Source organism: Bufo gargarizans, chromosome 4, assembly GCF_014858855.1.
Source record: "Bufo gargarizans isolate SCDJY-AF-19 chromosome 4, ASM1485885v1, whole genome shotgun sequence".
Taxonomy (NCBI): Eukaryota; Metazoa; Chordata; class Amphibia; order Anura; family Bufonidae; genus Bufo; species Bufo gargarizans.
In genome coordinates this window covers 363,549,418-363,674,502 of record NC_058083.1, presented here as the reverse complement: position 1 = coordinate 363,674,502, position 125,085 = coordinate 363,549,418, and the positions used below count along the sequence as shown (strand labels likewise).

The window sequence follows — 125,085 nt, the reverse complement described above, 5'->3', positions numbered from 1 at the left end:
CGTTCCACGTGGAACGCAGCCGCCGCGTCACAACCTGGAGCCCGCGCGTCTTCCGCGTTCCACGGTGGAACGCAAGGACCGCGGCAGACGAAGAAAAAGCCGTCGCGTCGGCGGCATTACAGTATCCCCCCCTCAAAGGAACGCCTCCGGAGTTCTCCCTGGGAGTAGGCCGATCAGGATACCTACGATGGAACAAACGGGTCAATCTAGGAGCATGTACGTCCCGTGAGTCTTCCCAAGAATCATCCGCAGGAGTATAACCCTTCCATCGTATGAGATACTGTATAGATGATCCCCTTTTACGGGAGTCGAGTATCTTGTCGACTTCGTACTCAACCTCACCCTGGACCTGAATTGGGGGGCCAGGGGGGAAGGCTCTAAGGGGGAGTCGGTTAGGTTTGTACGGTTTAAGCAGGGAGACATGGAAGGAGGGATGGATTTTCCAGTCGGTAGGAAGAGTTAGGCGAACCGCATTTTGATTCAGGACTTTCTCGATGGGAAATGGCCCGATGTACTGACGACCGAGTTTCCTAGCGGGCACGTTAAGACGGAGATTTCTCGTAGACAACCACACCATGTCTCCCACACAGTATGCGGGGGGATTAGAGTGTCGAGTGTCATAATGTCTTTTTTGTGGCTCCTTTGCGGTCTTTAGGTTACCTTGTATTGTAAGGGAAGTCTCTCTTAGACATTCGAGATAGTCCTGAACTGCAGGAACGTTCCCGGGTAAGTAATCAGGAGGCAGGTTGGTGGGGTGGAAACCGTAGTTTGCATAGAAAGGAGAGTATTGAGTGGAGGAGTTCATTGAATTGTTGTATGCAAACGGCCAGAGGCAGTAGATCGAACCAGTCATCTTGGAGATGGCTGCAATAGCATTGAATGTATTGTTCTAGACACTGGTTTACTCGCTCTGTTTGGCCGTTAGTTTGTGGGTGGTATACGGTCGACATTCTTTGATCAATTTGGAGGGCTGTGCAAAGTGCCTTCCAAAATTTTGATACAAACTGACTGCCCCTGTCGGAAATAATTACGGAGGGTAAACCGTGCAATCGAAGGACTTGGCTGAGGAAAGTTTGGGCGGTTTCTTTTGATGATGGTAATTTTTTAAGTGGGGAGAAGTGAGCCATTTTGGTTAGTAGGTCGACAGTAACCATGATGGTGTTGCAACCCTCTGAGCGAGGGAGGTCGACTATAAAATCGACAGAGACCATCTGCCAAGGTCTGGTGGGTGTTTCCAGTGACATCAGTAACCCATAGGGAGGCTTTCTGTCGGTTTTGGTAGAGGCACAGACATCACAGGTGGAGACATATTCGTGGATGGATTTGGTCATGTCTGGCCACCAGAATTTTCTGCGTACAAGCTCCAAGGTTTTGGTGATGCCTGGGTGGCCCGCTAGGGGTGTGTCATGCATGAGTCGAATGACAGATGGTTGCATTCTAGGAGGGATGTAAAGTTTGTCTTTTTTGAAAAGGAATCCATCGGTTGTTGTCAACCCCGGAGGAGCAGGAGGATCCCCTTCAGAGGGAGTATGTTTCAAGAGCTCCTTGAATCCCGTGGTGAGACCCACGAACCGGTTTGCCGGAAGTAGTAGGGCAGGAGGTTCTGCGTCAGTACTCTCCTCGTATAACCTGGAGAGGGAGTCAGCCTTTGTGTTTTTGGAACCTGGTCTGTAAGATATATGGAAGTCAAAACGATCAAAAAAAAGGCTCCACCGTACTTGCCTTGCCAACATGGTTTTACAAGTTTTGAGGAACTGTAAATTGCGGTGGTCAGTGTTGATCATGATGGGATGTTTGGCTCCTTCCAAAAGATGTCTCCAGTTGCCCAGAGCATCCTTAATAGCTAACAGCTCTTTTTCCCCAATGGGGTAATTTTTTTCAGCAGTATTAAGAGTTCGGGAGTAGTATGCAACTGGGTGCAAGGGTTCAGAAAGGGATGGTTGTTGCGATAGAACTGCTCCAATGGCGAGGTGGGAAGCATCAACCTCTAGAACAAAATGGAAATCGGGGTTGGGCAATTGGAGTATGGGAGCTGAGGTATACCTCTGTTTGAGTATTTCGAACGCCTTTTGGGCGTCGGAGGACCATGTATAGGGTATTGTAGTACTGGTTAGTCTTGTCAAGGGTTTTACTATCTCTGAGAAATTTTTTATGAATTTCCGGTAATAGTTGGAAAAGCCTAGAAATCGTTGGAGTGCTTTGCGTGTGTGGGGCACAGGCCAGGCCTGGATGCATTCCACTTTGGACTGATCCATTTGAATCCCCTGGGGGGAGATGTGATATCCCAGGAAGGAAATGGAAGGCTGTTCGAAGATACATTTCTCTAATTTAGCGAAAAGGGAGTGGACCCGAAGACGGGACAGCACCCATCTTAGGTGCCTCCTGTGGTCGGTAGGACTGTCTGAGTACACCAGAATGTCATCCAAATAGATTACCACGCAGACGTCCAGGAGATCTCGAAAAATGTCGTTAACGAAATGCTGGAACGTTGCCGGGGCATTGCACAACCCGAAAGGCATTACCATGTACTCGAACAGTCCGTATCTGGTTCTGAATGCCGTCTTCCACTCATCTCCTTCCCGGATCCTGATCAAGTTATATGCACTTCTGAGGTCAAGTTTGGTGAAAATACGGGATGATTGTAACCTCTCGATCAGTTCGGGGATGAGTGGAAGAGGGTAGCGGTTTTTTATGGTAATTTTGTTTAGACCTCTGTAGTCAATTATTGGCCTTAATCCGCCATCTTTGTTTTTCACAAAGAACATCCCTGCACTAGCAGGTGAGGTTGAGGGCCTTATGAAACCCTTTTTTAAGTTCTCGTCTAAGTAGGCCTTCAGGTGGACTAATTCTGGTTGGAAAAGCGGATAAATGCGGCCCGTAGGAAGAGGACTGCCAGGAATGAGGTCAATAGGGCAGTCATAGGGTCTATGTGGGGGAAGTGTGGCTGCACCCGATTGGCTGAAAACGTCTTCAAATTCAGCGAGATGGGGAGGTAGCCCCGGGGGAGCGACCTGCATGAGTGCAGTGTTTGGATAACAAGTGGAGGTACAGTAGTGGGAATCCAACTGTACCTCCCCTTTAGGCCAGAGGAGAGAAGGTTGGTGAAGTCTGATCCAGGGAAGCCCCAATACTACAGGGAACATGGGAGAGGAAATGACATCAAACATAAGGTGTTCGATGTGACCCTCTCCACAGGCCACGAGTAAAGGTTGGGTGTGGTGAGAGATTGGTCCTGAAGGGGATGTGGACCCATCTAAAAAAATAATTGAGACCGGTTTCTGCTTCAAGGTGTGGGGTATTTTATTGGACTTAACCAGATGTGAATCTATAAAGTTGCCACAGGCTCCGGTGTCTATCATGGCCTTGACGATAATCCTCTCGGTGTCCCACTGTAAGCTGAGAGAAATGTATATGTAAGAATTGCGGTGGCAGAGACTATGTGTCAATTTGCAGATATGTATCTCCCTACCTTCTGTCTTCTTTTTAACCGCCGGGCAGTCGTCTACTACGTGGTCAGGGGAGGCACAGTAGAGACATAGGTTCAGCGTGCGTCTCCTGGCCTTTTCAGCCGGCGTGAGGGGTCCTCGCAAGGTTCCTAGCTCCATTGGCTCCTCTTTAGGGGTAGATCTGGCTCCTCTTACAGCTGGTGTGGGGGTAAAGACTCTCTCTGCTCTCCGTTCACGGAGGCGGTGGTCAATTGTAACAGAGCGTTGGATTAGGTCGTCTAAGGTGGGAGGTAACTCATCTCGGGCAATCTCATCTTTCAAGGCCTCCGAAAGGCCGAGGCGGAATTGGTTACGAAGGCTGAGATTATTCCACTCCGTCTCCCTGGCCCACCGTTTAAACTCGGCTATATAATCTTCGACTGGTCGGCGGCCTTGTTTAAGTGCTCTGATGGCAGTCTCTGCGGTCAATTGTTTACTGGAGTCATCATAGAGGAGTGCCATGGCCTCCATGAATCTGGGGAAGGAATCTAGGACCTCATCCTCTTCATCAAAGTAGGTCTCGGCCCAGGCTCGGGGTTCCCCTTTTAGGTAGGAAATGAGTGTGAGAACCTTTATACGGTCATTGTAATAAGTGCGTGGCCGCAGATCAAACATGAGTCTGCACGAACTTATAAACTGACGGAATAGTTTCCTATCCCCGGAGAAGGGTTCGGGGGCACAGACCTTGGGTTCAGCTCCCTCTCTGGGAGGTGCAGCGCCTGTGTTTTGGTTAACCAAAGTACGCAATCTCTGGTTCTCCAGCTGCAGATCCTGCACAGAGGCAGACAGGGTCTCGACTCTCTGGGACAAAGAAACCATATGTCTAGCGAGTTCCGCTGGATCCATCTTTACTGTAGGTGCTGTGATACTGTCACGCCTGCAATTTTTCAACAGTGGATCTCAACTGCGGACTTATTAGGATCAATCAGATATGAATCTCAGGCGTCACTCACAGCCTCAACGGTGAGTTTGAGATTCTACCATCACGTGATCAGGAGAAAACAACTCTGGTCGGCGCAGTACTATTGCTTCATAGACTGCGGGTAGGTGTTAGAATACTAGAATGTGGTAGTTGCCGAGGGGTTAACAGAGGCCACTCAACAAGAGACCTACACAGTTATCTTAGCTTGTATGTAAGTAAGGGAGGTGATCTCTCACAGAGAGGGTACTTGCGATTGGCAGCGGCTATGCGATGGTGGAGACTCCCTTGGAGACTGTAGTTTCAGGGCAGAGCGGATCCGTCTTCCTGATGGTAGTGAGGAGATGAGAAGGGTCCAGTTCCTAAGCGGATCCGTCTTCCGGATGGCAGCGGTTACTGGAGCGGGTCCGGTTGCGGTGCGGATCCGTCTCCCAGATGGCAGCAGGGTAGCTGGAGCGGGTCCGGTTGCGGTGTGGATCCATCTCCCAGATGACAGTGAGGGAGACGTGCAAGGTTTGGTTACTTGATGTCCCATACACAGGTGGTGAGGCAGCAGGCGTACCGACTACAATCACAGCACGCCATGCCGCCTCACCAGCCCCCTTAAATAGAACAAGGAAGCGCCATAGGACCTTCTGATTGGCCCGGATGACTTCCGCGTTCCACCGTGGAACGCAGCCGCCGCGTCACAACCTGGAGCCCGCGCGTCTTCCGCGTTCCACGGTGGAACGCAAGGACCGCGGCAGACGAAGAAAAAGCCGTCGCGTCGGCGGCATTACACTCGTAGAAAGGGGGGTACTGCCATGAGGGTGTCAAGAGCCACATCTGAGTCCGTTATACCCGGGGTCAGGAAGTCGCAGCGGGTGGCTGCGCGCTCTATGTCTAAAGATCACGCTGTTTCTTAATGATAGTTTTCTGTGTTTGCCTTACTATCCTTTTTGTCTCACTCAGGGATCCGTAGCTTCTCCTCCTCAGCTGTTTCTTGTCTGTCACTCCCAATCTCCTTATATTCTCCTCTCTCACTTCTCTGGTTGCCATATATAGAGCTTCCTGCCTGGACTTCTATACTGACCCACTGGAGCTGTGATTCCTGGTTGTTGTTCCAGAGTGTTACCCTCCGGATCCCTGTTGGGCTTTTTGTTGTCTTCTGTTGTTGCCCACCTGGGATTATATGTTGTCTGTATTGTCTGTCCTCCCCTTGGTGTTTTCCTTTAGAGTTAGTGGTGCGGACTAGTGTTCCCACCGCCCTATTCACTATCTAGGGGTCATCTTAGGGAAAGCCAGGGTTTTAGGCACGCAATCGGCGTACGGGTGAGGAACCTGTCTAGGGACGTCAGGGCAGTCAGGTGCCAGCCGCAAGGTGAGTCAGGGGTCACCACCTTTCCCTCTCCCTTGGACAGAGCCTTCCCTTTTCCCTCCCTTTGTGTCACGTATGTGATAGGCATGCCGGTCGTGATAGTGAGCCAAGCTACCACACGACCAGCACCTAGAACAGAGGCACGCACCCCAACCTACGCTGCACACACAGAATTTCGAGCTCCAGTACCCCCAGGGCCTCCACGTCCCCAGGGGTCTCACAACCAGCCCCGGGAACCTTACAAAGTGACATGTCATCGCTGCGGCAACCCAGGGCATATTGCCCGTTATTGCCCTTTGGGATCAGCCAATAATAACTGGAGGCGCACAAACCCTAACACAGAGACCCCGCCATCACGCCCCTCAGCTGCTCACTGCCTGGAAATTGAAGGGAGCCCTGAGGAGTGCCTGGAAATCTTGTATGAGGCCAACCCCATACAAGCTGCCTCCCCAGATAACCGCCAGCATCACCGCCAGGAGGTGCGAGTGAATGGACAGATAGAACAAGGCCTAAGGGACATGGGTGCTACCATCACTTTAGTACAGAAACATCTGGTAAAACCCGAACATGTATCTAATCGTATCGTTGCTGTTCGTGGGCAGGGGGGGGCTGTTTTTCGCTTACCCACCGCCCGGATACACTTGGACTGGGGAGTCGGGTCGGGAAAGACCACAGTGGGCATCATGGACAATTTACCTGCTGAGGTCGTGCTGGGCAACGACATTGGCCCTCTAGCCTCAGCCTTTTCACCCACGACTGCTGCTGCTTGTCCTGTGACCACCCGCTCACAGATCCGTACCGAGGACGATTCGACAACAGGTCGGGAGACCCAGGTAAGCCACCAGCAGGCACTTAGTACTAACACCCCAGAGAGGCCCATAGCTTGGGACACCCCAGAAGAGTTTGGGAGGGAAACCAGACAGGACCCCACCCTCCAAAGGTACCGAGAATTAGCCGACAGTAGAGGGGATGGGCGGGAACATTTTATATGGGAGGGCGACAGGTTATATAGACTAACCGAAGGTAGAAAGAGAGGCTGTGTCCCTTCGCAGAAGCGCCAACTAGTAGTACCCAGAAAGTACCGGTTGGAGCTTCTCCGAATTGGCCACAACATTCCGTTGGCAGGGCATCTAGGGGGTAACCGCACCACCTACCGGATCACCCAGACCTTCTTCTGGCCAGGGATCTCGAGGGATGTGCGACGTTACTGCAGCACTTGTGACGTATGCCAACCGGTAGGAAAGAGAGGGGATCATCCTAAAGCCCGACTTTCACCTATGCCCGTGATCGAGGAACCATTTAGCAGGGTGGCAGTCGACCTAGTGGGTCCCCTACCTAACCCCAGCCCCTCAGGCAAAAAGTACATTCTGACCGTAGTGGACTATGCTACCCGCTACCCAGAAGCCGTCGCTCTGACGAATATCTAGGCGGACACCGTCGCCAGTGCCCTAGTCGGGATATTCACCAGGGTGGGATTTCCTCGGGAAATACTATCTGACCGAGGAACCCAGTTCACCGCAGACCTAACTCAACAGTTATGGAAAGTCTGCGGTGTCAAAACCCTGCTTAGTTCACCGTACCACCCTCAAACTAACGGTCTCTGTGAACGCTTTAATGGTACCCTAAAGCAATTGCTGCGGACCTTTACGGCGAAATACAGAGACAGGGAGCGATTCTTTCCAAATCTCTTGTTCGCATATCGAGAGGTGCCGCAGGAATCCACAGGGTTCTCCCCCTTCGAGTTGCTCTATGGACGGCGGGTACGAGGCCTCCTCGACCTCATCCGGGAGCACTTGGAGAGAGAGATAGAACATGAGGGGGTCCCTATCGTACCTTATGTGCTGGAGATGCGGGACCGCATGGGGCACCTATCCAGGATGGCCCGAGAACACCTCCAGACGGCCCAGGGCCGTCAGAAACATTGGTACGATCGGGACGCTAGACTGAGAACGTTCCAGGTAGGGCAGAAAGTCCTAGTACTTAGACCAGTTAAAGGGAACAAATTACAGACCTCCTGGCAAGGCCCTTACAAGGTAGTGGCCCAGGTCTGTGACACCACCTATGTGATTGCCAGTAGCAAAGATGAAAGGATACAGAAGTCCTTTCATATAAACTTATTAAAAGAGTACCAAGAAAGACCCGAAGATATAGCGGCCATATGTATCCCGGCCGCTGAAGACCCAAACAGCATCCCCATCCCAGATCTGTTATCCGAATCCGAGCCTAAAACTCTGCTTAATACAGTGCAGCTAGGGGAGCGATTTACTTCCACAGAAAGGGAGCAACTCCAACAATTACTAGCTGAGAAAGGATTGACGTTTTCCCAGGAGCCCGGTTACACACCCTTAGCGACACATTATGTCAAAACTCGCTCCGACAGACTCCCTACAGAATCCCCGAAGCCGTAAAAGAAGAGATGAGAAAGGAGATTTAGGAGATGTTAAAACTAGGAGTTATCGAGCCATCCAACAGCCCCTGGGCATCCCCAGTCGTTCTAGTCCCCAAAAAGGACGGAACAACCTGGTTCTGTGTCAATTATCAACGCCTCAATGACCGAACCGTGACAGACGCATACCCCATGCCCCGAGTGGACGAACTATTAGATCGTATTGCCAGGGGACGCTATCTGACCACCATCGATCTGTGCAAAGGGTACTGGCAGATTCCCCTGGCCAAGGACGCTATCCCTAAGTCGGCGTTTGTCACCCCGTTTGGCTTGTACCAGTTTAAGGTCATGCCATTTGGGATGAAAAACGCCCCAGCTACATTTCAGCGCTTAGTGGGTCGCCTCCTTGATGGCTTCCAGGATTTCACTTGCGCATACCTGGATGACATTGCGATCTATAGTGAGACTTGGGGGGAGCACCTGAGACACGTAGAGGCTGTGCTGGATCAGATTAGGGCCGCCGGCCTAACCCTGAAACCAGAGAAATGTAATTTCGGTATGGCTGAGGTCCAGTACCTGGGTGTCACGACCCTTGGTCATGGTCGTGACTCCTTGGGTGCCGCATGCTGTTGCCCGCGGTTTGGGAGTTCGTCAACCGCAGCTGGGGCACTTAGTTGTTTGCCTCAGGTGCGGTTGCCGCGGACAACAAGTGTGCGTGCGGTTGCCCTTGGCAACGGGTTTTGTGTGAATGCCCGTTTGTGTGTCTGTGTGCACTTTGTGTTGTTTGTTGTGCACGAGGTGATGTTTTATGTGCACCTGGACTCCTCCCTTCACCTGCGGTTGTCCGCGGCAACGTCTGGCGTTGTTTGCATGCTGTGGAGGTGTCTCGGCCTGTTGGCTGTTCGGGAAAACACGGTTGCCACGCATGCCGTTGCCGTCGGAGACAGGTGAGTGAGGTTGCGTGTTTTCCCCTTTATGTGAGTTTCCCTTCTGTGTTGCTGGAAGGGTTAACTCCCTTCCCAGTGTGTGTGACTTCACTGGGTGTGTGCTGATCGTTGGGTGGGGCCTCTTGGCCTATAAAGCCTCAGCCCCTGGCTGGCCTCAGTAGGTTGCTCTCAGCCATGCTGGCTGGAGCAGCCTCCTGTCTCCTCCATCTGCCTGGTGGGGACCATCCTTCTGGTCATAAACCTCTGTCAGTTTATTCTGTGTTTCATGGTGTTATTTAGGTGTGTGCGGGGTTATCTTGTTAGTGCAGCTTATGGTTTCCTGGTTTCCCTTGTATGTCTGGTGTGTGCTGTGTCCTTTATGTTGCTGTGGACATCAGCACTTGTTCATGGGTTCCAGGTTTGTGTGTCTGTGGCAGGTAAGTGCAGGACTAGTCTCACTTACCTGTCATTTCCATATGTCTGTTGATGTTCCCCCTGTGTTGCTTGGCCGTTGAGACTCCTGCTCCTCCGTGTCTAGGAGGAGCAGGTCGTCTTACTCTGTCCCCTAGTTCAGGGCCGACTTGAGGGCTTGTAGGGACTCTTAGGTTCCGGCGTATGAGCCCTCCTACCACCGAGGTCGGCTCATACAGACAGGAGACAGGGTCAGCGTTAGGGACGCTATAGGAGGTGACCTGCTCCCTAACTCTGTGGTCCCGGCCAAGGGGTAACCCCACCATCTCCTGGCACCGCACGGCTGGGGGTTTCCCCCACCGCCAGCCGTGACACTGGGACACAGAGTGGGGTGTGGGAAACAACGACCAGAACCCGCTAAGGTAGAGGCCGTAGCCAATTGGGCCACCCCCCACACTAAGACTCAAGTGTTAGCATTCTTAGGGACAGCAGGGTACTACAGGAAATTTGTCCCTGCCAACAGTGCCATCGTCAAACCCCTGACCGATTTAACAAAGAAGAATTTACCTAGGGTAGTCCTGTGGTCTCCCGCCTGTGAAGCAGCGTTCCAAACCCTGAAGCAAGTCTTGATCAACGCACTTGTTTTGTCTGCCCCCGTCCCTAACAAAAGATTTGTCGTCCACACAGATGCTTCCATGTACGGACTGGGGGTAGTACTAAGCCAGGTCGGAGAAGATGGGGGGGAACACCCTGTTGCATACCTGAGTAGAAAGCTATTACCCAGGGAAGTGAGCTATGCGGCAGTGGAAAAAGAGTGCCTAGCCCTGGTCTGGGCTCTAAAGAAGCTCACACCGTACCTTTACGGTCAGGAATTCACCCTGATCACAGACCACAACCCCCTGGTATGGCTGAACCGAGTGGCTGGGGACAACGGACGATTAAAAGGGAGCCTTTAAAAGGGAGCCTCGTCTCGATCTTGGAAAGGGGAATCTATGGGATCGTTACGCTACTCTTTTTACCGCTGAACCTGACTCTACCTCTGGAACTCGTGGATGGGATTATACCAGCCGTACTTGTACCCAGCAGCTTGCCAGAAAAGAGGAGGTCCCCAACGGCCGATACCCTGTCATTCAAAGGGTAGCCGTTACAATTACTTTGGAGTGTCTTTATCTGAAGTTGATCCCAAATAGTGAAATAAAGTCGCTGAAGGTGCTGTCTGTCTCTGCTATACTGATGATGTATCTTTAGGCGAAAAAAAAGGAGTTATAATTATACTTACTAGCTGCTGCACAAAAAGTAGGTAAACAGTAAGAACACAGCAGCATTATTTTCACACAGTGGAATGGCAGAGATGCTTCCTTGCCTTTTAAATAAACTATTGTAGCAAAGCTAGAAAATTAGCTAAACCAGCCTCACATCTGCAACTAGTTCTTTCTGGACAACAGCCCTTAAAGGCTATAAAATGCACCCTATATGCCTGGGCCCGCTCCTGGTCCCCTCACCACTGCTGCTGCTTCTTCCCAACCATCTGGTGTCAGCGGGAGCAGCCAATGGCAGGCAGGGACAGGGATGAGCATCCCTAGCATAGTGGATGATGCTAAGGAGGCTCGTCCCCATCTCAGCCTGCCATTAGCTGCTCCTGAAGGCACCAGATATTTTCATTCACGCATGGGGAGAAGCTGCAGCGGCGGTACAGGCAGCCAGGTAAGTATATTCAATGTGAGGGACCTGGGCATATGGGGTGCATTTTATAGTCTTGGATAACCCCTTTAATCAGAGAAAAGCAGATAAGAACAGCCAGCATGTTTAGTCACAAGTCATGTGGGAACCTCTGGGTGAGTACTATTTCTATTATGGAGACCAGCTGATGTGTGTAGCGACTATTGTAGGCTAGACAACGCCCCTCTGGAAAGTGACAGACCAAACTCCCCGTTTAACGCACCGAAAAACAACCGCAAACAGTCCATTTGCACAAACGCAAACTCCCCATTTGCACAAGGTTGGATACCAAGCTAGCCATGTCCCGTTCCTTGTCCTCACTGACGTCATTAAAGGTCTCTTCCTCCACCTAGCCATGTACAACACCAAGGGTTCCCGAAAGGTGACAACAAGCCCCCTGGGACGCCTGCTGTGGTTGGTCTTCCACCTCCTCAAAGCCACCTTCCTCCTCTGACTCCTCTTCTTCAGACTCCTCTCTCTGCGTTGCCGCAGGTCCAGCAATCGAGGACAACAAGGCTGCTTCTGGTGGTGATGGTGACCACAACTCTTCATGCTCATCTACGGCCTGATCCAGTACTCTTCGCAGGGCACGCTCCAGGAAGAAAACAAATGGGATGATGTCGCTGATGGTGCCTTTGGTGCGACTGACTAGGCTTGTCACCTCCTCAAAAGGACGCATGCCCCTACAGGCATTGCGCATGAGCGTCCAGTAACGTGGCAAAAAAAATACCCAGCTCTGCAGAGGCTGTCCTAGCACCCCGGTCATACAAATACTCGTTGACGGCTTTTTCTTGATGGAGCAGGCGGTCGAACATTAGGAGTGTTGAATTCAAACCTGTCGGGCTGTCACAAATCAAGCGCCTCACTGGCATGTTGTTTCGCCGCTGAATATCTGAAAAGTGCGCCATGGCCGTGTAGGAACGCCTGAAATGGCCACACACCTTCCTAGCCTGCTTGAGGACATCCTGTAAGCCTGGGTGTTTATGCACAAAGTGTTGTACGATCAGATTCAACACATGTGCCATGCAGGGCACATGTGTCAACTTGCCCAAATTCAATGCCACCAACAAATTGCTTCCGTTGTCACACACCACTTTGCCGATCTCCAGTTGGTGCGGAGTCAGTGACTGATCCACCTGTGTGTTCAGGGCGGACAGGAGTGCTGGTTCAGTGTGACTCTCTGCTTTCAGGCAAGTTAACCCCAAGACGGCATGACACTGTCGTATCTGGGATGTGGAATAGCCCCTGGGGAGCTGGGGGGTGCAGTTGATGTGGAGCAAGACGCAGGAGCAGAAGAGGACTCAGTTGAGGAGGTTAGCAAAGAGGATGGAGGAGGAGTAGAGGAGTTTGCAGCAGGCCTGCCTGCAAGTCGTGGTGGTGTCACCAACTCCTCTGCAGAGCCATGCATTCCATGGTTGGCAGCCGTCAGCAGGTTTACCCAATGCGCAGTGTACGTGATATACCTGCCCTGACCGTGCTTTGCAGACCAGGTATTAGTGATCAGATGGACCCTTGCCCCAACACTGTGTGCCAGACATGCCATGACTTCCTTTCCCACATAAGAGTACAGGTTGGGGATAGCCTTTTGTGAAAAAAAAAATAATTCTGGCCTGGTACCTTCCACTGCAGTGTCCCAATAGCTACAAATTTTTTGAAGGCCTCAGACTCCACCAATGGTAAAAGCTGGCGGGCTAAGAGTTCCGACAAGCCAGCTGTCAGACGCCAGGCAAGGGGGTGACTCTGTGACATTGGCTTCTTACGCTCAAACATTTCCTTGACAGACACCTGACTGTGGGCAGATGAGCAGGAACTGCTGAAGGTGAGAGGCGGAGTGGCGAGTGGTTGAGAGGGGGCAAGGAGGACAGCAGTGGTTGACGTGGCTGTAGATGCTGGACCAGGAGGAGGATGGTGGCTTTAAGTTTGTGTGCTACTTGTACTCATCATGTTTTGATCCCATAGGCATTTGTGATGTGAGATCTGGTGCATTCGCAAAGCAGTTGTACCTAGGTGGGTGTTGGACTTCCCACGACTCAGTTTCTTTTGGCACAGGTTGCAAATGGCATCGCTGTTATCAGAGGCAGACATATAAAAAATATGCCACACTGCTGAATTTTGCAATTATGGCATTCTAGTGGTGGCAACAGCATGCGTTGATTGGCATGCTGTCTGGCTGACCTCGGGTGCCGATACATGATGTCTGACTATGCCACCAGCTCCTTGCGACGACCTCCCCCTGCTTCCAACTCGTCTCCTCCTCCTCTCAGTCTCCCCATCTGAACTTTCCCCCTGTTCTTCATCTCTTCGAGCGGTCACCCACGTGACATCCACGTAAACATCGTCGTCATCATCAACCACTTCACTTGTATCTGACAACTCAGCAAAGGAAGCAGCAGCGGGTACAACATCATCATCATCACACCGTACTTCCATGTGTGTAATGCTGCCTGACTGAGACATATCCCTGTTATCTACATCCTCTGGCAAAAATGGTTGCGCATCACTCAATTCTTCCAAATGATGTGTAAATAACTCCTCTGACAGATCAAGTGAAGCGGCTGTGGTGCTAGTGTTGGTGGTGGCGGCAGGCGAGTGGTAACTTGAGAGGTGCCCGAAGCTGAGCAGGAGGAGGATGGTGCGTCAAGGTTCCGATAGGAAGCTGTAAAAGATTGGGTGTCCTGTGTTAGCCAGTCAATTATGTCCTCAGAACTTTTTTAGTTCAGGGTACGTGGCCTATAAACACTAGATATTATTCTAGGGCCAAAGAAAATCACAGCAACATTACCACGACGGCCCCTGCGGGGTGGCCTGCCTCTGACAGTCATATTCTTTTAGATTAGTGGTACTATGCGTGCAAGGTACTGTGCCACCCGATATGAGTGGTGGGCACTGGCAGTGGGCACAGTACAGTCTGTGGGCCTGGCACACACTGGCAGGAAACTGCAATTAGAGAAAAAATTCTATTACTTTTTTATCTGCAAGGTACTGTGCCACCAGATATGAATGGTGGGCACTGGCAGTGGGCAAAGTACAGTCGGTGGGCCTGACACACACTGACAGACTACTATAATTATATTACAGAGAAAAAAATTTATTACTTTTTTATTTGCAAGGTAATGTGCCACCAGATATGAGTGGTGAGCACTGGAAGTGGGCACAGTACAGTCAGTGGGCCTGACACACACTGACAGACAACTGCAATTATATTACAGAGAAAAAATTGCATTACTTTTTTATCTGCAACATACTGTGACACCAGATATGAGTGGTGTGCACTGGCAGTGGGCACAGTACAGTCGGTGGGCCTGACACACATTGACAGACAATGGCAATTATATTACAGAGAAAAAAAGTGTATTAGATTTTTGTCTGCAAAGTACTGTGCCACCAGATATGAGTGGTGGGCAGTGGGCACAGTACAGTCTGTGGCCTGACCCACACGGGCAGGCAACTGCAATTATATTACAGAGAAAAAATTGTACTACTTTTTTATCTGCAAGTTAATGTGCCACCAGATATGAGTGGTGGGCAGTGAGCACAATACAGTCTATGGATCTGACACACACTGACAGGCAACTGAAATTATATTACAGAAAAAACACTATATTACAATTTTATCTGCAAGGTACTGTGCCACCAGATATGAGTGGTGGGCAGTGGGCACAGTACAGTCGGGGGGCCTGACACACACTGACAGACAACTGCAATTATATTGCAGAGAAAAAAAGTGGGTTAGATTTTTGTCTGCAAGGTACTGTGCCACCAGATATGAGTGGTGGGCAGTGGGCATAATAAAGTCTGTGGACCTGACACACACTGACAGGCAACTGAAATTATGTTACAGAAATAAAATGGTATTACTTTTTTATCTGCAAGGTACTGTGCCACCAGATATGAGTGGGGGGGCACTGGCAGTGGGTACAGTACAGTCTGTGGGCACTGGCAGTGGGTACAGTACAGTCTGTGGGCCTGACACTCACTGGAAGGCAACTGCAATTATATTACAGATAAAAAAAATTGCATTACTTTTTTATCTGCAAGGTACTATGCCACCAAATATAAGTAGTGGGAACTGGCAGAGGGCACAGTACAGTCTGTGGGCCTGACACTCATTGGCCGGCAACTGCAATTATATTACAATGAAAAAATTGTATAACTTTTTTATCTGCAAGGTACTGTGCCATCAGATATGAGTGGTGGGCAATGGGCACAGTACAGTCTGTGGGCCTGACACACACTGGCAGGTAACTGCAATTATACTACAGAAAAAAATTGTATTATTTTTTTTATCTGCAAGGTACTGTGCCACCAGATATGAGTGGTGCGCACTGGTAGTGGGGACAGTACAGTCTGTGGGCCTGGCACACACTGGCAGGAAACTGCAATTAGAGAAAAAATTCTATTACTTTTTTATCTGCAAGGTACTGTGCCACCAGATATGAATGGTGGGCACTGGCAGTGGGCAAAGTACAGTCGGTGGGCCTGACACACACTGACAGACTACTATAATTATATTACAGAGAAAAAAATGTATTACTTTTTTATTTGCAAGGTAATGTGCCACCAGATATGAGTGGTGAGCACTGGAAGTGGGCACAGTACAGTCAGTGGGCCTGACACACACTGACAGACAACTGCAATTATATTACAGAGAAAAAATTGCATTACTTTTTTATCTGCAACATACTGTGACACCAGATATGAGTGGTGTGCACTGGCAGTGGGCACAGTACAGTCGGTGGGCCTGACACACATTGACAGACAACGGCAATTATATTACAGAGAAAAAAAGTGTATTAGATTTTTGTCTGCAAAGTACTGTGCCACCAGATATGAGTGGTGGGCAGTGGGCACAGTACAGTCTGTGGCCTGACCCACACGGGCAGGCAACTGCAATTATATTACAGAGAAAAAATTGTACTACTTTTTTATCTGCAAGTTAATGTGCCACCAGATATGAGTGGTGGGCAGTGAGCACAATACAGTCTATGGATCTGACACACACTGACAGGCAACTGAAATTATATTACAGAAAAAACATTATATTACTATTTTATCTGCAAGGTACTGTGCCACCAGATATGAGTGGTGGGCAGTGGGCACAGTACAGTCGGGGGGCCTGACACACACTGACAGACAACTGCAATTATATTGCAGAGAAAAAAAGTGTGTTAGATTTTTGTCTGCAAGGTACTGTGCCACCAGATATGAGTGGTGGGCAGTGGGCATAATAAAGTCTGTGGACCTGACACACACTGACAGGCAACTGAAATTATGTTACAGAAATAAAATGGTATTACTTTTTTATCTGCAAGGTACTGTGCCACCAGATATGAGTGGGGGGGCACTGGCAGTGGGTACAGTACAGTCTGTGGGCACTGGCAGTGGGTACAGTGCAGTCTGTGGGCCTGACACTCACTGGAAGGCAACTGCAATTATATTACAGATAAAAAAAATTGCATTACTTTTTTATCTGCAAGGTACTATGCCACCAAATATAAGTAGTGGGAACTGGCAGAGGGCACAGTACAGTCTGTGGGCCTGACACTCATTGGCCGGCAACTGCAATTATATTACAATGAAAAAATGGTATAACTTTTTTATCTGCAAGGTACTGTGCCATCAGATATGAGTGGTGGGCAATGGGCACAGTACAGTCTGTGGGCCTGACACACACTGGCAGGTAACTGCAATTATACTACAGAAAAAAAATTGTATTATTTTTTTTATCTGCAAGGTACTGTGCCACCAGATATGAGTGGTGCGCACTGGCAGTGGGGACAGTACAGTCTGTGGGCCTGACACACTGGCGGGCAACTGCAATTATATTACAGAAAAAAAATGGTATTATTTTTTTTATCTGCAAGGTACTGTGCTACCAGATATAAATGGTGGGCAGTGGGCACAGTATAGTCTGTAGGCCTGACCACACTAGCAGGCAACTGCAATTTTATTAAAGAGAAAAATTTGTATTACTTTTTTATCTGCAAGGTACTGTGCCACCAGATATACATGGTGGGCACTGGTGGTGGGCACAGTACAGTCTGTGGGCCTGACACACACTGGCAGGCAACTGCAATTATATTACAGAGAAAAAATTTTATTCTTTTTTTTATCTGCAAGGTACTGTGCCACCAGATATGATTGGTGGGCACTGGCAGTGTCAGGCCCACAAATTGTACTGTGTGTACAGTTTGTGGGCCTGACACACACTGGCAGGCAACTGCAATTATATTACAGAGAAAAAATGGTATTACTTTTTTATCTGTAAGGTGGGCAGTGGGCACAGTACAGTCTGTGGGCCTGACACACACTAGCAGGCAACTGCAATTATATTACAGAGAAAAAATGGTATTACTTTTTTATCTGCAAGGTACTGTGCTACCAGATATAAACGGATGGCAGGGGGCACAGTACAATCTGTGGGCCTGACACACACTAGCAGGAAACTGCAATTATATTAAAGAGAAAAAATTGTATTACTTTTTTGTCTGCAAGGTACCGTGCCACCAGATATGAGTGGTGGGCGCTGGCAGTGGGCACAGTACAGTCTGTGGGCCTGACACACACTGGCAGGCATCTGCAATTATATTGCAGAGAAACATTTGTATTACTTTTTTGTCTGTAAGGTACTGTGCCACAAGATATGAGTGGTGGGCACAGTACAGTCTGTGGGCCTGACACACACTGGCAGGCAACTGCAATTATATTACAGAGAAAACATTGTATTACTTTTTATGTGCAATGTACTGTGCCACCAGATATGAGTGGTGGGCACTGGCAGTGGGCACAGTACAGTCTGTGGGCCGGACACTCACTGGCAGGCAACTGCAATTATATTACAGAAAAAAAATTCTATTACTTTTTAATCTGCAAGGTACTGTGCCACCAGATATGATTGGTGGGCAGTGGGCACAATACAGTCGGCGGGTCTTGACACACACTGACAGGCAACTGCAATTATATTACAGAGATAAAATAGTAATACTTTTTTATCTGCAAGGTACTGTGCCACCAGATATGAGTGGTGGGCACTGGCAGTGGGCACAGTACAGTCTGTGGGCCTGACACTCACTGGCAAACAACTGCAATTATATTACAGAGAAAAAATGGTATTACTTTTTTATCTGCAAGGTACTGTGCTACCAGATATGATTGGTGGGCAATGGGCACAGTACAGTCTGTGGGCCTGACACACACGGGCAGGCAACTGCAATTATATTTCAGAGAAAAAATTGTATTACTTTTCTATCTGCAAGGTACTGTGCCACCAGGTATAAATGGTGGGAAGTGGGCACACTGCAGTCTGTGGGCCTGACACACAATGGTAGGCAACTGCAATTTTTTTTTAGAGAAAAAAATGTTTTACTTTTTTATCTGCAATGTACTGTGCCACTAGATATAAGTGGTGGACAGTTAACACAGTACATTCTGTGGGCCTGACAAACACTGGCAGGCAAGTGCAATTATTTTACAGAGAAAAAATGGTATTACTTTTTTATCTGCATGGTACTCTGCCACCAGAAATGAGTGGTGGGCACTGGCAGTGGGCATAGTAAAGTCTGTGGGCCTGACACACACTGGCAGGCAACTGCAATTTTATTACAGAGATAAAATGCTATAACTTTTTTATCTGCAAGGTACTGTGCCACCAAATATTAGTGTTGGGCAGTGGGCACAGTCCAGACTGCGGGCCTGACACTAATTGGCCGTCAACTGCCATTATATCACAGAGAAAAAATTGTATTACTTTTTATCTGCAAGGTACTGTGCCACAAGATTTGAGTGGTGGGCAGTGGGCACAGTACAGTCTGTGGGCCTGACAAACACTGGCAGGCAACTGCAATTATATTACAGAGAAAAAAATGTATTACTTTTTAATCTGCAAGGTACTGTGCCACCAGATATGAGTGGTGGGCAGTGGGCACAGTACAGTCTGTGGGCCTGACAAACACTGGCAGGCAACTGCAATTATATTACAGAGAAAAAAATGTATTACTTTTTAATCTGCAAGGTACTGTGCCACCAGATATGAGTGGTGGGCAGTGGGCACAGTACAGTCTGTGGGCCTGACACACACTGGCAGGCAACTGCAATTGCATTACAGAGAAAACATTATATTACTTTTCTATCTGCAAGGTACTGTGCCATCAGATAAGAGTGGTAGGAGCTGGCAGTGGGCACAGTACAGTCTGTGGGCCTGACACACACTGGCAGGCAACTGCAATTTTATTACAGAGAAAACATTGTATTACTTTTTTATCTGCAATGTACTGTGCCACCAGATATGAGTGTTGGGCACTGGCAGTGGGCACAGTTCAGTCTGTGTGCCTGACACTCACTGGCAGGCAACTGCAATAATATTTCAGAGAAAAAATTGTATTACTTTTTTGTCTGCAAGGTACTGTGCCAACAGATAAGAGTGGTAGGAGCTGGCAGTGGGCACAGTACAGTCTGTGGGCCTGACAAACACTGGCAGGCAACTGCAATTATATTACAGAGAAAAATATGTATTACTTTTTAATCTGCAAGGTACTGTGCCACCAGATATGGGTGGTGGGCAGTGGGCACAGTACAGTCTGTGGGCCTGACACACACTGGCAGGCAACTGCAATTTTATTACAGAGAAAAAAATGTATTACTTTTTTATCTGCAAGGTACTGTGCCACCAGATATGAGTGGTGGGCAGTGGGCACAGTACAGTCTGTGGGCCTGACACACACTGGCAGGCAACTGCAATTGTATTACAGAGAAAACATTATATTACTTTTCTATCTGCAAGGTACTGTGCCATCAGATAAGAGTGGTAGGAGCTGGCAGTGGGCACAGTACAGTCTGTGGGCCTGACACACACTGGCAGGCAACTGCAATTTTATTACAGAGAAAACATTGTATTACTTTTTTATCTGCAATGTACTGTGCCACCAGATATGAGTGTTGGGCACTGGCAGTGGGCACAGTTCAGTCTGTGTGCCTGACACTCACTGGCAGGCAACTGCAATAATATTTCAGAGAAAAAATTGTATTACTTTTTTGTCTGCAAGGTACTGTGCCACCAGATAAGAGTGGTAGGAGCTGGCAGTGGGCACAGTACAGTCTGTGGGCCTGACAAACACTGGCAGGCAACTGCAATTATATTACAGAGAAAAAAATGTATTACTTTTTAATCTGCAAGGTACTGTGCCACCAGATATGAGTGGTGGGCAGTGGGCACAGTACAGTCTGTGGGCCTGACACACACTGGCAGGCAACTGCAATTGCATTACAGAGAAAACATTATATTACTTTTCTATCTGCAAGGTACTGTGCCATCAGATAAGAGTGGTAGGAGCTGGCAGTGGGCACAGTACAGTCTGTGGGCCTGACACACACTGGCAGGCAACTGCAATTTTATTACAGAGAAAACATTGTATTACTTTTTTATCTGCAATGTACTGTGCCACCAGATATGAGTGTTGGGCACTGGCAGTGGGCACAGTTCAGTCTGTGTGCCTGACACTCACTGGCAGGCAACTGCAATAATATTTCAGAGAAAAAATTGTATTACTTTTTTGTCTGCAAGGTACTGTGCCAACAGATAAGAGTGGTAGGAGCTGGCAGTGGGCACAGTACAGTCTGTGGGCCTGACAAACACTGGCAGGCAACTGCAATTATATTACAGAGAAAAATATGTATTACTTTTTAATCTGCAAGGTACTGTGCCACCAGATATGAGTGGTGGGCAGTGGGCACAGTACAGTCTGTGGGCCTGACACACACTGGCAGGCAACTGCAATTTTATTACAGAGAAAAAAATGTATTACTTTTTAATCTGCAAGGTACTGTGCCACCAGATATGAGTGGTGGGCAGTGGGCACAGTGCAGTCTGTGGGCCTGACACACACTGGCAGGCAACTGCAATTGCATTACAGAGAAAACATTATATTACTTTTCTATCTGCAAGGTACTGTGCCATCAGATAAGAGTGGTAGGAGCTGGCAGTGGGCACAGTACAGTCTGTGGGCCTGACACACACTGGCAGGCAACTGCAATTTTATTACAGAGAAAACATTGTATTACTTTTTTATCTGCAATGTACTGTGCCACCAGATATGAGTGTTGGGCACTGGCAGTGGGCACAGTTCAGTCTGTGTGCCTGACACTCACTGGCAGGCAACTGCAATAATATTTCAGAGAAAAAATTGTATTACTTTTTTGTCTGCAAGGTACTGTGCCAACAGATAAGAGTGGTAGGAGATGGCAGTGGGCACAGTACAGTCTGTGGGCCTGACAAACACTGACAGGCAACTGCAATTATATTACAGAGAAAAATATGTATTACTTTTTAATCTGCAAGGTACTGTGCCACCAGATATGAGTGGTGGGCAGTGGACACAGTACAGTCTGTGGGCCTGACACACACTGGCAGGCAACTGCAATTTTATTACAGAGAAAAAAATGTATTACTTTTTAATCTGCAAGGTACTGTGCCACCAGATATGAGTGGTGGGCAGTGGGCACAGTACAGTCTGTGGGCCTGACAAACACTGACAGGCAACTGCAATTATATTACAGAGAAAAATATGTATTACTTTTTAATCTGCAAGGTACTGTGCCACCAGATATGAGTGGTGGGCAGTGGGCACAGTACAGTCTGTGGGCCTGACACACACTGGCAGGCAACTGCAATTTTATTACAGAGAAAAAAATGTATTACTTTTTAATCTGCAAGGTACTGTGCCACCAGATATGAGTGGTGGGCAGTGGGCACAGTACAGTCTGTGGGCCTGACACACACTGGCAGGCAACTGCAATTGTATTACAGAGAAAACATTATATTACTTTTCTATCTGCAAGGTACTGTGCCATCAGATAAGAGTGGTAGGAGCTGGCAGTGGGCACAGTACAGTCTGTGGGCCTGACACACACTGGCAGGCAACTGCAATTTTATTACAGAGAAAACATTGTATTACTTTTTTATCTGCAATGTACTGTGCCACCAGATATGAGTGTTGGGCACTGGCAGTGGGCACAGTTCAGTCTGTGTGCCTGACACTCACTGGCAGGCAACTGCAATAATATTTCAGAGAAAAAATTGTATTACTTTTTTGTCTGCAAGGTACTGTGCCACCAGATAAGAGTGGTAGGAGCTGGCAGTGGGCACAGTACAGTCTGTGGGCCTGACAAACACTGGCAGGCAACTGCAATTATATTACAGAGAAAAATATGTATTACTTTTTAATCTGCAAGGTACTGTGCCACCAGATATGAGTGGTGGGCAGTGGGCACAGTACAGTCTGTGGGCCTGACACACACTGGCAGGCAACTGCAATTGTATTACAGAGAAAACATTATATTACTTTTTTATCTGCAAGGTACTGTGCCATCAGATAAGAGTGGTAGGAGCTGGCAGTGGGCACAGTACAGTCTGTGGGCCTGACACACACTGGCAGGCAACTGCAATTTTATTACAGAGAAAACATTGTATTACTTTTTTATCTGCAATGTACTGTGCCACCAGATATGAGTGTTGGGCACTGGCAGTGGGCACAGTTCAGTCTGTGTGCCTGACACTCACTGGCAGGCAACTGCAATAATATTTCAGAGAAAAAATTGTATTACTTTTTTGTCTGCAAGGTACTGTGCCACCAGATAAGAGTGGTAGGAGCTGGCAGTGGGCACAGTACAGTCTGTGGGCCTGACAAACACTGGCAGGCAACTGCAATTATATTACAGAGAAAAATATGTATTACTTTTTAATCTGCAAGGTACTGTGCCACCAGATATGAGTGGTGGGCAGTGGGCACAGTACAGTCTGTGGGCCTGACACACACTGGCAGGCAACTGCAATTGTATTACAGAGAAAACATTATATTACTTTTTTTATCTGCAAGGTACTGTGCCATCAGATAAGAGTGGTAGGAGCTGGCAGTGGGCACAGTACAGTCTGTGGGCCTGACACACACTGGCAGGCAACTGCAATTTTATTACAGAGAAAACATTGTATTACTTTTTTATCTGCAATGTACTGTGCCACCAGATATGAGTGTTGGGCACTGGCAGTGGGCACAGTTCAGTCTGTGTGCCTGACACTCACTGGCAGGCAACTGCAATAATATTTCAGAGAAAAAATTGTATTACTTTTTTGTCTGCAAGGTACTGTGCCACCAGATAAGAGTGGTAGGAGCTGGCAGTGGGCACAGTACAGTCTGTGGGCCTGACACACACTGGCAGGCAACTGCAATTTTATTACAGAGAAAACATTGCATTACTTTTTTATCTGCAATGTACTGTGCCACCAGATATGAGTGTTGGGCACTGGCAGTGGGCACAGTTCAGTCTGTGTGCCTGACACTCACCGGCAGGCAACTGCAATTATATTTCAGCGAAAAAATTGTATTACTTTTTTATCTGCAAGGTACTGTGCCACCAAATAAGAGTGGTAGGAGCTGACAGTGGGCACAGTACAGTCTGTGGACCTGACTCACACTGGCAGACAACTGCAATTTTATTACAGAGAAAAAAATTTATTACTTTTTTTCTGCAAGGTACTGTGCCACCAGATATGAGTGGTGGGCACTGGCAGTGGGCACAGTACAGTCTGTGGGCCTGACACACACATTGATAGGCAACTGCAATTACATTACAGAGAAAAAAATGTATTACTTTTTTATCTGCAAGTTACTGTGCCACCAGATATGAATGGTGGACAGTGGGCACAGTACAGTCTGTGGGCCTGGCACACACTGGCAGGCAACTTCAATTATATTACAGAGAAAAAATTGTATAGCTTTTTTATCTGCAAGGTACTGTGCCACTCGATATGAGTGGTGGGCACTGGCAGTGGGCACAGTACAGTCTGTGGGCCTGACACACACTGGCAGGCAACAGACTGATGTACTAGCCCTAAAAAAAGGCTTTTTGGGGTGCTGTCAGGATGCTGTCCTTACAGCAGATGATACTTTGAGGACTGGAGTGGACACAGAACACTGGCCTAGCTATCGATTTCCCCATTCATTCAGCAGAAGCAGCAGCTGCACTCTCCCTGCTCTCACTAACACTGTAGCTTCACAATGAATCTAAGATGGATGCTTTCCTTGCTTTTTAATAGGAGGTGGGAGGGTCTGAGAGGGAGGGTATGCTTATTGGCTGGAATGTGTCTGCTGACTGTGAGGTACAGGGTCAAAGTTTGCTCAATGATGACGTATAAGGGGCAGACCGATCATCGCATATGTTCGCCCGCCGCGGAGAACGCGAACAAGCGATGTTCGCCGGGAACTGTTCGCTGGCAAATAGTTCGGGACATCTCTACTCTTTAACAGAAATAAATAGCAGTGGTATGAATGTGCAGTAAGAGGTGGGTATTTATGCAGGGGAAGCATTATTTGTCTTAAAACTAACAGGCAATTATAGTGAAGTTATAAAGTACAGTCCAATACAGTGGTTCCCTGTATTTTATCACAAGTCAGACAGGTCAATCATAAAAGTGATGGCTCCCCTGACAGAATGAGTAGGCCGCAATAGCCCTCTGGTTATAGGTGGCATACAGCTGCACATAGATCCATGGGAGCTACAGGCATTTTTGAGTGCTCTGACTCCATTAGCACTGGGACTCTGTCCTTGTCCACACCAGTGGATCCTATGACATGTCACACACACATATGACCTGTAACATGGTAGTAAACTAGCGCTATGGAGAGAGACTATCTCCAAACTGTGCTTTCACTTCCAGCCTAAGTACTGCAGAAAGCCTTCCTGCCACTGCCTGCCTCTCACAAACCGCTCTCCACATGTACAGGGTAACTTTAGAACACCAGTGGCAGAAGCACGTCTCTTCCTCTTCTCAGAGCATATACACGCTGCCACAACTCCTTCTGTGCCCATATACCAACCTACCCACAGCGCCTCACCATAGGAGAAAAGGATCCTGAGGAGCGAGCACTGCAGTAGTTCCTACGCATGGTGCTCTGGGTGCTGTACAGTCTGGGCATCACTCGCTGCTAGAGCTGCCTCATGCAGATGCTGTGCGCATTTAAATAGATTGTGTGTCGCAGCTTCAGAGTGGTGTGCTGAATGGTCGGCAGCCCGCTCAATCCAACCAATAGCAAAGCTCCTTGCTGTCTGTACATTTGTTATCGGGGATTTCAGGCACCTGCACCACTCTAAATAATTTGTGTAATTTATCCCCATAAACATTGGCCTATTTTAATTTTTTCATTCCCATCATTTAATTTGCCATGTCTTGTATTGGAAAACGGGGGGAAAAAACTTGTTGGGTTAAATTGAAATAAAAACCCACAATTCCGACAAGTTTTGGGGGGTTTTGATATTACAGCTTACACTGTGTGCTAAAAATGATATGACGTCCTTATTCTAAAAGTCCATAATGAAGATTCCCAGCTTACCGCATATTTCACAACCCCGTGCAGGGAACGAGCCAAGCGAATCCTCCAATTGTAAGTAAGAAAATTCAGTTCCAGCACTTATGACGAAATTTTTTTGCACTTTATTTCTTGTTGTAGCAAGTAACACCTATAGAAAAACTCCTCCACCCCAGCATGGTTGACGCGTTTCGAACAAGTATGTTCTTAATCGTAACTAAATGAGATAAACCACATTGGGACCTAAATACATTCCCAACCCCCAATTGAATAGTGGGTGGGTACATACCAATCCAGCAGGGTGCAGTACTTATTAACCTGCCACACACAACACGTGAAATGCACATATGAACATATATATAAAAAAGCGATATTTCATGTTTTAAATTAACTATTGCTATATACTCAAAACTATTAAATACACAGACATGAAAAATGCAAAACATGAATGAGATAAAAAAAAGAGAAAAACAACAACTTTTCAGTTGATTTTCTATCATCACATTGTCAGGGTATTGTCAATACCCATTTCGACAATATAATGGTGCTTGTTTGCGTTTAATACATGGGAAATATGAACAAGGAAAGGGGGAAAAAGGGAAGGGGTTATAATATATATATTCAGTACAGACCAAAAGTTTGGACACACCTTCTCATTCAAAGAGTTTTCTTTATTCTCATGACTATGAAAATTGTAGATTCACACTGAAGGCATCAAAACAATGAATTAACACATGTGGAATTATATACATAACCAAAAAGTGTGAAACAACTGAAAATATGTCATATTCTAGGTTCTTCAAAGTAGCCACCTTTTGCTTTGATTACTGCTTTGCACACTCTTGGCATTCTCTTGATGAGCTTCAAGAGGTAGTCACCTGAAATGGGTTTCACTTCATAGGTGTGCCCTGTCAGGTTTAATAAGTAGGATTTCTTGCCTTATAAATGGGGTTGGAACCATCAGTTGCGTTGTGGAGAAGTCAGGTGGATACACAGCTTATAGTCCTACTGAATAGAGTTGAGCGAACACCTGGATGTTCGGGTTCGAAAAGTTCGGCCGAACTTCCCGGAAATGTTCGGGTTCGGGATCCGAACCCGATCCGAACTTCGTCCCGAACCCGAACCCCATTGAAGTCAATGGGGACCCAAACTTTTCGGCACTAAAAAGGCTGTAAAACAGCCCAGGAAAGGGCTAGAGGGCTGAAAAAGGCAGCAACATGTAGGTAAATCCCCTGCAAACAAATAGATAGGGAATAGGGATAGGGAAATGAATAAAAATAAAATAAATAAAAAATTAACCAATATCAATTGGAGAGAGGTCCCATAGCAGAGAATCTGGCTTCACGTCACCCACCACTGGAACAGTCCATTCTCAGATATTTAGGCCCCGGCACCCAGGCAGAGCAGAGAGGTCCCATAACAGAGAATCTGGCTTCATGTCAGCAGAGAATCAGTCTGCATGTCATAGCAGAGAATCAGGCTTCACGTCAGCCACCACTGCAACAGTCCATTGTCATATATTTAGGCCCAGCACCCAGGCAGAGGAGAGAGGTCCCGTAACAGAGAATCTGGCTTCATGTCAGCAGAGAATCAGTCTGCATGTCATAACAGAGAATCAGGCTTCACGTCAGCTACCACTGCAACAGTCCATTGTCATATATTTAGGCCCAGCACCCAGGCAGAGGAGAGAGGTCCCGTAACAGAGAATATGTCTTCATGTCAGCAGAGAATCAGTCTGCATGTCATAGCAGAGAATCAGGCTTCACGTCAGCCACCACTGCAACAGTCCATTGTCATATATTTAGGCCCAGCACCCAGGCAGAGGAGAGAGGTCCCGTAACAGAGAATCTGGCTTCATGTCAGCAGAGAATCAGTCTGCATGTCATAGCAGAGAATCAGGCTTCACGTCACCCAACATTGGAACAGTCCATTGGCATATATTTAGGCCCAGGCACCCAGGCAGAGGAGAGAGGTCCCGTAACAGAGAATCTGGCTTCATGTCAGCAGAGAATGAGGCTTCACGTCAGCCACCACTGCAACAGTCCATTGTCATATATTTAGGCCCAGCACCCAGGCAGAGGAGAGAGGTCCCGTAACAGAGAATCTGTCTTCATGTCAGCAGAGAATCAGTCTGCATGTCATAGCAGAGAATCAGGCTTCACGTCAGCCACCACTGCAACAGTCCATTGTCATATATTTAGGCCCAGCACCGAGGCAGAGGAGAGAGGTCCCGTAACAGAGAATCTGTCTTCATGTCAGCAGAGAATCAGTCTGCATGTGTCACGAGGGTATCGAGAACCACGCCTGACTCCGTTATACCCGGGGTCAGGAAGTCGCAGCGGTTGGCTGCACGCTCTATTTAAGATAGGGCTGTTTTCCTTATGGTAGCTTTCTGGGTTTGCTTTGCAAACCCTTTTGGTTCACTCAGGGATCCGTAGCTCCTTCTCCTGACCTGTTTAATCAGATTGCGGGTGCTAGGTGGTTCTCCAAACTTGATCATAGGGGGGCCTACAATCTGATTCGTATTAAGGAGGGGGATGAGTGGAAGACAGCGTTTAACACCCCTGAGGGGCATTATGAAAATCTAGTTATGCCTTTCGGTCTGACCAATGCTCCTGCCGTCTTTCAACATTTCGTTAATGACATTTTTAGTCATCTAATCGGCAGGTTTGTAGTAATATACCTAGATGATATTTTAATTGATTCGTCTGATCTGAGAACACATGAGGAGCATGTCAGACAAGTACTGCAGGTCCTACGGACGAATGAATTATATGCCAAGATTGAAAAATGTGTCTTCGCCGTTCAGGAAATACAATTCCTGGGTTATTTTTTATCTGCTTCAGGTTTCCGTATGGATCCTAGGAAGGTCCAGGCAATTTTAGATTGGGATCTTCCTGAGAACCTCAAAGCACTACAACGGTTCTTGGGCTTCGCGAATTTCTATAGGAAATTCATTAAAAATTATTCACTTATTGTAAAACCGCTTACTGACATGACTAGGAAGGGGACTGATTTTTCTAAATGGTCTGACGCCGCTAAAGTTGCTTTTTCCTCTCTAAAAGAGAGGTTTACCTCAGCACCTGTACTAGTCCAACCTGATGTCTCTCAGCCTTTTATTGTTGAAGTCGATGCGTCAGAGGTGGGGGTGGGGGCGGTGCTGTCTCAGTGTCCGTCTCCTGGCAAATGGCGTCCTTGTGCTTTCTTTTCTAAAAAACTATCTGCAGCAGAAAAGAACTACGATATTGGCAATAGGGAACTATTAGCTATCAAACTTGCGTTTGAGGAGTGGCGCCACTTCTTAGAGGGGGCAGTCCACCCCGTCACTGTGATTACGGACCACAAAAATCTCCTGTACCTCGAATCAGCTAAGCGTCTCACCCCTAGACAGGCTAGGTGGTCGCTATTTTTTTACCAGGTTTAACTTTGTTATTACCTATCGTCCTGGGGCAAAGAACACCAAGGCTGATGCACTATCTCGTTGTTTCCCTTTAGGGGGTAATGTGAGTGATCCGGTGCCCATTCTACAAAGAGGAGTGGTTGTCTCTGCGGTACGCTCTGTTTTGGAGGGGAAGGTGTTAGAGGCCCAGGGGGACGCCCTGGTCTCTTGCCCCTCAGAGAAATTGTTTGTACCGTTGAACCTACGTTTCGAATTATTAAAGGAACATCATAATTCGGCACTTGCTGGGCACCCGGGTAGTAAAGCAACCTTGGAGCTATTGTCTCGTCGTTTTTGGTGGCCAAGGTTGCGTCAGGATGTATTGGATTTTGTGTCTTCTTGTTCTACCTGTGCGCGCGCAAAAGTTTCACATACACGTCCTGCAGGGTCTCTATTACCACTCGTCATTCGCAATAGACCGTGGACACATCTGTCAATGGATTTTATCACTGACTTACCTTTGTCTGCGGGTAAAACAGTGATTTTGGTAGTAGTGGACAGGTTTAGCAAAATGGTACACTTCATTGCGTTACCCACACTACCCAATGCTAAGACTCTTGCTCAGGTATTCGTCAGTGAAATCGTGAAGCTTCACGGGGTCCCCTCCGATGTTGTTTCGGATCGGGGTACCCAGTTTATTTCTAAATTTTGGAAAGCTTTTTGTTCCCGTTTGGGAGTACACTTGTCCTTTTCCTCAGCTTTCCATCCTCAGTCGAATGGACAGACTGAGCGAACCAACCAAAACCTTGAGACATATCTAAGATGTTTTGTGTCTGAAAACCAAGAGTTGTGGTCATCATATTTACCGTTAGCTGAGTTTGCCATAAATAATCGTTGTCAGGAATCCACTGGCAAGTCACCATTTCTTGGTGCATATGGTTTTCATCCCCAATTCTGTACTTTCAAAGAGGGGGGGTCTTCTGGGGTTCCCGAAGAGGAACGTTTTTCGTCATCTCTTTCATCGGTATGGCAGAAGGTGCAAGCTAACTTGAAAAATATGGGAGGTAAATACAAATGCATGGCTGATAAGAGACGGTCGCCAGGTCCGGACCTAGGAGTGAATGACTATGTGTGGTTGTCTACTAGGAATATTAAATTGAAGGTTCCCTCTTGGAAACTGGGTCCTAGGTTTATTGGCCCTTACAAAATTGTAGCCATCATCAACCCCGTGGCTTTTCGCCTGGAGTTACCTCAGACTTTTAAAATTCATAATGTTTTTCATAAGTCGTTACTCAAAAAATATGTTCCACCTCTAGAACCATCACCGCTGCCACCCCCTCCTGTTGTCGTGGATGGTAATCTAGAATTTCAGATATCCAAAATTGTTCATTCTCATCGGGTCCGCCGCTCTCTTCAATATCTGGTGCATTGGAGAGGTTACGGTCCCGAGGAAAGAATGTGGGTTCCTACGTCTGAGGTAAACGCCGACAGGTTAGTTCGGGTTTTTCATGCCTCTCATCCTGAGAGACCTGGTCCTGAGTGTCCGGAGGCCCCTCGTAGAGAGGGGGGTACTGTCACGAGGGTATCGAGAACCACGCCTGACTCCGTTATACCCGGGGTCAGGAAGTCGCAGCGGTTGGCTGCACACTCTATTTAAGATAGGGCTGTTTTCCTTATGGTAGCTTTCTGGGTTTGCTTTGCAAACCCTTTTGGCTCACTCAGGGATCTGTAGCTCCTTCTCCTCAGCTGTTCCTTGTCCAGCACTCACTAACCTCCTTATATTCCTCTCTCACACTTCTCTGGTTGCCAGAGATGGAGCTTCCTTCCTGGACATCTATCCTGACCCACTGGAGCTATGTTGCTGCGTTCTCTGACTGTTGATTCAGAACGCTACCCTCCGGATGCCTGTTGGACCTTTGTGGACAGTTGTTGTCGTCCACCTGGGTGTTTGTGTTTGTCTGTGTTTATCTGTCCTCTCCCTGGTGTTTCCCTCTTAGTGCAGTGGTGAGGACTAGCGACCCCACCGGCCCGTTCACTATCTAGGGCTCATTTCAGGGAAAGCCAGGGTTTAGGCACGTGATCGCCGCACGGGTGAGGAACCCGTCTAGGGACGTCAGGGCAGTCAGGTGCCAGCCGCAAGGTGAGTTAGGGGTCACCACCTTTCCCTCTCCCTTAGGCAGGGCTTTCCCTGTTTTCCTCCCTGTGCGTGACACCGGTCATTACAGCATGTCATAGCAGAGAATCAGGCTTCACGTCAGCCACCACTGCAACAGTCCATTGTCATATATTTAGGCCCAGCACCCAGGCAGAGGAGAGAGGTCCCGTAACAGAGGATCTGGCTTCATGTCAGCAGAGAATCAGTCTGCATGTCATAGCAGAGAATCAGGCTTCACGTCAGCCACCACTGCAACAGTCCATTGGCATATATTTAGGCCCAGCACCCAGGCAGAGGAGAGAGGTCCCGTAACAGACAATCTGGCTTCATGTCAGCAGAGAATTAGTCTGCATGTCATAGCAGAGAATCAGGCTTCAGGTCACCCAACATTGGAACAGTCCATTGGCATATATTTAGGCCCCGGCACCCAGACAGAGGAGAGGTTCATTCAACTTTGGGTAGCCTCGCAATATAATGGTAAAATGAAAATAAAAATAGGATTGAATGAGGAAGTGCCCTGGAGTACAATAATATATGGTTAAGGGGAGGTAGTTAATGTCTAATCTGCACAAGGGATGGACAGGTCCTGTGGGATCCATGCCTGGTTCATTTTTATGAACGTCAGCTTGTCCATATTGGCTGTAGACAGACGGCTGCGTTTGTCTGTAATGATGCCCCCCTGCCGTGCTGAATACACGTTCAGACAAAACGCTGGCCGCCGGGCAGGCCAGCACCTCCAAGGCATAAAAGGCTAGCTCTGGCCACGTGGACAATTTAGAGACCCAGAAGTTGAATGGGGCCGAACCATCAGTCAGTACGTGGAGGGGTGTGCACACGTATTGTTCCACCATGTTAGTGAAATGTTGCCTCCTGCTAACACGTTGCGTATCAGGTGGTGGTGCAGTTAGCTGTGGCGTGTTGACAAAACTTTTCCACATCTCTGCCATGCTAACCCTGCCCTCAGAGGAGCTGGCCGTGACACAGCTGCCTTGGCGACCTCTTGCTCCTCCTCTTCCTTGGCCTTGGGCTTCCACTTGTTCCCCTGTGACATTTGGGAATGCTCTCAGTAGCGCTTCTACCAACGTGCGCTTGTACTCGTGCATCTTCCTATCACGCTCCAGTGCAGGAAGTAAGGTGGGCACATTGTCTTTGTAACGTGGATCCAGCAGGGTGGCAACCCAGTAGTCCGCACACGTTAAAATGTGGGCAACTCTGCTGTCGTTGCGCAGGCACTGCAGCATGTAGTCGCTCATGTGTACCAGGCTGCCTAGGGGTAAGGACAAGCTGTCCTCTGCAGGAGGCGTATCGTCATTGTCCTGCCTTTCCCCCCAGCCACGCACCAGTGATGGGCCCGAGCTGCGTTGGGTGCCACCCCGCTGTGACCATGCTTCATCCTCATCCTCCTCCACCTCATCCTCGTCCTCCTCGTCCTCCAGTAGTGGGCCCTGGCTGGCCACATTTGTACCTGGCCTCTGCTGTTGCAAAAAACCTCCCTCTGAGTCACTTCGAAGAGACTGGCCTGAAAGTGCTAAAAATGACCCCTCTTCCTCCTCCTCCTCTTCCTCCTCCTGGGCCACCTCCTCTTCCATCATCGCCCTAAGTGTTTTCTCAAGGAGACATAAAAGTGGTATTGTAACGCTGATAACGGCGTCATTGCCACTGGCCATGTTGGTGGAGTACTCGAAACAGCGCAACAGGGCACACAGGTCTCGCATGGAGGCCCAGTCATTGGTGGTGAAGTGGTGCTGTTCCGCAGTGCGACTGACCCGTGCGTGCTGCAGCTGAAACTCCACTATGGCCTGCTGCTGCTCGCACAGTCTGTCCAGCATGTGCAAGGTGGAGTTCCACCTGGTGGGCACGTCACATATGAGGCGGTGAGCGGGAAGGCCGAAGTTACGCTGTAGGCGAGCAGCGGCAGGATGTGAACGCCAGAAGCGCGAACAGACGGCCCGCACTTTATGCAGCAGCTCTGACATGTCGGGGTAGTTGTGAATGAACTTCTGCACCACCAAATTCAGCACATGCGCCAGGCAAGGAATGTGCGTCAAACCGGCTAGTCCCAGAGCTGCAACGAGATTTCGCCCATTATCGCACACCACCAGGCCGGGCTTGAGGCTCACCGGCAGCAACCACTCGTCGGTCTGTTGTTCTATACCACGCCACAACTCCTGTGCGGTGTGGGGCCTGTCCCCCAAACATATGAGTTTCAGAATGGCCTGCTGACGTTTACCCCGGGCTGTGCTGAAGTTGGTGGTGAAGGTGTGTGGCTGACTGGATGAGCAGGTGGAAGAAGAGGAGGAGGAAGCTGAGTAGGAGGAGGTGGCAACAGGAGGCAAAGAATGTCGCCCTGCGATCCTTGGCGGCGGAAGGACGTGCGCCAAACAGCTCTCCGCCTGGGGCCCAGCTGCCACTACATTTACCCAGTGTGCAGTTAGGGAGATATAGCGTCCCTGGCCGTGCTTACTGGTCCACGTATCTGTGGTTAGGTGGATCTTGCTACAGATGGCGTTGCGCAGTGCACACTTGATTTTATCGGATACTTGGTTGTGCAGGGTAGGCACGGCTCTCTTGGAGAAGTAGTGTCGGCTGGGAACAACATACTGTGGGACAGCAAGCGACATGAGCTGTTTGAAGCTGTCTGTGTCTACCAGCCTAAATAACAGCCTTTCATAGGCCAGTAGTTTAGAAATGCTGGCATTCAGGGCCAGGGATCGAGGGTGGCTAGGTGGGAATTTACGCTTTCTCTCAAATGTTTGTGAGATGGAGAGCTGAACGCTGCCGTGTGACATGTGGTTGAGATGCTTGGTGACGGAGGTGGTGGTGTTGGTGGTACATCCCCTGTTTGCTGGGCAGCAGGTGCCAACGTTCCTCCAGAGGCGGAGAAAAAGGCAGAGGCGGCAGCAGCAGAAGAGGCCGAGGCGGCAGCAGCAGAAGAGGTAGCAGGGGGAGCCTGAGGTACTTCCTTGTTTTTAAGGTGTTTACTCCACTGCAGTTAATGCTTTGCATGCAGGTGCCTGGTCATGCAGGTTGTGCTAAGGTTCAGAACGTTAATGCCTCGCTACAGGCTCTGATGGCACAGCGTGCAAACCACTCGGGTCTTGTCGTCAGCACATTGTTTGAAGAAGTGCCATGCCAGGGAACTCCTTGAAGCTGCCTTTGGGGTGCTCGGTCCCAGATGGCGGCGGTCAGTAGCAGGCGGAGTCTCTTGGCGGCGGGTGTTCTGCTTTTGCCCACTGCTCCCTCTTTTGCTACGCTGTTGGCTCGGTCTCACCACTGCCTCTTCCTCCGAACTGTGAAAGTCCGTGGCACGACCTTCATTCCATGTGGGGTCTAGGACCTCATCGTCCCCTGCATCGTCTTCCACCCAGTCTTCCTCCCTGACCTTTTGTTCCGTCTGCACACTGCAGAAAGACGCAGCAGTTGGCACCTGTGTTTCATCATCATCAGTGACGTGCTGAGGTGGTATTCCCATGTCCTCATCATCAGGAAACATACAGTCATGTGAAAAAATTAGGACACCCTTTGAAAGCATGTGGTTTTTTGTAACATTTTTAATAAAAGGTTATTTCATCTCCGTTTCAACAATACAGAGAGATTAAAGTAATCCAACTAAACAAAGAAAACTGAAGAAAAGTCTTTTCAAGATCTTCTGTAAATGTCATTCTACAAAAATGCCTATTCTAACTGAGGAAAAAGATAGGACACCCTCACATGTATTCCCTCTTAAATTGGCTCAGATCTCACACAGGTATATCACACCAGGTGCACATAATTAGTAGATCGTTACTCTGCATGTTGAATGAGGCTTGCCCTATTTAAACCTCAGACATTTAGTTTGATGTGCTCCTGACTGTTGAAGTGAGAGTGAGCACCATGGTGAGAGCAAAAGAGCTGTCAGAGGACTTCAGAAAAAAGATTGTAGCAGCCTATGAGTCTGGGAAGGGATTTAAAAAGATCTCAAAAGATTTTGAAATCAGCCATTCCACTGTCCGGAAGATAGTCTACAAGTGGAGGGCTTTCAAAACAACTGCCAACATGCCCAGGACTGGTCGCCCCAGCAAGTTCACCCCAAGAGCAGACCGCAAGATGCTAAAAGAGGTCTCCAAAAACCCTAAAGTGTCATCTCGAGAACTACAGCAGGCTCTGGCTACTGTTGATGTAGAAGTACATGCCTCTACAATCAGAAAGAGACTGTACAAGTTTAACTTGCATGGGAGGTGTGCAAGGAGGAAACCTTTGCTTTCCAAGAGAAACATCGAGGCCAGACTGACATTTGCCAGAGATAAAGTTGACAAAGACCAGGACTTCTGGAATAATGTTCTTTGGACAGATGAGTCCAAAATTGAATTATTTGGACACAACAGCAGAGGACATGTTTGGCGTAAACCAAACACAGCATTCCAAGAAAAGAACCTCATACCAACTGTGAAGCATGGAGGTGGAAGTGTCATGGTTTGGGGCTGCTTTGCTGCAGCAGGACCTGGTCAGCTCACCATCATAGAATCCACGATGAATTCTACTGTGTATCAGAAGGTGCTTGAAGAACATGTGAGACCATCAGTTAGAAAATTAAAGCTGAAGCGGAACTGGACCATGCAACATGACAATGACCCAAAACATACTAGTAAATCAACCAAAGATTGGCTGAAAAAGAAGAAATGGAGAGTCCTTGAATGGCCAAGTCAAAGTCCAGATTTGAATCCCATTGAGATGCTGTGGGGTGACTTGAAAAGGGCTGTACGTGCAAGAAACCCCTCAAACATCTCACAGCTGAAAAAGTTCTGCATTGAGGAGTGGGGTAAAATTTCCTCAGACCGATGTCGAAGACTGGTAGATGGCTACAAGAACCGTCTCACTGCAGTTATTTCAGCCAAAGGAGGTAACACTCGCTATTAGGGGCAAGGGTGTCCTATCTTTTTCCTCAGTTAGAATAGGCATTTTTGTAGAATGACATTTACAGAAGATCTTGAAAAGACTTTTCTTCAGTTTTCTTTGTTTAGTTGGATTACTTTAATCTCTCTGTATTGTTGAAACGGAGATGAAATAACCTTTTATTAAAAATGTTACAAAAAACCACATGCTTTCAAAGGGTGTCCTAATTTTTTCACATGACTGTAAGTGGTTGTGCGTCAGTGCATTCTATGTCTTCCACCGCTGGGGAATGGCTAGGTGGATGCCCTTGGGAAACCCTGCCAGCGGAGTCTTCAAACAGCATAAGAGACTGCTGCATAACTTGAGGCTAAGACAGTTTCCCTGGTATGCATGGGGGTGATGTGACAGACTGATGGGGTTGGTTTTCAGGCGCCATCTGTGCGCTTTCTGCAGAAGACTGGATGGGAGATAATGTGAACATGCTGGATCCACTGTCGGCCACCCAATTGACTAATGCCTGTATCTGCTCAGGCCTTACCATCCTTAGAACGGCATTGGGCCCCACCATATATCGCTGTAAATTCTGGCGGCTACTGGGACCTGAGGTAGTTGGTACACTAGGACGTGTGGATGTGGCAGAACGGCCATGTCCTCTCCCAGCACCAGAGGGTCCACTAACACCACCGCGACCATGTCCACGTCCACGTCCGCATCCCTTACTAGATGTTTTCCTCATTGTTATCGTTCACCACAACAACAAAAATATTATTTGGCCCAATGTATTGAATTCAAATTCAGACCTTTTTTTACAGACACCTAACACTATCTGGCAATCTATTTAGGTACCGTATTACACTAATACAGGCACAGCAGTAACCACAGATTTAGCTGAATATAAATTTGAGGCCTAGTATTTAGGCACTGGGTGACAGGTATAGGTTTACTGACAGAATTCGACTTGGAAATGCACAGTAGTTTGTGTGTTTGAAGTTATTCAGAATGACCCTATGTGCACCTTGAATCTTATATACCCTTTTAGGGATAGATTTAAAATAGCTCTGATACAGCAGAAACCACTAAATTAGGAAATTGCTAAATTGGGAATTGTATTTCAACCCAGAACAAAAACTGTGCTTTGACGGACACTAAATAACTTGCCCAGCCACAGAAATAACCACAGATTTAGCTGACTATAAATTTGAGGCCTAGTATTTAGGCGCTGGGTGACAGGTATAGGTTTACTGACAGAATTCGACTTGGAAATGCACAGTAGCGTGTGTGTGAAGTTATTCAGAATGACCCTATGTGCACCTTGAATCTTATATACCCTTTTAGGGATAGATTTAAAATAGCTCTGATACAGCAGAAACCACTAAATTAGGAAATTGCTAAATTGGGAATTGTATTTCAACCCAGAACAAAAACTGTGCTTTGACGGACACTAAATAACTTGCCCAGCCACAGAAATAACCACAGATTTAGCTGACTATAAATTTGAGGCCTAGTATTTAGGCGCTGGGTGACAGGTATAGGTTTACTGACAGAATTTGACTTGGAAATGCACAGTAGCGTGTGTGTGAAGTTATTCAGAATGACCCTATGTGCACCTTGAATATTATATACCCTTTTAGGGATAGATTTAAAATAGCTCTGATACAGCAGAAACCACTAAATTAGGAAATTGCTAAATTGGGAATTGTATTTCAACCCAGAACAAAAACTGTGCTTTGACGGACACTAAATAACTTGACCAGCCACAACAGTACAGCAGTAACGACAGATTTAGCTGGATATAAATTTGAGGCCTAGTATTTAGGCGCTGGGTGACAGGTATAGGTTTACTGACAGAATTAGACTGGGATATGGCCAAAAAATAACCACACTATTAATGGTTAAATGCACTTGGTGTGACAGCTTGACCAACCACACTATTGAGGGTTAAATGCACTTGGTGACAGGCTCAGCTTGTCCCTGATGTAGTATATGGCCAAAAAATAACCAGACTATTGCAAGTTAAATGCACTTGGTGTGACAGCTTGACCCTGATGTAGGATTTAGCCAAAAAAACAACCACACCATTGAGGTTTAAATGCACTTGGTGACAGGCTCAGCTTGTCCCTGATGTAGTATATGGCCAAAAAATAAACAGACTATTGCTAGTTAAATGCACTTGGTGTGACCGCTTGACCCTGATGTAGGATTTAGCCAAAAAACAACCACACCATTGAGGGTTAAAGGCACTTGGTGACAGGCTCAGCTTGCCCCTGATGTAGTATATGGTCACAGACACCCCAAAATTCGGTACGAACCCGAATTATACAGTTCGGGTTCGCTCATCCCTACTACTGAATAGACTGTTAGAATTTGTATTATGGCAAGAAAAAAGCAGCTAAGTAAAGAAAAACAAGTGGTCATCATTACTTTAAAAAATGAAGGTCAGTCAGTCCGAAAAATTGGGAAAACGTTGAAAGTGTCCCCAAGTGCAGTCACAAAAACCATCAAGTACTACAAAGAAACTGGCTCACATGCAGACCGCCCCAGGAAAGGAAGACCAAGAGTCACCTCTGCTATGGAGGATAAGTTCATCCGAGTCACCAGCCTCAGAAATCGCAGGTTAACAGCAGCTCAGATTAGAGACCAGGTCAATGCCACACAGAGTTCTAGCAGCAGACACACCTCTAGAACAACTGTTAAGAGGAGACTGTGTGAATCAGGCCTTCATGGTAGAATATCTGCTAGGAAACCACTGCTAAGGACAGGCAACAAGCAGAAGAGACTTGTTTGGGCTAAAAAACACAAGGAATGGACATTAGACCAGTGGAAATCTGTGCTTTGGTCTGATGAGTCCAAATTTGAGATCTTTGGTTCCAACAACCGTGTCTTTGTGCGACACAGAAAAGGTGAACGGATGGACTCTACATGCCTGGTTCGGTTCCCACCGTGAAGCATGGAGGAGGAGGTGTGATGGTGTGGGGGTGCTTTGCTGGTGACACTGTTGGGGATTTTTTCAAAATTGAAGGCATACTGAACCAGCAAGGCTACAACAGCATCTTGCAGTGGCATGCTATTCCATCCGGTTTGCGTTTAGTTGGACCATCATTTATTTTTCAACAGGACAATGACCCCAAACACACCTCCAGGCTGTGTAAGGGCTATTTGACCATGAAGGAGAGTGATGGGATGCTGCGCCAGATGACCTGGCCTCCACAGTCACCGGACCTGAACCCAATCGAGATGGTTTGGGGGTGAGCTGGACCGCAGAGTGAAGGCAAAAGGGCCAACAAGTGCTAAGCATCTCTGGGAACTCCTTCAAGACTGTTGGAAGACCATTTCAGGTGACTACCTCTTGAAGCTTATCAAGAGAATGCCAAGAGTGTGCAAAGCAGTAATCAAAGCAAAAGGTGGCTACTTTGAAGAACCTAGAATATGACATATTTTCAGTTGTTTCACACTTTTTTGTTATGTATATAATTCCACATGTGTTAATTCATAGTTTTGATGCCTTCATAGTCATGAAAATAAAGAAAACTCTTTGAATGAGAAGGTGTGTCCAAATTTTTGGTCTGTACTGTGTGTATATATATATATATATATATATATATATATATTTACATATATAAATATTTATGATTGCTAATTAATCTGATAAAAATACATCAAGTCCTTTCTCATATTTAAACCCATGGGACATCTGGTATTTAACAAAAAAATCCAAAATACCTCTCTTTGCAAAATCGTTTTTTTTTTTTTTATATCACCACCTCTACGGGGAACCACAACTTTTTCTTGTAACATTTTGTTTTTATTGAAAATTTTCAGTTGCAAATGTTCGAAAGCTCCTCAAGCTACCATCATGCACAGATATAAAATGCTTGGCTGCATTTGATGCACCAAGGCAGGAAGGAATTGTTCTATAATGTGTCAAAGGGTGCGTAGACCAAGCCTCTAGGTGCTGAAGCAACGCTCCAGTAGCACCTAGAGTCTCATTAGAATATTTTGTCTTTATTCATGGAAACTTCAAGTAGGTAAAGCATATTGGCAAGTTTTACATGGATGACTGCTGGCACATTTTGAAAAGACTGTGTATTTTAGACAAGTATTAGATGTAGTTTTAATAATAGCTGAAAAAATGAAGGAGAGAGAATATTAGCAAGTGTACGTGACCGTCTTGATAGTATCCTACACCCATCCTTCAATGTATTATACAAAATGTCATCCTCATATAAAATGGGGAGACATTTAAAGGGTTTCTGTCATGGGAAATAACGTTACCAGTCACCAGTACATGACAGTATGCTTTATAACTCCCTGCCTGCCGCCGTTTTCTTAAAATATGCTAATGATCCTCTAGGTGCTACTGGGGCGTTGCTTCAGCACCTAGTGGTTCAGTCTACTCATCCTTTGGCACGTTCAGGTCCCATTGGTTGACTGTCAAGTTCTCCTCATCGTCACGTAAATCCCACGCCTGCGCCGAACCGTTTAGTATTCGGCTCAGTGAGTGAAAGATATGCTCCTGATGCCGGCTTCCTCACGGCACCTGCGCCGAAGGAAGCCAGCACCAGGAGCCCGTCCTTTACTCACTGCGCCTGTGCCAAATACTAAATGGGACTGCGCAGGATTTACGTGATGATGATAACTCGACAGTCAATCAACGGGACCTGGGCGTGCCAAAGGGTGCGTAGACCAAGCCTCTAGGTGCTTAGGCTTGAGGCTCATCAGAATATTTTAAAAGTCTTTATTTTAAGAGAATGACGGCAGGCAGGGAGTTATAAATCACACTGTTATGAAGTGCTGACATTAGCACATCGCAAATGTCAGTCAGCTACATAATGTTATTTCTCATGACAGAAACCCTTTAAGTATAACATTTTTTATTTGAAAAAGTTGCAGACTATAAGTCAGTACTAATGTGGCCTGTCTGATATTTTTGATCTTATTTGCTCTGTCTATATTTAGATTCCTTTATATTTCTGTTGGGAAAAGCAATTCCTCTCTCTTTTTAATTTTTGTGATACTGAGAGCCCTAGACAACATTCATCGAGGATATCCTCTATTCTGTAGGCATAAACCAATTTCTTGACATTCTCTATGGAACGAAACATCTGAACTGCAATTTCTGCGTGCTCTAATCAGTTCGCCTACAGAAATAGCTTTAAAGGGAACCTGTCACCGGGATTTTGTGTATAGAGCTGAGGACATGGGTTGCTAGATGGCCGCTAGCTCATCCTCAATACCCAGTCCCCGTAGCTCTGTGTGCTTTTATTGTGTAAAAAAACTGATTTGATACATATGCAAATTAACCTGAGATGAGTCCTGTATGTGAGATGAGTCAGGGACAGGACTCATCTCAGGTTAATTTGCATATGTATCAAATCGGGTTTTTTACACAATAAAAGCACACAGAGCTATGGGGACTGGATATTGCGGATGTGCTAGCGGCCATCTAGCAACCAGTGTCCTCAGCTCTATACACAAAATCCCGGTGACAGGTTCCCTTTAAGAGTATGCATAGAATGGTGGCTATTCGCGCTCAGTATCGTATTACCAGTTATTTCCTTACAGTAAGTTTCAGTTTGTATCACATTGTTGGGAATGCCTATCAATTTATGATCCAGAAAATTAACAGCATGTGAATCAAAAGAACAAGTGAATGTCAAATGATATGGATTTCAATTTAAATACTGCAAGAAGGCTGGTATGGCAGACACATTCCACTGCCAAATCAGGAGCATGTCATCTATGTATCTGCCATACCACCCCACCATCTGAACAAAAGGATTATCATCACTGTATATGTATCGCTCCTCCCAATATGACATGACGAGGTTAGCCAGTGATGGAGAAAACTTAGCACCCATCAACATTCCTCTCTTCTGAACAAAAAAGTTGTTATCAAATAAAAAATAATTGCAAGTCAATAAGAATTGAGTCACATCCAAAATAAAATCAATAAGGCATGTTGAATATCTGCTGTAACTATGTAAATGATACTCCAGAGCTAAAATAGCAACATTATATGGTATTGAGGATGAGGGATATAATGAAATAACATCACTGGCTATCCACGTATATTCAGTACTCCACATAATGTCATAGAAACATCTTAAAACAATGGGTTTGCAAAGAGAGGCATTTTGGATTTTTAAGTTAAATACCACATGTTCCACAGGATTGGCGCATAGCAAATGTGGTGCCAATATTCAAAAAGGGTCCAAAAACAGAGCCTGGAAACTATAGGCCGGTAAGTTTAACATCTGTTGTGGGTAAACTGTTTGAAGGTTTTCTAAGAGATGTTATCTTAGAGCATCTCAATGGAAATAAGCAAATAACGCCATATCAGCATGGCTTCATGAGGGATCGGTCATGCCAAACTAATTTAATCAGTTTCTATGAGGAGGTAAGTTCTAGACTTGACAGTGGTGAATCAATGGATGTCGTATATCTGGACTTCTCCAATGCATTTGACACTGTACCGAATAAAAGGTTAGTATATAAAATGAGAATGCTCGGGCTGGGAGAAAACGTCTGTATGTGGGTAAGTAACTGGCTTTGTGATAGAAAACAAGGGGTGGTTATTAGTGGTACACACTCAGATTGGGTCACTGTCACTAGTGGGGTACCTCAGGGGTCAGTATTGGGCCCTATTCTCCTCAATATATTTATTAATGATCTTGTATAAGGCTTGCATAGTAAAATATCAATTTTCGCAGATGACCTTAAACTGTGTAAAGTAATTAACACTGAAGAGGACAGTATACTACTACAGAGGGATCTGGATAGATTGGAGGGTTGGGCAGAGAAGTAGCAGATGAGGTTTGACACTGACAAATGTAAAGTTATGCACATGGGAAGGAATAATGCAAGTCACCAGTACATACTAAATGGTAAAACACTCAGTAACACTGACATGGACAAGGATCTAGGAATTTTAATAAACAGCAAACTAATCTGCAAAAACTAGTGTCAGGCAGCTGCTGCCAAGGCCAATAAGATAATGGGTGGATCAAAAGGGGCATAGATGCCCGTGATAAGAACATAATCCTACAAATCACTAGTCAGACCACACAGGGCTCCTGTGAATAAGGCAGACATAGCAGAGCTGGAGAGGGTCCAGAGGAGGGCAACTAAAGTAATAACTGGAATGGTGCAACTACGGTATCCTGAAAGATTATCAAAATTAGGGTTATTCACTTTAGAAAAAAGACGACTGAGGGGAGATCTAATTACTATGTATAAATATATCAGGGGTCAGTACAGAGATCTATCCCATCATCTATTTATCCCCAGGAGTGTGACAAGGGGACATCCTCTGCATCTGGAGCAAAGAAGTTTTGTACACAAACATAGAAGAGGATTCTTTACGGTAAGGGCAGTGAGATTATGGAACAATCTGCCTGAGGAGGTGGTGATGGTGAGTACAATAAAGGAATTCAAGAGGGGCCTGGATGTATTTCTGGAGTGTAATTATATTACAGTCTATAGCTACTAGAGAGGGGTTGTTGATCCAGGGAGTTATTCTGATTGCCTTATAGGAGTCGGGAAGGAATTTTTGGACTGGATGGACAAATGTATTTTTTCGGCCTTATATACAATATTACTATGTTACTAAACATGAGAAAGACGTTAATGCATTTTTATTAGATTATAAATATTAATGATTCTCAAATATATATTATATATATATATATATATATATTGTGGTAAGGTGAACAGAAAAGCATGTGTATATCCCACCCAGCTTCCTCAACTGGGTGAGGTAAATAAAATCCAGAAGGTTAAAATGGTCTCAGCAATGTGTAGGTTGCTGAGACAGTTTTGTAAGTTTATGGGCTGGATTTTATTGGACTGGGAGAAAGTAGGATTGGTAGAGGGACCTCCCTAGTCCACCCCATTCTGGGACAGGTTTTCCCCTAGCCTGAGAGATCCCCAGCTGAAGCCAGCTGGGATAGTCAAGGGGAAATAAAGCACAGTGCAGGCTGTCAGTCTGGGAGAGTGAGGCCTGGAGAAAGTCTGGGAAGCTGGCTGCCCTGCTGGCTAGAGAAGTCGAGTTCTCTGTGTGACCTGTGTTCAATAGGTAAGTTAGGAACTTCACTGTATTAGGCCGTTTTTCACAGCCGTGAGTGGTCCGTGGAACCACGGGCTGCACAGCGTCATTATAAATTATACCAGTGTATTATCGTATTGTGGCGGCAGCAGGGAGCGCGCGGCGTCATAGCAACCAATGACGCCGTGCGCTCCTGCTCTCAGCAGGAATCCAGCCCGTGGTTCCACGGACTGCTCACGGCCGTGAAAAACGGCCGTGTGCATTCGGCTTTAGCCAGAGCCAAGACGGGCAGGTGTTTTTTTTGGTTTATGTTTTGCGGTGGTGGACCTGGCAAGCGCCCGACTTTTTAGGGAGGGTGCTTAGGGACTGGTGGTCCCCCTTCCCCTTCCCAACCTTTGGTTTATGTGGTTAGGTAGCTAAGGGGTTAAGGGATTGTGGGAGATTCGTCACTGTAGGGGTCGTAGGGTATGTCTCCTCCCTCTAACTGGGTTATATAACCCCCTCCTTTGCTGCTGCACTTCCTCTTTGATAGCGGAAGCCAAGTTGGTAGGTCTGGCTGTCCGCACAGAGATGTCCGCGAGGGACGATTCGCTTAAGGAGGCCCTTATGGCGTGTTATTCTGAAGGGGGAGAGGGCTGGCTGCATTAATTTCTGAGCAGCCTTGGCTCCCCTCTGCCCTCTTCTCCTGCTGCGACCGTTGGGAATGTGGCGGCGCTGCCGCAAGCTGCAGACAGCGCTGTTGCTTCTCATGGAGGCCGGCGGTCCGCTTGGCCCACCCGCTTAGGCCATAGTCCCCCCACTCTCCCCGCGCCCCCCCCCTTAGGTCCCCGAGCACTCACTGCAGCTTCCGGCCCCGCGCATGCGCTGTCACGTCCGGCCGGCATCTTAGTTCGGCGCTTTAGCCCTGCCCCTTCCGGCTTCCTCTTCTCCAGCCGCGACGGAATTAATCAGTGCGTGGCAGGCGAGCGTTAATAGGATCATGGGAGCGCAGGGCAGCGTCGAATCGTGCGCCCCCCCGCCTCAACCTTCCCTTCAGCCTCAACCCTCGCTGCCGCCCCAAACCAGCAGCGTTAAATAGCGCAGGCGCAGGGAGATGTCTGACATCTCGTCATCGTCCCCGGACAGTAGGAGGCGTTATCATCGCCATGTGCGCAGACGCCAGTCCCGACACCATTCCAGGGTTTCCTAGTGTGGCCACTGGTTCCGGAGCAATTTCTGGTCAGGGGCCAGTGGCCGTCCGGTGCCCCCGGGGCGTGTTGGCTTTTCAACGAAGGCCATTGTAAATACGCAAGTCTGTGCAAATACAAACATGAATTACTCGGCCTGTGGTGGCAACCACGCTGCTAACCGGTGCTCCCGCCCCCCAACTAGACTATTCAAGCCGCCCGGTGCGGGAGACCCTAAGGACCCTGGTGAGCGTAGCAGAGATGTCCCCATGGTTAGACATTTACCCCAATAAGTCGGCTGCCTCTCAGCTTCGCTTTGGTTTCATGTTTGGTTTCTTCATACCATTTGTTTTGAGTAGGTTTTCCGTGTTCTCTGATAATCTACGGTCTGCTAGGGAGCTTCCTGAGGTTCTTCGTGAGAAGTTGGGTAAGGAGGTGTCTTTGGGTAGAGTCACGGGGCCGTTTCAATCTATTCCGTTTCCCAATCTTAGAGTGTCTCCTTTGGGTATTGTTCCTAAGAAAGAACCCGGTAAGTATCGCCTCATACACCACTAATTCTACCCCAAGGGTTCGTCGGTGAACGATGCCATTCTGCCCGAGGAGGCCTCCGTGTCTTATGTATCCTTTGACCGGGTGGTTTCGCTGGTTAGGGATGCAGGTCGAGGCTCCCTTCTGGCGAAATCGGACATTGAATCGCCCTTTTGGCTTTTGCCCGTTCACCCGGATTGTCATCATCTTTTGGGTTGTTCCTTTGAGGGCCTTTTTTATTATGATACTTGTCTCCCCATGGGGTGTTCTATCTCCTGCCACTATTTTGAGATGTTTGGTTGTTTTTTGGAATGGGTGGTCAGGTATGAGACCTTATCCTTGTCTGTCATCCACTACCTGGATGATTTTTTGTTTGTTTCCCCGGGAGCGGGGGATGGTTGTCTTTCTCTCCTTAATACATTTTTGGCCTGTATGGCTAGGTTTGGGGTTCCCATTTCAGCAGAAAAACCTGAGGGTCCGGTCACGTGTTTGTCCTGTTTGGGCATTGAAATCGACTCTGTCGAGATGGTTTTTCGCTTGCCCGAAGTTACAGAAGTTGTTATATTTGATAGAGGGTTTTCTTGTAGTGCGTAAGGTTACCCTTCAACAGCTGCAATCATTACTAGGTTTGCTTTTTTTTGCATGTCGTGTTATGCCCATGGGCCGTGTTTTTTCCAGGCGATTGTCCTTGGCCACCCGCATCATCGCATTCGTCTGACTAGGTCCCTGAAAGCCGACTTGCGTGTATGGCAGGAGTTTCTACACTCTTACAATGGGCACACGTGTGTTATCTCTGACGAGATGCCTAACTCGGTCCTGTCCCTTTTTTCGGATGCCTCCGGTGCCTGTGGTTTTGGCACCATTTTTGGTAAGGAATGGTGCTCTGCTCCTTGGCCGGATTTGTGGCGCTCACAGGGCTTCTGTAAGAATTTGGCGTTGCTTGAGTTATTTCCGATTGTGGTGGCGGTGGAGATTTGTGGTCAGAACCTTTCAAATCACCACGTGTGCTTTTGGTCTGACAACCTGAGTGTGGTCCATTGTATCAACCGCCTGTCTTCTTCTTCCCTCCCGGTAATTGCGCTTCTGCGACATTTGGTCTTGCGTTGCCTGGAGCATAATATCTATTTCAGGGCTCGACATGTTCCAGGTGTTGATAACAGTATTGCTGATGCTCTTTCCCGTTTTCGTTGGCAGGTTTTTCGGGAGCTGCTTCCGGAGGCGGAGCACATCGGGAAGGAATGTCCGGAGTACCTATGGCATTCGGTGGCCAGCAACTGATGTCCCTTGTCGGGTCTCCGGTGTCTCCAGCGTTGACCTGGCGGGGTCACGGTAAGGCATGGGCCGACTGGTTATCAGGGGTGGGCGCTAGGAACGTCTCTGCGCAGGATTCCCTCCGCTTGGAGGTGACGGTGGAATGGTTACTCAAACTGAGATCTAAGGGTGTGTCGGCACCGGTGGCACAGCGGCGGTTGTCTGGAGTAGCCTTTTTCTTTCGACTTTGTGGTTGGCCTGATGTCTCCAAGCATTTTGTCATCAGGCAGGCCATGAAGGGTTGGAAGAAGGAATATGTGCTTAAGGATTGTAGACGTCCCATTTCGTTTGGCCTGTTGTGTAGGCTGGTCGAAGCATGTTCGGGGGTGAGTGCTTCAGCGTTTGAGGCAACGTTGTTCTCGGCTTGTTTTAGTTTGGCCTTTTTCGCTGCCCTTCAAGTGGGCGAATTGCTCCCCCCCCTCTGGTAAGAAGCCAGGGGGTTTGTTGTTTCAGGATGTGGTCTGCGGGAACAGGCTATTCGGGTTCTGGTTCGTAGATCTAAAACGGATCAGTTTGGCAGGGGGGTGTGGATCCCTCTTCATCAGGTTGCGGGCGTGGCTTATCCAGTTTGTTTAGTTTCTGCTTACTGCGTGTTGGGGGTACCAATTTCTTCACTCACCGGGATGTCTCCCCCCTGACCAAATTTCAGTTTGTATCTGTTTTTCGCGCTTGCTTGTATCGGTTGGGAGTTGAGCCAAAGGATTTCGGCACCCATTCGTTTCGCATTGGTGCTGCTACGGAGGCGGCCAGAGCTGGCTTGCCGGAGTAGGAGGTAATGCGCATTGGTAGGTGGCAATCTGCCTGTTATGCCAGATACATCAGGCCGGATCTCTTGATTTAAAAAAAAAAAATATATATATATATATATATATGTATTGAATAAATAAATATATATATATATATATATATATATGTGCGCGTGAAGTCTGAGACTACAGGCATATGGATGTTTTATTTCTTCAGGTTTGTTACACCTAGATTTATACCAGTGGGTGTGACAGCACGAGTTTGCAGCGTCATCTTATGTTGCATTTGTGCTAACAGTTTTTTCTTTCAGGAGTGGTGCGCCCTGCGGTCTGGTTGGTTGGCCACTCGTAAATTTTTTGGGCAGCTCAGAGGGCGGAGTGCATGCCTGGAGGTCGGATGCTGGGATTTCGTGTAGTGGACGTTTCCTGGAGGGGTATCCGAGGTCTTAAGTGGTCACAGATTCTTACAGAGGTGGTAGATATCGGTTTTCATTCTAAGGGTCCTGTGATTCTTGTCATTCATGCCGGTGGCAATGACCTATGCCTATCACGTTTGGCTGAGCTCATGACCCTCATGCGCTCTGACATTGAGAGGTTCTCGTCCTTTTTTGCTGAATTGGTGTTGGTATGGTCCGAAATCATCCCTCGGGTGGTTTGGCACGGGGCCAGGAATGCCGAAGCTGCTGAAAAATGTAGGAGGACGGTCAATTCCCGCATGTCCCGGTTTGTGCGGTCCCATGGGGGAATTGTGGTGAGACATCGCCAACTAGAGGGTGATAATAGGTCCCTTATGAGACCTGATGGTGTTAATTTGACGGAGATTGGTCTAGATATCTTCATTTCCGTCTTGCAGGATGGGATTGAACAGGCTATGTTTTTGCTGGGTGGTGGTCGGAGCCCTGTTTAAGGCTGTGGGTCTCCTCCGTGGCGGCATTTGATACAGAGGAGAGTTGGAGATGGCTGATGATAGTTCTTTGGTTTTTTCGTTTAAAATAAATAAGCTGTGGGCGATCATCACCCAGCTAAAGGTTACCTGTTGTCTCGAGTGTTTATTAACTTTCAGGTTGCAGTTAAGGGGAGCCACAGGTTAGGCAGAGGTGCCGGCCCGGTTCCTATCTCTCCCCCCACCTCCTTCTGATTACCAACAGTCTGGCAAGCGCCTGACTTTTTAGGGAGGGTGCTTAGGGACTGGTGGTCCCCCTTCCAGTTCCCAACCTTTGGTTTAGGTGGGGCACCTTGCCCTGTTTGGTTAGGTAACTAAGGGGTTAAGGGATTGTGGGAGATTCGTCACTGTAGGGGGCGTAGGGTATGTCTCCTCCCTCTAACTGGGTTATATAACCCCCTCCTTTGCTGCAGCACTTCCTCTTTGATAGCGGAAGCCAAGTTGCCCACCCTCCCGCCCTTGAATAGGTAGTTTCAGCGGGGAGTTGTCTTGGGACTCTGGTTTTTCCAAGGTTTAAAAAAAAAAAAAAAAAGTGGAAATGAAAGTTAAAGGAACATGGATAACTGATGTTTTGGAGATATTTATGTTGTTTTCTTCTCTTAAGAATGGCGGTATGGTTTGAAATATGAAGTCGCAGCTGGCGGCATTTGATACAGCGGAGAGTAGCCTGCCGGGAGTCCAACGGTTGGCATACCGCTCCAGGATGATAGTTCTTTGGTTTTGCCGTTTAAAATAAATAAGCTGTGGCCGATCATCACCCAGCTAAAGGTTACCTGTTTTCTCGAGTGTTTATTAACTGGTTCAGGTTGCAGTTAAGGGGAGCCACAGGTTAGGCAGAGGTGCCGGCCCGGTTCCTATCTCTCCCCCCACCCCCTCCTGATTACCAACAGTTCAGTGAATGGAGCTTACCCAGTGAATAATAGCTGGGGTTGCCTGTATTGCCAGAGTGTGATAAATAAAGCAACATTTGGACTTTAACCCTGTGATCGGCAAGAGAATCTGTCTTTGCCGCCCTACCTGAGAGTGTAACCCCTTACAATATATTATAATAAACCCCCACTTTTTTCCCCTTTCCTTGTTTATATTTCCCATGTATAAATAGCAAACAAGCACCATTATATTGTCGAAATGGGTATTGACAATACCCTGATAATGATTGTTGTTGTTTTTCTCTTTTTATCTCATTCTCATTTAGCATTTTTCATGTCTGTGTATTTAATTGTTTTGAGTATATATTAGTAGTTATTTAAAACATGAAATATCGTTTTTTATATATATGTTCATATGTGCATTTCACGTGTTGTGTGTGGCAGGCTAAGGAGTACTGCACGCTGCTGGATTGGTATGTTCCCACCCACTATTCAATTGGGGGTTTGGAATGTACAGTCATGTGAAAAAATTAGGACACCCTTTGAAAGCATGTGGTTTTTTGTAACATTTTTAATAAAAGGTTATTTCATCTCCGTTTCAACAATACAGAGAGATTAAAGTAATCCAACTAAACAAAGAAAACTGAAGAAAAGTCTTTTCAAGATCTTCTGTAAATGTCATTCTACAAAAATGCCTATTCTAACTGAGGAAAAAGATAGGACACCCTCACATGTATTCCCTCTTAAATTGGCTCAGATCTCACACAGGTATATCACACCAGGTGCACATAATTAGTAGATCGTTACTCTGCATGTTGAATGAGGCTTGCCCTATTTAAACCTTAGACATTTAGTTTGGTGTGCTCCTGACTGTTGAAGTGATCAGTGAGCACCATGGTGAGAGCAAAAGAGCTGTCAGAGGACTTCAGAAAAAAGATTGTAGCAGCCTATGAGTCTGGAAAGGGATTTAAAAAGATCTCAAAAGATTTTGAAATCAGCCATTCCACTGTCCGGAAGTGGAGGGCTTTCAAAACAACTGCCAACATGCCCAGGACTGGTCGCCCCAGCAAGTTCACCCCAAGAGCAGACCGCAAGATGCTAAAAGAGGTCTCCAAAAACCCTAAAGTGTCATCTCGAGAACTACAGCAGGCTCTGGCTACTGTTGATGTAGAAGTACATGCCTCTACAATCAGAAAGAGACTGTACAAGCTTAACTTGCATGGGAGGTGTGCAAGGAGGAAACCTTTGCTTTCCAAGAGAAACATTAAGGCCAGACTGACATTTGCCAGAGATAAAGTTGACAAAGACCAGGACTTCTGGAATAATGTTCTTTGGACAGATGAGTCCAAAATTGAATTATTTGGACACAACAGCAGAGGACATGTTTGGCGTAAACCAAACACAGCATTCCAAGAAAAGAACCTCATACCAACTGTGAAGCATGGAGGTGGAAGTGTCATGGTTTGGGGCTGCTTTGCTGCAGCAGGACCTGGTCAGCTCACCATCATAGAATCCACGATGAATTCTACTGTGTATCAGAAGGTGCTTGAAGAACATGTGAGACCATCAGTTAGAAAATTAAAGCTGAAGCGGAACTGGACCATGCAACATGACAATGACCCAAAACATACTAGTAAATCAACCAAAGATTGGCTGAAAAAGAAGAAATGGAGAGTCCTGGAATGGCCAAGTCAAAGTCCAGATTTGAATCCCATTGAGATGCTGTGGGGTGACTTGAAAAGGGCTGTACGTGCAAGAAACCCCTCAAACATCTCACAGCTGAAAAAGTTCTGCATTGAGGAGTGGGGTAAAATTTCCTCAGACCGATGTCGAAGACTGGTAGATGGCTACAAGAACCGTCTCACTGCAGTTATTTCAGCCAAAGGAGGTAACACTCGCTATTAGGGGCAAGGGTGTCCTATCTTTTTCCTCAGTTAGAATAGGCATTTTTGTAGAATGACATTTACAGAAGATCTTGAAAAGACTTTTCTTCAGTTTTCTTTGTTTAGTCGGATTACTTTAATCTCTCTGTATTGTTGAAACGGAGATGAAATAACCTTTTATTAAAAATGTTACAAAAAACCACATGCTTTCAAAGGGTGTCCTAATTTTTTCACATGACTGTATTTAGGTCCCAATGTGGATTATCTCATTTAGTTACGATTAAGAACATACTGTACTTGTTCGAAACGCGCCAACCATGCTGCGGTGGAGGAATTTGTCTATATGTGTTACTTGCTACAACAAGAAATAAAGGACAACAAAATTTCATCATAAGTGCTGGAACTGAATTTTCTTACTTACAATTGGAGTGCTTATTCTGCGTCTCAATGCGATTTAAGGCGATTTAAAATGTATATATTATATAAATATATACAGTACAGATCAAACGTTTGGACACACCTTCTCATTCAAAGAGTTGTATTTATTTTCATGACTATGAAAATTGTAGATTCACACTGAAGGCATCAAAACTATGAATTAACACATGTGGAATTATATACATAACAAAAAAAGTGTGAAACAACTGAAAAGATGTCATATTCTAGGTTCTTCAAAGTAGCCACCTTTTGCTTTGATTACTGCTTTGCACACTCTTGGCATTCTCTTGATAAGCTTCAAGAGGTAGTCACCTGAAATGCTCTTCCAACAGTCTTGAAGGAGTTCCCAGAGATGCTTAGCACTTGTTGGCCCTTTTGCCTTCACTCTGCGGTCCAGCTCACCCCAAACCATCTTGATTGCGTTCAGGTCCAGTGACTGTGGAGGCCAGGTCATCTGGAGCAGCACCCCATCACTCTCCTTCATGGTCAAATAGCCCTTACACAGCCTAGAGGTGTGTTTGGGCTCATTGTCCTGTTGAAAAATAAATGATGGTCCAACTAAACGCAAACCGGATGGAATAGCATGCAGCTGCAAGATGCTGTGGTAGCCTTGCTGGTTCAGTATGCCGTCAATTTTGAAAAAATCCCCAACAGTGTCACCAGCAAAGCACCCCCACACCATCACACCTCCTCCTCCATGCTTCACAGTAGGAACCAGGTATGTAGAGTCCATCCGTTCACCTTTTCAGCGTCTCACAAAGACACGGTGGTTGGAACCAAAGATCTCAAATTTGGACTCATCAGAACAAAGCACATATTTCCACTGGTCTAATATCCATTCCTTGTGTTCTTTAGCCCAAACAAGTCTCTTCTGCTTGTTGTCTGTCCTCAGCAGTGGTTTCCTAGCAGATATTTTACCATGAAGGCCTGATTCACACAGTTTCATCTTAACAGTTGTTCTAGAGGTGTGTCTGCTGCTAGAACTCTGTGTGGCATTGACCTGGTCTCTAATCTGAGCGGCTTTTAACCTGCGATTTCTGAGGCTGGTGACTCGGATGAACTTATCCTCCGCAGCAGAGGTGACTCTTGGTCTTCCTTTCCTGGGGCGGTCCGCATGTGAGCCAGTTTCTTTGTAGCGCTTGATAGTTTTTGTGACTGCACTTGGGGACACTTTCAAAGTTTTCCCAATTTTTCGGACTGACTGACCTTCATTTCTTAAAGTAATGATGGCCACTAGTTTTTCTTTACTTAGCTGCTTTTTTCTTGCCACAATACAAATTCTAATAGTCTATTCAGTAGGACTATCAGCTGTGTATCCACCTGACTTCTCCACAACGCAACTGATTGTCCCAACCCCATTTATAAGGCAAGAAATCCCACTTACTGAACCTGACAGGGCATCCCTGTGAAGTGAAAACCATTTCAGGTGACTACCTCTTGAAGCTGATCAAGAGAATGCCAAGAGTGTGCAAAGCAGTAATCAAAGCAAAAGGTGGCTACTTTGAAGAACCTAGAATATGACATATTTTCAGTTGTTTCACACTTTTTTGTTATGTATATAGTTCCACATGTGTTCATTTATAGTTTCGATGCCTTCAGTGTAAATCTACAATTTTCATAGTCATGAAAATAAAGAAAACTCTTTAAATGAGAAGGTGTGTCCAAACTTTTGGTCTGTACTGTATATTCTTTTTTTTACTACTTAAAAAAAACAAACGTTTTAAATAATCAAAATTTTCTTTGCATCACCATTATCTGACGGCCATAACTTTTTTATATTTCCATCCACGGAGCTGTATGAGGGCTTGTTTTTTTACGGGACAAACAGTCGTTTTTATTGATATCATTTTTGGGGTACATACAACATTTTTATCAATTTTATTATATTTTTTTGGGGATAACATAACCAAGAAATGGCGAATCGCACAGGTTTTCATATTTTAATAGTTTTGACATTTTTTGATGTGGCAATACATGTTTATATTATTTTGTTTATATATTTTTATATGTAAAAAACAGGAAAGGGGGTGATTTAAACTTTAAATTTGTTTGTATTTAAAAAAATATTTTTTTAACTTTCACACCCCTTAGAACCTGGGATCTTTTGATCCTTTGTCCTAATCACCATGATAGAAATCTATTATGATTACCCCCTTCACAACTGTGTATATATGTCCTATCTGCACATGCACTGTGCAGCTAGTACATATATACACATGCAGGTAACGCTTTAATCCCAGTGCTGATCAGCGCTGGGATTAAAGATCCTGCTCCTGCAGGAGCAGGTCGGGTCCCGGCTCACAGACAAAGCAGGGACCCTGAGGAGAAGACAGGAGCGGTTTATTACCGCTTCTGTCTTCTCCTGTGCTGGCAGGAGAGCGGTACCTGAGCACATCGTGGAGGGAGCAGGAAGCAGCAGACCAGCAATGTGGCTTCCTCTGTTAGTCCCGGTGGTCACGTGACCGCCGGGGGGGGGGTGTCTGGAGCAGGAGCAGAACTTCAGGGTCTAAGGAGACCCTGATCAGCTTTGCCTGTGTGTAATGCCCCCACAAGGGGCTGTTTTCCCCTGTAACTGGGGCTCCTGTGGATGCCCGAGTTACAGTAGAAACAGTGAAAAATAAAATAAAAAATCACTGTCCTCCAGAGGTCTTTCAGTGACCTCCTGGGGGACATATTATGTGCCCAAAAAAAGTAAAATATAAGTAAAAATAAATAAAAAATGTAAAAAAAATAAATAAATTAAAAATGCAGTTGCTAACAGAAACAGTCACTATAGTCGCCCCGTTCGCTCTAACCTATACATGTTATATATGAAAACGATTGTCACAAAATAGGGAACCTATTGCAATAATAAATATTTGTGTCAGTTTTAATATTTAAGAAATAAAAAGCTATAATTAAAGCAAAAATGACTTTTTAATAATAATTAGCTGTTTTCCTGCAAATTAAACCTCTAAAAAACATTCTAATCAAAAGTCCTAAGTATCAAGTAAGAAAAAAGAAATAAAAATATCTAAAAAATTATTTTCGTAGTCAAACAAATAAAAAAGCTACGATCACTAAAACACCATGTGCACAAAATGACAAAAAGTTGCCTAGACATTCAGGCCTTTTTGGGCCCGGTCATGAAAGGGTTAAGGAGATTATTCCACTCTACCTGCTGAGCTGTGCCTTGTGAACAGCTCAGTAAGCAAATTACGATGAAAGGCCCCATGACAGGCTTGGGAAGCTTCAGCAGTGCCCAGGCTGTAGGCCCGCAATTTCACTGTGGGGGGTCTGAAAGGAATTCAGAGGGAGCCACATCCCTCTGCCTAACCTCACAGATGCAGCGATCGCTGTTGAACACGGCATCTGAGTGGTTAAATGACCAGTGTACAGCCAGCACTTGCCGAGTATGGAGGGGGTTCAGCACAGCAGCCCATCCATACAAGCCACTGATGTACAGGTACGGCATGGTGGTTGAATGGGTTAATATGAGAAACTGAAAACGATATTGCGGACATAGTACCAGTTATGTTTAGAGCAGAACGATTAATATTAGACCAAGAGTGCCTGATTAATTATTTAGCCCTTCTTTCATGAAATTAAGTAAACGGGCTTCATACTCACACAGGAGACTTTGCTGCATAACAAAGAAAATAAATGCACACGGTACTACAATTATTCACTAAATAAAGCTTTGGATAAATAAGTGTCTTACCTTATTTTTAACTTTTTACCAATAACAGGAAGTGGCTTGAAGGCTAATTTCTTTCTTAGGTTCTTCACATTTCTCAGATCTGCGGCTCCATGAACAGCAGACTGCCAGGTGCCTTCATGAAGACAAGTACCCTATATAACACACCAAGAATGACAATGTATGCGTGGTGAGTGATTTATTTACTACAGAATTAATGCTCGGGCTCCAGTCATGGGTTCCTGCAACTTCAATGTTTCCCAATACTATGCGCAACAATCACAATATTTCAGAAGAAAACAATTGCACATTAACCTGCAATTTTACTGCAACCTAAATTCACCATGGAGCCCTAGACTTACTATGCTACATCATGGTTCTAACAGATAGAACTTCTCTTTAGAATAGTTATCTATCTATATATAGGCACATATGAAAACTATGTCCACCTGCGCCAGGTAATGGCCACACATTTTTCCGCAAAATCATGTGGTTATTAGCTTTTACGACAAGGTTAGTTAAAGGGGTAATCCTACAAAAAGCATCAATACGCTTTGAATAGGCAATTTAAAATAAAGTATTATTGCCCCCTGCTGTTTCTCATGTGGCTGACATTCTGGTCCACCTTCTCCTGCATTCATTAGTGGACTAGACATGCTTCGTATCTTCCCTGCACCCTTCCTACTGGTGTAGCAATCTCACAGTAAACCAGGTGAAGCGGCCCAGACATCCTTTCATTCAATCAGCCCTGCTTCTAAATTCATAGAAGAATGCGGCTATATCTCTTTCTAGACAGTGGAAGAGAAAACTGAGGGAGGGCAGTGCATAAGATAGTGCTATTTATTAATGATATCACCATGTTCTATGCTGGAGAGGAAGAGGAAGACATGAGAAGGGGTTAACAAGAGCTGCCTGCACTCCTGGGAGATAAAGGTGCTTGATTGTCACATGTGATGAGCTGCTGCCCATCCACAGAAAGTAAATAAATAAACAGCTGCAAATAAGGGTGCAAATTACACTAGTGAGCAACAGTTCTTCCATTCATAAAGCTAAAATAATGGTGTCCATAAAAGATTTTTTTTTAATTAGTGGGATAACCCCTTTAAATGCTATGGAAAATTCGTTTAGGATTTTGGATTATAATTTTTTTAATTGGTCTTTATTAAACATTTTCAGCAGTTTGTGTGATACATGCAGTTACATACATGCAGGTTTTGGAGACTGGCCCTCCTGAGTTCTGTCAGTTGAAGCCTAATTTTTGATCTCCTGACCCCAAACACTTATAGGGGTTGTCCAGGCTTTTACCATTGATGAGCTAACCTCAGGATAGGTCATCAGTATCAGATGGGCAGGATCCAATCAGCTGTATGAGGAGACGGTGCGCACGGTGCGCACGTGCCATCTCCCTTCCGGATCATCGTTTGCCATAGCCAGCAGCAGACACGAAAGGATGGCATGTGCGCACTGTGCTCTCCGTCTCCTCATACAGATAATCGCGGGGGGTGCTGGGTGTCGGACCCCCGCCGATCTGTGATATTGATTACCTATCCTAAGGATAGGTCATCTATATTAAAAGCCCAGACATCCCCTTTAAGTCATATTCTTATCAGTTTGATAAGAGTTTAGCTATAATGAGTGTTTATGAGTTCAGGAGATCAGAGACAAGGTTTCACATACGCCATCAGCTGACAGAACTCAGGAGGGACAGTTTTTAATATGCATCACAAAAACTGCTAAATTGTTTTAATAAAGACTAATTTAAAAAAAGATTTTTAGTCCAAAATGAGTAAAATGCTATCATAAAAAATTGCTCCAAATTGCTCCAGCGCTGTACATGGCCGGCAGGTCTCCGCTGTTTCATAGAGCAGAGACCTGCGGCTAATTACTGTAATCGGCAATAATGCCAAGCCGTGATCAAGTGAGATAACAGCATCTAAAGGCGCAAAAACCTAGAAGCTCGCCTTCCCGGACTATCTACGCGCTGAACATTGTAAGTCTCGCTGACGAGGCTTATAGAGTTCATGCTGCAATTGTTATTTTGGCAAACAGATGGCAGGCCAGGATAAGAAATGTACAATCTGCAGTCCAAAACTGATTTTAAAAATCCCTAATAGCACAAATTGAAAAATAAAAAAACGTAATATTTTAAAACATTTATAAAAAAAAAGTTTAAATCACCACCCTTTACGTATAATAAAAAAAATACCTTAACAATAAATATAAACATCATGGGTATCACCGCAACCGAAAACGCCCGTACTATTAAAACATAAAAAATAATTTCCAAAACAGAAAATGGCGTAATAGAAAAAAGGGTAAAAATGACTGATTTGCAATTTTTTCATTGCTTTTGTTGATCCCAAATTTTTTAGAAAATGTGATCAAAAAGTCACATACACTCCAAAATGGTATCCATAAAAACTACGGATTGTCCCGCAACAAAATGAGCCCCCACACAGCTCAGTATACATAAGTATATAAAAGTTATGGGGGTCACAATATGGTGATATAAAAAAAAATACAAGTTTAAATGTATTATTACACTATTTAGACATAAAAAACCTGCACATATGGGGTATTGTTGTAATCTTACTGACCCAGAGAATAAAGGGAATGGGTCAGTTTTGCCACAAACAAAACGCTGTGAGAGCAAAACCAGTAAAACAGTGGAGGAATTGCATTCTTTTTCTAATTCCACCCTATTTGGAATTTTTCTACCACTTCCCACTACATTTTATTATTATTCACAATTAATGGTGGCATTAAAAAGTTCAACTTGTCCTGCATAAAATAAGCCCTCAAACAGCAAATGGAAATATAAAATAGTGACTCAAGGAAACCGAATAAAAAAAAAATGCTAAATCTAAAAAAACTCTGGTAGTGAAAGAGTTAATCACATTTGCTACCACGTTTCCATGGTATCATAAAAACTTGTACACCAGTTTTTTGGTATACAAAGTCTCACTTTTTTGCGCAAACATTTTACAACATTTTATGTTTCTGGCTGCTCTCTGTTCTTTAAAGGGATTCTGTCACCAAGTTTTAGGCTATAGAGCTGCGGACATGCACGGCTAGAACGCCGCTAGCATGTCCACAATATACCTGTCCTATAGGGCTGTGTGCTTTTATTTTCTTTAAAAAGATTTTAGAAATATGTAAATTAGTCTTGTAGGGTGCCCAAGGGTCTGTACGAACCTTCCTGGTGCCCAGCCATGCCCGCCTGTGAAGGAGCCCAGCACCGCCTATGTCCTCCGAATCTCCTCCTTTCGTCACCGATAGATTGCCGCGAGCTTGTGCTTGCGCAGTGCCGATATAGTGTTTCTTCCCTGTGCTGGCATCAGCCTCAGGGAAGGAACTGCGCATCGCGAGAATACGGCAATCTATCGGTGACGAAAGGAGGAGATTCGGAGGACATAGGCGGTGCTGGGCTCCTTCACAGGGCTGGGCACCAGGAAGGTTCCTTACAAGACTAATTTACATATCTCTAAAATCCTTTTTTAAAGAACATAAAAGCACACAGACCTATAGGACAGGTATATTGCGGACATGCTAGCGGCGATCTAGCCGTGCATGTCCGTATCTCTATAGCCTAAAACTAGGTAACAGAATCCCTTTAACCATTCTCTATTAGTGATGGATGAATATCGGCCCGCAACGTTTTGCGAAAGCGCGATTGCGATCAAATGTTTGCGAACCACTCATTCGCGGCGGGCCCCATTCACTTTAATGGCAGGCGAACCTGAAAAACCTTCACCTTTACTAGAAGTGCACAAATAGTCCCACAACATGGACAGTGACATACCAGAGAAGGATCAATGGCAAAAATTCCCACAAAAATAAGTATGTATTTTAATCAGGGGCCATTTTTATGCGTCTTAAAGGGAAACTCTCAAAAATGTGCCCTGCTGGAGCCTAGAAAAGTGTTATTTTAGGCCACGGGAGTACGGGCCCCAAAAATTAGGTGTTCACCTGACAGAGAAGAAGAAGTGATTATGTGGCTGGAGGTATATTAGCTGGTCAGTGGAGAACAATTTTACTGTAGGCCAGTGGAGTACAGGCCCCAAAAATTATGCATTCACCTGACAGAAAAGAACAAGTGATTATGTGGCTGGAGGTATATTAGGTGGTCAGTGGATAACAATTTTACTGTAGGCCAGTGGAGTACAGGCCCCAAAAATTATGCATTCATCTGACAGAAAAGAACAAGTGATTATGTGGCTGGAGGTATATTAGGCGGTCACTGGATACAAATTTTACTGTAGGCCACTGGAGTAGAGGCCCCAAAAATTAGGCATTCACCTGACAGAAAAGGCCTTTTATGCCTCTGTATATACATAAGACAAGGACCATTCTTTGTTCTGGGTCGTGGCAGATATGTGTGGGCTGGCATGAGGAAATTCAATTACACGTAGTGGTCACAGGTGTTAAATTCCTCCGAGATCCATGCCTCATATATTTTTTTTAGAAATGTCAGGTAGTCCACACTGTCGTGAGCTAGGCGAGTGCACTTATCAGACACGATCCCCCCCTGCTGCGCTGAACGTCCTTTCTGACAGAACACTTGAAGAGGGGCAAGACAAGAGTTCCATGGCAAATTGTGCCAGCTCTGGCCACAGGTCAAACCTGCACTTCAGTAGTCCAGGGGTTCCTCGCTTCTCAGATGTCCACATCGCCTGTTAACCCAATGTAGTCGGATTCCTGTCTGTCTAGGCGTTCCCTGAGGCTGGATCCGGAGGGCGGCTCTCGATGAGTTGGCTGCAAGAATGATCTGATGTCCGAAGTGACAAACACATCTTCTTGCAGGCACGGTAGGATTGGTACCCGCACCTGTTTCGCTGTGGAAGGAAATTCCTCTGCCAGCGCCCGCAACAGCAGAATGCAGCATCTCTTGCAGCTAGGCCTGGAAATGCTGCATTCTGCCAGCCCTCTGTGATGCTGGTAACATGTCCGCCATTTTGTGTTTGTACCGGGGGTCTAAGTACGTTGCCACCCAGTACTGGTCCTTGCCCTTTCTATACGGTGGTCCCTCTTCAAACACTTCAGCATGAAGGCCCCTAAATTGGAAGCGGTGGAGCGCCTTGGCTCCTGCTCATCGTCCAGGAGAATGTTGTCCTCGGTCTCCTCCACCCAGCCACAGACACACCAGGGATCCCCGAAAAGTTTAAAGTCCCCCTCAATACCTGCTCTTTTTTCTCCTCTGACTCCTCTTCAGACTCCTGCTGACTTGTCTTAGATAGAGTATTCCCCCCTGGGAATTCGTTCAGCATTGCGACTTCCTCATCTTCCAGCTCCTGCTCCTCGACAGCTTGATCAATGACGAGCTCCAGAAAGAAGGTATAAGGTACGATGTCACTGATGGTGCCCTGGCTGCAACTGACCAGTTTAGTGATCTCATCAAATGGCCGTAGAGGTCTGCATGAGTCACACATGAGCAGCCACTGGTGCAGTGAAAAGAAACCAAGCTCCCCAGAACCTGTCCTGCTGCAGAGTTTGTACAGGGAGCTGTTAACAGCATGTTGCTGCTGGAGCAGCCTATCAAGCATATATAAGGTGGAGTTCCAGCACATCGGGCTGTTACAAATCAGACGTCTGAGGGGCAGGTGGTGTAGCCGCTGAATGTCAGCCAAGCAAGCCATAGCCGTGTAAGATCTTCTAAAATGGCCAGAGATTTTCCTGGCCTACTGCAAGATGTCCTGGACCCCAGGGTATTTGGCAATGAATCGCTGCACAACTAAGTTCAGGATGTGTGTCATTTTGCCCTGTTTCAGCGCCCTCAGCAGATTGACACCAATGTCGCACGCCACTTTACCAACTGTCAAATTGAGCAGGGTTTGCCACTGATCGGCCTGTGATCACACAGCTGAAAGCAGCGCAGGACCGGTGTGGTTCTTGGCTTCCAGGTCCAACAGCCACAGCATGGCAACGTCTCACCTGGCACATCGAATAGGTTCTGGGGAGCTTGAGGGGTGCAGCAGAAGAGGTGGTAGCAGTGGAAAAGGAGGAGGCAGCCAAGGAGGAGACGGAGGATGGAGTAGAAGAAGAGGCAGGCCTGCATGCAATTCATGGCGGTAACACCAAATCCACATGGATGCCACGGGTTACATGCTTGACAGCCATCAGAAGGTTAACCCAGTGGGCAGTAAAAGTTATGTACTGTCATGGTCTTACCTTCTTGCTGCTCTCCTTCGTTTGACATGTGCTGGCGGCCATCTTGGTTTCTGGGTTTCTTGTAGCCTTCCACCCTGCGGCTTCTCCCTCCCACTGGGAGGAGCTGGATGCCTAGCTCATATATATAGGAGGTCTGTGGCTTCAGTTCCTTGCTTGGTCCTCCTGTGTTCACATGCTACTAAGACTGCTGCTGCTTCTGGTTCCTGATCCTGGCTTCGTCTGACTACTCTGCTGGTTCCTGATCCAGGCTTCGTCTGACTACCCTGCTGGTTCCTGATCCAGGCTTCGTCTGACTACCCTTCTGGTTCCTGACCTCTGGCTTCGCAAGACCCTGCTTCGGTTTAGCCATCCGTTTGGACTTTTGCCTTACAGCTTGATTTTCAATAAAGCCTTCTTATTTCCACTTATCTCTTGTTGTACGTCTGGTTCATGGTTCCATGACATTAGGACCAAGCCATGAATTCTGACGGTACAGGGCCATCCTCGCTACCTACGCTGATTGCCAGACTTGATCAGCAGGATCACCTGTTGGGTCGGTTCGCTGTGGCGTTGCAAACCCTGCTTGAACGCACGGCTCATTTAGCTTCCGTTGCCGATGGGTCGGTTGTCGCTCCTGGGTCCGCTCCTACTGCCGCTCCGGTTGTTGCGCCAGAGTCTACCCCGACACCTGTTGCTGCGCCTGCGGTGTTTCGGGGTATGACCGGTTCTGCCCCCCTTCCACAGCGCTTTGGGGGAGAGCCAACTCAGTGCCGAGGTTTCCTTAACCAGGTGGGCATTTATTTCGAGTTGCTGCCACATGCCTTTCCTACTGAGAGATCAAAGGTGGGCTTCTTGATCTCGCTGCTCTCGGACAAAGCCTTGGCCTGGGCCAGCCCTTTATGGGAGAACAACAATCCGGTGGTTGCCGAGTTTTCCGGTTTTGTTGTTTCTCTTCGGAAGGTATTCGATGTGCCGGCTCGTGCTGCCTCTGCTGCGAAGCTCCTTATGTCCATCAGACAGGGTTCACGATCCGTAGCTGAATACGCCATTGAGTTTCGTACCCTGGCAGCAGAGGTGGGCTGGAATAATGAGGCTCTGGTCGCTGCTTTCTCTCATGGTCTCTCGGATGCCTTGAAGGATGAGGTTGCAGCTAAGGACCTACCAGTGGAGCTCGAGTCTCTTATTTCTTTCCTGATTTTGATTGACACCAGACTCAGGGAGAGACCTTCCTTTAAGGAGAGCCTGCGGAGGTCTTCTAACAGATTGGCGCCTACGTTTGCTGTCCCACCCGTGCCTCCCTCTCCTCCCACGCCTCCTGGGGATGACTTGTCTGGGGGTGAACCCATGCAGCTGGGGTTTGCTCGCCTGTCCGAGGGGGAAAGGGTACTCCGGAGACGCGAGGGCCGATGCATGTACTGTGGTCTCGGTGGGCATTTTCGGTTGGCATGCCCGAACCGTCCGGGAAACGCTCGCACCTGAGATCCTGTCGGGGGCAGATCTTGGGTGGAGTCTCCTCGTCCCCGGTTTCCCGTGTTGACAAACCACTGATTACTGTTGTCCTCTCCTGGGTCGGGGGCTCGGTGACGACCCAGGCGTTGGTGGACTCTGGTGCTGGTGGTTTGTTCATTGATAGTGTGTTCGCTGCCGCCAATTCCATTCCTCTGCAGCCTCGAGGTTCCCCACTGGCTCTTGAGGCGATAGACGGCAGACCCCTTCTGCCGCCACACGTGACTCATGAGACCCTTCCAGTGGGGATGGCCATTGGTGCCGTTCACAGAGAGTCGGTCTGTCTCCAGGTTATTTCGTCTCCACACTACTCGGTGGTCTTGGGGTACCCCTGGCTCCAGAAGCATAATCCGACTTTCGATTGGAGATCGGCCGAGATCCTCTCGTGGTCACCGCAGTGTGGGGCTAGTTGCATCCATGGGTCTGTCAAGTTGCTGTGTACTTCCTCGGACTCTCTGTTGCCTCCTGAATACGAGGAGTACCGGGATGTATTCGATAAGGTGCGTGCGGTTGCCCTACCTCCGCACCGCCCATACGATTGTGCCATAGAGTTACAATCTGGTGCCGTTCCTCCTCGTGGCAAAGTCTATCCACTGTCGGTAGCGGAGAATGAGGCCATGGAGGAGTACGTGAGGGAGGCGCTTTCACGCGGACACATTCGCAAATCCTCGTCCCCGGCAGGGGCTGGATTTTTCTTTGTGAAAAAGAAGGGCGGTGAGTTGAGGCCTTGCATCGATTACAGGGGTCTCAATCGCATCACGATCAAGAACGCTTACCCGATACCCTTGATTTCCGAGCTGTTCGATCGCCTCAAAGGGGCCACGGTCTTTACCAAACTCGACCTGAGGGCGGCATATAACCTGGTAAGGATCAAGGCGGGCGATGAGTGGAAGACCGCGTTTAACACCAGGACCGGTCATTATGAATCCTTGGTTATGCCCTTTGGGTTGTGCAATGCGCCCGCAGTCTTCCAGGAATTCATCAACGATGTTTTCCGTGACCTGTTGCAGCAGTGTGTGGTGGTCTACTTGGATGACATCTTGGTATATTCTGAATCCATGGAGGCCCACATTCTGGATGTTAGACGAGTGTTGCAACGGTTACGAGAGAACAAGCTGTTCGGTAAGCTTGAAAAAATGCGAATTTCACCGATCCCAGGTAACCTTCTTAGGTTACATCATTTCCGCTGAGGGGTTCTCCATGGATCCTGAGAAGGTTTCGGCTGTCTTACAGTGGCCCCAGCCCAGTGGTCTTCGTGCCCTGCAGCGCTTTTTGGGCTTCCCCAATTATTATCGGAAGTTCATCAGGGACTTTTCCATGCTAGCCAAGCCTCTCACGGATCTGACCAGGAAGGGCAGTAATCCCCAGGTCTGGCCGCTCAAGGCCATCGGAGCTTTTGAGGCTCTAAAGTCCGCCTTCGTGTCGGCTCCGATTCTGTCGCATCCCAACCCTGGGTTGCCTTTTGTCCTCGAGGTGGACGCGTCTGAGACGGGAGTAGGCGCCCTTCTGTCTCAGCGTAGAACACCAGAGGGTCCTCTGCTTCCTTGTGGGTTTTACTCCCGGAAACTGTCTTCCGCGGAGTGCAACTATCAGATTGGTGACAGGGAGTTATTGGCCATCGTGCAGGCCCTTAAAAATGGAGGCACTTGCTCGAGGGCTCGGTGGTTCCGGTTCTCATCCTGACGGACCACAAGAATCTGACCTACCTCTCTGAGGCCAAGAGATTGACACCACGTCAGGCCAGATGGGCTCTGTTCTTGTCACGTTTTAATTACGTGGTCTCCTACCTACCCGGTTCCAAGAACATCAGAGCGGATGCCTTATCACGGCAGTACTTCGAGCTGTCCGGGGAGGAGTCGATTCCGACTTCGGTCATACCTCCGAATCAGATCCTGGCCGCCATTCGCACCAGCCTGACCTCTCCCCTGGGTGAGCAGATTTTGGCGGCTCAATCTGGTGCTCCCTCTGGGAGACCCAACGGCAGATGTTTTGTGCCTGAGGAGTTGCGCACTCGGTTGTTGCGAACTTACCATAACTCCAAGGCCGCGGGGCATCCTGGAAAGAATCAGCTGTCCTGGGCTGTTTCACGTCTGTTCTGGTGGCCTTCTCTACGTTCCGACATCGCCGCATATGTAGCGGCATGCTCCGTTTGTGCCCAGAGTAAGTCCCCTCGGCACCGTCCGTTGGGCCTTTTGCAACCCATAGCCACCGGGGAGCGTCCATGGTCACACCTGGGGATGGATTTCATTGTGGACCTCCCTGCATCCCGAGGCCATACGGTCATTCTCATGATTGTGGATCGGTTTTCCAAAATGTGCCACTGTGTTCCTCTCAAGAAGTTAACCTCTGCACAAGAGTTGGCCACGATTTTTGCCAGGGAGGTCTTCCGGTTGCACGGTTTGCCCAAGGAGATTGTGTCGGATCGGGGGAGTCAGTTTGTGTCCAGGTTCTGGCGCTCCTTTTGCTCCCAGTTGGGGATTCATCTCTCTTTCTCCTCGGCCTACCACCCTCAGTCCAATGGGCCTTGGAGCAATTCCTTCGTTGCTATGTCTCCGATCACCAAGACAATTGGGTTGACCTCCTGCCTTGGGCTGAGTTTGCCAGGAACACGGCGGTGAACTCTTCCTCTGGGACGTCTCCCTTCATGGCCAATTATGGGTTCCAACCTGCCGTGTTACCGGAGGTATTCTCTTCCCAGGATATTCTGGCTGTGGAGGATCACCTTTCCGTCCTACGTGCTTCTTGGGTACAGATCCAGAGGTCCCTTGAGGTCTCTGCGCAGCGCCAGAGACTCCAGGCTGATCGCAGACGAGCGCCCGCTCCTTCCTACCAGGTCGGAGACCGCGTATGGTTGTCCACCCGCAACCTCAACCTTCGAGTGCCCACTCCCAAGCTGGCGCCTCGCTTTGTTGGTCCCTTCCGAGTGCTTCGCAGGGTAAACCCGGTAGCCTATGCCCTTGCGCTTCCTCCTGGCATGCGGATCTCCAACGTGTTTCATGTCTCCCTGTTGAAGCCACTGGTGTGTAATCGTTTCACTTCCTCGGTTCCTCGGCCTTGTCTGGTCCAAGTGGGCAATCGTGAGGAGTATGAGGTGAGTAATATCCTGGACTCACGCCTGCGGGTGCAGTTTTTGGTCCATTGGCGTGGTTATGGTCCAGAGGAGCGTTCCTGGGTTCCCTCCGCAGATGTCCATGCTCCTGCCTTGCTCCGAGCCTTCCACGCACGCTTCCCTCAGAAACCGTTCTTGAGGGGGAGGTACTGTCATGGTCTTACCTTCTTGCTGCTCTCCTTCGTTTGACATGTGCTGGCGGCCATCTTGGTTTCTGGGTTTCTTGTAGCCTTCCACCCTGCGGCTTCTCCCTCCCACTGGGAGGAGCTGGATGCCTAGCTCATATATATAGGAGGTCTGTGGCTTCAGTTCCTTGCTTAGTCCTCCTGTGTTCACATGCTTCTAAGACTGCTGCTGCTTCTGGTTCCTGATCCTGGCTTCGTCTGACTACCCTGCTGGTTCCTGATCCAGGCTTTGTCTGACTACCCTGCTGGTTCCTGATCCAGGCTTCGTCTGACTACCCTTCTGGTTCCTGACCTCTGGCTTCGCAAGACCCTGCTTCGGTTTAGCCATCCGTTTGGACTTTTGCCTTACAGCTTGATTTTCAATAAAGCCTTCTTATTTCCACTTATCTCTTGTTGTACGTCTGGTTCATGGTTCCATGACATGTACCTTCCCTGCCTGTGTTTGCTAGACCACGAGTCTGTGGTCGGATGTATCTTGGCACCGACACTGTGTGCCAGAGATATATTCAATTGCCGCTGAACGTGGCCATATAGTTCTGGGATGCCCTTCTGGGAGAAATATTTATTTCCCGGGACCTTCCATTGCGGTGTGCCAATGGCTACAAATTTTGTAAAGACGTCTGAGTCCACCAGTTTATATGGCAGTAGCTGGCGGGCTAGCTGTTCCGACAAGCCAGCGGTCAGCCGTTGGGCAAGAGGGTTATCCGGTGTCATCAACTTTTTACGCTCAAACATTTGGAGGACAAATGGGAGGAGAAGGAGAAGAGGCAAGACGTGGAGCGCCGGGAGTGTGGCTTTGTAGGTTCTGACGGAGTTGCTCCCACTTAGCTCAGTAATGGGAGGCCAGGTGCCTTCTTAAGGTGGTCGTCCCTAGGTGAGTGTTGGGCTTACCGAGACTTATGCGTTGACAGCACAGGCTGCAGATGATAACACTATTGTCAGCAGCTGACACGTTAAAAAAAGTCCATGTTGCGGAGCCATGTGCCGGCGTCCTTGGAGCGCAAGATGTGACCGTGCATGTTGGATGGCTCCCTCCAGATACATTTGCAGTCTGATTTTTGACTCCTGTGCACTGCAAGTTCTGCCTGCTTCTCCTCCTTTTCCTCCCTATCTGCTGCTCTGTCTCTACCTCTGAACTCCCCTCCTCTTCCTCTCTTGTGGGCACCCATGTGACGTCCACCGACACGTCGTCGTCGTCACCTTCACCACCGATGGCATTAGAGATCTCGGAGTAGGCAGTAACAGTGGGGACCACTCTCCTTGGGCTGATATGGGTACTGTCGTCATACCGCTGGGTGGCGGCCGTTTCTACCTCCTCTTCCTCATCCGATATCGATGTGCAGCCATTTTTGGCAAGGTCTGGTAATGGATAGGAAAATAATTCCTCTGACTCGAGTGGAGGGGCTATGGTGGTAGTCTTTGAGGGTGCACACAGCAGAAAGGGAGGAGGGGCAGATAACAGAGGATGAGGAGGGTGCAGAAGCGGAAGGCTGAGTGAGCCACTCAACCAACTCTGGTGTGTCCTTTGACATAATCGCACCCACCTTCTCCAACTTCCCAACCCCTACCACCCCTTCAGAACAGCCTGCCTCTTTCTCTGCCTGTCATTTTAAAAATCACCCTGTGCCAAAGTCCCTAGAGAAGAGCAGTATTTGTGGAAGCAGGTATATAGAACCCCTTAATTAGTATTTTGTAGAAGCAGGTATATCGCACCCCTCAATCAGTATTTTGTGGAGACAGTTATATAGAACCCCTGAATCAATATTTGATGGAAGCAGGTATATCGCACCCCTCAATCAGTATTTTGTGGAAGCAGGTATATCAAACCCCTTAATCAGTATTTTGTGGAAGCAGGTATATCGCACCCCTCAATCCGTTTTTTTGGGGGGCAACAGGTATATCACACCCTTAGAAAATAGTTCCAATAATGCTTGTCCCTCTATATACCTGCAGTATCGCAGCAGAACCGCACACAACTGCTGCACAATACAAATGCACTATAATGTACTTTCTATGTTATAAGTATATCACACCCCTCAGTATACTGTATCACACCTATCGATAGCACACCTATACCAGTCCTTAAAAGGACTTTTGTGGCCCTATTAGCTAGCATTTGGTGTCCCTAACAGTCTGTCCCTGCTCCACAAAGCAACCTCTTCCGACACTGGCAAAACACAGAATGTAAAATGGCTGCCAGATCGGATTCTGTTATAGGGTGGGGGTGTGTCCATGTGCTGAAACATCTCAATTGGATGTCCTGTCCCACCTGATGATGTATCAAAGTTCGGTGCAATGCAAAAGAAGATGGCGCATGCTAATTTCGGCATATGTTTGCATGTTCGGCGAATCGTGATAGAGCAAAGTTAGCCACAAAACGACTGCTGGCTGAACCAAAAGGCCGTCTCTATTCCCCATATGTCTACTTCATGTTTGGATAATTTTGTGACTGCCATTTTATTTTTTTGGAGATGTCAGAAGGCTTAGAAGTTTAGAAGCAAATCTTGAAATTTTTCAAAAAATTTCTAATACCCACATTTTTTCCCCACTAAAAAGCAAGGGTTAACAGCCAAACAAAACTCAGTATTTATTGCCCTGATTCTGTAGTGTACAGAAACAGCCCATATGTGGTCGTAAACTGCTGTATGGGCACACGGCAGGGCGCAGAAGGAAATGAACGCCATATGGGTTTTGGAGGGCAGATTTCACTGGGATAATTTTAAGCTGCAATGTCACATTTGATGACCCCCCTGATGCACCCCTAGAGTAGGAACTCCAAAAAAGGACCCCATTTTGGCAACTACGGGATAATGTGGCATTTTTTGTGATGTAAGGTGACAAAAAAATTGAGTTTTTTACACGGTTTTTATTTTTTAAAATTTACGGTGTTCACCTGGGGTTAGTTCATGTGATATTTTATACAGCAGGTTCTTACGGACATGGCAATACCCAATATGTATACTTTATTTTATGTTTATTTATATCTGTAAAGAATAAATCAAGGCAACTGGACGTACTGTGGATTTCTTGAAAATGTTTCACTTGTTCTTCCAATGAGCTTTCTCAATTCTGATAAAAAGGAATGGTTTTTCTGAACCTTTTTTACGGCGCTGAAAACAGGAGCCAAATTCTCATGTAGTATTTTTTTAAAAAAAAGGAAAGTAGCTATTTATTCTTTTGTCAACGCGTTTCAAGGGCTCACAGCCCTCTTCATCAGGACAATAAAAGCATATGTTGAGTCACATTAAAACATTGTCTTTTAAAAGGTATTTTGGCACGCAGGCCAGTTGTTTGCTGGGCGGGGAACTGGTGTGTATGACGTTACTCATGACGTCAAGTGGAGAACGCCCACAGTTGTCTGTCACTGGGGATTTGGTGATCGCTGTTGTATAATGGCTGATTGTTATCTATATGGTATGCGTGACTTTAGAGTGGTGTTTATATGTGCTGGCCGTACGGCATATAAAATTTCACGATCTAATGCTGTGTGTATATTGAGCTGCTGACAGCACTGTAAAGTAAGGGGGTCAGTCTTGGGTAGCACTCTGAAAACCTGTAAGTGGCAGACTGTGGTAGCGCTATGATTTATTGTAAATGACGGCATGCAGGGGAGGGCTGGCAGCCTTAGTCCTGGGGGCAAATCCAGTCAAGTGGCCATTTTTAATAGGCCACTCCCAACAAACACTGTACAGCTGACATTCTATAGTTGCGGCCTGTCTCTACACATCATACGGAGAGGGGAGGCCTGTCCTGGCTGCACTGCCTGCTTCACAGTATACAATAGACAGCAGGATACAGCCAGGAAGCTCCTCCGCTCTCCTGCCTCCCCAGATCCAGCTCAAGGCTTGTGGTTCCACCCACCATCTGCCACCCGCCCGTGGCCTGCTGCCGCCTTTGGCCATCCTCACCCAGCTCTGAATCCTCCTTCTGCAAATGGCAGGGGGATGAGCCGGAGCATCTCCTCTCCTACATAGTGCCCCATACCTCCTACATCCAGTGATGTCACCTTTGTTGTAGACGTTCTCTTTCTTTATCTTCTCCATTCAGACCAGACCGCCATGATGATTTTTCAGCCATCTACTGTCTCTGCAGAGATTGAGAAACAGACATTAGTTTCCCACATTTCCATCATCTTCACATCTTCTGAACACCCTTTCCTGCCACCCCCAATACTATACTGCAGAAACAGTCCCCCTGGAAATATTACTACCACACAGATAGTGCCCCCAATACTGTGCCCACTGTGCCCCAATACTATACTGCAGAAACAGTCCCCCTGGAAATACTGCTACCACACAGATAGTGCCCCCTTCAACAATTATTGGCACACAGTGCTCTAAAAAATAACTGCGCCCAGACAATAATAGTATAAAGATAATGTCCCCCAAAAATAATTGTGCTAAGCTGATACTATGCCAGGGTTCCCCCCAAAGTAACAGTGCTCCCCAAAATCCCACCAATAGAAATAATTCTCTGCCAGAGCACACTTAGTAGTAATAATGCCCCTATAGTGCCCATACTAGTAATCATGTTCCTCATAGCCCCCCAGTAGTAGTAAAGCCCCCCCATAATACCCCCTAGTACTACTAATTCTCCCTATAATATGACAGTACATTAAATACCCCCACTTAGTGCCCGCAGTTGCGCTAATGTCCCCATGATGTATGCCAGTATAAAATACCCCTATATAGTGCCCCAGTAAATGCCCTCATAGTGCTCCTCTCCCCCTTAACCATAGTGTCCCCCATAATATGCCAGTAAAAAAAAATCCCCCTTCTTAGTGCCCCCAGCAGATGCTCCTCTCCCCCATAATGTGCCAGTAAAAAATGCCCCTTCTTAGTGCCACCAGATGCCCCAATAGTGCTCTACTCTCCCATAGTGCTCCCAAATAATGCCACATAGTGCCGCTCTCCCCTAAAGTGCCTCCCATAATGTGCCAGTAAAAAATGTCCCCTTAGTGCCACCAGATGCCATAGCACCCCCCATAATGTGCCAATAAAAAAAGGACCCTTTAGAGCCGTCACTTCCCCAAAGATGCCCCATTGTGCCACTCTCCCCTATAGTGCCCCCATAATGTGCCAATAAAAAAAAGACCCTTTAGAGACCCCAGATGCCCCATAGTGCGCCTCTCCCCCATGGTGCACCCCCATAATGGGCCAGTAAGAAATGTCCCCATAGTGCCCCCCCCCCAAAATGGGCAAGAAATAAATGCCCCCAGAGTGCCACCCCAAAAAAAATGGGTCTGTAAGAAATGTCAGCTCCTCCTGCAAAGAAAAAAACAAAAGACACTAATACTTACCTCCATCAGCAATGATGTGATGCAGGCCTCTTCCGGCCTGTGTCCCCCGCTGTGTGCTGCCCGGCACAGGCGGTGTGATGATAATGACGTCATCGCGCCACCTGAGCCAGCCTCTGATAGGCTGCAGGCATTAGTGCCTGCGGCCTATCAGAAGAACAGGGAAGGAAGACGCCTCTCCCTCCCCTGCCGCATCACAGGCATCTGTATCGCTGTCCTGTGAACGGCGATACAGATGAATATGGAGATGAGCACTTCCACAATGGAAGCGCTCATCTCCTACTGCCCCCCCACCGCTGCTGGCAACTAGAACCAGGGCCGCGCCGCCTATGATGATCGGCGGTGCGGCCCTGAGGAATTTAAAGACGTTAAAGATGACCCAGCGGCCGTTTTTAACATGCTTTAGGGCGGCCTGGGGGGCAATTGCCTCCCTGCCCCCCTTCCCAGCCCTCCCCTGACGGCATGGTAAGATAGGGGGTTTCTGTCCTGGGTTGCGCTCTAGAGTAATGCAGGTGGTGGACTGTGTTGGTGCTATGCTTTACTGTAAGTAGCGGACTGTGGTCTGCTGCTAGGTCTCAGGGTGATCGAAGTTCTTCTGGTGAGCAGATCTGGCACTAAAGAACAGCGGGGGAGGCGTATCACAGGTCGCAGCATTTTTGTGGATACAGCAGTGTCCCGGTGTTTATTTTCTTGTGGAGGATGGAGGGTATATTCTTTGGGATTGTTTTGAAAAGAATTACTCAGGTAGAAACGGGGGTGTGGTGGTTATTTCTGGTTAGGGGTTGCGTCCCATGGTTCTCTCCTATCATGGTTTGTATAATCATATTTTAATGGGTATTCTAGTGGGAGATTATGTTTGTTCCTAGTATTTTGGTTTATCGGAAGTGGATTTGCAAGCTGCAGGTCGTCAGTTGAGGTCTGTAGTCAGGTCTAGAGATGGGTAATGTTTGCCTCGGCGTGCCGGTCTGGCACTTACCGAGAGGAGGGGGGATGAGGAGGGGATGCACTATGGGTCAGTTTTGATGTTTTTTTCTTTTTGTTTATTTGTTTTTTATATAAATAGTGTTTTTTTTTTTTTTTTTTTTTTTTTTTTTTTACTAGCATTCCGGGCTGGAAGCGGCCGGCAGTAGACATATAGTCAGCAGGTAGTGTCGCTGTATTAGCGTTTATTATGTAGCAACCGGTGCAGAAAAAGGGGGGGGAAGGTAGGGAGGAAGGGAAGTAATATTTTATCGATATGTTTTGATGTGGCAACATTTTGTTATAGTGTGTTCAGAAAAAATCTCACAATCAAAAGGCATTTTGAATCCAAAACTACAAAAAACACAGAAACCCCGCCACAAAACCCTGAAATCAGGAAGTACACCCGAAGTCCAATTTTTTCCCCTTACAAAGCCAGGGACATTTCGTACCAACCTTCTTTGACCTGATATCAACAGACAAAAAAAAAGATGACGGCAAAAACAAAAAGATCTATTTATGCAGAAAATCTAAATAGCCAAGAAAAAACTGCCCTGAAAAAATTAAAAGAAAACACTGCGATTATAATCCGTCCAGCTGACAAGGGAGAGGGCATTGTCCTACAGGACTATATGGACTATGAAAATGAGGCACAGAACATCTTAAGAGACCCAACCTATTATGAAACAGTCCAAGAACACCGCTTCCCAGCTCTTACTAAAGAGCTGACTACCCGAATCAAAGGTGCTTATGAGCAACAGCTAATAAATAAGAAAGAAAAAACTTTCTAACACCAAAATCCCCATGCATCCCATATTTCTATCACCTTCCAAAAATTCACAAAAATCCTAAAAATCCTCCAGGCAGGTATCCAACACCAAATCAGCCACCAGCAACCTGTCCCATTACTTAGATATTTTCCTACAACCATATGTTTGCACGCTCCCCAGTTATCTACACGACACTGATCCGGGAATTGAGCGGAATTCCATATAAAGACACATACTCTCTGTTCACTATGGATGTCACTGCATTGTATTCCAACATACAACACGACCTAGGGATAAAATGCATAAATAGAGTACTATCAAATGATAAAAAACTAAAACCACCACAGATAACCTTCCTCCTAGAAAGCCTAAAATTAATTTTGGAAAATAACTTCTTCATCTATAACCACACCACATATCACCAGTGCAGGGGGAACGCGATGGGGACAAAAGTGGCACCGTCTTTCTCTAATCTGTTCATGGGCGAAATCGAAAAGGAATACATCTCGAACATCTCCAAACCTAATAAACACATTGTCTACTACAGAAGATATATAGATGACCTGTTCATCATCTGGGATGTGTCTTGGTCTTACCTTCTCACTACTCTCCTTCGTTTGACATGTGCTGGCGGCCATCTTGGTTTCTGGGTTTCTTGTAGCCTCCCACCCTGCGGCTTCTCCTTCCCACTGGGAGGAGCTGGATGCCTAGCTCATATATATAGGAGGTCTGTGGCTTCAGTTCCTTGCTTGGTCCTCCTGTGTTCACATGCTTCTAAGACTGCTGCTGCTTCTGGTTCCTGATCCTGGCCTCGTCTGACTACCCCGTTGGTTCCTGATCCTGGCTTCGTCTGACTACCCCGTTGGTTCCTGATCCTGGCTTCGTCTGACTACCCCGTTGGTTCCTGATCCTGGCTTCGTCTGACTACCCTTCTGGTTCCTGACCTCTGTCTCCGCAAGACCCTGCTTCGGTTTAGCCATCCGTTTGGACTTTTGCTTACGGCTTGCTTTTCAATAAAACCTTCTTATTTTCCACTTATCTCTTGTTGTACGTCTGGTTCATGGTTCCTTGACAGGATGGTAATGAAAAACAAGCCCAAGACTTCTGCACCCAGCTAAACGCCACAGATTGGGGAATTTCTTTCACCCCAAATTTCAACAAGACACAGATTGATTTTCTCGATATTACAATCACCAGCGTAAACAACCATTTCATAACCAAAACATACTTCAAAACAGTAGACACAAATAGTTATATACATTTCACAAGTTTCCACAACAAAAAAATGGCTCCAAAATATTCCCTACAGCCAATACAAACAAATCAGACGAAACTGCACACAAAGGGAAGATTTTATCCTACAAGCTAAAATAATACAAAAAAGATTAAAGGAAAAAGGGTACCCCAAGAAACTAATAAAGGACACATACGAATAAACCACACAAATATCACAAAAAACCTGCCTAGAGAAGGGCATTAAGAATGAACAAAAATCCGACATGCACCTAAGCTTAATCACCCAATATAACACATCTAAAAAAAACATCCGTTCAATATTAGCCAAACACTGCCATATTTTACAACAAGATCCCTATCTTGATAAATACCTGCCATCACAACCAAGAATCATCTACAGAAGAGCCCCCACTATGAAAAACATGCTAGCCCCCAGCAAACCAAAACAACATGAAAAAAACTCAGAAAGGGATAGGCCAGACCAGAAAGATAGCTTCAAATGCGGAACAAAAACCTGCCTATGCTGTAAGGTTATCACACATAACCTAATAAATTTTATAAATAAAATTTATAAAATAAAATTATACCCACAACCCTTCTCATCACAATAAACTAACATACATACCCATACCCCTAGTGAGCCCCCCCACCTCCCACCCATCTCCTTATATATGTATGTGCGTATATATATCATTACCATTTCCATTGTCATCTATTTATTTCTATATTTTTTACTTTCATTTCTATATTTTTTTATTCTTTTTATTATTATTATTTTTATACTTATTTCTATCTATATTTATTATTTATTTCTATTTTTATTTGTATTATTATTTATATTTATTTTTACTTTTATTTATATTTATATATTTTTTTAAATATTTATATTTATTTTATTATTTATTTATCTATTTATATTTATTTATTTTCACTTTTATCTATTCCATTTTCTATTAAAATATAATACATATTGTCTCCCCCCCCCCATCCCTTTCCTTTCTCTCTTTTCCTTATCCTTCTATCTCATGACCCAAATATAATTAATAGTGTACCCGACCAGGTCAATAAAAATATATAAACACACTATAACAAAATGTTGCCATATCGATAAAATATAACTTCCCTTCCTCCCTACCTCCCCCCCACTTTTTTCTGCACCGGTTGCTACATAATAAACGCTAATACAGCGACACTACCTGCTGACTATATGTCTACTGCCGGCCGCTTCCAGCCCGGAATGCTAGTAAAAACACAATTTACATAAAAAACAAATAAACAAAAAGAAAAAAACATCAAAACTGACCCATAGTGCATCCCCTCCTCACCCCCTCCCCCCCCCCCTCCGCTCAGTAAGTTCCAGACCGGCGCACCGAGGCGAACATTACCCATCTCTACGCTACAGACCGCAACTGGCAACCTGCAGCTTGCAAATCCACTGCCGATAAACCAAAATACTAGGAACAAACATGGTTATTTCTGGTTAGGGGTTGCGTCTCATGGTTCTCTCCTATCATGTTTTGTATAATCATATTTTAATGGGTATTCTAGTGGGAGAGAGTGATGTTTGTTCCTAGTATTTTGGTTTATCGACAGTGGATTTGCAAGCTGCAGGTTGTCAGTTGCGGTCTGTAGTCAGGCCTAGAGATGGGTAATGTTCGCCTCGGTGCGCCGGTCTGGAACTTACTGAGCGGAGGTGGGGGGGGGGGGGGAGGGGGTGAGGAGGGGATGCACTATGGGTCAGTTTTGATGTTTTTCTTTGTGTGATTGCGAAATTAAACCCTTTGTGTGAAGGAGGCCATCTATGTAAAAATGGAGAAGCCAAGCTTAAATAGAGGCGGGGGGGGGGGGGGGGGGTTAAGACATCTATTGTCTGCCACATACAATGTCTTGTCTGCTGTCTTGACACCTTTTTTTGGGAAGTCTTTATCACCTACTGACTCCAATTAGGATGGAATCAACACCTTTGACCTATTATTCCCAGAGAATTATTGTACAGTCACTCAGAATTGAGAAAGCTCGTTGGAAGAACGAGTGAAACGTTTTCAAGAAATCTACAGTACATCCAGTTGCCTTAATTTATTCTTCACAGATATACCATGACCTGGATAAATGAGAACCTTCACAGACATATGTCTATTTATGTTTTACACAATAACAGCATTTTTGAATAAAAATAAAAATCATATTTCAGTGTCTCCATATTCTGCGAGCCCTATTTTTTTTTATTTTTTTGGGTGATTGTCTTAGGTAGGATCACATTTTTTGTGGGATTAGATGACAGTTTGATTGGTACTATTTTGGGGGGTGTATGACTTTTTGATTGCTTTGTATTACACTTTTTGTGATGTAAGGTGACAAAAAAATGTTTTTCTTTACACCGTTTTTATTTTATTATTTTAATGGTGTTCACTGGAGGGGTTAGGTCATGTGGTATTTTTATATAGCAGGTTGTTACGGACGCGGTGATACCTAATATGTCTACTTTTTTTATTTTTTTATACATTTAACACAATAAAAGCATTTTTTTTATTTTTTTATTTTTAAATCATGTTTTAGTGTCTCCATAGTCTGAGAGCCATAGAGGTTTTTTTTGTTTTTTTTTGGTGATTGTCTCAGGTAGGGGCTCATTTTTTGCAGGATGAGGTGATGGTTAGATTGGTACTATTTTTGGGGGCATATGCTTTTTTGATTGCTTGGTGTTGCACTTGGTGATTTAAGGTGACAACATTTTTTATTTTTTGCACTGTTTATTCCTTTTTATTTTATGGTGTTTAGGTCATGTCATATTTTTGTAGAGCCCGTCGATACGGATGCGGCGATACCTAATATGTCAATTTTTCTTTTTTTCCCTATTTTTTACTAAAAGCATTTTGGGGAGTCTGATCCCCTTTATAGTGCTTTACAATACTTTGAAGTGGATTTGGGGTAAAGGGGCATGAACTAAATTGCACCACAATTCTGGCATAAAATTCTGTCTCAAACTAAACCAACTAATAAATAGTATGAAGCTAAACAAAAGTGTCTATCCCTGCACCCAATTTCTCATCCAGCCAGAGCCGCTGTAATAAGTTAATCGCATGTCTAGACAACCTCTGCAGGTTTACACCATCTGCATCAAAGATTTCTTGCCCTCTCCAAGATAAATGTTTCCCTGTCCATACATCAATGGCATTGTTTATTTTAATAAATAATCAAAGAAATCAATTAAACTAACCTGTGTTCCAGACTTGAAAGACAAAAAACTCTCTACGGTTGTCAGGGTTCTTGAGAATCAGAAAAAAATAAATCCTTACATTTCTTTAGAATTATCCACATTCCACTGACCTTGCAAGCAATGTACGCAGTAACATAAAAACTATCACTCCAAAAAAAAGAGCTTTCAAACAGTTCCGTGGGTGGAAATATATAAAGTTATGGGAGTCAGAATGTGACAATGCAAAGAACAAACTTTTTTTATGTGTTCCAGAGAACACAATAGGTCAGTTTTGCCACAATTCGAATGCTGTAGATGAACCCATAAAACTATGGGCCAATTGATTCTTCTCCAACTTGGATTTTTTCCAGCTTCCCATTGCAAAATTAAAAGGTGAAATTAGAAAGTGCAACTTGTCCTGCTAAAAACAAGCCCTCATATGGCTATGTGATTGGAAAAATAAAAAGGTTATGTGTCTGGGAAGGAGGGGGGGTAAAAAAAATAGTAAATTGTTGTGTCCTCAAAATGTTAATAGGGCCTGACCTGGATTTTTACCGCACAGAAGCATACATAGGTCTCCTACGGTATTAGGTTTAATTTTTTAGAAAAGAAACAATGGAAACTTTATTACAAATAATTATCAGCTAACTACAGGGACGCTTCCATTAAAACATGTCACCACATATTAATAACCCCCATGGGAATATTTTTTCCATAAAAAAAACAGTAGATGGTCTTTAGGATATCATTTTTTTATCTCGCTCCATGTATACTAGTTCCTGTCCAGTGTCTGAAACTTCCTCTTTGTCTGGACTTTTAGCATGGCAGAGAGTCTCACTCAAAGGGGTTATCCAAGAGATCATCAGAACTCCAGACGTGGCAGACCTGCACAGTTCATGATGCTCCCTGGTCCCTGCCGCTGGATTTGGTTCTTGTGGCTCCCACTCCCATACTTCCACTCCCTTTTGCGCCGGCATCAACCAGGAGACCGTCAACCAGGAGACATGTGACTGCTGCAGCCAGACACAGGGGAGACGTGCTCCACTTGTGTCACAGGGAGTAGAAGTACCAGAGCTGCAGCCACACAGACCAAATCCAGCGACGGGGACCAGGTGGGTATTATCAACTGTGGAGGTCTGCCACATCTGGAGGTCTGACTATCTCTTAGATAACATGTTTAACACTCTTGTAAGCCATAAGTCAGACCATATACAGGTCCTTCTAAAAAAAATTGCATATTGTGATAAAGTTCATTATTTTCTGTAATGTACTGATAAACATTAGACTTTCATATATCTTAGATTCATTACACACCAACTGAAGTAGTTCAAGCCTTTTATTGTTTTAATATTGATGATTTTGGCATACAGCTCATGAAAACCCCAAATTCCTATCTCAAAAAATTAGCATATCATGAAAAGGTTCTCTAAACGAGCTATTAACCTAATCATCTGAATCAACTAATAAACTCTAAACACCTGCAAAAGATTCCTGAGGCTTTTAAAAACTCCCAGCCTGGTTCATTACTCAAAACCGCAATCATGGGTAAGACTGCCGACCTGACTGCTGTCCAGAAGGCCATCATTGACACCCTCAAGCAAGAGGGTAAGACACAGAAGGAAATTTCTGAATGAATAGGCTGTTCCCAGAGTGCTGTATCAAGGCACCTCAGTGGGAAGTCTGTGGGAAGGAAAAAGTGTGGCAGAAAACGCTGCACAACGAGAAGAGGTGACCGGACCCTGAGGAAGATTGTGGAGATGGACCGATTCCAGACCTTGGGGGTCCTGCGGAAGCAGTGGACTGAGTCTGGAGTAGAAACATCCAGAGCCACTTTTGAACCAGAAACAGTGGCAGAAGCGCCTGACCTGGGCTACAGAGAAGCAGCACTGGACTGTTGCATGTCATTCGTAAATCAAGGTGCCAGAGTCTGTAGGAAGACTGGGGAGAGGGAAATGCCAAAATGCCTGAAGTCCAGTGTCAAGTACCCGCAGTCAGTGATGGTCTGGGGTGCCATGTCAGCTGCTGGTGTTGGTCCACTGTGTTTTATCAAGGGCAGGGTCAATGCAGCTAGCTATCAGGAGATTTTGGAGCACTTTATGCTTCCATCTGCTGAAAACCTTTATGGAGATGAACATTTCATTTTTCAGCACGACCTGGCACCTGCTCACAGTGCCAAAACCACTGGTAAATGGTTTACTGACCATGGTATTACTGTGCTCAATTGGCCTGCCAACTCTCCTGACCTGAACCCCATAGAGAATCTGTGGGATATTGGGAAGAGAAAGTTGAGAGACGCAAGACCCAACACTCTGGATGAGCTTAAGGCCGGCATCCTGGGCCTCCATAACACCTCAGCAGTGCCACAGGCTGATTGCCTCCATGCCACGCCGCATTGAAGCAGTCATTTCTGCAAAAGGATTCCCGACCAAGTATTGAGTGCATAACTGAACATAATTATTTGAAGGTTGACTTTTTTTTGTATTAAAAACACTTTTATTTTATTGGTCGGATGAAATATGCTAATTTTTTTAGATAGGAAATTTGGGTTTTCATAAGCTGTATGCCAAAATCATCAATATTAAAACAATAAAAGGCTTGAACTACTTCAGTTGGTGTGTAATGAATCTAAAATATATGAAAGTCTAATGTTTATCAGTACATTACAGAAAATAATGAACTTTATCGCAATATGCTAATTTTTTTAGAATGACCTGTATAAGAGACTGAATTAGAGCACAGCACCTCCCCTCTGCTATCCCAGTAGTGTGGCTGTCACATTATACTAATCAATGCAAGCAAGGTTCTTCTGTGGGCATCTTTATGTACACCAATCAATTCTCCACATATTATTACAATGAGAATTACCTTGCAGGTAAAACTCCCCTTATAGTAGCAAAAAAATCTATAAATATTGAGTTTACAAAAAAAAAAAAAAAACGTTTCTGATGAAGGGTCCATCTAATTTATGAAACCAAAATGTAACACATTATTAGTACCTTGTATGCTGTTCCTGGTGAATAAAACCCCTAAATCAGCAGGAATGGAGTCAAATCCACTGCTTCCAACAACATACACCCCATTTTCTGCTGCCTGCCTGTCATACTTCATGTAGATTGACTCAAGAAACTGTGGAGAAGACAGGATTATTAAACAGGAAAATCACACTACAATACAATACTTATAGAAGCAGAATGCCATGGTCAGAATAATGCTGTGTTGATACTGCACTTGCCATGTACATCGCACATATAGGTTGAGAATGATTAGATTACACTTACCGGTAATCGGTTTTCTTTGAGCCTATGACAGCACCCCTGGAGAGACCGCCTCCACCTCTTCAGGACAGGAAATTTTTACATACCAGAGATAATTTAGACACTGCTATTATAAATCTTTTAATCCAAGGACGAACTGCTAACGTAAACTCAAATAAGGAGCTTAAGGCTGAAACCTGGACCCTCAATGTGCTAGGCCTAAGTCATTTCTTCCACCCTTCTTGCGGTATGTCGGGCGTCTCTAGAACATCCACAGGCCTTTTGGCGAATCTGAAAAAGGTCCTCCAAATCCTAACGTAATTCTCGGAAGTGACCCTTTTCCTACTGGCCAACAGAGTGTCTACTACTTACTCAGAGAGACCCCTACTTTTTAAAATCTCCTTTACAATAACCAGGCAGTCAGGTGCAGATATCTCACCTCTGGGTGAAAAACTGGACCCTCAGATAGAAGCTCCTGGGATTCTGGAAGTACCCAATGTGTTGCTATTTACATTTTGCAGAGCCTGGAAAACTAAACCCTTCTCGGCGAAAAGGGAGCTATCACTATTACCGTGGCGTCCTCCTCTCTGATCTTTTTGAGAACCCTTGGAAGCAGCTTTAGTGGGGGAAAGGCATATAGAGGATCTAGGGACCATTCTCACTGGTACAGACAATGATGACTGAGGAAGTCTGCTTTCGTATTGTCTGAACCTCTTAGGTGAACTGCAGAAAGAGATAATAGAGAAGTTTCTGCTAGTTTGAAAGTCGGATAAATTAGAGACATTAGGCCCTGAGCTCTTGTCCCTCCCTGTCACTTGATATAAGCCACTGCTGCTGTGTCCAAATACATTTTTATATTTCTGCCCCTGATTATTGGAAGACTCTGTATCAAGGCTATCCTGATCGCGTCCAACTCCCTGAAATTGTGCGACTGGGAAAGAGAACTGCTGTCCCAATTGCCCTGCAACAGCATGGACTCCACATGGGCTCCCCAACCGGACGGGCTCACATCAGTGGTTAAGGGGAGAACAGCCTCCCTGGTCCAAGGAACTTCCCTCTGTAAGTTCTTTAAATCCATCCACCAGTCGAAGGAATCTAGGGTCTGGGAGGATAGAGACATCTCCATCTCCAGAGAGGGGAGACTCTTGTCCCAGTGCTGCAGGATCTTTAGCTGAAGAGACCTTGAATGATACTGGGCCGATTCCACTCCTGGAATGGCGGATGTCATGAGACCCAGTACCGACATGGCTTCTCTTATGGTGAATGACGTGGACGAATGAAGAAGCTGAACTCTTGACCTGATCAGTAAGGCTTTCTGCAGGGGTAGTCATCATTGCAGAAAACTGCATCTCTGGCTTTGGTATAAACTGGATTTTTCTAAGTTTATTTCCCAACCCAGCCTTCTAGAACCTCCCTCAACCAGGCAATCTGACCCAGGAGAATCTGATCTTACCGGGCCACCAGTAGAAAATCGTCCAGGTATGGTATAATGATGATGTCCTGCTCCCTGACGTGGGACATCATCTCTGAAATAATCTTTGTAAGAGCCTGAGAGAGCCCGAATGGTAATGCTCAGAACTGAAGATGTAGAATTTTCTTCTCTAACTGGAGACCCATAGAAACCTCTGGTGGCTGGGCTGAATGGGGACATGGTAGTATGTATCTCTCAGGTCTACTCTCGTACTGCAAAAATTGGTTCAAACACTTCAAGTTTATTATGGTCGGAAAAGAGCCATTTTGTTTTTGACCAGAAAAAGAGTTGAATAAAATCCCTCTTTCCATTCCTGCTCTGGGACACTTACTAGCACTTTTTTCTGTATTAGGGAAAAAACTTCTGAAACTATGGCAGAATGTTTTACAGGATCTGACCGGAAATCTGTAACTACAAATTTTCCCTCTGGAACACTCTGGAACTTTAGTTTTAAGCCCTCCCCTATTACAGACTTTATCCAGGGGATGTTGGAGATCCTCTGCCATTGGTGTACAAAGAGGGACAGATGACCCCCAACAGGAGCCCTGGCGTCATTGGGATTGTTTTTTTGAGGCATCTGACCTGGAAAAAATAAAACCCCTATTTTTTCCGTTTGGACCTGCAAACTGTCTAGCTCTTTCTTTCCTCTTAAAGGACCCATTGTTAAATCTGGGACGGAAGGATCTTTTGGGTGGCTGACTATCAGAGGGAAAGCCCTTTTTCTTGTCTGAGGCCATTTACCAATAAATCATCAAGAACAGGCCCAAACAAGAATTCTCCCTGACAAGGGATAGCACACAGTTTTGCCTTGGAACTGGCGTCTCCTTTCCAGCCCTTTAACCAAATAGCCCGCCGGGCAGAGTTGGATAAGGCAGAGGCCCTAGCGAAAAATCTAAAGGTATCCACAGAAGCGTCAGCTAAGAAATCCAAGGCGATGTTTATAACAGGAAAGGAAAAAAGCAATTGCTCCCTAGAGGTACCCCCTTTAACCGCTCCAGGACCGCCGTACGCAGGATTGCGTCCTGCCGGCGGCCCTGCTCTTCTGGGTGGACGCATATACGCGTCCTCCCGCGAGAGCCGAGTTTTCCTGTGAAAGCGCGCGCTCACAGGAACGGAAGGTAAGAGAGTGGATCTCCAGCCTGCCAGCGGCGATCGTTCGCTGGCAGGCTGGAGATGTTTTTTTTTAACCCCTAACAGGTATATTAGAAGCTGTTTTGATAACAGCGTCTAATATACCTGCTACCTGGTCCTCTGGTGGTCCCTTTTGTTTGGATCGACCACCAGAGGACACAGGTAGCTCAGTGAAGTAACACAAAACACTACACTACACCCCCCCGTCACTTATTAACCCTTTATGAACCACTGATCACCCCATACAGACTCCCTGATCACCCCCTGTCATTGATCACCCCCCTGTCATTGATCACCCCCCTGTCAGGCTCCGTTCAGACGTCCGTATGATTTTTACAGATCCACTGATACATGGATCGGATCCGCAAAACGCATACGGACGTCTGAATGGAGCCTTACAGGGGGGTGATCAATGACAAGGGGGTGATCACCCATATAGACTTCCCGATCACCCCCCTGTCATTGATCACCCCCCTGTCATTGATCACCCCCCTGTGAGGCTCCATTCTGTGAGGCTCCATCCTAAAGGTGCTCTTTGGAATGTGTGCCCCTTTGCCCACCTAGGCTGCAGAAAAGTGTCACACATCTGGTATTGCCGTACTCAGGAGAAGTTGGGGAATGTGTTTTGGGGTGTCATTTTACATATACCCATGCTGAGTGAGAGAAATATCTTGGCAAAAGACAACTTTTCCCATTTTTTTGTACAAAGTTGGCATTTGACCAAGATATTTATCTCACTCAGCATGGGTATATGTAAAATGACACCCCAAAACACATTCCCCAACTTCTCCTGAGTACGGCAATACCAGATGTGTGACACTTTTTTGCAGCCTAGGTGGGCAAAGGGGCACACATTCCAAATTGCACCTTTCGGATTTCACATGTCATTTTTTACAGATTTTGATTGCAAACTTCTTCTCACACATCTGGGCCCCTAGAATGCCAGGGCAGTATAACTACCCCACAAGTGACCCCATTTTGGAAAGAAGACACCCCAAGGTATTTTGTGATGGGCATAGTGAGTTCATGGAAGTTTTTATTTTTTGTCACAAGTTAGTGGAATATGAGACTTTGAAAGAAAAAAAAAATCATCATTTTCCGCTAACTTGTGACAAAAAAAAAAAGTTCTATGAACTCACTATACCCATCAGTGAATACCTTAGGGTGTCTACTTTCCGAAATGGGGTCATTTGTGGGGTTTTTCTACTGTTTGGGCATTGTAGAACTTCAGGAAACATGACAGGTGCTCAGAAAGTCAGAGCTGCTTCAAAAAGCGGAAATTCACATTTTTGTACCATAGTTTGTAAATGCTATAACTTTTACCCAAACAATTTTTTTTTTTACCCAAACATTTTTTTTTGATCAAAGACATGTAGAACAATAAATTTAGCGAAAAATTTATATATGGATGTCGTTTTTTTTTTGCAAAATTTTACAACTGAAAGTGAAAAATGTCATTTTTAAATCGTTAAATTTTGATTAATAACAAAAAAGTAAAAATGTCAGCAGCAATGAAATACCACCAAATGAAAGCTCTATTAGTGAGAAGAAAAGGAGGTCAAATTCATTTGGGTGGTAAGTTGCATGACCGAGCAATAAACGGTGAAAATAGTGTAGTGCAGAAGTGTAAAAAGTGGCCTGTCATTAAGGGGGTTTCAGCTAGCGGGGTTGAAGTGGTTAATGTGAACCTCATGGCTCCCCCATCCACACTTTCATGGACCTAGCAACAGATGTAGCAGCAATGGCAGGTCTAGCAATGGCGGCAAGCAGAGGCTTCCCAATTTTTCTTTAAATACACTCCTGCCCTTCTGTCCATTGGGTCCTTGAGTGAACCCATGTCCTCAAAGGGGAGCGCAGCTTTTTTGGACATTTTTGATACAGGGGCATCCAGTTTTGGGACACTATCCCAAGGGGCAGACAATTCCTCATAGAACGGTTACTTCCGCTTAACTGAAGAGGGAACAAAAAATGTCCTATCCGGTATTTTCCATTCTCTAGCAATCAGCTCATGAATGTTCTTATGCACATCAAATATCTTCCTCTTCTTGGGGCCTAATCCTTCAAACATTGAATCCTGAACTGAATGCTGTGGCTTCTGATCCTCCAACCCCATCGTAGCCCTACCCGCCATTACCAAGGAGCTAATGTTCTCCACATGGAAAAGTGGTCTCCCTGTGGCCTCGTCTTCAGAAGAATCGTCTGATGACCCCCATTCTCCTTCTTCCTCCAGACCCAAAAGTATCTCACTGTCACTGCAGCAGTGGAAGAAGTACCGGGACAGTGCTTTATCAAACCGCTAACCGAGTCTCTGACTTCCTCACGTATCATTTGTTTAATGCTGCCCATTAAAGACAGAGTTTCCTCCTCCATTAACTTGCTGATACAAACTTGACATATAGGTTTTGCCCAGGCAGAAGGGAGATTCTTCTTACATACACCACATCCCCGCTCCTTTATTCTGGAGGTCTTCCTGGAAGACTCCTTTGATACCAAAGCAAAAAATGACCCCATGAGCATATGCATAAATAATATTCATGCTGGGGTCAAACCCCTCTCACCCCACCCTGGTACCAAAGCATAATTTCACCTGGATGTGAATGGTATGTGCTGCTGTATAGAGAGTACAGCAAAATGTCTTTGTCTTTGAGAGTACAGCAAAATCGGTCAACTTAGAGAATTGGGCAATGTGCATTGGGGTTGGGCCCCGGATCTTTTGAAACCCTAGCAGCGCCCCTGGTGCTGCACATAACTAGCAGTACGGGTGTGATCAATGGGCTATTAGACAGCATCACACCACCACCTTATAAAAGCCAGCATTCAGAATACCAAGCATCCATGCCCCTCATTCATGATAGGTGTGTGAGTAAGAGTATGGTCACAAGTCGCTAATTATGGCGCAAACCATACTTGCGACTTTTAGAGCTTTTCTAAAATAGAGATAAAAGCGATGGGGCTTGGCATGAAGGTGTATCCAAGCCCGTTGGATTTACTCTGGCTGAACAGGGTGCCAGAAATGCACTAAATTTATTTTAGAGGCAAATGCAGAGAAAGCAGGGAGAAGGCCGCGGCGCTAATGTGAATGCTGATGCCTTCTCGAACAGCTGATCGGCGAGGGTCCCGGGTGTCAGACCCCCACCAATAAGATACTGATAATGATACCAATAAGATCATGAGGATAGACAATAGTATATGAAGACAGCACCAACGTCCCAGTTTTTAGCAAGATGCGCGGTCAGGCTTCTCTCCGCTCCAAACTGTAAAGAATAAAAGGAATCGTGACCTGCATTTTCTCTTTTCCACAAGTTTAATTCCAGTTCACATATAATACAAGGCTGGAAAAAAAACTTGCGGAAAAGGGAAGACGCAGATCACAATTCCTTTTATTCTATCCTGAGGACCTTCATCAGAATTAACATCTTGGAAAACCCCTTTAAAGCCCAATTCAGATGGCTGAAGGGTGGGTGCATTTTAGCAGTCAAACTACAACTATGGGGAAAAAAAAATCACTGCTTGCCTGTGTATCATCCCAGAGTTATGTTACTAAACTCTTTCCCCACGCTACATCAAGTTAGGTGTATGTATATTGTCATCCTGTGTAATCTAACATTGCATCCTTTATTATGTGCATTTTCTATGCCTTATATATACAGTACAGACCAAAAGTTTGGACACACCTTCTCATTCAAAGAGTTTTCTTTATTTTCATGACTATGAAAATTGTAGATTCACACTGAAGACATCAAAACTATGAATTAACACATGTGGAATTACAAACCGAATTCCAAAAAAGTTGGGACACTAAACAAATTGTGAATAAAAACTGAATGCAATGATGTGGAGATAGCAAATGTCAATATTTTATTTGTAATAGAACGTAGATGACAGATCAAACATCTAATCCGAGTAAATGTATAATTTTAAAGGAAAAATACGTTGATTCAAATTGTCAACAAATCCCAAAAAAGTTGGAACAAGTAGCAATAAGAGGCTGGAAAAAGTAAATTTGAGCATAACGAAGAGCTGGAAGACCAATTAACACTAATTAGGTCAATTGGCAACATGATTGGGTATAAAAAGAGCTTCTCAGAGTGGCAGTGTCTCTCAGAAGCCAAGATAAGTAGAGGATCACCAATTCCCACAATGTTGCGTAGAAAGATAGAGGAGCAATATCAGAAAGGTGTTACCCAGCGAAAAATTGCAAAAACTTTGCATCTATCATCATCAACTGTGCATAACATCATCCGAAGATTCAGAGAATCTGGAACAATCTCTGTGCGTAAGGGTCAAGGCCGTAAAACCATACTGGATGCCCGTGATCTCCGGGCCCTTAAACGATACTGCACCACAAACAGGAATGCTACTGTAAAGGAAATCACAGAATGGGCTCAGGAATACTTCCAGAAACCATTGTCAGTGAACACAATCCACCGTGCCATCCGCCGTTGCCAGCTGAAACTCTACAGTGCAAAGAAGAAGCCATTTCTAAGCAAGATCCGCAAGCTCAGGCGTTTTCACTGGGCCAGGGATCATTTAAAATGGAGTGTGGCAAAATGGAAGACTGTTCTGTGGTCAGACGAGTCACGATTCAAAGTTCTTTTTGGAAATCTGGGACTCCATGTCATCCGGACCAAAGAGGACAAGGACAACCCAAGTTGTTATCAACGCTCAGTTCAGAAGCCTGCATCTCTGATGGTATGGGGTTGCATGAGTGCGTGTGGCATGGGCAGCTTGCATGTCTGGAAAGGCACCATCAATGCAGAAAAATATATTCAGGTTCTAGAACAACATATGCTCCCACCCAGATGTCATCTCTTTCAGGGAAGACCCTGCATTTTTCAACAAGATAATGCCAGACCACATTCTGCATCAATCACAACATCATGGCTGCGTAGGAGAAGGATCCGGGTACTGAAATAGCCAGTCTGCAGTCCAGATCTTTCACCTATAGAGAACATTTGGCGCATCATAAAGAGGAAGGTGCAACAAAGAAGGCCCAAGACGATTGAACAGTTAGAGGCCTGTATTAGACAAGAATGGGAGAGCATTCCTATTTCTAAACTTGAGAAACTGGTCTCCTCGGTCCCCAGACGTCTGTTGAGTGTTGTAAGAAGAAGGGGAGATGCCACACAGTGGCGAAAATGGCCTTGTCCCAACTTTTGGGGGATTTGTTTACACCAAGAAATTCTGATTCAACATATTTTTCCCTTAAAATGGTACATTTTCTCAGTTTAAACTTTTGTTCCATGATTTATGTTCTATTCTGAATAAAATATTAGAAGTTGGCACCTCCACATCATTGCATTCTGTTTTTATTCACGATTTGTATAGTGTCCCAACTTTTTTGGAATCCGGTTTGTATATACATAACAAAAAAGTGTGAAACAGAAAATATGTCATATTCTAGGTTCTTCAAAGTAGCCACCTTTTGCTTTGATTACTGCTTTGCACACTCTTGGCATTCTCTTGATGAGCTTCAAGAGGTAGTCAACTGAAATGGTTTTCACTTCACAGGTGTCAGCCCTGTCAGGTTTAATAAGTGGGATTTATTGCCTTATAAATGGGGTTGGGACCATCGGTTGCGTTGTGGAGAAGTCAGGTGTATACACAGCTGATAGTCCTACTGAATAGACTGCTAGAATTTGTATTATGGTAAGAAAAAAGCAGCTAAGTAAAGAAAAACAAGTGGTCATCATTACTTTAAAAAATGAAGGTCAGTCAGTCCGAAAAATTGGGAAAACTTTGAAAGTGTCCCCAAGTGCAGTCACAAAAACCATCAAGCACTACAAAGAAACTGGCTCACATGCGGACTGCCCCAGGAAAGGAAGACCAAGAGTCACCTCTGCTGCGGAGGATAAGTTCATCCGAGTCACCAGCCTCAGAAATCGCAGGTTAACAGCAGCTCAGATTAGAGACCAGGTCAATGCCACACAGAGTTCTAGCAGCAGACACATCTCTAGAACAACTGTTAAGAGGAGACTGTGTGAATCAGGCCTTCATGGTAGAATATCTGCTAGGAAACCACTGCTAAGGACAGGCAACAAGCAGAAGAGACTTGTTTGGGCTAAAGAACACAAGGAATGGACATTAGACCAGTGGAAATCTGTGCTTTGGTCTGATGAGTCCAAATTTGAGATCTTCGGTTCCAACCACTGTGTCTTTGTGCAACGCAGAAAAGGTGAACGGATGGACTCTACATGCCTGGTTCCCACCGTGAAGCATGGAGGAGGAGGTGTGATGGTGTGGGGTGCTTTGCTGGTGACACTGTTGGGGATTTATTCACAATTGAAGGCATACTGAACCAGCATGGCTACCACAGCATCTTGCAGCGGCATGCTATTCCATCCGGTTTGCATTTAGTTGGACCATCATTTATTTTTCAACAGGACAATGACCCCAAACACACATAAAGGAGAGTGATGGGGTGCTGCACCAGATGACCTGGCCTCCACAGTCACCGGACTTGAACCCAATCGAGATGGTTTGGGGTGAGCTGGACCGCAGAGTGAAGGCAAAAGGTCCAACAAGTGCTAAGCATCTCTGGGAACTCCTTCAAGACTGTTGGAAGACCATTTCAGGTGACTACCTCTTGAAGCTCATCAAGAGAATGCCAAGAGTGTGCAAAGCAGTAATCAAAGCAAAAGGTGGCTACTATGAAAAACCTAGAATATGACATATTTTCAGTTGTTCCACACTTTTTTGTTATGTATATAATTCCGCATGTGTTAATTCATAGTTTTGATGCCTTCAATATGAATCTACAATTTTCATAGTCATGAAAATAAAGAAAACTCTTTGAATGAGAAGGTGTGTCCAAACGTTTGGTCTGTACTGTATATATATGTTGTAATTTCCATGTACACCAGCAGGTGGCAGCAATGTGTTTAGAGAAAGTTTTGCATTTCTAAACTGGAGTAGTACATTCCAGTCTAACTTCCCCCCTCTTTGAGGAGGTGTGGACTGTTCCCACATCCTGCCTCATGGGGAGGAGAGGAAGTTCTAGTTAGTGTGCCAGCCACCCCTTCTTGGGGAAGGCTGTGCAAGTAGGAGCTCCCAGAAATAGGGATCCCAAATCAGGACCCTGTCTCGGTTGAGACCAGAGAACCTTCCAGCCTGAGCCTTCAGCCTCAGCTGATTGACAAGAAAAGCAGCCACCTCCAGCCTCCTGGAAGAAGCATTCCCTGTGAGCCAGAGCAGAAGACAGATACCTGCCATATTCACCAGGCATATGATGAGAAGCAGAAAAGATATTGATCCCTGCCACATATTGCTAATACCTGCTGGGACCTAAAGGACTATTGCTGTAACTTGTATGGATTTATGCTGCATTAAGTAAAGACAAGTTGGATTATATCATCAGTCTGGATCTCATTCCTTACTACCAAAGTTCCTCAGTTACTCCTACTAGCAACACTCATTTTGTTGCAAGTGAGCCAGGATCCAGGAGTCCAGCCGTACCTAGGTAGGAGACACCGTTGACATTACACAGAGACACTATCCCTACTCTGGCATTCCTCAGTTGGTACGTGAGTTATTACATCTTAACAGGCCCTGCAACAGTACCCTGCGCACATTGCAAATTGTCATCACGGACAAACCATAGACTTATATACATCTTATCCTGACCCACTGCATAGTTGGCCACCGTACCACGCCCCGGCTCACTGCACCTGTGCTAATCCAACCTGACAGCACCCCTGGATCAATGAAGCTGTAAGCTTCATTCAATAGACTTGTGGTTGGCCAGGAATTTGTGGATTCCAACGCCAATGTTTTCAGTGTGGTTGCAGTTTTTACATTTATTCCACATATTTTGCTGGCAAAAACTGCAGCTGCATAAAGACTGCAGCAGAAACATGACGTGACCCTATTTTCAGTGACTTGGACTACCCAAAGGTATATTTTTTTCCCCAGGATGAATAGTATATTGTACGGGACTATAAAGTAAACGGTGAAGCTTTGGTTAGAGACAGAAAATAACCTAAAGCACACAAGCTCATAGAAGTGTATGAAGAAATCTTACCTGGGGTTCTCCACTGATATCAACAAAGTGCGCTCCATTCTCAACACAGGCCTTTACCACAGGTTCACCATAAAATCTGTACTAAAAGAACAGAAAATGTACATTCAGAAGCCAGATCCTTTATCATGTCTAAGAAATCTATAGAACATAATCCATTGATTCTGGGCGGCTTCCCGCGGCTTTTTATCAGCAATAAAGATGTAAAATGAAAGAGGAAAGTCAGGCGTCTTCACTGCAATTATTATTTTCTTCTTTATAAGTGGAAATGTACATCACACTGTGAACAATATGTCCTTTATAACATAAGGGACGAGGAGCTAGAAGCAACACAGGCGACGGCTAAGGGACCGGCTCAGGTAACGACACTCGCTTCTCACCTACTTGGAGGTATCTCCTTCAGCTCACACTTACACAATAGTGCACATTTATTGACGGGTACCGACCAAGTGCCATTTGCGGATGCAGACCCATTCACTTGAATGGGTCTGAGATCCGCAAGATACTAAAGGAGAAAATGAAAAATATTTAGTATAATTCCACCTGATTATGCCAGACACTACATTCCCAGATCTTATGTGTGGGTACACATTCCAAATGTGGGGTAGCACTCACTTGGGTGAGGAGCTATAGATTAGACAGGATGAAGAATGTTTTGGCAATGGATAGCAGATGTTGGGTAGAATAAACATGGAGAAAGCACACCATACATGGATATATCCAATAGGGTGGAAGAGAGAGTTTGGGTTGAGATGGTTATGTGTATAAGATGAGTGTGGGACTCTCCCCCTTTTCCTTTGAGCGATTGAAGCTGTTAATGCTCCCAGCTAGCTGCAATAAACCGTATTCTTCCTGAAGACTACGTTTTCTGAGTGGTATCCCACAACAAAAAGTTCTGCACCACAATAAAATAGAACATGTTTCGTAGTGCTTCCATGAGCTTCTAATCCGTGCCTCTGCACCGCGCCTTATCTTGCAGATTGTGGACCCATTGAAGCCAATGGGTGTTTGCAGGCCACAATATGGGCAAGGGGCATGAGCGCTTAGTCTGAACTCTGGTGATTCTTTTTCAGTAAGGTTCATATTCACTTAGGTTGGTATATTTTATTTGCACATGAAAAATAGCTGCTGAGAAAAGTTACATGTCTCCCTGAGTACGAATATTAATGCAAAAAAAATAGCACTTTACCCCTCAAAACTGTTGAATAAAAATAAGCTAGCCCTGGGATGGAGTAAAAATTTGACTGTTTGCACCTACATAAATAGACAACTCTTGAATTAATCTAAAAATAGTCGATTGAGGCACAAAAGTCTCCAAGACAGGTGCACATTCAGTAGTAAATGTGACTAATACAATTAGACTGCGTAAAATAGCATTTAAAAAAAAAAGAAGGTTTTGGACGTGTCCCAAGCACAAATCGCCCTGCTATCGGAAATTACTTTTGTGGATAACACCCTTTGCACCCTGCATACATGATATGCAGAGAACTTTGCCCGGTAGAGTCATTCTCTGCTGATTAGAGCTCCACCAATCTATGATCAAATGATGTCACTTCTGTGGTGGATAAGAGGTGAATTACAGTTTCACGATGCTGCTACATTGCCCAGGACTTCTATATTCTCCACACAAAAGGGCAGATCACAATAGACTTTAGCTGTCGGACTGACTTTTTTTTTTTTTGTGCCATTATTGTCAGCCATATTACTGTTTTTCTGTACCGTCTCAGGAACAGAAAAAAAAAATAACATCAGCGCTGGATATATTATATGGAGCACATCCATACCACCCGAAGGACCCCACTGACTATATAATGAGGTCCATCAGGGTTCAGTCACTTATCGGTATAAATAGTGCTGCAGCATGGCATTTCTGATGGACTCTGCCCTCTGATATTGGGTGATGCCCCTTGGATTGGATGATGCCCCTGGCTGAAGTGGTACAACACACCTGAGACCCAAATGGGGGGCTGCTCATGGACGCCCTCCCGGCTCACTGGCTTAACATATGGGCATATGTAACACCCAGGAGTTACGTTACTACACGCCTCTACCCTGCTACTATCTTTTAATAGCTTTTATATTGTCATCTGATGTAATTTATATTATGTCTTCACAAATGTGCATGTAAAACCATGTTAAACACAATTATTCCTGTAATTTTCCAGGTTCACCAGCAGGTGGCAGCAACGCATTGGCCAGGTACAAGTCCCAGCTTAGTGAATATAGGCTGGAATGGATTATTCCAGCTTAGCTCCCCCTCTGTGAGCGAAGTCGGCTGTTCCCACATCCTGCAGCATGGATGGAGAAGGAAGTTAGAGTTAGTGTAGCCCACACCCTGTTAGGGGTAGGGTGTGTGTGTCTGTAGGAGATCCCCTGCATAGGGAAGACAGCAAGTATCTTGTCTCAGCTGAGACTTGATTGTACCCCCAGACTGAGCTCCTTCAGCCTCAGCTGGATGAAGAAAGCAGAAAACTACAACCTCCAGAATTCCAGGAACACAGAATCCCCTGAGAATCTATCTGTGAGTCAAGTTCAGAGACCTAAGAGAAGCCATTACTCCTCAGCTAGTCTGTCCCCACACACCAGAGGTTATAGAAAAGTGCCGATGATCAATTCCTGCCACAAGTACAGAGCTACCAAGCAGACTACTTATCCTGCAAGCTCCAGATTTAAAGCAGAAGCATTCATTTCCTGCCAATCACTGCAAAAACCTGCTGTGACCAGAGACCAAAGCTGTATACTGCTTGGATACAGGTTATCTTCAGTAAAGAAACGTTTGACCTTCATCTACAGGTCTGGACATCATTTGCTCTGCAAAATTTCTCTATTACACCTACTATCACTACACTCAAATTAGTGGCAAGTGAGCCAGGAGTCCAGCAGTACCCAGGTAGGAGACACCGTGACACAATTATCAACACCCTGCAGAGACATTTCTAATATGGCATGTGCATTATAACACCTTGGAAGGGCCCTGGGATAGTATCCTGCGCACACTGCAATTGGTGGCACGAACAAATACAGACTATTATCCACCTGACCTGGCCACTGCATTAAAGTGGCGTCAGCGTACCCATTTCCTGGCCTATTGCACATACAATAGGAGCCCTTGTTAATAGCCTCACAGATTTTTATTAGGCTACTTTCACACTAGCGTTTCTATTTTCCGGTATTGAGATCTGTCATAGGGTCTCAATACCGGAGGAAAACGCATCAGTTTGTCCTGATTCATTGTCAATGGGGAAAAAACTGAACAGAACGGAATGCTCCAAAATGCATTCTGTTCCATTTGGTTGCTTTCTCATACCCACAAACTGCAGCAAGCTGTGGCTTTCTTTCCGTCTTGGGATACGGAGCAAGACGAATCCGTCATGACCTACAATACAAGTCAATGGGGACAGATCCGTTTTCTCTTACACAATAGAAAACGGATCCCTCCTCAATTGACTTTTAATGGAGTTCATGACTGATGCGTCTTTGATACGTTACAGATAATACAACAGTTCATAATGGATGCAGATGGTTGTATTATCAGTAACGGAAGCATTTTTGCAGAGCCCTGCCAGATCAAGCAAAAACGCTAGTGTGAAAATAGACTTAGGCGGAATTATGTTTTTTCAGCTTTTGGTAGCACCATGTCATCAGAGCAGAAAAGGATTTGGTATGAGAGATAGCAAATAGAAGACAATGGTGGCAGTGACTGGCGTTGTATAGCCGTATGATACTTACTGGACCCACACAGTCGAGAACAACTGAGGCCTTCTTACACATGTTATCGAGGGATGGGACGTCACTAATGTCGCAGATTATAATGTCAATGGACTTCAGCTGAGGCTTTCCTACAAATGAATAGACAGACACAGTGACTGCTACTGGAATCAAGACTTCTCACAGGGTCTCAAAGACTAGACTGGCAACTGGCAAGCAAGTTTGACACTCGGTAAGCTTTTCTGTGGTATCACAATGTGTGATGAGTCTTCTACAGGACTGAGTGGAAAACTGCCCATAACTAGGAGGCCACATGCACACCGTAATCCGTGTTTGGTCCGTGTGTCTGTTTTTTTCCCTCCGCACGTAATCCGCATTCCTCAAACACTGCTAGGCTGAAAAGTCATTTCCAGAGCATCTCCTACGTAGCAATGGTCCATTAAACATGGAAGCCATTCATGTTGTGTCAGTGGTTTTTCACAGACTCAGACTTCAATGGCATGTTGTTGTGGGTCAGTGGAAAACCAGAACAACCACATTAAAATCAATGGGTAGGTGCCTTGTCTGCAAGGACTGAGAAGCTGTCAGCTACTCTATCCTCTCGTCTCCCCTATAAATGTTCCTATAGTCTGAGCATGATTCATGCCATAGGAAGGGCACAGGCCGGACGTTCCCTGTGCCAGGATGGTTGGAACGCCCCCTACATACCATCCACAGGATCCACGGATCCACTCTGTAGTCAGGGGAAATCCTGATGAGAACTGGCTCTTCTGATCTATCCTCTCCAAGAGAAGTGACAGGAGCAGTCTAAGGAGAGGCGCCAGGCGAGGCTCACCTCATCTTATAGCGGAGATGGCCCAGCCTGACAGATAATAGACAGACACCCCCACAAAACCTTGAGTTCCCCTTTAAACCTTTGCTGAGGTAGGTTCTTCTGCCCATTGCTCTGGAGGGACACAATGTTTTTCAGAAGTTGTTTGGTGGGCGCCTAATGCATGATGCCTAGGGGAACAGGATGAAGTTTATGGTCACACAAGTCACAACTGAGCAGGATTTCAATGCGGATTCTGCCACAAATCTAATGAAAGTGGATGGGGTTTCAGGAACTCCGTTAACATTCATCAGAACAGATGAGGCTGATGTTGGTGTGGTTTGAAGCTGAAGTTGGTTTCTTATTAGTCAGTTTTTTAGGCCCCTTGCAGACGAGCGAGTATTCCACGCGGGTGCAATGCATGATGCAAATGCATTGCGCCTTCACAGAATCCGGACTGATTCATTTCAATGGGTCTGTGTACATGTGCGTTGGTTTTCACGCATCACTTGTATGTTGAATGAAAATCGCAGCATGTTCTATATTCTCCATTTTTCACGCAGCGCTGGCCCCATAGAAGTGAATGGGGCTGCATGAAAATCGCATCTGCAAGCAGGTGCGGATGCAATGTGTTTTTTATGGATGATTGCTAAGGCTAGTTTCACACTAGCGGCATGGCCCTCCAGCAGGCTGTTCCAGAGGATGAACAGCCTGTCGGATCCGTCCTGCCGCTAGTGAACGCGTTCCCCTGGACTACTGCTCTGGCCCCATTGACAATAACGGGGGCGGGCGGAGTTTGCATGCCGAGAGGCCGCCGGAATAAAAGTACGTCGCCGCCGGAACACCACCCCTCCCCCATTATTGTCAATGGGGCCAGAGCAGTAGTCCGGGGGCATGCGTTCACTAGCAGCAGGATTCACCCACCGGAACAGCCTGCGGGAGGTCCGTGCTGCTAGTGTTAAAGTGCCCGTAGAGATGTTGTTTGTATACATTCCGTTTTTTATCACATGCGTGCAAAACACATCAAAACATATTGCACCCGCGCGATAAAACCTGAACAACTGAGCACGATCGCATACAAAACTGAATGAACTTGTTTGTGAAATCGCGCATTTTTCACTGAACGCATTCGCAACGCATCTGGACCTAATCCGCTCACGCTCGTCTGCAAGGGACCTTTTTCACGTCATTTGTATTTTATTTTATTTTTTAAGAATTTGGAGGAAACCTTATCAACAGTAACAGAAAAAGTTGCAGTGAGCCATGCTTAACGTTGAAAGCGACACTAGAATACAAAAGATGGGCACAAAAAAAGGGCATCAAAGTGGGCAAAAAAAAAAGTCTGAGTTAAGGAAGTAAATGAATTCGGGACAGTGATCTCGCACTGCCAACATACAGAGGGTGATGTCCTGTATCAGATACAGTACAGTTCAGCCTTGCCCGAAATGGTTCTGGGCATAAAAAATGGCATCAAAGTGGATGGACGGACACTTTTCACTGAATTGAATATGTAACTGATATTTTTAAGGGGTTAAATGAATTTGGGCCAGTGATCTCGCACTGCCAACATACAGAGGGTGATGTCCTGCATCAGATACAATGATGTTCAGCCTGACCCGAAATGGTTCTGGTCATGAAAACTGGCCTTCCCACTTTGATGCCAGTTTTCATGCCCAGAACCTGTTCTGGCCAGGCTGAACTCCACTGGAGTACCCTTTGTATGTTGGCAGTGTGAGATCTGTGGCCCGAATTCATTTAACCCCTTAAAAACATCAGTTACTTATTCAAATCAGTGAAAAGTGTCCATCCGCCCACTTTAATGCCAGTTTTCATGCCCAACTGATCCCCATGCATTCTGAATAAAGAGCAATCCGTTCAGGATGCATTAGAATGTCTTCAGTTCAGTCTTTTTGACTGTTCAGGACGGAGATAATTCCGCAGCATGCTATGGTTTTATCTCCGGCCCAAAAAACAGAACACTTGCCGGAATGCTGGATACAGCATTTTTTTACATAGGAATGTATTAGTGCCGGATCCAGCATTCGAAGTACCGGAACGCCAGATCCGTCCTTCCAGTCTGCGCATGCGCAGACAGAATAAAAATGGGGGAAAAAATGTATGACAAATGGACATTTGTGAGACGGATCAGGATCCTAATCAGTCTTAAAATGCAATCAGTTGGCATACGTTTTGCCGGATCCAGCAGGCAGTTCCGGCGACGGATCTGCCTGCCAGATTCCTCTGTCGCAAGTGTGAAAGTAGCCTAAGGTTTCCTCAAAATTCTTTACAAAAAAAAACATAAAAAATAATGAAACCAACTTGAGCCTCGTTCACAATCGGAAATCTGTGGCGACTAAGTGACAGTATTCGCCACAGATTCTGTCGGGGAAACTTAATGTGGCGGATCCGCAGGAACGCAAACCATGGCCCATCCACCGCAGAGTGTATACAAACTGACTGCCATAGCATGCTGAGACTTGTAGTCCCACACCAGAAGAAGAGCAGTGACACAGCTTGTGGAGGGCTTCCTACCGCTATGTCCCCCATGTCCCCGCTTCCTCCAGCTATGTCCCCATGTCCCCGCTTCCTCCAGCTATGTCCCCCATGTCCCCGCTTCCTACAGCTATGTCCCCCATGTCCCCGCTTCCTACCGCTATGTCCCCCATGTCCCCGCACTCACCCAGTCTCTCGGCCGCCCAGCTCAGCACCTCCTCCAGCTTCTTCTGGCTCCGGCCAGCTACAGCCCAGCGGAGATCTTGGCCCCTGTAGTTTTCCTCGTCAGCCGCCCGGGACACTTTCTCAACAACGAACTGCCCTGTGAAGCCAGAAGCCCCGACGACCACTATGTGGTATGGCCGGTTTGAGACCCGGGTCGCCATAGTGACAGCGGATGGCGAGTGAACGACTGGTGAGGGACAGCAACACACTGAGGCAATGGTAAAGCCTAGAATGTATTGGCTTCTTTGAGGGCATGACGTCATGAGATCATGTGACTGCCTTCTCCCACCCCTTACAGAGTGGTTGTGTCTAAACTCCATGCACGATATGGACCTTGTCCTTAACAGGCATGTGAGATAACCGACTGTACAGCAGCTGTCTATTTCCCATGCCTGTTACGGACCTGGAAAGGTTAAAGAACCTTAACATGTATAGCTTGGAAGAAAGCCGAGACAGAGGGGATATGATTGAAACTTTTAAATACATAATGGGAATCAACAAGGTAAAAGAGGAGAGAATATTTAAAAGAAGAAAAACTTCTACAAGAGGACATCGTTTTAAATTAGAGGGGCAAAGGTTTAAAAGTAATATCAGGAAGTATTACTTTACTGAGAGAGTAGTGGATGCATGGAATAGACTTCCTGCAGAAGTGGTAGCTGCAAATGCAGTGAAGGAGTTTAAGCATGCATGGGATAGGCATAAGGCCATCCTTCATATAAGATAGGGCCAGGGGCTATTCATAGTATTCAGTACATTGGGCAGACTAGATGGGCCAAATGGTTCTTATCTGCCGACACATTCTGTTTCTTTTCACTAATGGGATCCATACCCCAGACAGACCTTTTCTATGTGTTATCTACAGACAAGTTTCCCTGCTAGGTGAGATCCTCTTCAGGCATGGGGCTTAGCCTGCCCACAGTGTACTGTCTATTTCCTGTACCCCAGACAGACCTTTTCCATGTGTTATCTACAGAGAAGTTTTTTTTCTGCTGGTGAGGTACTCTTCAGGCATGGGGTTTAGCCTACTCACAGTGTACTGTCTATTTCCCGTACCCCAGACAGACCTTTTCCATGTGTTATCTACAGAGAAGTTTTCCTACTAGTGAGGTCCTCTTCAGGCATGGGGTTTAGCCTGCTCACAGTGTGCTGTCTATTTCCCATACATCAGACGGACCTTTTCTATGTATTAACCCCTTAGGGACACAGCCTTATTTCACCTTAAGGACCAGGCCATTTTTTGCAAATCTAACCAGTGTCATTTTAAGTGCTGATAACTTTAAAACGCTTTTACTTACCCAGGCCGTTCTGAGATTGTTTTTTCGTCACATATTGTACTTCATGACACTGCTAAAATTGGGTCAAAAAAGTAAATTTTTGTTGCATAAAAAAATACCAAATTTACCTGAAATTTGGAAAGATTAGCAAATTTAAAAGTTTCAGTTTCTCTACTTATGTAATACATAGTAATACCCCCCAAAATTGTGATGCCTTTACATTCCCCATATGTCTACTTCATGTTTGGATCATTTTGGGAATGATATTTTATTTTTTGGGGATGTTGCAAGGCTTAGAAGTTTAGAAGCAAATCTTGAAATTTTTCAGAAATTTTCAAAAACCCAATTTTTAGGGACAAGTACAGGTCTGAAGTCACTTTGCAAGGCTTACATAATAGAAACCACCCAAAAATGACTCCATTCTAGAAACTACACAAAACTGATTTTACAAACGTTATTAACCTTTTAGGTGTTGCACAAGAGTTATTGGCAAATAGGGATAAAATTAGAGAATTTCATTTTTTTGCCAAATTTTCAATTTTAACCCATTTTTTCCACTAACAAAGCAAGGGTTAACAGCCAAACAAGACTGTATCTTTATTGCCATGACTCTGCCGTTTACAGAAACACCCCATATGTGGCCATAAACTACTGTACAGCCACACAGTAGGGCATAGAGGGAAAGGTGCGCCATATGGTTTCTGGAAGGCAGATTTTGCTGGACTGGATTATTTACAACCCCATCTAAGAAACTACACCCCTCAAGGTATTCAAAACTGATTTTACATACATTGTTAACCCTTTAGGTGTTGCACAAGAGTTATTGGCAAATTGGGATAAAATTTGAGAATTTCATTTGTTTCCCCAAATCTTTCCTTTTAACCAATTTTTCCAGTAACAAAGCAAGGGTTAACAGCCAAACAAGACTGTATCTTTTTTGCCCTGACTCTGCCGTTTACAGAAACACCCCATATGTGGTTGTACACTACTGTACGACCACACAGTAGGGCGTAGAGGGAAAGGTGCAACCATATGGTTTTTGGAAGGTAGATTTTGCTGGACTGGATTATTTACACCATGTCCCATTTGAAGCCCCCCTAATGCACCCCTAGAGTAGAAACACCCTAAAAGTGAGCCCATCTAAGAAACTACACCCCTCAAGGTATTCAAAACTGATTTTACATACATCGTTAACCCTTTAGGTGTTGCACAAGAGTTATTGGCAAATGGGAATGAAATTTTTGAATTTCATTTTTTTGCCAAATTTTCCCTTTTAACCCATTTTTTCCACTAGCAAAGCAAGGGTTAGCAGCCAAACATGACTGTATCTTTATTGCCCTGACTCTGCCGTTTACAGAAACACCCCGTATGTGGTCGTACACTACTGTACGGCCACGCGGCGGGGCGTAGAGGGAACGGAGCGCCGTGTGGTTTTTGGAGGGCTGATTTTTATGGACCGGTTTATTTACACCGTGTCCTGTTTGAACCTCCTTGATGCACCCCTGGAGTAGAAACTCTCTAAAAGTGACCCCATTTTGGAAACTACAGGATAAGATGGCGGTTTTTGGGGGACTATTTTTAGGGTACATATGATTTTTGGTTGCTCTATATTACATTTTTGTCAGGGAAGGTTACCAAAAATTGAAATTCTGACATTATTATCTCTATTTGCCATTAACTGTTGAGGAACACCTAAAGGGTTAATAAAGTTTGTATAATCAGTTTTGAATACCTTGAGGGGTGTAGTTTTTTAGATGGGGGTCACTTTTAGGGAGTTTTTACTCTAGGGAGGCATCAGGGGGGCTTCAAAAGGGACATGGTGTCAATAAAAAAGGCCATCAAAATCCTTCCAGAAACCATGTCGGTCCTTTCCTTTTATGGACTCCCTTTTACTGATACAGCAGTTTACGACCACATATGTGGCGTTTCTGTAAACTGCAGTATCAGGGTAATACATATTAACTTTTGTTTGGTTGTTAACCCTTGCTTTGTTACCGGAAAAAACGGATTGAAATGGAAAAGTGCCAAAAATAGCGGTTTTGGCACCATTTTTTTTTTTTTTCACCCTGTTCATCCGGGGGTTTAGGTCATGGGGTATTTTTATAGAGGAGATTCATACGGATGCGGCGATACCTAATAAGTCTATTTAGGTTTTAGACTATATTATCCTTTTTGATACAAAAAAGATTTTTTTGTATCTCTAAAGTCTAAGAGTCATTTTTTTCTTTTGCCGATTATCTTATGTGGGGGGCTCATTTTTTGCAGGATGAGAGGGCGGTTTTATTGGCACTATTTTGGGGGCTATATGACTTTTTGATCGATTGCTATTTAACTTTTTGTTATGTAAGGTGACAAAAAATATATAATTTTTGCACCTTTCTTTTTTTTTTTGGGACCGTGTTAATCTTGGGGGTTGGGTCATGGCTCATGGGGTATTTTTATAGAGGAGATTCTTACCGATGCTGAGATACCTAACTTGTATACTTTTAATAAATTATTTTAGTTTTAACAATTTTTTTGGGTGTCTCAAGTCTGAGAACCAGTTTTTTTATCCGATGTCAGTGCTAAATTGGGATATAAATTTAGTACTCCATGGAAGTGTGGTATTCCCTGAAGCAACCAATAATGCAGAGGCCCGAATGATCGGGGCACGTGTCGCATTGAGTAGTGGTGTCCTTCCGTATCCACCTTCTGTGACACACTCTGCACCTGTCACGGCTGTTTAAGGGTAACCAGAGCATACACAGTAAGAAGAGCTACTGACCGGACCCAAACTAGGGAAGAGAAAGGGTGACCCCTGTCAGACCCTCAACACTCTCCCTATGCTGCTAAAGCACATGCCCGGATCCAAATGGTGGAACGAGGCATGCCCGCGTACCTTAGACTGATGAGCCCTGTAACCCCTACAATAGTGGAAGGGGCACGGCCACCGATGCCCTGCTCAGAATATGGAGGGAACCATGGCCACCTCAGATCCAGTCAGGAAATCACCAGGTACACAACAAAGTCTGCACACTTAGCTGATGGAGCTGCAGCCGCAGAGAAGACGGATCCAAGGGCCGCTGGCAATATCCGGAGTGCTTGCAGCAGCAGAACACAGGTCCACATAACTAGTAGCTTAAGAAGTGAAGATACTCAAGGCAGAGCTACAACTGAAAAGAGAAATATAATCCACGCCCTGCAATAGGAGGAGGGGTGATTTAAAGGCAGGGAAATCAAACGCAGGAGAGACAGCTGGGAGTAAAGACCTCATCACAGGGGCGGAGAAACAGAACAGTGAGAACACCTCCAAACTCTAAGTGACATCATCACAGGGGTGGAGACACAGAGCTGTGAGAACGTCTCAAAGCTCTGGTAGTGACAGCACCTTTTTGGGGTTTGTCCCTCCTTTCCAGTATGGGGGACCACACCTGGAAAGTGTTGGCCAGGGACGATCCGGGCGCCTACAGTTCCCGAGGTACTCCAGACTGCTCTTTCCCGGTCCGAAAAGATCAGGGCCTTGAGGACTGCCTAATAGAACTGAAGGAATGTCCCTGTGTTGCCAGCGCTCTGGGACAGCACAAAAGAGTTGTACATGGCAACCTGTACCAAGTAGACCGCAACTTTTTTGTACCATGCCTGGGTTTTGCGCATGGCATTATATGGCTTGAGGACTTGATCAGAGAGATCAACTCCTCCCATATACCGATTGTAGTCGACGATACAATCGGGCTTGAGGACCGTTGCCGCGGTACCTCGCACAGGGACAGGGGTGATGCCGTTACCATGAATTGTGGACAGTACTAGGACATCCCTCTTGTCCTTATACCTGACCAGCAACAGGTTTCCAGTGGTAAGGGCACGAGTCTCACCCCTGGGGAGAGGTACCTGGAGGGGGAGGGCAGGGAGGCCACGTTAATTTTTCCGCACGGTCCCACAAGCGGACATGGATCTGGCGGCAAGGGACTGGAACAAGGGGATACTAGTATAAAAGTTATTGACGTAAAGGTGGTAACCCTTATCTAGCAGTGGGTACATAAGGTCCCACACAAGTTTCCCGGTAACACCCAGAGTGGGGGGACATTCTGGGGGGTGAATACGTGAATCTCGCCCCTCATATACACAAAACTTGTAAGTGTACCCTGAGGTACTCTCACAAATTTTGTATAGCTTCACGCCATACCTCGCCTGCTTGGAGGGCACATACTGGCGGAAAATGAGTCGCCCCTTGAACGCAATGAGAGACTCATCAACCGCAACCTCCCTTCCAGGTACATAGGCCTCCATGAATTTGGCCCCGAAGTGATCGATGACCGGCCGTATCTTATACAGATGGTCATGGGCAGGATCACCTCGGGGGGGGGGGACATGCTGCATTATCTGAATAATGCAGACATTTCCGGATGGCCTCAAACTGGGAGCGTGTCATGGCCGTACTGTAAAGTGGGGTCTGGTAGAGGACGTCCCCACTACAGTACAGCCTGACACTAGGTTTTTTGTCCAGGCCCATATGCAGCAGGAGGCCCCAAAATGTCCTCATCTCGGCTGCACTGACCGGCGTCCAGCCACCAGGCCTGGCCAAAAGGAGCCCGGGTTTTGAGCAACGAACTGTTGGGCGTACAGGTTCGTCTGCTCCACCATCAGATTTACCAGTGGGTCACTGAAAAAATGACAAAAAAAGTAATATTCAGTGTAGCCCACTGTGGAAATCTGGATTCCTGATTGGCCTACAAAATCAGGAATTACAGGGTGGGGCAGGGTGCTCCGGTGGATTTAACTGGTGTGCCGGAAAACTAGTACGATCCCCAGAGCTGCTCGTAATAGGGTGGGCCACAGGGTCCCTAACATGGCGGTCCCCTTGCTCCGCCTGGCAGCGTCTCCGCCACCTTGGGGGCTCATTATCATCGCTAGATGATGAGGAGGATGCGGATGACAACAGGAAAGTGGGAGTAAAACATAGGTAGAAGCAGCACCACACGGTCCTTGGTCGATGTATCACACGATGCAACAGCCTCACCAATGACCCACGATCCAGCAGGCCATGAAGATAGGTGAAAAACAAATTGGCACCGGCAGCATCTCACATCATCCGAATTTTAATTGCGACCTCAAGACATAATGCAAAAATGCAGCAACGTTTCGGCTGATACTCAGCCTTTGTCAAGCCTAATGACATCATCACAACTACACATATATATACCCCACGTATAAAAGCACACCCCCTCACAATCACCAATAGTAATCGCTGGTCATATCATTTGCCAATCCCTGTCTCCTGTGCATTAGCCTAATAAGTTATTACCTTTCACCTGACCAAAGACATAATGCAGCGGTATCCACCATGTCGGCGTTGCTGCATGCGATGTGCGCATATGCGCACAGCTGAACTTACTTAATAGGGTGTATCCCAGTACCCATGTATACTGATGACACTAGTTCCTCCAGCCAATCGGCTGCTACAATCATGTTATGACGCGTGCGGTCATGTGACGCGCCCGCTGACGTCATCAAGATGCGCAACTGCGCATCCGATGACCACAGCGCGTGATCGACGCTCACGCACAGCGTCACTAGGATACAGCATCCACAGTGTCATGGTAACAGGACGCATCCTAGATATAATCATTCACCAAGAATCTTTCACTCAGCTATATCAGGATAGATCCATTTGGATCATCAACCTGTTGATCGCATGGGGCAACTCCGATTATCACAGATATAAGAACCGCCTAGTCAACATCATAATATAGTGATCATATAGCATTTAATACACGCAACAACATGTTTCAATCAACCGCATTGTAAGGGCCATCCATATATTGTTTGCATCCCCTGTTCGCGAAGTGCAATACACCAGATCAATTAGGTGGGCCTATGATCAACTCAGGGAGCAGGGGGTGAAACCACCAAAAGTTTACATATAGTATTATAAAAACAAGATGTCCCAATACCAAAGGGACATACTGCAGACACATCTCAATCAATGGAGGTGACGTTAAATTCTATATTAAGGCCAAATGGTTGCAGAGACCTAAGGGTGTGAATCCATTTTAGTTCCTTTCTTCTCAAGATCTTATTTCTGTCCCCACCCCGTCTCAAATATCCTACACTATCAATTGCACAAAATCTTAATTGATTTATGGAATGATTATGTTCAATAAAGTGTTTTGCGACCGGTTTGTCCAATGCACCCTTTCTTATTGTACTTTTGTGTTTGTTGATTCTTTCTCTCAATTCCATCGTGGTCTCACCCACGTAGATCAGGCTGCATGGGCACTGTATCATATATACCACATCAGTGGATCTACATGTGTAATGTCCCCTGATTTTAAACAATCTGCCACTATACGGGTGTGCAAAACCATCGCCTTCATGATGCCACTACAGTTGCAACATGAAAGGCAAGGGAAATTGCCACATCTCAATGGTGCCAACCTCTTTTGTCTTTCTACATCTTTACCACCTACATCTGCTTTAACAATTCTATCATGTAGGTTAGGACTTCTCCTATAGGCCATCATTGGAGGAACCGTAAATTCAATGACATTAGGTAACCCTTTATGCAATATTTGCCATTCTTGTCTAAGAATGGCAGCAATATTGCCACTATCTCCTCCGTAAATTGACACAAAGGGAATCCGAGACCCCTCTTTGTTTTGGGGCCTTCTTGAATTGCGATCGGTAGTCACAATTTTCTGTCTTGTATGTTTGATCAGTTTTTTAGGGTGCCCTCTATTACTAAACTTTCTACACATTTCCTCCACTCTATATTCAAACCGATCTTCATCAGATACAATACGACGTACCCTAAGCAGCTGACTCCATGGTAAAGAGTCCACCATACTGTGTGGATGGCTACTGCCATACATTAATAAGGTATTTTGATCTGTAGGTTTTTGGAATAGATCAGTTTTGATCTTCCCCTCCTGGACCAAAACTCGGACATCAAGGAACTGCAGCTCACTGACAGATTGTGTCACCGTGAACTGCAGGCCCCGGATCCCAGAATTCAGATGTACATGGAATTCATCAAGTTCAGATGTGATACCCGTCCAGATTAAAAATATGTTGTCGATGAAGCGCCATCAGCACAGAACTCTCTCAGCAAATCTGGAGCGATATACCAGCTGATCCTCGACCTCCGCCATACAGATATTAGCGTAGGTGGGGGCCACATTCGACCCCATGGCCACACCCCGCTTTTGCTGGTAGAAGGTGTTGCCAAAGAGGAAATAATTCCTCCTCAGGACCACCTCCAGGAGGTTGAGGATCAGCCGGCGAGCCCCCAGAGAGAGATCTGTGCTGGCCAGGGCCACATCGACGACATTAAGACCATATGTGTGGTCAATGGACGTATAAAGTGATACAACATCAAAACTGACCAACACATAACTTTCCGGTAATCTAAGCGAACTCAGTTTGGTCAGAAAATGACCGGTATCTCTAATGTAGGAGGGGGCCGTGGTCGCATGGACCTGTAGGATTTTATCCAGAAAGATAGAGACAGTGTTAAAAATGGAACCCCTGCCCGACACAATTGGACGGCCAGGGGGATCCACTAAACTCTTGTGGATCTTGGGTAACACGTACATCACAGGGGTGACTGGATGGCTTACACGTAAATAACAATTCAAATCATCCTCAATGATTCCTTTTACAAGAGCCTCATCCAATATCTCCCCTATGGTATCCGCTATGTCTCATTTGGGATCCTTGGTTAACACCTCATATACTTCACTGTCTCTTACCTGTCTGGAAATTTCATCCAAATATTTATGAGTGTCCATCACGACCACGGCACCCCCCTTGTCAGCTGGTTTGACCGTCAACTTTGTGTCATGTTCTAACTCCCAAATAGCCTGTCTCTCAGCTTTAGGCAAATTATGTTTGTACACATGGGTTTCCTCGGACCTCAGTTGGTCAATACGTTTCTTAACCAATTCAATATATGTTTCTATAAACATGGTTGTTTTGTGGCGGGACAAATTGGCTTTTGCGTGGCGCCGGTCATTACATTATATCTGGCCCTTATTTTGTGTAGGTAAAAAATTTTTTTTTTTTTTACCTACTTAGAATCCAGTATGGATCCAATTGCTGCTTTGTCAAAGCAATTTCATGGCCTGTCTTTGGAGGTGGCAGGATTGAAGGCGTCGGTCCTCCAGCAACAGCAGCAATTACAACTGACCGCAAGCCCAGCGGTTGCTACAGGTAACCAGGTTGTTGCGGAACCCAAGGTTGCTCTCCCTGACAGATTTTCTGGGGGAAGGGACAAGTTTGTGACATTCCGTGAGGCCTGTAAATTATATTTTAAGCTGTGCCCTTACTCCTCTGGTAATGAAGAACAGCAGGTGGGGGTTGTTATTTCCCTGCTGCAGGGGGAAATTTACCCACTGATTCCCAGGCTCTCCGGTCAGTGGATGAATTTTTTGGGGCATATATGACGACCCTGACCGAGTCACACTGGCTGATTCAAAATTACGGAGACTTCTACAGGGAGAGCGGCCAGTAGAGGAGTATTGCTCTGAGTTCCGTAGGTGGGCTACGGATACCCAGTGGAACGACCCGGCTCTCAGGAGTCAGTTCTGCTCTGGGTTATCCGAAAGGGTTAAGGATGCGCTTGCGTTGTATGAGACCCCCTTTTCCCTTGATGCGGTTATGTCCCTTTCTATCCGAATAGATAGACGTCTTAGGGACAGATTGAAAGACCCGGAGCAATTTGTAACCCCTCCCAATCAGCAGTTAGTCTGTACGGACTTAGACGAGCCTATGCAGCTAGGAGGAACTACTCGTCAGGTCCATCCTCCTGAGGTTTGCCGTAGGCGTGGGGTTTGTTTTTTCTGTGGGGAGAGGGGTCATTTCATTAATGTCTGTCCTTCTTTCCTCAAAAACAAAAGACCGTCGGAAAACTACTAACCCCAGGCTGTGTGGAGGATGTCAGCCGGGGGGTATATGTTTCCTCCATACGAATATTGCAATTTGTGTTGCCAGCGGTTGTTGTTTTTGGTGTTAAGACAGAGACTATTTATTTTTTTCTAGACAGTGGAGCAGGAGTAAATTTGATAGATGCCCATTTTGCCCACACTATGGGTTTGTCTCTCTGTATGCTACAGAGACCTATTCCCATTTTCGCTATTGATTCTGCTCCTCTGTCTCAGAGAAACCTCACCCACATTGTCCATAACTTACACCTTCGGGTAGGGGACCACCATAACGAGATGCTTTCATGTTATGTTCTGGAGGGGCTTCCCACTCTGGTGGTGCTGGGCCTTCCCTGGTTGGTAGTGCACAATCCAGTGGTGGATTGGCAGACCAGGGAGATATTGGAGTGGAGTGAGCATTGCAGAGAAATGTCGCCTCCATAGTTACCCTACCTACATTTGTTTTGGACTTTGAGGACGTTTTTTCTGAAAAAGGTTGTCAGAAGTTACCACCTCACCGTCCTTATGATTGCCCGGTTAACCTTATTCCCGGCGCAAAATTACCCAAGACCAGGTTATATAATCTTTCGGGTCCGGAGAGACAAGCCATGAAAGATTATATCTCCGAGAGCTTGGCTAAGGGACATATCAGACTCTCTTCTTCACCCGTGGCTGCAGGGTTTTTCTTCGTTAAAAAGAAAGATGGGGGCCTGCGTCCTTGCCTAGATTTTTGTGAATTAAACCGGATAACCATCCGAGACCCATACCCTCTTCCTCTCATTCCTGACCTGTTTAATCAGATTGCGGGTGCTAGGTGGTTCTCCAAACTTGATCTTAGGGGGGCCTACAATCTGATTCGTATCAAGGAGGGGGATGAGTGGAAGACAGCTTTCAACACCCCTGAGGGGCATTATGAAAATCTAGTCATGCCTTTCGGTCTGACCAATGCTCCTGCTGTCTTCCAACATTTCGTTAATTATATTTTTAGTCATCTTATCGGCAGGTTTGTGGTAATATACCTAGATGATATTTTAATTTATTCGTCTGATCTGAAAACACATGAGATGCATGTCAGACAAGTACTGCAGGTCCTACGGACGAATAAATTATATGCTAAAATTGAAAAGTGTGTCTTTGCCGTTCAGGAAATACAATTCCTAGGTTATTTATTATCTGCTTCAGGTTTCCGTATGGATCCTAGGAAGGTCCAGGCAATTTTAGATTGGGATCTTCCTGAGAACCTCAAAGCACTGCAACGGTTCTTGGGCTTTGCAAATTTCTATAGGAAATTCATTAAAAATTATTCAGTTATTGTAAAACCCCTTACTGACATGACTAGGAAGGGGACTGATTTTTCTAAATGGTCTGACACCGCTAAAATTGCTTTTTCCTCTCTAAAAGAGAGGTTTACCTCGGCATCTGTACTAGTCCAACCTGATGTATCCCAGCCTTTTATTGTTGAAGTCGATGCGTCAGAGGTGGGAGTGGGGGCTGTGTTGTATCAGGGTCCGTCTCCTGGCAAATGGCGTCCTTGTGCTTTCTTTTCTAAAAAACTATCTGCAGCAGAAAATAACTATGATATTGGCAATAGGGAACTATTAGCTATTAAACTAGAGTTTGAAGAATGGCGTCACTTTTTAGAGGGGGCAATCCACCCTGTCACTGTGATTACGGACCACAAAAACCTTCTGTACCTCGAATCAGCTAAGCGTCTCACCCCTAGACAAGCTAGGTGGTCGCTATTTTTTACCAGGTTTAACTTTGTTATTACCTATTGTCCTGGGGCAAAAAATACCAAGGCTGATGCATTATCTCATTGTTTCCCTGGAGGGGTTAATGTGAGTGATCGGTACCCATTCTACAAAGAGGAGTGGTTGTCTCTGCGGTACACTCTGCTCTGGAGGGGAAGGTGTTAGAGGCCCAGGGGGACGCCCCGGTCTCTTGCCCCTCAGAGAAATTGTTTGTACCGTTGAACCTGCGTTTCGAAGTATTAAAGGAACATCATAATTCGGCACTTGCTGGGCACCAGGGTAGTAAAGCAACCTTGGAGCTATTGTCTTGTTGTTTTTGGTGGCCAAGGTTGCATCAGGATGTAAAGGAGTTTGTGTCTTCTTGTTCTACTTGTGCACTCGCGAAAGTCTCTCATACACGTCCTACAGGGTCTTTATTGCCACTTGTCATTCCCAATAGGCCATGGACACATCTGTCAATGGATTTTATCACTGACTTACCTTTGTCTGCGGGTAAAACAGTTATTTTTATAGTAGTGGACAGGTTTAGCAAAATGGTACACTTCATTGCGTTACCCGCACTTCCTAATGCTAAGACTCTTGCTCAGGTGTTCATCGGTGAAATCGTGAAGCTTCACTGGGTCCCTTTCGATGTTGTTTCGGATCGGGGTACCCAGTTTATTTCTAAATTTTGGAAAGCTTTTTGTTCCCGTTTGGGGGTACACTTGTCATTTTCCTCAGCTTTCCATCCTCTGTCGAATGGACAGACTGAGCGTACCAACCAAAATCTTGAGACATATCTAAGATGTTTTGTGTCTGAAAACCAAGAGTTATGGTCATCATATTTACCGTTAGCTGAGTTTACTATAAATAATTGTCGTCAGGAATCCACTGGCAAGTCACCATTTCTTGGTGGATATGGTTTTCATCCCCAATTCTGTACTTTCAAAGAGTTCCCGAAGAGGAACGGTTTTCGTCATCTCTTTCATCAGTATGGCAGAAGGTGCAAGCTAACTTGAGAAATATGGGAGGTAAATACAAATGCATGGCTGAAAAGAGACGGTCGCCAGGTCCGGACCTAGGAGTGAATGACTATTTGTGGTTGTCTACTAGGAATATTAAATTAAAGGTTCCCTCTTGGAAACTGGGTCCTAGGTTCATTGGCCCTTACAAAATTGTAGCCACCATTAACCCTGTGGCTTTTCGCCTGGAGCTACCTCAGACTTTTAAAATACATAACGTCTTTCATAAGTCGTTACTCAAGAAATATGTTCCACCTCTAGAACCGTCACCGCTGCCACCCCCTCCTGTTGTTGTGGATGGCAATCTAGAGTTTCAGATATCCAAAATTGTTAAGTCTCATCGGGTCCGCCGCTCTCTTCAATATCTGGTGCATTGGAGAGGTTACGGTCCCGAGGAAAGAATGTGGGTTCCTGCGTCTGAGGTAAACGCCGACAGGCTAGTTCGGGCTTTTTATGCCTCTCATCCTGAGAGACTTGGTCCTGAGTGTCTGGTGGCCCCTCGTAGAGAGGGGGGTACTGTCACGAGGGTATCGAGAACCACGCCTGACTCCGTTATACCCGGGTTCAGGAAATCGCAGCGGTTGGCTGCGCGCTCTATGTAGAAAGATAGGGCTGTTTCTTTATAGTAGCTTTCTGGGTTTGCTTTGCAACCCTTTTTGGCTCACTCAGGGATCTGTAGCTCCTTCTCCTCAGATGTTCCTTGTCCAGCACTCCCAACCTCCTTATATTCCCCTCTCCCACTTCTCTGGTTGCCAGATATAGAGCCTGGACTTCTATATATATCTGCCTGGACTTCTATACTGACCCACTGGAGCTGTGTTGCTGCGTTCCCTGGTTGTTGTTCCAGAACGCTACCCTCCGGATACCTGTTGGGCCTTTGTGGTCTGCTGTTGTCGCCCACCTGGGATTATATGTTTGTCTGTATTGTCTGTCCTCTCCTTGGTGTTTTCCTCTTAGTGTCAGTGGTGCGGACTAGTGATCCCACCGCCCCGTTCACTACCTAGGGCTGATCTTAGGGAAAGCCAGGGTTTAGGCACGTGATCGGCGTACGGGTGAGGAACCCGTATAGGGACGTCAGGGCAGTCAGGTGCCAGCCACAAGGTGAGTCAGGGGTCACCACCTTTCCCTCTCCCTTGGGCAGGACCTCCCCTTTTCCCTCCCTTTGCGTGACGCCGGTCATTACAGATGGTTTTGCACACCCGTATAGTGGCAGATTGTTTAAAATCAGGGGACATTACACATGTAGATCCACTGATGTGGTATATATGATACAGTGCCCATGCAGCTTGATCTACGTGGGTGAGACCACGATGGAATTGAGAGAAAGAATCAACAAAGTACAATAAGAAAGGGTGCATTGGACAAACCGGTCGCAAAACACTTTATTGAACATAATCATTCCATAAATCAATTAAGATTTTGTGCAATTGATAGTGTAGGATATTTGAGACGGGGTGGGGACAGAAATAAGATCTTGAGAAGAAAGGAACTAAAATGGATTCACACCCTTAGGTCTCTGCAACCATTTGGCCTTAATATAGAATTTAACGTCACCTCCATTGATTGAGATGTGTCTGCAGTATGTCCCTTTGGTATTGGGACATCTTGTTTTTATAATACTATATGTAAACTTTTGGTGGTTTCACCCCCTGCTCCCTGAGTTGATCATAGGCCCACCTAATTGATCTGGTGTGTTGCACTCCGCGAATAGGGGATGCAAACAATATATGGATTGCCCTTACAATGCGGTTGATTGAAACATGTTGTTGTGTGTATTAAATGCTATATGATCACTATATTATGATGTTGACTAGGCGGTTCTTATATCTGCGATAATCAGAGTTGCCCCATGCGATCAACAGGTTGATGATCCAAGTGGATCTATCCTGATATAGTTGAGTGAAAGATTCTTGGTCAATAATTATATCTAGGATACTTCCTGTTACCATGACACTGTGGATGCTGTATCCTAGTGACGCTGTGCGTGAGCATCGATCACGGGCTGTGGTCATTGGATGCGTAGTTGCACATCTTGATTATGTCAGCGGGCGCTTCACATGACCGCGCGCGTCATAACATGATTGTAGCAGCCGATTGGCTGGAGGAACTAGCGTCATCAGTATACATGGGTACTGGGATACACCCTATTAAGTAAGTTTGGCTGTGCGCATATGCGCACATCGCATGCAGCAACGCCGACATGGTGGATACCGCTGCATTATGTCTTTGGTCAGGTACCGGTACGTCATGTGTCCTGAAGAGGTTAAAGGGGTTGTCTGGTGTAACACCCCAGAGTTGTGTTACTACATGCCTCTACCCCACTACTATCTCCTAAGAGCCTTTATAATGTCATCAGATGTAATTTATATTATGTCCTCCACAAATGTGCATAAAACTATGTTAACTGCAATTGTTCATGTAATTTGCCTGGTTACCAGTAGGTGGCAGCAACACACTGGCAGGTACAAATTACAGTTTAGTGTATCTGAGCTGTAATGGATTATTCCAGCTTACCCCCCTCTGTGATGAGTGGGCTAGTCCCTCTTCCTGCAGCAAGGGAGGGAAAAAACTGTTAGAACCAGATTTAGTGAACCCCTGCATAGGGAAGACAGCAAGGACCTAGTCTCGGCTAAGACTTGGCCATATACACAGCAAGAGCACCTTCAGCTCTGCTGGATGAGGAAAGCAGAAACTTCAGACAACCTCCAGAGTTCCAGGATGAAAGCATCCCATGAGAATCCATCTGTGAGATAAGTCCAGAGTCCTAGGAGAAGCCAATTCCTCCTCAGCTAGTCTGTCCCCATACAGCAGAAAGTACCAGATAAGTGCAGAAGCTAATCCTGCCAGTTACAGAGCTACCAAGCAGATGTTTTATTCTGTAAGCTCCACATTTAGTTTTAAAAAGTAAAATGTAAACTCTGTCTAGCACTATTTGGAAGCTGAGAGAATCAGTGCGCCATTTAAAAGCAATGTGAATTCTGGCAGCCATCAGTATGTATTGTGATAGCTTGAATTTGGCATATGTTAGCCAGTGGGGTTTGTCACCTAATAAACATAAAGGTAGCGTCATAGGGAAATTACATTTTAATACTGTTGACAGCAAAGAAGTTGTCTGGGTCCATAAACGTCTAACAACTGGGCAAGACCACCAAATGTGATGCATAGATCCCTCTTCCTCACAACCTCTGATGCAGTTGGGAGAAATATCTGGATAAATACGATGGAGTCTGTCAGGTACCATATATGTTCTGTGCAGTATTTTAATTGAAGTTTCAGCTAATGTGACCTGCCAGGATCCTTTTGTGAGAGTTTGGGATCTCTGATACCATTTGGAGGGTGGGGATTCTAGATCTAGGGGTGAGGATGTCAAGATTTTAAAGGAAAGATGTTGACTCATTCTCTTGGTGGGACTGGTTATTGAGCTGGCTGCTGGATTTGAGTTGGTTAAGAACAGTATTGATCAGTATTAAAATTCTAATTGCTTCTTTGATTGTCATATGATGTTGTATCCAATGTATCCCTTCCCTCATACAGATGTTGTGTGTCATGTGTCCAAAACCCACAGACCCTGGACAATCATATGCTACTTACCTCTCTATGAGAGAAAGAAGATAAGTCATATTCATGACTTAAGAGTGGATTGAAGGGTTAAATAGAATTAGCTGTATGATCTGTATGAAGGACAGGAGGTTGGGTGACATCATATTAGAGGGTGACTATATTTACATAGACCTTCTGTCTGTATAAGGAACTGTTCCTAGTCAGCATTATTATAATGAGAGCTGCAGCTGTTCTTGTATGTATGGATGCATGTATATATAGACCGGTATTGTGAGGAATAAACAGAACTGTCACTGACATCATACTGCATTTGTCACTGATAAGTTCTCCAGGCCTGTCTTCGGGGACAAAGGAAGTAATCAAGGTACATTGAGAAGGAAATTACACTTTTAGTTGGGGGCTCTGTCCCTGGAATAGAAAATACAGGAATTCGGTAAGTAACGGAACAGTCCTGTCTAACGACTGGGGACATTACGATACTTTCTGTAAAATTAAAAAGAAGTAAAATGGGCACTCATATATCTAGATCACAAGGTAGGCAAAGTGACTCAAATATTAATTTATTAATAGCGATAAGTTGAACAAATTTATATGAGCAATGTACCCTAAATAAAACTAATTTCCCGAAATCAGCATAAAATAGTAAAACTTATAAAATTGATAAAATAAACATTACAACTGTCCACTGTTATAGCTGATAAAAGATCCAAGTGTCCAATCCAGTGTTAATAGGTCCAATCTGGCATTAGTAGATGTAACACAGTACTTTTGTCTTCTATTATCTACAACAGTGGTTTACAGCAAATATATCTCCAGAAAATAAATAAATCAGTGAGTGAATAAATAGATTAATAATAAGTGCACAGTGACTAATAGTGACCAATGGGTAAAATGCAGCATAAACTGCTACATAAAATCCACTGGATCAAAGATATAATTATAAAACAATAAGTGAGATAATGTGTATGAATAAATATATAAATATATTTCTGAAGAGTCAATAAAGTGGCTGTATACCACTGATGCCGCAGTGTTTCTTTAGTAATAGAACATGTGGCCTAAAATCCTGGTTTGGTCCGTACAATTGTCCACAAATATATTCAGTCTGAGCAGATATCTGCCTGAATAGGCTGTATGTTTGAACAGCCGCAATATAAGCAGCAGGATACTTGGGCAATGTTATAAATATGTCCAGCAATGTTGCGCAATATTCAAACAGCAAACCAAGATGTTTGGGCAGCAATATACATATATCCAGCAGTGTTATGGAGCTGTATGGCTCTTACTCACATATCGTCCTATTCCCACCGTGGCGTCCCACGTAGTGTAGAAGCAAACAGGACTTGCCTTTGGATAACACAGCTGAATTAGCTGTTAACGATGCTGTATCCACCCGGCTGTGAGCAGAAATGCTGGCTGTGTCAGGCTGCAGATCCACGTCCAATGTCTTTGCTTGAGGTAGATGGATATTCTGCCTCTTTGGATCGATGATAGTAGTCCTTTTAGAAAGCGCTTTCAATCCAATACCGTACAAAGTTTTTGCCGGTGATTTGTCAGATCCAATTGCTCCTTGCTCCTTGGATTTGCTGTAAACCACTGTTGTAGATAATAGAAGACAAAAGTACTGTGTTACATCTACTAATGCCAGATTGGACCTATTAACACTGGATTGGACACTTGGATCTTTTATCAGCTATAACAGTGGACAGTTGTAATGTTTATTTTATCAATTTTATAAGTTTTACTATTTTATGCTGATTTCGGGAAATTAGTTTTATTTAGGGTACATTGCTCATATAAATTTGTTCAACTTATCGCTATTAATAAATTAATATTTGAGTCACTTTGCCTACCTTGTGATCTAGATATATGAGTGCCCATTTTACTTCTTTTTAATACTATTGTTTTTGGTGATTGGGTACAACATCTATTTTGGTGCACCTTGCCATCCCAAACCAGAGGTGAGCCGTCCTTTATCCCTTTATTACTTTCTGTAAAATGTTCTGTTGCTTCTATTTTGAATCCGCTTTAGACACTCTGAAAGAAATGGTAGCTATCTTTAGGCAAGATAGAATGAAAGAAATTATATCTATCTTTAGGCAGGATAGACTGTAAATAGACTACTGGCCAAGTCTAACAGATACATTCTTTATGGAATAATTTAACAGCTATATCCTTTAGTGAAGGATTTAACAGATATATCCTTTAGGGAAGGATTTCACAGATATATCCTTTAGGGAAGAATTTACCAGAGGAATTATTTTGGGAAGAATTCAAAATAAATTATTTTCTGTCGCTTTCTTATGCTTTCTGTTATGTTATGATGTTATGAAGCATTTATTAATTTTTATGCTGAAGGTAAGCAGCAAATGATACTGTGACAAATGTACTAACTTTATTGTGTGTGTCCTGGATGACCCACTAACCCAGAAACTGGTGAACGCAAGTAACTGTTTTAAGGGATCATGCTAACAGACAGTTGAGAAGGAAGTTGTGCATAGACATGAGTCCTTCACGGTTCTGTACAGCCAGTCCTGGGGACAGTTTTGCTCTGCCCCATCTCAATTACGTTATATAAAATGGGTGCACAGCAAGTGAAGGTCTTTCCAACCCCTCCGACTGTAGGAGAAACATGTAAGGATTATGTAGCCCGGGTATGTGGGACTGATTATTATTTCTTTACTCCCTGGGTGGATAATATGGCAGGATGGACAGAGGGGATGAAGAGTATAAATTTGTTCCCTCGGGAAGGGGCTAATGATGGGTATGGTAAAAGGGTTATGTTTGGGTGACACTGAAGCTTACCCATATTATGGTCCAGACCCCCAGTGGGACATGCAGTATATGCAGTCGGGAGAAGAAAATTGCCTTACTTATGCACCATACTGGTATGATAGACCAAATAAAACAGTTCACAAGCAAAAGGCAGGGAACCAGGAGGGATATACAAAGAAACATGAGTTACAATAAGAGTTGACAAGGAGTTTGCTCCAGTAGCCCCCTCCTCCCTATTTAGGAAATATCCCACAAATAAATTCATCCCTTCCAATAGATGACTTAGATTAAAAAGGCAGTACTTTGAGGCCCAGGTATTATTAAATTGGCTCAAAAGGAGGTAGATATAGGAGAAGAGTTAACACTTTAGCGTCCTTTCACAGTGCACACTTCAGTGCACAGTGCATCTGTTAGGAGATAGTTCAGACGCTGCCCATAGCACAGATCCCTGCCCCCCTTCTCCTCATAACGTTGCATAGACAGAGCTCGGGTAACAGCAGAAAGGGGAGGGGGATGGCCCATGAGATAAGAAGAAGTTTGTAGCAACTTTGGATTAACCAGTTACTGTCCTAGAGATACAAAACCATATAGAATAAAATTCACACATCTCTAACACATCTCCCATGCGCCTTAGATCACAAAAAATGTTTTTCCAAAAATGAACATATACCTTATCATGATGAGGACAGTGACCTTGAGGAACAGTTCACTTTTATGACTGTAGAAGACACCTTGTTAAAGGAACCTATTGAAGTAGACGATATTAATAAGATTGTTACTATACCCATAGCTCATGTGGTTCCAGGCTATCTCTGCTATCGGCTATTCCTGCCCATGCAGAGTTTTTCTCTGTTATTGATTTGATGAATGCATTTTTTTTCTGTCCCAGTTGACAAGAAGACATGTCCACTTTTTGCTTTTAAATTTAAATTTCGCCAGTATACTTGGTGTAGAATGCCTCAGGGTTATGTAGACTCCTCAGTAGTCTACTCCATTGTCCTCCAAGTTACACTGCGCCCTTGGTCTGCCCTTCATGGTTCTGTCCTTCTACAATATGTGGATGATCTCCTCATATGTAGTCCTACTCGAGAGGCCTGCCAGGCAGACTGTGTTAGTTTATTACTGTGGTTATGTGACAGTGGTCACAAAGTTTCTAGGAAGAAAGTACAATGGTGTATGGAAAATGTTGAGTATTTGGGCTTTGTTCTCAGTAAAGGTGAGAGGAGAATCAGCCATGCCAGAATTACCGCCGTACTGGGTCTGCCCCACCCAAAAACCAAGAAAGACATGTTGACCTTTCTTGGCATGATTGGTTACTGCCGCCAATGGATTGCTGATTGTTCCTACTATGATAATATTCTGAGACAAGCCACAAATACTGAGATGCCTGACTTCATTAAATGGTCTGATGAAATGTTACAAGCTTTTAGTCATTTGAAATGTGCAATGGTTTCAAGTCCTGGTTTGGGCCTACCCGACTATGGCGTGATGTTTCACTTATTTGCCAGGGACAATTGTAAAACCATGGCAGGAGTCCTGGCGCAAGATCATGGAGGTAAATTCCGCCCTGTTGCTTTTTTCTCAAAAGTGGTTCCCGTACAGGTTCAGTGCATGCCTGCGTGTCTCAGGAGTTTGGCAGCCTGTTCTATGGTCTCTGAGATGGCTACGCCTATCACCCTAGGTCATCCCTCCACTCTGCATTCCTCACACAATGTTCAGGCCCTATTGAGGAACATACATACACAACATATGTCAGCACAAAGACTGAGTGGATATGAAGTTTTGTTGCTATCTAATCCTCAACTTTATATCAAATACTCAGCAGCCACATTTGGTCCAATGGCTATACTAAATGCCCTACTTGGCTACAAGGGAGAGCAGGATGATTTGCCTCCTCCCCATGCATGTACTGAATTTATACATGAACATACCTCACCTAGGCCTGACTTACAGTCCACACCAATTGAAGGAGCACCTGATGTTTTTGTGGATGGATCCTGTTCCCGCCCTAATGACAACACTTATCATGCAGGATACGCTGTGGTTCATCTCCCTGATGTTATAATGGAATCGAAGCCTATACCTTTTCAGTCGGCCCAGGAAGCTGAACTGATTGCCCTCACTAGAGCTTGTTGTCTTTTTGAGGGGAATGATGTAAATGTAAACACTGATTCCAAGTATGCCTTTGGGGTTGTACATGATCATGGGGTAATCTGGCAGAGAAGAGGCTTCATAGCTGCAGATGGGAGACAAATCTCACATTACATGATCTCCTGGCCGCCATCCAAATCCATTGTAAGGCACATACTGGTCTCCAAACGCACATGGCTACAGGGAATGCCCTAGCTGATCAGGCAGCAAAAGAGGCTGCTATTATAGCGCCAGCAACAGTTCAAATGCCTTCCCAGACATTATCCTTACTGACAATCTATTGCTCAGCCTCCAGGATTTGGCTACCAGTAGTGACAAAATAGAATGGCGGTCGGTAGGTGCAGCACAAGACCCTGATACGGGTCTTGTCTGCAAAGAGGGGGAGCCATGTATCCCAGTTGCAAGCGCCCCAATTTTAATTGCACAGTATCATGGTCTTGGCCATAGGGGAGCACAGGCAACCACTGACCTCATTCGGGGAGATTTTTTTATACTAGGTCTTAGATCAAAAGTACGATCTTATATTTCACGGTGTATTATATGTCTCAGAAATTAGGATGCAGCCTAATAAGAATACTGGTTACTCACCATTTGAGGTCCTAATGGGAAGACCCTTTTCCACCCCTTGGAGTCCAAAGGCCCCTGTGATAGAAAAAGGGGATCTAGAAGTAGTATAGGCAGAATATGTGAGGAAACTTGTAGAAACTTTGGATCAAATTGAACGAGATATTGCTCGTGCCTCTCCTTTCTCTCCACAGGAACCTACGCATCCTTTCCAACCAGGAGACATGGTGATAGTCCAGCGCCTGGCAAAAGGACGAAAACAGACTTCTCGTTTGGACCACCCACCTGAGTGGTAGCAGTAACCAGAACAGCAATTCTCACAAAAGAGGCTCCAATCTGGATTCACGCTAGCAGAGTGAAAAGGGTCCCTGAGGCTTCTTCTACGGTGACTGACAAAGATAAAGAGGGTGAAGCAGGTGTGAATTCCCTGAACAAAGAGGGGAGCTCAAAAGAAGTTTCCCTGAAAAGTGCCTTGCCACAGGCTGAAGATGATTACCCCACAATATTCTGGCAGATTTGTTTTTCTGCTGATAATTATTAATCTTTGTGTTTTCTTGCCAGTCTGGCTTATTACTACATGTATTTATCACCCAGAGGAGATGAGTTTCTTCTGCGGTGCACCAAATAATCAGTCAGTAAATAAAAGAGCTCAGGAGCAAGATTCCTTTGCTCCCGTCCCCTTTTATTCTGAACAGAATAGTATAGTCAGGATGGCAAATGCCCTAAATGTTAGTTCATTGTGCCTTAAAGACTTACAGAGCCCACGGGATCTTATACAAACATGTGTTATTGCTGTGCCTACACCTGATGAATCCCTCATTGAAGTCTAGTCGAAGGCTAACAATACACAATCTTTTATTCCCTTGTATGACTTCTGAGGGGAGTGTAGGGATAATATTAGAATAACTACTATTAACATGACTGCAGCAGAAACTTGTTTTACTTTTTCCAAGGATATGGCTTTATATTGTGATAATAGAGACATAAAAAGTGGACCTAAGAATAGTGTATATGATTATATTGACAACACTTGTAAAAAGAATAGTAGACTTGCTAGCTCCCTGAATAATTGCATGAGTTGTAATAAGACCATTGTGACCACTGTGATTTTGTCTTGTGGTAACAGCACTTACAATTACACTCCTGCTAATGTTATTGGAGGTCCCTGTGCATTATCCAGGCTGACTTTGGCCTCTCCATATCAGGAGAGCTTACAGATCGGAAGACTGTGACTCTACTTTACCCCTTCTCAGCCGTACAGAATATACAAGTTTGAGCGCCTCTATATTAGGATTGCCTGGACTGGAAATTCTATTGCATGTGACTTACAGTCATGTGAAAAAATTAGGACACCCTTTGAAAGCATGTGGTTTTTTGTAACATTTTTAATAAAAGGTTATTTCATCTCCGTTTCAACAATACAGAGAGATTAAAGTAATCCAACTAAACAAAGAAAACTGAAGAAAAGTCTTTTCAAGATCTTCTGTAAATGTCATTCTACAAAAATGCCTATTCTAACTGAGGAAAAAGATAGGACACCCTCACATGTATTCCCTCTTAAATTGGCTCAGATCTCACACAGGTATATCACACCAGGTGCACATAATTAGTAGATCGTTACTCTGCATGTTGAATGAGGCTTGCCCTATTTAAACCTCAGACATTTAGTTTGGTGTGCTCCTGACTGTTGAAGTGAGAGTGAGCACCATGGTGAGAGCAAAAGAGCTGTCAGAGGACTTCAGAAAAAAGATTGTAGCAGCCTATGAGTCTGGGAAGGGATTTAAAAAGATCTCAAAAGATTTTGAAATCAGCCATTCCACTGTCCGGAAGATAGTCTACAAGTGGAGGGCTTTCAAAACAACTGCCAACATGCCCAGGACTGGTCGCCCCAGCAAGTTCACCCCAAGAGCAGACCGCAAGATGCTAAAAGAGGTCTCCAAAAACCCTAAAGTGTCATCTCGAGAACTACAGCAGGCTCTGGCTACTGTTGATGTAGAAGTACATGCCTCTACAATCAGAAAGAGACTGTACAAGTTTAACTTGCATGGGAGGTGTGCAAGGAGGAAACCTTTGCTTTCCAAGAGAAACATCGAGGCCAGACTGACATTTGCCAGAGATAAAGTTGACAAAGACCAGGACTTCTGGAATAATGTTCTTTGGACAGATGAGTCCAAAATTGAATTATTTGGACACAACAGCAGAGGACATGTTTGGCGTAAACCAAACACAGCATTCCAAGAAAAGAACCTCATACCAACTGTGAAGCATGGAGGTGGAAGTGTCATGGTTTGGGGCTGCTTTGCTGCAGCAGGACCTGGTCAGCTCACCATCATAGAATCCACGATGAATTCTACTGTGTATCAGAAGGTGCTTGAAGAACATGTGAGACCATCAGTTAGAAAATTAAAGCTGAAGCGGAACTGGACCATGCAACATGACAATGACCCAAAACATACTAGTAAATCAACCAAAGATTGGCTGAAAAAGAAGAAATGGAGAGTCCTGGAATGGCCAAGTCAAAGTCCAGATTTGAATCCCATTGAGATGCTGTGGGGTGACTTGAAAAGGGCTGTACGTGCAAGAAACCCCTCAAACATCTCACAGCTGAAAAAGTTCTGCATTGAGGAGTGGGGTAAAATTTCCTCAGACCGATGTCGAAGACTGGTAGATGGCTACAAGAACCGTCTCACTGCAGTTATTTCAGCCAAAGGAGGTAACACTCGCTATTAGGGGCAAGGGTGTCCTATCTTTTTCCTCAGTTAGAATAGGCATTTTTGTAGAATGACATTTACAGAAGATCTTGAAAAGACTTTTCTTCAGTTTTCTTTGTTTAGTTGGATTACTTTAATCTCTCTGTATTGTTGAAACGGAGATGAAATAACCTTTTATTAAAAATGTTACAAAAAACCACATGCTTTCAAAGGGTGTCCTAATTTTTTCACATGACTGTAGCTAAATCTCTGAATCATAATTCTATCACCTTATCAGACATGCTTTTAGATCTACAAGGCGCAAGAGGAGCAGTGCTAGAAACTAAATTTGCTGTAGATTATCTGTTACTGAAACATAACATAGGATGTCAAGATTTTAAAGGAAAGATGTTGATTCATCCTCTTGGTGGGACTGGTTATTGAGCTGGCTGCCGGAATTTGAGTTGGTTAAGAACAGTATTGATCAGTATTACAATTCTAATTGCTTCTTTGATTGTCATATGATGTTGTATCCAATGTATCCCTTCCCTCATACAGATGTTTTGTGTCATGTGTCCAAAACCCACAGACCCTGGACAATCATATGCTACTTACCTCTCTATGAGAGAAAGAAGATAAGTCATATTCATGACTTAAGAGTGGATTAAAGGGTTAAATAGAATTAGCTGTATGATCTGTATGAAGGACAGGAGGTTGGGTGACATCATATTAGAGGGTGACTATATTTACATAGACCTTCTGTCTGTATAAGGAACTGTTCCTAGTCAGCATTATTATAATGAGAGCTGCAGCTGTTCTTGTATGTATGGATGCATGTATATATAGACCGGTATTGTGAGGAATAAACAGAACTGTCACTGACATCATACTGCATTTGTCACTGATAAGTTCTCCAGGCCTGTCTTCGGGGACAAAGGAAGGAATCAAGGTGCCTTGAGAAGGAAATTACTCTTTCAGATTCTTGTTGTATGTCCTCCTCCCAGGTCCTCATATAAGGCAGTTTATCTCCTTCAGGAAAGGAACATAGAGATCCGTAGATTTGAGACAATAATCCCTGTCTATATAAGGAGTAAGTAATAGATTGTTCAAACGGGGTAAACGTGATACTCATATCAGGCGTTTGTAAAGACCTCAGGAAGGAGAATACTTAGTTCATATTAAGATATTCCCCCAACTGGAGGGGAGTGGCTATCCTTGAAATCTATGGTTGAGATTAGTTTGCCTCTAGCCAGGAACCTATATAATGTGCAGAGCCGGTTGCTTAACCACCACGTGAAATTGTGACGTTGGAGACCCGGAGAGAATTTTGGGTTCCCTA

The 125,085-nt window shown here is 45.4% G+C and overlaps 1 protein-coding gene across 1 annotated transcript; it reads right to left on the bottom strand.

Moving 5' to 3' along the window:
• Positions 1-54,124: 54,124 nt before the first annotated feature.
• LOC122935438 (saccharopine dehydrogenase-like oxidoreductase) lies at positions 54,125-99,243 on the bottom strand. The gene is made up of 7 exons (XM_044291205.1): positions 99,045-99,243; positions 95,575-95,684; positions 91,849-91,929; positions 80,956-81,098; positions 77,994-78,042; positions 55,595-55,725; positions 54,125-54,212 (listed from the first exon to the last, which is right to left on the bottom strand). Exons 1-7 carry the CDS (start codon positions 99,241-99,243, stop codon positions 54,125-54,127), a joined length of 801 nt encoding a protein of 266 aa, XP_044147140.1.
• Between the last annotated feature and the right edge of the window lie 25,842 nt (positions 99,244-125,085).

Coding starts and splice junctions, on each gene's coding strand:
- LOC122935438 (XM_044291205.1), bottom strand. CDS start 99,243: ATGGCGACCCGGGTCTCAAACCGGCCATACCACATAGTGGTCGTCGGG. Junction 81,099..91,848: donor ATATCAGTGGAGAACCCCAG/GTAAGATTTCTT, acceptor TCTTCTCCACAG/TTTCTTGAGTCAATCTACAT. Junction 54,213..55,594: donor GGTAAAAAGTTAAAAATAAG/GTAAGACACTTA, acceptor TCTTCTCCTCAG/GGTCCCTGCTTTGTCTGTGA.